Source organism: Nicotiana tomentosiformis, chromosome 6, assembly GCF_000390325.3.
Source record: "Nicotiana tomentosiformis chromosome 6, ASM39032v3, whole genome shotgun sequence".
NCBI classification, from domain to species: domain Eukaryota; kingdom Viridiplantae; phylum Streptophyta; class Magnoliopsida; order Solanales; family Solanaceae; genus Nicotiana; species Nicotiana tomentosiformis.
In genome coordinates, this window is record NC_090817.1 from 35,649,819 (window position 1) to 35,793,997 (window position 144,179).

A 144,179-nucleotide genomic window follows, 5' to 3' on the forward strand; every position below is an offset into this window, starting at 1 on the left:
GGCAAGGAAGCGACAAAAGCATCACTTTTTAAAAGAAAAAAAAGGTAAAAACATATCGTATCTATTACTCCCTCCATCCCAAAAAGATATATTTTTCGAATTTTGAGAGTCAAACTTTTTAACTTTGATCATGAATTTGAATATATAATCTTTAAGTTTTTTTAAAAATAAAATTTATATATTTGAAAACTAAATAAAAATACTATAAATCACCATAATTAATAATTCAAAATATTCAAAAAATATATAAAAAATCATGGTAAAAAATTAACTCGTTTGTCTTTCGAAATCCGAAAAGTATATCTATTTGGGATGATTGGAGTAGTAAATGATAACACTACGAGTACGAAAAGCAAGAAGCGTGATCAATTGAATGTTGTTATTTTGACCTTTTGATAATAAAACTTCAATAGTTGATTATCATGACTCTATAATTAATACTTGTTTTCTAAAATATGAAAAGTGAGGTCTTAGCCACGATACATTTTCTCCTCCTCGAGAGAGTAGTCTCTCTGGTGCATAACTAACTAGTATATAATTATTCCTCAAACATAAAAGAAAATGGCACAAGTTTATTCCTACCTAAATGCAAGCACTTCCAGAAATTGTGTGTCAATCTGCAGGTAAATGCATGTCAGAAAAAAATTAATATATAGTGCAGGTAACAGCAGAAAATATATGGAGTATGTGATATATTAGTGTATGTGAATTTACGTAGAATTGATCAGTATTGTGTAAACTTACTCCAGTTTCTTCTTTTACCTCCCTTATTGCACCTTCAAATATATTCTCACCCTGGAGAGGAAAAGGTGGGTCAACATAGAATATAGATACGGTGTAAATTAAAGTAAAGGTATATGTAACATGTTAATGTTCCTTTAGCAGACATTGGTTAATTAATGAGCATATATACCTCGTCAACAGCACCAGTAGGGATCTTCCATACACCACTTCCCTTTAGTCTACCGATATTTTCTTGGACAACAAGCAACTGAAAGCATCAATATTTTGCAAATTTTAGATAATTGGACCATCTAAATAGTTACTACTAAGATGCAATCGTAAGAACTTAAATGTTGAACCCATATGATTCGATCATGTTATATACTGGAGTAGTACTTTAAAGCAACTGAAGTTGAATCATTCAATTAAATTACCTCTCTTTTGTGATTCAAGACAATAGCACCAATGCTGACTTTATGTGAGGCATTTGCAGGAATGGTACTCTCAGTATCAGCAATCCAATGCACAAGCATGAGGTAATGAGGTTCTGCATGATGGTACCAAAACCCTTCCTGTTCTCAATGTCACACAGTGTCATGCTATAGCTAATATGCTACAATTGTCTCAACCCAAATTATTATATGTGACGCAGTAATTTAAATGATATGTGAGGCAATTAGTAATCACTACTAGTTTCTAAAGTTTCTGAAACTCAAGCTTTCGCATAAATCCTTCTGTTTCATTTTATACGGTGGTGTTCGATTATTTTGATTTGAAATTTAAGAAAGAAACAAAGATTTTTTTGACAAATTTCAATAGTATATTTAAAAAATTCGATCTTAAATATACCATAATATATATTTCAATGACTATTAGCGCTTTCATTAAGGGAAAAGAAATGTTTGATATAAGAGAGTTTCCAAAAAAATATCATTCTTTGTTGAACAAACTAAAGAAAAAGTATATAAAGTGAAATAATGCGAGTGGTATATTTTTAAGCACAATAGTTTATAGTCAATGGGCGTGATTTCTCTTCAATTTAAATATTAAAATAAAGCTAAGTAATATATCAACATTCCTACACTCCATGGCTCTTGGTCTTTTATGGCCAATCTTAATTCATCTGATATGTAATAAGCATGAGGTAAATATTATGAATCTCCTAGGAAAAACAAAATAAGCATAATATATATATATATATATATAAACTGTACCAAGTGAAAATATTCCACAAAGGCACTAACCCCGGCCTTACGCGAACACCCACTTCGTATATAAAAGGTAAAACAATGTTATAAAAAAATCAGAAATTATAACCTTTACTGCAATTTCAATGAGATTTGCAAGTTCAATAGGAAATTTAATCCACAGACCCTTCTTTCCCTGCAAAATAAACAGAAATGTATGTAAAACAAGAATAGGGAAGTTGGTAACGCAATTTAGGGGGAAGCTGTGAGCAACAGGAAGGCAATCAATAATACAACAAACTAATTACTTAAGATCAGTTAAGATAATCAACATATATATACCTGTAGCTTCCACTGTTTTATAGAAGCCTTAAGCATCAAACGGAAGACATTGGTGTCCATAGGATCCTTTAATTCTACAATAACTCCTCCATGCTCATCATTAACCGCAGGAAGCAGCAGCAGCTCATGAATCTTCTTATTTTGACCCAAAAATTTCTCCATAATTAAGATATACTAGTAATTATACTAATTAATTAAGCGTCTGTTATATTAAAAACAATCTCCCAAGCAATTGTTATATATATATATATATATATATATATATATATATATAGTGAAGTAAACTTTGATAAAAGTACTGGTGTATGCCTCAATGCCTGAATGTAGTTTACATTATATATGCTCCGCGGAGAAACTAGTCCTAAGTCTGCTGCCGTATGCGTATAGATGGGCCAATTAGGACCACCACCTGTTAGTTTGATTAGGTCATCGTCTGGGTTTTACGTGGTGAAAGGTCAAAAGGCCTTCATTTTAATTTCTAAAATAGAATTAACCAAACAAATAACACACATAAAAAAGTTTGCAAACATATTGGAATACCAATTGTGGGGTGATTCTTTTCTATTCACTGACTAATATTAGTCCAACAACGTTCATTTCATCATCTACATTAAACAACTACTAATTTTATCTAGTTCCTCAGCACCAGATTTGGAGCAAAAATGAGAAAGAAAATCACTCTAAAGGACTCGACAGTATAAAAATCAAAAGGATGAATATGCAGCAACAAAATAGAGATAAAACCCAGGAGAAGATGGAGTGAGAAGTTTAAAGTTCTCACTTGAAATAGTTTAAAGTTCGAAGAGATATACAACAAATTCTCACTTGAAATAGTTTTAAGTTCGAACAGATATACAACAAATTCTCACTTGAAATAGTTTAAAGTTTGAGTTAATCATATCCGATTCGAAAGGAGGAGGAGGAAGGATAAGGTCAGTCCCTAGTTCCATATTTGTACAAATATTTCTTAAACTCGGACCAAAATTAAACACTGGACATCCGGTTAAATTTGACCTGCGTAGTCATTTTATTAAGTAGCTATTTCCCAATTCGAGTCATTGTAAACAGTGTTATACAAGGCTCTATAGTAAGACGAACATAAATCCCATGAATTTTTAGTTTTAAATATTTAAAATTATATTAAAGCATGGAAGTTATTGAACATATTTAAAAACTGAGTTAATTCCAAAAGAAAAAATGACAAAATTGATTTAGTCTTGACATCATATGTACATAAAAATATTCTGAGCAATGAGCATCAAATTGGAAGTAGATTAAGACTCGTTTTACAGTTTCAGGGAGTTGATTTAGGTGTGGTACTGTGGTTTTCTAGTCAAGGGTCATTAGTCGTTAGAGGGTTAAGAAATCAGTCAAAAAATATTATGATTACCAAGTCCAAATAACAGATCCGCTGACCATTAGAATATCCCAACTGGTAAAATTTGTCAAAGTAACTAATTCAAAGAAGAAGGTGATTGACTCTAAACTCAAAATTGCTCTAATTTGACTGTGGGAAGACGTTCTTCTCAAGTTTAAACTGCAATATTCTCTAATGGAGTACCTAATAGTAATTATATGATTTTTTTTAACATAGTGTTAGTTATGCGACAGTATTCACGCAGTTACAGTAAATCCATGTACTTCACACTTAATTAAAGGTCTTAATGAAGAGGGAGACAGAGACAATAGTGTCCCACTTATTTTAAAGTATGGTTCCCAATTATGAGCACCTTTACATAACTAATATTACTCCCTCTGTTTTTAATTTATATAACCTATAATTTGACTGAGTATAAAATATAAGAAAAACATAAATATTTTTGGAACTTATAATTTTAAATATGTCATATATTTGTGTGACTAAAAGATTTTTAAAAACATAAGGTATTGAATATAACATAAATATTTATGGGGACATAAAAGCATTTTGTTAAAGTAAAAGGAAAATACAAGTTAAATTATTGCAATCCTAAAAGCGTGTCATTCTTTTTTGGAAACTAATAAGAAAATAATATTATTCTTTTTATAAAAGCAGGAGTAGTAATTTTTTTTTAATAATAATTATATGCACACATGAAAACAACTTCCTAGTATTATTAACCGGTGTCTTTCTCACCGTAAAAGGGGACGACGAATCATTCCAAAATCCAAATATATAAACCCAAGTTATCTACGCGTCAAGATTCTAGTTTCCATCTTATGTCTTCTTCAACGGTAGAGACATATTCTGTTTCCCATTAGGCTTTTCGTCACGATCCAAAATCCCAATTAATTGTGATTGTGATAGCGCCTAATACCGCTTGCTAAACAAGCCAACACACAACAGTAAAACCGAAAGAACTGCAATAAATGACTAGCAGTAGGATAATAACATAGCGTAAAACTAACTCAGAGATATACATAATAAGTTTAAAACCAACATTATCGCTCAACCATTCCAAGACGTGGAGTCACAAGTACGTGAGTTTCTAGAATTTACTACATATACTATTTTGAAAGAAATACAATACTGTATGAAAAGTAGAAACAATACAACAGAAATAGGAAGGTGACTCTAAGGCTTGTGAAAGGAATGCAGCTCTACCTCGAATCACCCGTTTGGTATCCGCTAAGCACCTAACGGGATTCCAGTGGTACCAATATCCGGATCTGCACAAGAAGTGTAGAAGTATAGTATGAGTACAACCGATCAAATATACTCAGTAAGTGTCGAGACTAACCCCGACGAGGTAGTGGCAAGGCTAAGACAAGATACCTACAAAAAACATGTGCAGTTATATATCAAGAACGAAATAACAGGTAAAGTATTAAGTATATTAATGGAATAACTGGACAAGTGAGGCTTGCTCAGTTGGTAAAGTACCTCCACCCACGCCCGTTAGGTCCTGGGTTCGAGTCACGCTGGAGGTGAAGTGTGGAAACACTATAGACCCTCCTAATTTGAGAGGGATTAAAAAAAAAATAGAATAACTGACATGTGAAAAAGGATGACAAGTACACAAGTAAAGGACAAAAAAGGAAAAAGTAAAGTAAAGCATCGTTGAGTAAGCCTCAACTTGTAGTTTATCAATAACTTGAACGACCTTTTAAAAGTAAATAACGAAGCCACAAAGCCTAGTCCACATTTCAAATATTAAAGTAAAGAGTAATGAAATCAACAAAGATGCACGGCATCACCGTTCGTGCTTTTACTCTCATCCACACATCATAATATAGAAATAAGCATGGGAACATCCTTTGTGCATATCCTCACGTTCACTCAAGCACGGAAACATCCTTCGTGCAATAATATCAATATATATAAATAAAGTACGAAAACGCCCTTCGTGTACATACACTCTTCCTTACCAACACGCCAACACCCTTCGTGTATTTCACTCTTCCTCACAAGCACGGCAACACCCTTTGTGCATTTCACTCTTCCATACCAAACAATCATAAATAACACATTACCAAGCAAGGTTGGAAGTATATTCAACATCAATGATAGTAAATACAACTCATCATATGAGGATCTTCCAAAATTTTGGCACCAATAACCAATCAATAAGTCAACGATCTCAACACCCAGTATTTTAATAATCAACAACAATAACAACAACCCAGTTAAATTCTACTAGTGGAGTCTGAAAATATTTCAATAATCACATCATAGGAAATAACATGAATACGATAAATTAAAGAATTATACAACATATCTAAAGTATGAAAGACATAATATACAAAATAATATGGCATAAGTAAGGTTAATTCTACCCGTATGCTTATCCCATGGACAATACATATACACTCATTACCTTGTATATATGACGCCCCCAACACATAGATCACATAGCAAACAGACTCAATTCTACCTTATTTCCCTCAAATCAAGGTTAGCCAAGACACTTACCTCTTTTCGGCACAAGATTAACAATGTAATATGGCTTTTCCTTTAGAACAAGCCTCCAAACCAGATGACTCTAGTCAAATATTATTCAAATAATTCAAAACAAGCTTTAGAAATGACCCTCGAATGAAAAAGGTTCAACATTTAACATAATTGAAAAGGTCAATAAAGAGCCAACCCAGGCCCACGTGGTCGAAATATAAAATTAAGACCTAATCTCAATTACCCATCCACCCCGAGCCCAAATATGTGATTTAATTCAAAAATTCGACCTTAATTTGAGGTCTAAATCTAAATTTTATAAAATTCATAAATTATACCCAAAACTCCCAATTTCTACTTTGAAATTCTTAGGTTTGATGATGAAATTCATGAAAAGGTACTTGAAATTGAAAAAACAAGCTGAGATGACTAACCAATGAATTTGGGAAATATTTGCTCTCCAAAAATCGCCTCTATGGAGTCTAAGTATAAAAAATGGTGTAAAATAAGCTAAGTCCCAAAATTCACATATTTTACCCAGCTGCAGATATTGTAATTGAGAACTTGTAACGACTCGATCAGTCATTTTTAGCTCTAGCATGTCATTCGGCTGGTTGATACCTTAAGTAGATTCACTATATGTAATATGACTTGCATGTGCAGTTTATTTCAATTTTTGAGAAGTCTGAAGTTGATTTGGAAGAATAATTCTCAATTCGGAAGCTTTAAGTTGGAAGAGTTAACTAGGGTTTGACTTTTGAGTAAAAATCTCGGAATCGAAATTTGAAAGTTTCTATAGGTTTGTAAGGTGATCTCGGACTTGGGTGTATATTTAGATTGAGTGTCGGATGGTCCGGGAGCGATTCGGCGCTTATTATTGGAAGTTTGCATTATGAAGGTTTTGAATTTTCTAAGTTTGACTAACAGTGGACTTTGGTGTTATCGAACTTCGGGCGCTGTTCCTGGACCTTGGATAGGTTTATTTTATTGATTAGAACTCGTGCGTGAAGTTTGATCGTGATCCGGAATGTCTAAGTGTGATTTGGACGCGTTCGGCGAAGTTAGAAGGTTTGAAAGTTAAGAGAAGAATTTTGATCATCAATTCGTGATTTTTATATTATTTGTGGTATTTCGAGTTTTTGGACAAGTTTGGATAAGGTATTAGGACTAGCTTGTATGATTAGATGGGGTCCCGGGGGCCTCGGTGTGTTTCGGGGTAATTTTGGACCATGTTGGCGTGCCTTGCTGCTGCTGGATTGCTGGTTCTGGTTTTGTTATTCACGAATGCGGTAGAAAGCACGCATTCGCGATGAAGGATTGAGAAGTAGGTGGTTTTTGCTTCGCATTCGCGATGGAGAAGTCGCGTTCACGAAGAAGTGGGGCAGAGGTACATCGCATTCGCGACAAGGGTGTCGCGTTCGCAAAGGAGAGGCTGGGTCTGGAGATTAGCATTCGCGTTCGCGAAGATTAGGTCGCGTTCATGTTGGTCAGGCATGTCAAGGCATCGTGTTTGTGTGCCTGGTCTCACGATCGCGAAGAAGATTTTGGAGCAGAAGCTAAATTGTGCTTCGCGAACGCGAGGCACATGCTGTGTTCGCGAAGGGTAATGCCTGGACAGACCTTATAAGTTGGAATTTTGAGATTTCTTCTCATTTTTCATTTGGGATCAATTGGAGCTGACTTTGAGGGCGATTTTGAAAGGCCATTTAACCCACCTATCGAGGGCAAGTATATCTAACCCATTTTTTATTATATTTTCATGAATATGTATGAATCTAGACTAGTAAATTCATGATTTGAGGTAGAAAATGTGAGATTTTTGGAAGATGTCCTAGAATGATATTTTTGAGTTTTGACCACGAAATTGGGAATAAATTATATATTTGAGTTCGTGGTGATACTGTTAATATTTATCTTTAACATTTTTGAAATCCAGGCACGTGGGTTGACTTTTCGTGTGGAGTTGAAAATTTGTTTCTAATTGTTAAATTACGAGTCTTTGAGTATATTTTGATTGGTTTGCAACATTCTTTGATTAGTTTCGGATCGTTTGGCATTGATTTGAGGTGTTATAGAGGTGTTGGAGCCGTTTATCAGATTTCAGAACGAGGTAAGTATCTTGTCTAATCTTGTAAGAGGGAATTTATCTCGTAGGTGCTATAATTGTTATGTGCTACGTGTTATAGGAGCTACGCACATATGAGGTGACGAGTGTCCATGCGTATGCTAGATTCTTGATTATGTCAGGATAGACGTAGACTCACACCATATTTTAATTATACTACTTGACTTATTCTTGCTTGTTTAAATAATTTAATGTATACTTTAGTCTGAGACTAGACTTGCGTAAGGTATTGAACTTTGATATTCCAGATACTTGACGCGCTACTTGATTAGCCGTAGAAATTATACTTTTTATTACGGATTTCTCCCCATTGTGCATATTCGTCCAAAGGTTTCTTGAATTTCATAACTCACACATATATCCGTGAGTTGTGCCAGTGACCGCAAAGTCTCACTATTCTTATGGGATCGGGTTGAACGCCTTAACAGTACTATTATGGATCGAGTCGTACGACATCGGCAGTATTATGAGATGTATCCACAGATCGGGCCGTATGACCTCAGCAGTGTATACTATTCTGTGGATCGGGCCGAACAACCTCGACAGAATCATGCGTTATATTCGATCGAGAGTCAACGTATATATGATTCTTCTTGACTTTAGGTTAGGCATTTTATTTGTTAATGATCATATACATGTCCCATTCGAGGTAGTATTCGATATTTAAGAATTTCATATTTACTTTTCTGTTGAGGATTGTGTTATGCACATCTATCTATTTTTATTGCTTTTACTAGCTATGCTCCATACCTGTCTACCTCTATTGTATTTTGATTATTAGACCACTAGTAAGTGTCGATGTCTACCCTTTATCATTACTTCGGGGTTAGGCTAGATACTTACTGGATATGCATTTATTTACGTATCCATACTACACTTCTGCACTAATTGTGCAGGTACTGATGCAAAGTTTATTTGGTGGTCATCTTGGTGCATAGGCTCTGCTGCTGAGGAGACTTTGTGGTGAGATGCACTCCATGTTACGATCCACAGCACCCTGAGTCCTCGTCTTATTCATTCACTATATCCTATCTATTTTATATTTCAAACAGATATTGTAGTAGTATTGTACTTCCTAGTATATGCTCATGCACTTGAGAGGCCAGATTTTGGGGATTTCGATTCTTGTTCTTAGTGATATTCTGTTATGATATACGTATTTTTATTTTGACCTCGTCTGAACATTTAAAATAACAATATCAATATTGTTCTATGAAAAATGAACAACTTCGACTTTTATTTTATTATTTGATTCGAGATGCATTTTGGACTAGCTGTTGGCGTGTTGATTTAATAGTTGGCTTGCCTAAGGGTAACTTTGGGTGCCATTATGGCCTATGGTGGGAAATGGGTCGTGATAGCTTAGTATCAGAGCACTATGTTCACTTAGATCTCACGAGTCATGAGCAAGTCTAGTAGAGTCTTGCGGATTGGTACGGAGACGTATGTACTTATCTTCAAGGGGCTACAGGGTAGTTAGGAGAACTTTTGTTTATTTATTCCTTGTCGTGTGATTGGATTTCAGTTGATGCTCATGTCTTCAGTAGCTTCCTACTTGTTCTTACGCGATGTCGAGTATTCAATATCAGTTGGGCACTGACGAGTTATGGAGATACTACAGATGTGGTACATGATGTTTTTCCCTACGTATGCGGGCAGACTACTATCATCACCTTATGGAGGGGTGTTCAGTCATTTCAGTCCATTGTTGGTGTTGCCCACGGATTTAGGGCTATACACGGTGTAATGTGATATTTCTCGCATTGTTATCGCGCAGTGTTGGCGTAAATGGTAAGGTGTTTACTTATTTGTTACAGCAGTGAATGCATCAGAGGGAGGATTATTCGGTTCGTGATTGGAAGATTCGGTATTTAATTCCAGAGCAGGAGGGGCAAATGGACTATGGATGTTCTGGTTTTGGTTGATGGAGTAACGAGACTTGATATTTTCAAATTTGGTGGAATTCTTGTTTGTATTGTTGTGTCATCATCCTTATTTGAGTGCACTAAGGCTCTTCAGTATGGTGGTCTTCATTTGTTTGCCTTTGGGGCACGGTGTTGCGAAGTGGTAACTAGGAAGTGGTTACCAAAGATAACAGTGTATTGCGACTTCGGGGTCAAATCAGTGTTTCCAGTGTTGATGGTTCGAGGGAGGTGATCCCTGAGGAGGCTTAGAGTTGATGGCATTTGATTTCTTCGGGTGCCACGAAGATAGATCGTGATTTGGGGTGGCCTTATTGGTGGTGGAGGATGAGAAATGACATGGTGGGATATGTCTCGCGGTGGTTGAATTGTTAGCAGGCCAAGTATGATCAGCAGAGATCGAGTAGTTTGCTTCAAGAGATGGCTAGACTGGAGTGGGAGTGGTATCGTATCATATGGATTTTGTGGTAGGGTAGTCGCATGCTTTGAGAAGGCTTAGTGCGATTTGGGTCATATGGAGAAATGACTAAGTTTGTGTATTTCATTTGAGATGGTGGCTTCTATACTTAGGAAGTTCGAATGTAAGGAAAAGAATTTGCTTGGAATGTAGCGAAATGTAAATGCTTTGATTATTGTTGTGGGATGCAATATAGCTTCGAGTTTTAAACGTATTGTTGGACCTTCAGTTGCTGTTAATGGAATGAACAGACTATACAACTGGTGGACGAGCATGAGCTCGGGAGGATTAGCTGATTTTGTAATGGTCATGACTATAGAAATGTCGTTGGAAGATATCGATATGAGGTTACATAGGTGGGCTATATCCTGTGAGGAAGTTAGGGGTTATATGATTTCTGGTGAAGTTCCCATGAAAAGTTTTACCTTCTATCCAACTGGAGGTATGTACTGCGATGTGGGCCTAGATCGCCTGAGGAAGATGGCATGACAGTTATAAGGTCGAGTGTGCATTTGGGGGTTGATAACTTGGGACATTTTATGCTTAGAGCAACATGAACTTATGAGAAATTCAGCTGGGTAACAGTGCGGGATCGGGGTAACAAAGGAGGAGAAGTCATTGTGGGTTCTTGGGTTATGTGATTGGGGATTAAAGCCAAGTAGGTGGAGCCTATCGTCGATAATTAACTCATGTAGTCATATGTCTTTCTAGTTTATGGATTTCGGTACACTGGTAGAGTATTTATAACTTGAGGAATGGAGCATCAGGGGAAACTCGAGCAAGGAATTTGATCGATGTGTGCTGCATTTTGCCTCATCGATTCATGTGAAGATTGTGGGATGACTCACATTTTATACTTCGTTGTGAATGTGATGCGCAAGGGAAAGGATTCATTCGGTTGCTTCTTTGGAGTATTCGTGTGCTAACGGAGCACTAGTTGTTTGGTCATATAATCGGGACTGGCTTAGAGTGGGCGACTCTCAGTAATGGTTCTAGTGGGTTCAAGATTTAAAGTGTGGTGCCTAAGGATTTATCGGGTTCATTGTGTGGCTAAGGATTGAGTTTTGTAGTGGAGTGTGATAGATACTTGGAGAATTTCTATGTTATCATCGGGTCTGCGGTGTAGTGTTATAGAGACGTAAGAAATAACTTCAGATTCGTGGAAGATCTCAACGGAATGGGTGTATCAGTTGGAGATGCTATTGAGTGCATGAGAGGAGTATAAAATGACTTATGGGTATTGAGGCGACATGGTCTTGTGATGTGGGGTCACTTGGGATGATTGTTGTTGAGATCCATTGTGTGCTGGGAAGAGAAATGTTATTTTGAAAGCAAGTCAAGAGGAAATCCAAAGAAGTTGGGTCAGTTTAGCAGTGGCTTGGATCAACAGGGTAAGGAAAATGATCGGTTCCTTCGGTATGATAAGGCTATTCAGGTGGTTCATGGAAATGCTTGTGGATTGGCAGTCTCCTTAATTTGGTCAATTTAGAGGTATTCAATTCTGATGGTTTTGTTATGTGCAAATGGGTCCCAAAAGAGTTATGACGGTTTAGACCATGACTTGAGGTTTGTATTTTGTGCAGGTACGGGAAGTTGGTTGCGTGTTTCGATTTTTCTACATGAGTTAAGTAAGAGGTTTTTAGTCGATGAAGTGCTTATTCTACTAGTGGATCAGGAGTTATGATGAAATTCTTTTACTCTCGTGTAATAACATGATATGTGCAGTGAGCGGTATGGAATTAGGATTTGAGGGGTCAAGTCTGCGGTTCAGTTTTGACAGGGATGTCACAAGCTGGAAGGAACGGGGAGAGATTTCAGATGAACATAGTATACTAGTGCCATTTCAGTGTTGCCTAAGAATGGTGTTTGGTGGAAAAGGCATTGTGTATTGATTGTAGTTATGGATGTACAAATTTAGTTATATGGTGCAGAAGGTTGTGGGAACTCCCATGTGATGATTATGTAGGTGTGACGTGTCAGTAGTATAAGTAGTAGAGATTGAGGTCAGATACAGAGATTCTGATACTATTGCAGATTAGAGAGTTTATAGCTGAGAGACACACTATTCCTTTGGTTGTGAGCTGTGGAAGTTTGTTCAGGAATTGACGGTTAATTGTATATGTCAAGAATAGGGTCATTCTGGATCTTGAAAGGATACTTACCTATTTGGGGATGTTCAGAATTGGTTTAGAGGTCCATTGGTGGGCCTAATGTGAAGGTATATTCTACACCATATTGGGTATATTTATTCAGCACAACAGTTGCCTGTGGATAAGTCTTCGGGCGTGGTGGATGTTACTCCTATCATCATCTATTTCATTTGTTACTCTTTTATCGTATGTGGGTTGTGAGACAGCTTGATTATTCACATGCGAGTTGTAGTCCCGTATAGGATCTGTGGTGTTATATGAGCGAGATGGCTCTCGAGATGCTGGTTATTTATTGCACCTTAGTTGTGCTTGGCCCTTTGTAGCGCATGGTGCTATCAGTCTCCCTAGGGCTATCTTTATGCATTTGGCATGCTTGTGGTTGATATACGTGTGTCTAGTGAGTATGAGCATTTTGGCTCGATGGGTATTCCCCTGTAAATTTTTATGTGTGGATTGGGTGGTATGCCGCCGCGGGTATGATGTTCGGATCAGGTTACACACCACAATGGTACTATGTATGGATCAGAGCACACTAAAATAGTGAGATGTTGGGTACGATTCCTTATACTTATCTTGTGTATTTTAATTCTCCTTTGTGGGGTAGATTCATAGCATTTTGTTTGGTTGTCATATCTGTTATGCATGCTAGGGAGTTCTGGTACTTGGGCTTCCATTCCTTATTGGTCATATTCGAGTTGTGGCTCGTTGGTGCTTGGACGACATTGTATGAGATTTTAGATGGTGTTTAACGTGGCTTATCGACCGAGCAACTTGTGTTGGGTGAGACAAGGTTGTTGAGCCTGGAATCAGTGCAATCCGATTGGATAATGTATGTTTGGAGGAGGAATACCACTAATCAGTTCACAATGCGACTATGGTTCTTGTAGAGCGAAGGAGCTCCATGATTGGTTGGTTTTACGGGTGGTTATGAGTTTCTACACATCTCCTCCATTATTGTAGTATTGCAAGGTTTGGAATAGGATTTTATGTGTCATAAGGTATATTACCGGTACCGGTTATCGAAAATTTGCAGCTATTATGGTTGGTTGATATTAATATAGGCATATGAGCGATACGTTACATCATGTGGTTACGACTTGAGTGTATATGTATGTTTTGGTACAGTTCGTGGAGATATATACAGTGTATGTATGCAAGAATCAGACTTTATAGGAAATTTCAAATGTTGGAATTTGGTTCTAAGGCTGGTGGGCTAAGGTAGCAGGAAGGATCTTCAGTCTAGGTTGAGCTAATGTGCTCATATAGATTGTGGTGGCTTGGGTAGGTGCACGAGGAGTTATAAAGTGATTTTGGCAACTTTGGAATAGTTCTTGGTATGTTCGAGGACGAACGTATGTTTAAGTGGGGGGAGAATGTAACAACCCGACCGGTTGTTTTTAGCTCTAGCATGTCGTGAGCAGGTTGAGACCTTTAGTAGCTTCACTATAAGTAATATGACTTACATGTGCAGTTGGTTTCGATTTTCGAGAAGTTTGGAGTTAATTTTGAAGAATAATTCTCAATTCGGAAGCTTTAAGCTGGGAGAGTTGATCAGGGTTTGACGTTTTGTTTACCCGAAAAATGGATATAGTTGAATTTATACACAGTTCCGAAGATATGTGGTACAACTTAATACAGAATGCTAGGATAAATAAAATGATGAATATAGGTTAGAGAAAACGTAATCCAGGCGAATCAATTATGAACAGTGAATTTAGGATTTAACAAAATAAAATCAATCTCAGAAACTAGAAAGATCACTCTTCCTTATAGAGGAAATAATACAGTTTTTGATAGTCTAAGTCTCCAAAAAGATGCCCTCTAGAAAGATAAAACAAGCCCTTTTATAGCGAAAAGGGTTTGGCTCCAAGTATAATAAAATAAACATTCAGTGGGATACCCATGATAAATCAGCTTTTCCATAATTTCTGCCAAGATTCCCTCTAGTGGGATTACAACGGCTTTTGTCTGCGAGCTCGATCTTGCTTCGGCTCGAACTCGTGATCTTGGCTCGAGCCCGGTCCTGGTTCGAGCCCTCAGATGGATTCTAGGTCGATGTAGGTTGGTTTTTGGATTATCAGCACGATAGATCTACCCACGCCATGGTTCGATTCTTGTTCGAGTTTGATTATGATATCGATCTCAACACGGACCGGCCTCCCCGGGCTCTAGGTTAGTTCGTTCCCCCCTTCGGGATCTTACTTCGATACACCACCCTTCAAACCATACCGGACATGCCAAGGCTGAAATCCATTTCGACAGTATACAGATAGTCCCCTCATTTCTCAGAAAGAAATATGGCGAGAAACGATATGATTTTCAATGGCTCGATCGGATTATATCTTGTCGATTCCATCAAGTTCGACCATGACGCACATGATAGATGTCCTGTCGGTTTAGTCTTTCAAGGCTTTTAATGCATGTCAGGCGGTGGTCGGCCACTGCTGATAACGAACCGCCGTCGCTTTGAACCTATAAATAACTCTCACCTTTATCTTTTACCATTTTTGCATCTTCTATCTTCTAAAATTTCTCAATCTCTTCTTTACACTCTCCAGCCTACCAAAAAAGCTGTGATTTCTTTCTGAAAAGACCCCTCAATTCTACCAAATCTCTATAACTTTCTTCTACTCCTTATTTTTGAATTCAAAAAATGGCGAAAATATCACAAATCGTTCTTCAGAAAGAGAAAGCTTCATCTTCACATTGTGCCGCCGATGAGACACCGGCGGAGCCACGGCCATAGGAGTGTGTCCCCGAGGCGTGCGTCCTTACTTCAGATTTTAAAGTTGATAAAGGTTCATCGGTCCCTGGCCGGTGTGAGCTGGTATCGAGGTACATGTGTTCGATTACTGAGAAGCACCTCGATCTGTTAAAGAAGGACTGTAATTGGGGAAAAAAAGAAGTGATAATACCTACCCCTGACGAAGACATCACTTCTCACGTGAAAGGGTTTTTGAACGTATATACTTACCCTTTCACTTTAGGTTCCCTCGATTCTGTCATTATCGACTTCTGTCGACAGTATCAGGTAACCTTAGGCCAGGTCCATCCTTCTTTATGGCCGATCGTTATTCTGATCCGATATTTCGGGAGCAAAATCGAGGGGATGTCGTTCACCCTCGATCATCTTATCTGGCTGTATTGTCCCCGACTTTTTCGGGGAGGGTTAATAAAACTCCAGCGTCGGGCTACCAAGGCTTTGTTCTCGAGTATTGATGAGGACAGGGACCGGGGTTGGATGAGCAGGTTCGTTCGAGTAAGGACTTCGGACCTGATCCCGACTGAAAAGATGCCCTTCCTCGAGGAGTGGAATTTGAAACGTAAGTGTGATTTTGCTATTGCCTCTATTTTGTTCTTTCATTTGTTCTCTTATCGATACTCCTCTTTTCGTGATGTAGCGGTTCCCTGGATGCCCGGAGCAGTTCCCTGGATACGCCGAACGCTCATGGCGTGATTTGTCTAAGGGTCGGTGGGAGGCCAAAAATCTCGGTAAGCTCATTTCTCGGACTCTGACGAGGCATTTCTCGATATTTTTTATAAGGTTTCCCATATGCAGGTTTGGGTAAGGACGCGGTCGTGAGACCTCTGTCTAATGAGGAGGATGTCTCGACCTTCGTTCCAAAGCGGGTGAAGGAAAATAAAAGGAAGAGAGCTTCGTTGCCCAAATATCCAAAACCGAAGAAGATGACGGCTCGTAAGCCGAACAAGAATGTTATTCCGTTGACCGTAGAATCCGTTTTGCGCCTAAGGGATGAGGAAGAAGAGGAAGAGGATAATAAGTCCACGTTGGCGGTCCGGACGAAGAGAGCCACCGATGCTTCAACGCCGGCTGGATCGATGATGCCCTATGGGGCTCCGTTTCGAACTGAAAATATACCGAAGAGAGGTTCTGGTAGAGTCCCCAAAATATCGGATGTCGAAGACGCCTCTCATCGGAATCAACCGGCAGAGGTTACAATCGAAGAGCCCTTCGAACCCCTCCAAGCCGAGGGGAATGCTCCGAGCGAGTCACTTGGGGCAGCAGCGGTGATTTTGGACTCGCCTACCTTACCCACTTTTTTCGCAGGGGTGATTCGGGAAGCTCAAGCTCTGGGGGCCCTCAATCTAGGTAGGCCTCACGATGAAGAGGATCCGTTTTGTGACCTGTTTACTGGTATCGAGGATGTTGCCGGTGCCGGTGATGAATCAGATCTTTTTCACGGTTTGCGGCAGGCTTTGAACCAGGTGAGTCTTTTAAAAATCTTTTTGTTGGTATTGCCTTTATGTTCGTCTTTCATTAACTTTGATTCTTGTTCCTTCGTAGGTTGTGGCGGTCCATCGAGAACAATGTTCTCGTTCCCAGAATGAGCTGCATCGATACGCGGCCGACCTGATACGCGCTACCGACGAGAGGAACTCTCTCAAACTTTCCTTAGGGCAGAGAGAGGAGGAAATAAAAGATCTCCGAGCCGAGCTGGCCAAGGCTTATCGAGACCAGAACGATTTGTCTGAGCAGTAATGATGCTTTTGAAAGCCTATGGGTTCGATACCAGAACGATAGCTAACATTTCGGTCTCACAGCTGCAGCAAAAAATCGAGATGATAGGGAAGCTGCGTGAGGAGGTCGATGTGATAAGGATGGAATCCTTGCGGTGGAAAGAAGGTATGGACCGCTTTGCTGCAGAAAAAGAGACTGCTCGAGGCCAGTTATCATCGTCTGAAACCCAACTTCAGAAAATGAAGGAAAAAGGGCCTGGTTCAAGCAAGAAAAATTGAGGAGCTCGAGGCTCGATTGGCCTCAGTGCTCGCCAAGGCCGAATCCGATGCTAAAACGGCAAAGACTTATGCGGATGCGCTCGTGGCCGTCAATTGGGCTGATGCTGAAGCTGCCCAACTTCAGGCAAGAGAGGCAGCCAAATCCGCCAATGGTCGAGCGCATTGGGTCGCCGAACTTGCTAAGTACCGATCCAGGAGAGAAACTCTCGAGGAGATTTATGCTCGCAGCTTCGATCTCACAGAGGAGATAAAAAGGGCAAAAGAACTCGAAGCTGATGCTGAAGCTCTGGTTTTCGATGATGATGACGACGACGATGGGAGCAAAAGCGGATCCGAGAATGGGAGGGAATCTGATAAAGAAGAGACCGCTCCCGTTTAATTTTTTTTTGTAGCCACCTATGTAGATAAATTTTGTGTATAGGCATATCTCTATGTATTAAACCACTTAATCAAACTTGAACCTCATGGTCTATGTAATCGAGCGAGCATTTATTCAAACTTGGGGCAATGTAGCCCTTTAGGTTTTTGACGGTCGAGCGAGTGTTTGATTGTGCTTGAATTAATGTAGCCCGTAGGCTATTTGGTCGAATGAGTGTTTGCTCGAACTCGAATTGATGTAGCCCGTAGGCTATTTGGTCGAATGAGTGTTTGCTCGAACTCGAAATAAAAAATAAAAAATAGACCGTAGGCTTGATCGAGTGAATGATTCGAACTCGAATTAATGCAGCCCATAGGCTATTTGGTCGAGTGAGTGTATGCTCGAACTCAAAATGAAAAATAGCCTGTAGGCCTGGTCGAGTGAATGATTCGAACTCGAATTGATGCAGCCCGTAGGCTATTTGGTCGAGTGAGTGTTTGCTCAAACTCGTAATGAAAAATAGCCCGTAGGCCTAGTCGAGTGAATGATTCGAACTCGAATTGATGCAGCCCGTAGGCTATTTGGTCGAGTGAGTGTTTGCTCGAACTCGAAATGAAAAATAGCCCGTAGGCCTAGTCGAGTGAATGATTCAAACTCGCATTGATGCAGCCCGTAGGCTATTTGGTCAAGTGAGTATTTGCTCGAACTCGAAATGAAAAATAGACCGTAGGCCTAGTCGAGTGAATGATTCGAACTCGAATTGATGCAGCCCGTAGGCTATTTGGTCGAGTGAGTGTTTGCTCAAACTCGTAATGAAAAATAGCCCGTAGGCCTAGTCGAGTGAATGATTCGAACTTGAATTGATGCAGCCCGTAGGCTATTTGGTCGAGTGAGTGTTTGCTCGAACTCGTAATGAAAAATATCCTGTAGGCCTAGTCGAGTGAATTATTCAAACTCGAATTGATGCAGCCCGAAGGCTATTTGGTCGAGTGAGTGTTTGCTCGAACTCGAAATGAAAAATAACCCGTAGGCCTGGTCGAATGAGTGATTCGAACTTGAATTGATGCAGCCCATAAGCTATTTGGTCGAGTGAGTGTTTCTCGAACTCGAAATGAAAAAATAGCCCGCAGGCTTAATGGTCGCATTATATCTTAATTCTTCGCATGTCATTACATGCCCGGGTTCGGGCCAATTTATATGAGCATGGCTTGCTTCGACCATTTGGCTCTTTACAGTTTTCCTATCGGGACCCTGTTGCTGTGAAATAACTCTCTTACGGGGCCTCGGATATCATTATAAATGCTGCACGACCAGTGGTTGCCTCATTAAAAACTTTGCCGAAAAACCCATTTGGGATAAAACCGGTATAAAGAAAAAAGAGTGCAACGCGTGCTTTTTGATGAGAGATCCGTCCCTTGTTCGGACTTCTGCAGGGGTTAGTTTTGAGATATAAACGAATATGGAAAGGTTGTACCTTAACAATAGTACCGTTTTAGATGTGATACATTCCAGTTGCTTGATAACTGTTTGCCGTTTATAACGCCGATCCTGTACGACCCCTTTCCGATGTCCTCGAGTACCTGATATGGTCCTTCCCAATTCGGTCCTAGCTTCCCTTCATTCGGATTTCGGGTATTGATGGTAATTTTTCTCAACACTAAGTCCCAGGCTTGAAATGGCGGAGCTTGGTTCTTCGATTATAATACCTTTCGATTCGCTGCTTTTGGGCGGCCATTCGGACGAGGGCAGTTTCTCGCCAATCGTCCGATAGTTCGAGGCTTGTGTTCATAGCCTCGCTATTTGATTCTTCCATCGAGAATTGAAATCTGGCACTGGGTTCACCAACCTCTACTGGTATCAATGCTTCGAATCCATATACTAAGGAGAACGGGGTCGCCCCTGTACTGGATTTTGATGTTGTCCGATATGCCCAAAGGACTTCGGGTAGGATTTCTCTCCATCTCCTTTTAGCATCGTTCAATCTCTTCTTTAAGTTTTGAATGACAGTTTTATTCGTTGATTCGGCCTGCCCGTTCCTACTGGGGTGGTACGGCGTCGACAGTATCCTTCTTATCTTGTGGTCTTCGAGGAATCCTGTTACTTTGCCGCCAATGAATTGCTTTCCATTGTCACATACTATTTCGGCGGGTATCCCGAACCGGCATATGATATGATCCCAAATAAAGTCTATAACTTCTTTCTCTCTTATTTTCTCGAACGCCTGTGCTTTAACCCATTTAGAAAAATAGTCAGTCATAAACAAAATGAATTTGGCTTTACCTGGGGTCGATGGCAGAGGGCCGACGATATCCATTTCCTATTTTGTGAAAGGCCACGGGGATAGGACCGAGTGGAGTTGTTCTCCGGGCTGGTGGATCATTGGTGCGAACCTTTGACATTTATCACATTTACGAACGAATTCCTTCGTATCTTTGCCCATATCGATCCAATAATACCCTGCTCTGATTATTTTTTAGGCTAATGTGTCGGCTCCAGAGTGATTCCCGCAAGTACCCTCATGCACTTCCCGTAGGACATAATCGACATCCCCCGGACCCAAGCATACCGCCAATGGTCCGTCGAACGTTCTTCGGTACATTATTCCATCTGAAGCCAGAGTGAATCGAGCAGCCTTGGTCCATAGGGTTCTGGAACCTTTATGGTCCAAAGGGAGTTTTCCGTTTTTCAAATATTCGATATACTTGTTTCTCCAATCCCAGGTTAAGCTTGTAGAATTTATTTCAGCGTGTCTTTCTTCGATTACCGACCTCGAAAGTTGGACTACATTCCCCGAGCCCGTATCATCTACCTCGATCGATGACCCCAAATTCGCCAGTGCGTCGGCCTCATTATTCTGTTCCCGTGGCACATGTCGTAAAGTCCATTGTTTGAAATGGCGCAAAGTGATAAGTAGTTTATCTAAATACTTCTGCATTCTACCTTCTCGAACTTCGAAAGTTTTGTTTACTTGACTTACCACCAGCAAGGAGTCGCAGTTGGCTTCAATGATTTCTGCTCCTAAATTTCTAGCTAGCTCGAGACCTGTAATCATGGCTTCGTACTCGGCCTCGTTGTTAGTCAACCTGATAGTTTTAATAGATTGTCTAATAATGCCACCCGTTGGTGGTTTCAAAACTATGCCCAGCCCGGACCCCTTTACGTTTGAAGCCCCATCCATAAAAAGGATCCATACCCCCGATGATGTACCTGATTTCAACAGTTCCTTTTCGGCTTCGGGTACGAGGGCTGGTGTGAAATCGACCACGAAGTCTGCTAGGACTTGAGACTTGATGGTCGTGCGGGGTCGATATTCTATATCGTACCCATTGAGTTTGACGGCCCATTTTGCCAGTCGGCCTGATAACTCGGGTTTGTGCAAAATATTACGAAGTGGGTAGGTAGACAATACGCATATGGTGTGACATTGGAAGTATGGCCTTAACTTCCTTGAGGCGCTTATCAGTGTAAGTGCCAACCTTTCTAGGAGCGGATATCTAGTTTCCGCCTCTCCTAAGGTTCGACTTGTATAATAAACTAGGAATTGCGTACCTTGCTCTTCTCGAACTAGGACACCGCTTATGGCGACTTCCGATACTGCCAAGTACAAACAAAGTTTCTCATCGGTTTTTGGAGTGTGAAGCAGTGGTGCGCTTAATAGATATCGTTTTAGTCCTTCTAATGCTTGTTGGCACTCCGGGGTCCAAGAAAAATTATTTTTCTTTTTTAGTAGAGAAAAAAATTTATGGCTTCGATCGGACGACCTCGATATGAATCGGGTTAGGGCAGCGATCCGACCCGTTAGTCTTTGCACGGCCTTCACGCTGTCTACGACGAAGATGCCTTCGACGACCCTGATTTTATCGGGGTTAATCTCTATTCCACGATGTGATACCATGAAGCCGAGGAACTTGCCCGAACCGACCCCGAAGGCACATTTTTCGGGGTTGAGCTTCATTTTGTATTTCCTCAGAATCTCGAACGTTTCCTACAAATGAATTAAATGGTCCTCTGTGCACAGGGATTTGACTAACATGTCATCAATATAAACCTTCATTGATTTTCCTATTTGTTCTTCGAACATTTTATTCACTAGGCGTTGTTAAGTGGCCCCTGCATTTTTTAGCCCGAAGGGCATCACATTATAACAATACGTTCAATATTTGGTGACAAATGAGGTTTTTTCCTGGTCCTCCGGGTTCATCTGTATTTGATTATACCCGGAATAGGCATGAAGAAAAGTGAGGATCTCGTGGCCGGCCGTGGCATCGATCATGCGATCGATGTTGGGTAACGGAAAAGAATCTTTGGGGCATGCTTTGTTCAAATCCTTATAGTCCACGCACATTCTAAGTTTGTCCCCTTTTTTAGGGACTACAACTACGTTGGCTAACCATTCAGGATATTTTACCTCCCGAATGGACCCTATTTTGAGAAGTTTGGTTACCTCATCCTTTATGAAGGCGTTCTTTCTATCGGACTGGGGTCTTCTTTTTTGCTTCACCGGTCTGAACCTATGGTCCAAACTTAGCTGATGCGTCGTTATGTCCGGCGGGATCCCTGTTATATCTAAATGGAACCAGGAGAAACAATCGATTTTATTGTTAAGAAATTGAACGAGTTTCTTCCTGAGTTCGGGGCTCAACCCCGTTCCCAAGTATACCTTTTGCTCGGGCCGGCGCTCGATTAATATGACTTTCTCTAGCTCCTCGATCGTCGATTTTGTGGCATCGGAGTCATCGGGAATTACAAAAGATCGAGGGACCCTTTGGTCCCCCTCCTCTTCGACTTTCTGGTTGTCTGGCTGGATTGAAGTCGCTGTCTGTGATTGCTATTTGGTGTCCCGTTCTCCTTACGGGCCCGAACCTTTTATCGGCGAAAGTGAGGACATTGGTTTGGCTTCGTCGATAGCGAACATTTCTTTTGCGGCTGGTTGCTCTCCGTATACTATTTTGACATCTCCCGACGCCGGAAATTTGAGGACCTGGTGTAGGGTCGAAGGCACGGCTCTCATGTTGTGGATCCATGGCCTTCCGAAAAGGGTGTTATACCTCATATCGCCTTCGATCACGTGAAACTTTATTTCCTGGACAGTTCCGGCCACGTTTATTGGTAAGGCTAACTTCCCTTTGGTGGTTTCGCATGCCATATTGAACCCGTTTAGGACCAGAGTTGCAGGTACGATTCGATCCTATAGGCCGAGCTGCTCTACTACCTTCAATCGGATGATATTAGCCGAGCTACCTTGATCGATCAACACACGCTTAATTTTAGTTTTATTTATGAGTACGGATATTACCAGTGCGTCGTTGTGAGGTTGGATGACCCCCTCTGCATCTTCATCACCGAAGGATAAAGTCCCCATGGCTGCGTAGTCTTGAGTCCGAGATCGCTTTTTCCTTACCATCGATGTTTTAGTGCGCTTAAGCATCGGTCCCCGGGGGGTATCGGTGCCGCCGATGATCATGTGGATAATGTGCTGTGGTTCTTCTTGCTCGTTCTGCTTGCTGAAATCCCTACTTCTAAAATTGCTCCTTGCCCTATCACTCAGAAACTCCCGAAGATGCCCTTTGTTAAATAGGAGAGCTATTTCCTCTCTTAGTTGCTTGCAATCTTCCGTTCTGTGGCCATGGGTACCATGATATTCGCACGTTTGATTGGGATTTCTCTGGGTAGGATTGGTTTGCATTGATCGAGGCCATTTAGTATCTTCGATGCGTCCGATGGCCGACACGAGAGCAGATGTGCCAACGTTGAAGTTATATTCTGATAATCGAGGTGCTTCTATATGCTCGACATATTTGTCGAAGTCGCTCTTACTCATAAGCCCCCGAGAATTTTGTCCCCGATCTATTCTTTGACTGTTCTGAACTGCGCTGCGTGTTGAACCATTGTTTACTCGATCGGTGACGTACGGTCGATATCGGTCTCTATATGACCTTTTCTCTCTGTCGATCTGCTTTTGATTAATAACTATCTTGTTCTGATGAACAGGTTCGTACGGGGTCCCCGACTGATCATCCTCGACCCTAATTTTTGATTGATATCGGTTGTGCACATCTGCCCAAGTTACCGCCGAATACTCGATCAAATTTTGCTTCAGCCGATGTGATGCTGTCGAACTTAGCTCGTTCAACCCTTGGGTGAAAGCTTGTACGGCCCAGTCATCGGTGACCGGGGGTAATTCCATGCGTTCCATTTGAAATCGGGATACGAATTCCCTCAGCATCTCTCCTTGCCTTTGCTTTACTATGAAGAGGTCTGATTTTCTCGTTGTAACCTTTATGGCTCCAGCATGCGCCTTTATGAACGAATCTGCTAACATGGCAAAAGAATCGATGGAATTTGGTGGTAAATTGTGGTACCAAATCATAGCTCCTTTCGAGAGGGTCTCCCCGAACTTTTTCAATAGCACGGATTCGATCTCATCATCTTCCAAATTGTTGCCTTTTATGGCACACGTGTAAGAGGTGACATGTTCGTTAGGATCGGTCGTACCGTTATATTTGGGAATTTCGGGCATACGGAACTTTCTGGGGATTGGCTTCGGTGCCGCACTTGATGGAAAAGGCTTTTGTATGAATTTTTTTGAATCAAGCCCTTTTACCATTGGTGGAGCCCCCAGGATTTAATCGACCCTGGCGTTATACGTTTCCACCCTCTTGTCGTTGGCTTCGACTCATTTTGTGAGTTCCTCGAGCAATTTAGTAATTCCGGGAGTAGTCCCCAATTCCTGCTCGTTAGATTTTACTATGGCAGGCTCTATTCTGGGGGTGACCTCTCGAAGTAACCCCTGCCGGACCTCTCGAAGTGGATTGGAAACTGGCCTGCTTTGTGCTTGAGTTTGGCTCTGTAGCCGAGCTATCGCTAATTGCTGGGCTTGCAACATCTCGAAGATTATGCGTAAGCTGGCCCCTATCTCATCTGGGTTTTGGGTGTCTTGGGCTATGGATCGAGCACCACCCTGAATGCTTTTTTCCAGTTCGGAACACTGGTTTGCTTCCAATGCAATTTGTGAATTGACATCTAGTGGTATTTCGGCTCGAATCTCGGGTAGTGCCAAGTTGTTGGTTTCATCTTGAAGGCCAACTTCGTAATCGGTCGATGAAGCCATTTGGTCGGTGGCTATTCATAGCCGAACCTGAATTGAAGGTGTTTTTGGAAATAAGTGACCAATGTTATCCTCGGCCCCACGGTGGGCACCAAACTGTTTACCCGAAAAATGGATATAGTTGAATTTATACGCACTTCCGAAGATATGTGGTACAACTTAATACAGAATGCTAGGATAAATAAAAGGATGAATATAAGTTAGAGAAAACGTAATCCAGGCGAATCAATTATGAACAGTGAATTTAGGATTTAATAAAATAAAATCAATCTCAGAAACTAGAAAGATCACTCTTCCTTATAGAGGAAATAATACAGTTTTTGATAGTCTAAGTCTCCAAAAAGATGCCCTCTAGAAAGATAAAACAAGCCCTTTTATAGTGAAAAGGGTTTGGCTCCAAGTATAATAAAATAAATATTCAGTGGGATACCCATGATAAATCAGCTTTTCCATAATTTCTGCCAAGATTCCCTCTAGTGGGATTACAACGGCTTTTGTCTGCGAGCTCGATCTTGCTTAGAATCCTCGATTTTGACGAGCTTGACTTCGGCTCGAACTCGTGATCTTGGCTCGAGCGCGATCCTGGTTCGAGCCCTCGGATGGAGTCTAGGTCGATGTAGGTTGGTTTTTGGATTATCAGCAAGATAGATCTACCCGCGCCATGGTTCGATTCTTGTTCGAGTTTGATTATGATATCGATCTCAACACGGACCGGCCTCTCCGGGCTCTAGGTTAGTTCGTTCCCCCCTTCGGGATCTTACTTCGATACACCACCCTTCAAATCGTACCGGACATGCCAAGGCTGAAATCTATTTTGACCGTATACACGTTTGAGTAAACGACCTCAAAATTGGGATTTGCAGGTTCCTTTAGGATTGTAAGGTGATTTCAGACATAAGTGTATGTTCGGATTGATTATCGGATGGTCCGGGAGCGATTCAATGCTTATTATTGGAAGTTTGCATTTTGAAGGTTTTGAATTTGATAAGTTTGAATTACAGTGGACTTTGGTGTTATCGAACCCTGGGCAGTGTTTCGGGACTTTGGATAGGTTCATTTTATTGATTGGAACTTGTGCGTGAAGTTTGGTCGTGATCCGAAATGTCTAGTGCGATTCGGACGCGTTCGGCGAAGTTTAAAGTTTAAAAGTTAAGAAAAGATTTTTGATCATCAATTCGTGGTTTTGATGTTATACATGGTGTTTTGAGCTTTTGGACAAGTTTGGATAAGGTATTGGGACTAGCTTGTGTGATTTGATGAGGTCCCGGGGGACTCAAGTGTGTTTCGGGGAGGTTTCAGACCATGTTGGAGTACCTTGATGCTGTTGTATGGTTCTGCTTTTGTTCTTTGTGAGCGCGGTGGAAATCATGCATTCACGATGAAGGATTGAGAAGGAGGTGGTTTGTTCTTCGCGTTCACAGTAGAGGATTCACATTCGTGAATGAGTGGGGTAGAGGTATATCACATTCGCAAAAAGGGTGTCGCGTTCGCGAAGGAGAGGCTGGGTCTGGAGATTAGCCTTCATGTTCGCGAAGACCAGGTCGCGTTCGTGTTGGTCAGACCTGGCAAGGCATCACGTTCATGTGCCTGGTCTCATGATCACGAAGAGAATTTTGGGGCAGAAGGTGAGTTGCACTTCGCGAACGTGAGGCCCATGCCGCATTCACAAAGGGTAATGCTTGGGCAGACCTTATATGTTGGAATTTTGGGATTTGTTCCTTATTTTTCATCTGAGAACAATCAGAGATGACATTGGGGGCGATTTTGAAGGGTAATTTCACCCACCTATTGAGGGTAAGTGTTTCTAACCCACTTTTGATTATATTTTCATGAATATGTACGAATCTAGACTTGAAATTCATGATTTGAGGTGGAAAATGTGAGATTTTTGGAGGATGGCCTAGAATGATATTTTTGAGTTTTGACCACGAAATTGGACATGAAATTGGGAATAAATTATACATTTGAGTTTGTGATGCTATGGGTGATATTTACCTTCGAAATGTTTTGAAATTCGGGTACCTAGCTCGGGGGTTGATTTGTTGACTTATCGTGTGGAGTTGGGAAATTATTTCTAATTGTTAAATTACGAGTCTTTGAGTATATTTTAATTGATTTGTTAGTTTCAGATAGTTTGGCATTGGTTTGAGGTGTTAGAGAGGCGTTAGAGCCGGTTATCAGATTTCGGAGCGAGATAAGTCTCTTGTCTAACCTCATAAGAGGGAATTTACCTCGTGGGTGATATAATTATTATGTGCTTCCCGTTATGGGATTTACACATGAATGAGGTGATGAGTATCTATATGTATTCTAGATTCTTGAACATGTCTGGGTAGATTAAGACTCGCACCATGTTTTAACTGTATTACTTGAGTTATCCTTGTCTGTTTAAATACTTTAATTTATACTTTAGTCTGAGACTAGACTTGCGTAAGGTATTGAACTTTGCTATTCTAGATACTTGACGGACTTGATTAACAGCAAAAATTACACTTTTTGTTATGGATTTCTCCCGTGTTGTGCATATTTGTTCAGAATTTTCATGAATTTTATAACTCACACATATATCTGTGAGTTCGGCTAGTGACTTGTCAAAGTTTCACTATTCTTATGGGATTGAGCTGAATGACTCAGCAATACTATTATGGATCGGTTCTTACGACCTATGCAGTATTATGAGATGCATCCACGGATCGGGTCGTACGACCTCGAAAGAATCGTGTGTTATATTTGATTGACGGTCAGCTTACCTATGAGTCTTCCTAACTTAAGGTTTGGCATTTTATTATTTAATGATCATATACATGCCCCATTCGAGGTAGTATTCTATATTTGAGGATTTCGTATCTACTTTTCTGTTGAGGATCATGTTGTGCACATCTATCTATTTTTGTTGCTTTTACTGGCTATGATTCATACCTGTCTACCTTTGATTATTGCACCACTAGTAAGTGCTGATATCGACCCCTCGTCACTACATCTTCGAGGTTAGGCTAGATATTTACTGGGTATGCATTGATTTAAGTACTCATACTATACTTCTGCACTAATTATCCAGGTACTGAGACAGGTACATTTGGTGGTCATCTAAGCGCATAGGCACAACTGCTGAAGAGAGCTTGTGGTGAGCTGCACTTCATGTTACGATCTGCAGCACATGGAGTCTCCGTCTTATTTATTTACTATGTCTTGTCTATTTTATATTCCAGATAGATGTTGTAGTATTATTGTACTTCCTAGTGGATTCTCATTCACTTGTGACACCAGATTTTGGGAATTAAGATTCTTGTCCTAAGTGATATTCTGTTATGATAACTGTATTTATATTTCGACCTTGTCTGAACATTCAAAATAACAATATCAGTATTTTTCTATGAAAACTGAACGACTTCGGCTTTTATTTTATTATTTGATTTGAGATGCCTTTTGTACTATATGTTGGCATGTTGATTTAATAGTTGGCTTGCCTAATGGCAGTGTTAGGCGTCATTACGGCCTATGGTGGAAAAATGGGTCGTGACAGAACTCTTGTTCGCAATTGCGATGTTCGCAAAAGCGAACCACTGTTCACAAAAGCGAACAGTGTCTAAGCCCTCTGATGTCATAAATGCGACTGAAATGTCGCAAATATAATCCCCTCCAAGTTCGCAATTGCGACAGACTCTTCGCAAAAGAGAATTTCTCAATTCCCAGTCCCCCTTCGCAAATGCGAGCCTAACTTCACAAAAGTGAAGCTCACATTTGCGAACATGTCATTGCAAATGCGAGACCTATAGACCATGCACACCAGTTGTTGCTTCGGCTATCTGAATACATCCATAACACATTCAAAACTCCCAAAGCCCCTCGAGCTCCAATTCGGACATCCATATAAGTGTAATAACATCATACAAACTTTTTCGCATGCTCAAATCATCAAAATAACATCAAAATTCAAGAATCGGTCATTAAAACTTAAGAATTTTAAAGTTCAAAACTCAATTGTCCAACTCCACATAATGCGCTAAAATGGCCTCGGGTCACCTGGGACCCCCAACAAAACATGCGTACAAGTCCAAAATCATCATACAAACCTACCAGAATTGTCAAAGTACCGACTCGAGATCGTTTACCAAAATCGTTTAACGTGGTCAACTCTAGTTATTTTTAAGGACAAAAATCACATTTTCCTTAAAACTTCATATTTAAACTTTTCGAAAATCGATATGGACTATGCACGCAAGTCATAAATCATCAAATTGAGCTATAAAAAGTCCCAAAACACAGAAAAGGGAGCTAGTACTCAAAATGACTTATCGGGTCGTTGTATTCTTCACCTCTAAAAGAAATTTTCGTCCTCGAACAAACATAGAAATATACATGGAGTAGCAAAAAGGTGCGGGTATCTACTCCTCATATCGGAATCAGACTCCTAAGTAGCCTCCTCAATCAGTTGAGCTCTTGGAATACTGTTAGATCTCAACTTCCAAACATGTCGGTCAAGAATAACCACCGACTCTTCCTTATAGGTCAAATTTTCATCAAGATGCACCGTGCTGAAGTCTAAAACATGTGATCTATCTTTATTGTACTCCCGAAGCATGAAATTGTGAAATATGGGATGTACCACTACTAGGCTCGGAGGCAATTCAAGCCTACAAACAACCTCCCCAGCTCTCTCCAAGATCTCAAATGGGCCAATAAATCTCATTGCATCACGCCCTTCATAGGAAACACTTGTAGAAGAATATTCTCACCTTCCATGTAAGCCACATCTCGAACATTCCGGTCTGCATAACATTTTTTCCTGGATTGCGTTGTACGAAGCTGCTCTTGAATCAATTTCACCTTCTCCGGAGCATCATAAACCAAATTGGTGCCCAACAATCTATCCTCACGAGGCTCAAACCAACCAACCGGAGTATGACATCACCTCCCATATAAGGCCTTGAATAGAGCCATCTGAATTCTTGATGGATAGTTGTTGTAGGCGAACTTTGCTAGAGGTAGAAACTGGTCCCACTAACCCCTAAAATCCATAGAGCATGCCCGTAACATATCCTCAAAATTCTTAATGGTCCACTCGGGCTGCCCGTCTATCTGAGGATGAAATGTGGTACTCATCTCGACCAATATACCTAACTCACATTACACGGCTCTCCAAAAGTGTGAAATGAACTACGTGTCCTGGTCTAAAATGATAGAAATGGGTACACCGTGCAGAGGATAATGTCCTGGATGTAAATATGAGTGAACCGCTCTGAAGAGTAATAAGTCATCACTGGAATAAAGTGTGGAAGGACTTACTTAACCGGTCCACAATGACCCAAACAACATCATTCTTCCTCAAGGTCCATGGCAAGCCTACCACAAAGTCCATAGTGATATGCTCCCAATTCCACTCTGGTATCACCAACTTCTGAGTCACACCACCCAATTTTAATTTTTATTGATCATATACATGCCCCATTAGAGGTAGTATTCAATATTTGAGAATTTTGTATCTACTTTTCTGTTGAGGATCGTGTTGTGCACATCTATCTATTTTTGTTGCTTTTACTAGCTATGATTCATACCTGTCTACCTTTGATTATTGAACTACTAGTAAGTGCTGATGTCGACCTCTCATCACTACTTCTTCGAGATTAGGCTACATATTTACTGGGTATACATTGATTTGTGTACTCATACTATACTTCTGCACTAATTATCCATGTACTGAGACAGGTACATTTGATTGTTATCTAAGCGCATAGGCCCAGCTGCTGAAGAGAGCTTGTGGTGAGCTGCACTTTATGTTACAATCCGCAGCACATGGAGTCTCCATCTTATTTATTTACTATGTCCTGTCTATTTTATATTCCAGAAAGATGTTGTAGTAGTATTGTACTTCCTATTAGATTCTCATTCACTTGTGACACAGGATTTTGGGAATTAAGATTCATGTCCTTAGTGATATTCTGTTATGCTAACTGTATTTATATTTTGACCTCGTCTGAACATTCAAAATAACAATATCAGTATTTTTCTATGAAACTGAACGACTTCGGCTTTTATTTTATTATTTGATTCGAGATGCCTTTTGGACTAGCTGTTGGCGTGTTTATTTAATAGTTGGCTTGCCTAATGGCAGTGTTAGGCATCATCACGGCCTATGGTGGGAAAATGGGTCGTGACAGAACTCTTGTTTGCAATTATTTTGTTCGCAAAAGAGAACCATTGTTCACAAAAGCGAACAGTGTATGAGCCCTCTGATGTCACAAGTGCATCTGAAATGTCGCAAATATAATCCCCTCCAAGTTCGCAATTGCGACAGACTCTTCGAAAAAGAGAATTTCTCATCTCCCAGTCCTCTTTCGCAAATGCGAGCCTAACTTCACAAAAGCGAAGCTCGCATTTGCGAACAGGTCATTGCAAATGCAAGACCTGCAGACCATGCACACCAGTTGTTGCTTCAGCTATCTGAATACATCCATAACACATTCAAAACTCCCAGAGCCCCTCGGGTTCCAATTCAGACATCCACACAAGTGTAATAATATCATACAAACTTTTTTGCATGCTCAGATTATCGAAATAACATCAAAATTCAAGAATAGATCATTAAAAGTTAAGAATTTTCAAGTTCAAAACTCAATTTTCAAACTCTTCACATAATGCACTAAAATGGCCTCGGGTCACCTGGGACTCCAACAAAACATGCGTACAAGTCCAAAATCATCATACAAACCTACCGGAATCGTCAAAATACCGACCCGAGATCGTTTACCAAAAGCGTTTATCGTGGTCAAGTCTAGTCATTTTTAAGGTCAAAAATCATATTTTCTTTAAAAATTCATATTTAAACTTTCCGGAAATAGATACGGACTATGAATGCAACTCATAAATCATCATATTGAGTTATTAAAAGTCCCGAAACACATAAAAGGGAGCTAGTACTCAAAATGACCTATCAGATCGTTATATTCTCCACCTCTAAAAGAAATGTTCGTCCTCGAACAAACATAGAAATATACATGGACTAGTAAAAAGGTATGGGTATCTACTTCTCATAACGGAATTGGACTCCTAAGTAGCCTCCTCAATCAGTTGAGCTCTTGGAATACTCTTAGATCTCAACTTCCAAACATGTCGGTCAAGAATAACCACCGGCTCTTTCTCATAGGTCAAATTTTCATCAAGATGCACCGTGCTGAAGTCTAAAACATGTGATCTATCTTTATTGTACTCCCGAAGCATGAAATTGTGAAATATGGGATGTACCCCTACTAGGCTCGGAGGCAATTCAAGCCTACAAACAACCTCCCCAACTCTCTCCAAGATCTCAAATGGGTCAATAAATCTCATTGCATCACGCCCTTCATAGGAAACACTTGTAGAAGAATATTCTCACCTTCCATGTAAGCCACATCTCGAACATTCCGGTCTGCATAACATTTTTTCCTTGATTGCGTTGTACGAAGCTGCTCTTGAATCAATTTCACCTTCTCCGGAGCATCATAAACCAAATTGGTGCCCAACAATCTATCCTCACGAGGCTCAAACCAACCAACCGGAGTATGACATCACCTCCCATATAAGGCCTTGAATAGAGCCATCTGAATTCTTGATGGATAGTTGTTGTAGGCGAACTCTGCTAGAGGTAGAAACTGGTCCCACTAACCCCTAAAATCCATAGAGCATGCCCGTAACATATCCTCAAAATTATTAATGGTCCACTCGGGCTGCCCGTCTATCTGAGGATGAAATGTGGTACTCATCTCGACCAACATACCTAACTCACAATACACGGCTCTCCAAAAGTGTGAAATAAACTACGTGTCCTGGTCTAAAATGATAGAAATGGGCACACCGTGCAGACGGATAATGTGCTGGATGTAAATATGAGTGAACCGCTCTGAAGAGTAATAAGTCATCACTGGAATAAAGTGTGGAAGGACTTACTTAACCGGTCCACAATGACCCAAACAACATCATTCTTCCTCAAGGTCCATGGCAAGCCTACCACAAAGTCCATAGTGATATGCTCCCAATTCCACTCTGGTATCACCAACTTCTGAGTCACACCACCCAATTTTAATTTTTATTGATCATATACATGCCCCATTAAAGGTAGTATTCAATATTTGAGAATTTTGTATCTACTTTTCTGTTGAGGATCGTGTTGTGCACATCTATCTATTTTTGTTGCTTTTACTAGCTATGATTCATACATGTCTACCTTTGATTATTGAACTACTAGTAAGTGCTGATGTCGACCTCTCATCACTACTTCTTCGAGATTAGGCTACATATTTACTGGGTATACATTGATTTGTGTACTCATACTATACTTCTGCACTAATTATCCATGTACTGAGACAGGTACATTTGATTGTTATCTAAGCGCATAGGCCCAGCTGCTGAAGAGAGCTTGTGGTGAGCTGCACTTTATGTTACAATCCGCAGCACATGGAGTCTCCGTCTTATTTATTTACTATGTCCTGTCTATTTTATATTCCAGAAAGATGTTGTAGTAGTATTGTACTTCCTATTAGATTCTCATTCACTTGTGACACAGGATTTTGGGAATTAAGATTCATGTCCTTAGTGATATTCTGTTATGTTAACTGTATTTATATTTTGACCTCGTCTGAACATTCAAAATAACAATATCAGTATTTTTCTATGAAAACTGAATGACTTCGGCTTTTATTTTATTATTTGATTCAAGATGCCTTTTGGACTAGCTGTTGGCATGTTTATTTAATAGTTGGCTTGCCTAATGGCAGTGTTAGGCATCATCACGGCCTATGGTGGGAAAATGGGTCGTGACAGAACTCTTGTTTGCAATTATTTTGTTCGCAAAAGAGAACCATTGTTCACAAGAGCGAACAGTGTATGAGCCCTCTGATGTCACAAGTGCATCTGAAATGTCGCAAATATAATCCCCTCCAAGTTCGCAATAGCGACAGACTCTTCGAAAAAGAGAATTTCTCATCTCCCAGTCCCCTTTCGCAAATGCGAGCCTAACTTCACAAAAGCGAAGCTCGCATTTGCGAACAGGTCATTGCAAATGCAAGACCTGCAGACCATGCACACCAGTTGTTGCTTCAGCTATCTGAATACTTCCATAACACATTCAAAACTCCCAGAGCCCCTCGAGTTCCAATTCAGACATCCACACAAGTGTAATAATATCATACAAACTTTTTTGCATGCTCAGATCATCGAAATAACATCAAAATTCAAGAATAGATCATTAAAAGTTAAGAATTTTCAAGTTCAAAACTCAATTTTCAAACTCTTCACATAATGCACTAAAATGGCCTCGGGTCACCTGGGACTCCAACAAAACATGCGTACAAGTCCAAAATCATCATACAAACCTATCAGAATCGTCAAAATACCGACCCGAGATCATTTACCAAAAGCGTTTATCGTGGTCAACTCTAGTCATTTTTAAGGTCAAAAATCATATTTTCTTTAAAAATTCATATTTAAACTTTCCGGAAATAGATACGGACTATGAATGCAACTCATAAATCATCATATTGAGTTATTAAAAGTCCTGAAACACATAAAAGGGAGCTAGTACTCAAAATGACCTATCAGATCATTATATTCTCCACCTCTAAAAGAAATGTTCGTCCTCGAACAAACATAGAAATATACATGGACTAGTAAAAAGGTATGGGTATCTACTTCTCATAACGGAATTGGACTCCTAAGTAGCCTCCTCAATCAGTTGAGCTCTTGGAATACTCTTAGATCTCAACTTCCAAACATGTCGGTCAAGAATAACCACCGGCTCTTTCTCATAGGTCAAATTTTCATCAAGATGCACCGTGCTGAAGTCTAAAACATGTGATCTATCTTTATTGTACTCCCGAAGCATGAAATTGTGAAATATGGGATGTACCCCTACTAGGCTCGGAGGCAATTCAAGCCTACAAACAACCTCCCCAACTCTCTCCAAGATCTCAAATGGGCCAATAAATCTCATTGCATCACGCCCTTCATAGGAAACACTTGTAGAAGAATATTCTCACCTTTCATGTAAGCCACATCTCGAACATTCCGGTCTGCATAACATTTTTTCCTTGATTGCGTTGTACGAAGCTGCTCTTGAATCAATTACACCTTCTCCGGAGCATCATAAACCAAATTGGTGCCCAACAATCTATCCTCACGAGGCTCAAACCAACCAACCGGAGTATGAAATCACCTCCCATATAAGGCCTTGAATAGAGCCATCTGAATTCTTGATGGATAGTTGTTGTAGGCGAACTCTGCTAGAGGTAGAAACTGGTCCCACTAACCCCTAAAATCCATAGAGCATGCCCGTAACATATCCTCAAAATTCTTAATGGTCCACTCGGGCTGCCCGTCTATCTGAGGATGAAATGTGGTACTCATCTCGACCAACATACCTAACTCACATTACACGGCTCTCCAAAAGTGTGAAATGAACTACGTGTCCTGGTCTAAAATGATAGAAATGGGCACACTGTGCAGACGGATAATGTCCTGGATGTAAATATGAGTGAACCGCTCTGAAGAGTAATAAGTCATCACTGGAATAAAGTGTGGAAGGACTTACTTAACCGGTCCACAATGACCCAAACAACATCATTCTTCCTCAAGGTCCATGGCAAGCCTACTACAAAGTCCATAGTGATATGCTCCCAATTCCACTTTGGTATCACCAACTTCTGAGTCACACCACCCAATTTTAATTTTTATTGATCATATACATGCCCCATTAGAGGTAGTATTCAATATTTGAGAATTTTGTATCTACTTTTCTGTTGAGGATCGTGTTGTGCACATCTATCTATTTTTGTTGCTTTTACTAGCTATGATTCATACCTGTGTACCTTTGATTATTGAACTACTAGTAAGTGCTGATGTCGACCTCTCATCACTACTTCTTCGAGATTAGACTACATATTTACTGGGTATACATTGATTTGTGTACTCATACTATACTTCTGCACTAATTATCCATGTACTGAGACAGGTACATTTGATTGTTATCTAAGCGCATAGGCCCAGCTGCTGAAGAGAGCTTGTGGTGAGCTACACTTTATGTTACAATCCGCAGCACATGGAGTCTCCGTCTTATTTATTTACTATGTCCTGTCTATTTTATATTCCAGAAAGATGTTGTAGTAGTATTGTACTTCCTATTAGATTCTCATTCACTTGTGACACAGGATTTTGGGAATTAAGATTCATGTCCTTAGTGATATTCTGTTATGCTAACTGTATTTATATTTTGACCTCGTCTGAACATTCAAAATAACAATATCAGTATTTTTCTATGAAAACTGAACGACTTCGGCTTTTATTTTATTATTTGATTCGAGATGCCTTTTGGACTAGCTGTTGGCGTGTTTATTTAATAGTTGGCTTGCCTAATGGCAGTGTTAGGCATCATCACGGCCTATGGTGGGAAAATGGGTCGTGACAGAACTCTTGTTTGCAATTATTTTGTTCGCAAAAGAGAACCATTGTTCACAAAAGCGAACAGTGTATGAGCCCTCTGATGTCACAAGTGCATCTGAAATGTCGCAAATATAATCCCCTCCAAGTTCGCAATTGCGACAGACTCTTCGAAAAAGAGAATTTCTCATCTCCCAGTCCTCTTTCGCAAATGCGAGCCTAACTTCACAAAAGCGAAGCTCGCATTTGCGAACAGGTCATTGCAAATGCAAGACCTGCAGACCATGCACACCAGTTGTTGCTTCAGCTATCTGAATACATCCATAACACATTCAAAACTCCCAGAGCCCCTCGGGTTCCAATTCAGACATCCACACAAGTGTAATAATATCATACAAACTTTTTTGCATGCTCAGATCATCGAAATAACATCAAAATTCAAGAATAGATCATTAAAGGTTAAGAATTTTCAAGTTCAAAACTCAATTTTCAAACTCTTCACATAATGTACTAAAATGGCCTCGGGTCACCTGGGACTCCAACAAAACATGCGTACAAGTCCAAAATCATCATACAAACCTACAGGAATCGTCAAAATACCGACCCGAGATCGTTTACCAAAAGCGTTTATCGTGGTCAACTCTAGTCATTTTTAAGGTCAAAAATCATATTTTCTTTAAAAATTCATATTTAAACTTTCCGGAAATAGATACGGACTATGAATGCAACTCATAAATCATCATATTGAGTTATTAAAAGTCCCGAAACACATAAAAGGGAGCTAGTACTCAAAATGACCTATCAGATCGTTATATTCTCCACCTCTAAAAGAAATGTTCGTCCTCGAACAAACATAGAAATATACATGGACTAGTAAAAAGGTATGGGTATCTACTTCTCATAACGGAATTGGACTCCTAAGTAGCCTCCTCAATCAGTTGAGCTCTTGGAATACTCTTAGATCTCAACTTCCAAACATGTCGGTCAAGAATAACCACCGACTCTTTCTCATAGGTCAAATTTTCATCAAGATGCACCGTGCTGAAGTCTAAAACATGTGATCTCTCTTTATTGTACTCCCGAAGCATGAAATTGTGAAATATGGGATGTACCCCTACTAGGCTCGGAGGCAATTCAAGCCTACAAACAACCTCCCCAACTCTCTCCAAGATCTCAAATGGGCCAATAAATCTCGGGCTCAACTTGCCCTTCTTCACAAATTGAATCACGCCCTTCATAGGTAATACTCGTAGAAGAATCTTCTCACCTTCCATGTAAGCCGCATCTGGAACATTCCGGTCTGCATAAATATTTTGCCTGGACTGCGTTGTACGAAGCTGCTCTTGAATCACTTTCACCTTCTCCGGAGCATCACGAACCAAATTGGTGTCCAACAATCTAGCCTCACCGGGCTCAAACCATCCAACCGGAGTATGACATCACCTCCCATATAAGGCCTTGTACAAAGCCATCTGAATTCTTGACGGATAGTTGTTGTAGGCGAACTCTGCTAGAGGTAGAAACCGGTCCCACCGACCCCCAAAATCCATAGAGCATGCCCGTAACATATCCTCCAAATTCTTAATGGTCCGCTCGGGCAGCCCTTCTATCTAAGTATGAAATGAGGTACTCATCTCGACCCACGTACCTAACTCATATTGCACGGCTTTCCAGAAGTTTAAAGTGAACTGCATGTCCTGGTCTGAAATGATAGAAATAGGCACACCGTGCAGGCGGATAATATCCTGGATGTAAATATGAGCCAACCGCTCTAAAGAGTAAGAAGTCATCATTGGAATAAAGTATGGAAGGAATTAGTTAACCGGTCCACAATGACCCAAACAACATCATACTTCCTCAAGGTCCGTGGCAAGCCTACCACAAAGTCCATAGTTATGCGCTTCCAATTCCACTCTTGTATCACCATCTTCTAAGTCAAACCACCCAATTTCTGATGTTCATACTTCACCTATTTACAATTCAAACACCGAGAGACATGTCCAACAATGTCTTTCTTTAACTTCCTCCACCAATAGTGAATTCATGATACATCTTCATGACACCTGGGTGAATGGAATACTGTGAACCATGAGCCCCCTCAAGGATCAACTCTCTCAATCCATCAACATTCGGAATACAAATCCGACCCTGAAGCCGAATAACACTATCATCCCCAATCACAACCTTCTTGGGACATCTTACATACTAACAAGTAAGGATCATCAAACTGGCGAGCCTTGATACGCTCCAACAAAGATGACTGGGCCACAACCCAAGCAAGCACCCTACTAGGCTCCGACACTAGTAAAAATGCTAATGTCCAATGGCTAATGTCCTCTCCAACGCCAGTAAATATGCCAAACTGCCCATGCTCTCCACCTTCCTCCACAAGGCATCAACCACCATATTAGCCTTTCCCGGATGATATAGTACGGTGATATCATAGTCTTTCAATAACTCTAACCATCTCTGATGCCTCAAATTAAGATCTTTCTCCGTGAATAGATGTTGGAGACTCTGATGGTCAGTATAGACCTCACATGGAACAACATATAGATAGTGCCTCCAAATTTTGAGTGCGTGAACAATGGCAGCTAACTCCAAATCATGCACATGATAATTCTTCTCATGGACATTCAACTGACGAGACGTGTAGGCAATTAGCCTACTATCCTGCATCAATACCGTGCCAAGTCTAATACGCGATGCATCATAATACACAATGTAAAATCCCAAACCTATAGGCAACACCAACACTGGGGCTGTAGTCAAGGTAGTCTTGAGCTTCTGAAAGCTCTCCTCACACTCGTTAGACCATCTAAAAGGAGTTCCCTTCTGATTCAACTTGGTCAATGGGGCTGAGATAGATGAAAACCCCTCTATGAACCTGCGATAGTAACCCGCCAAACCCAACAAGCTCCGGATCTCTATAGCTGAAATAAGTCTAGCTAGTTCTGAACTGCCTCAATCTTATTAGGATCCACCTTGATACCCTCGAAAAATAGAATATGACCCAAAAAGGCAACTGAGTCTAACCATAACTCACACTTCGAAAACTTGACATATAGTTGACGATCCTTCAAAGTCTAAAGTACAATCTGTAGGTGCTGCTCATGCTCCTCTCTACTACAAGAGTAAACTAGAATATCATCAATGATTACACCATGAAGGCTTCTAAGGCATTAGTCAAGCCAAATGACATCACCAAGAACTCGTAATAACTATAACGAGTCCTAAAAGCTGTCTTAGAGACATCCGATGCCCTAATCCTCACCTGATGGTAGCCAGTTCTCAAATCAATCTTCAAAAACACCTTGGCACCCTGAAGTTAGTCAAATAAATTATCAATCCTAGGCAACAAATATTTGTTCTTAATAGTGACCTTGTTCAACTACCGATAATCAATGCACATCCTCATTGATCCGTCTATTTTCTTAACAAACAACATTGGCACACCCCAAGGTTTTACACTTGGTCTAATGATTCCTTTGTCAAGAAAGTCTTGCAACTGATCCTTCAATTCTTGTAACTCAGCTGGAGCCATGCGATACGGTGGAATAGAAATAGGCTGAGTGCCCAGAACTAAATCAATACAAAATTTGATATCCCTATCGGGTGCAATACCCTGATAATCTATAGGTAACACCTCTGGAAACTCACTCACAACCGGTACCAAATCTATAGAAGGAACCTCCGCACTAGAATTATGGATATAAGCTAAATATGCTAAACACCCCTTCTCAATCATACACCGAGCCTTCAAGTATGATACTACCCTGCTGGTGGAGTGACCAAGGGTCCCTCTCCACTCTAAAATAGGTAATCCCGGCATAGCCAAGTCATAGTTTTGGCATGACAATCCAAGATAGCGTGATACGGGGACTACCAATCCATACCAAGGATGACCTCAAAATTCACCATGTCAAGTAACAAATGATCAACTATAGTATCATAACCCTTGATAGTAACAACACAAGATCGATGCACCCGATCAACTACTATAGAATCTCTGACCGGTGTAGACACATAAACAGGAACATTAAGAGAATCACGAGACATACCAAATGTGAAGCAAAAGACACATAAGAATATGTAGAACACAGATCAAACAATACATAAGCATCTCTATGATAGACTAAGATAATACTTGTAATAATTGCATCGAATGACTCCGCCTCAGGTCTAGTCAAAAACGCATAACAATGGGGCTAAGCCCCACCAACCTGTCCTCCACCTTTGGGACGACCTCTTATTGACTAGCCTCCACCTCTAACTAACTGTCCTCCATCTCGGGCTACCTGACCCCTACCTCTAGTTTGTTGTGCGGGTGGAGGGGCCATCGGTGTCGGAACCATGGCACGAGTACCCTATTGTGGCATACTACTCTGCGACCTAGGGCAAAACTTTGTGATGTGCCTCAGATCCCCACACACATAACAAGCCTCGGATGATGTGACTACTGACCTTAGAGCTGTCCCTATCGACCTGAATACCCACCCTAGTAACTTTGTATCGGAGGTAGACTAACCAGAGCTGGAGGTGCACTGTATGCTAGCTACTAAGGACGAGATCCATAATTACTGTGGCTACCTGAAGTACCATGGGTGACCTGCATAGCTGACTGAACCGGCTTGATAAGATGGTCTCTACCAAAGGAACCCCTACATCCAGATGAGGCACCACTAAATCCTCCAAAATGATAAGGCCTCTTGTTAGAGGTTGCGTCTCTCGCCTGAACTCTAATGCGCTCGATCCTCCTGGTGATCTCCACTAGTCGAGTAAAGGAAATCTCAGCCTCAGTATCTCTATCCATCTGAAGTTTGATGCCATAGGTAAGACCATCAATGAACCTTAGAACCTTCTCCCTCTCAGTAGGGATCAGGATAACTGCATGGCGTGACAAAAATCCACAAATCTAGTCTCATACTGAGTTACAGTCATGCTACCATGCTGAAGGTGCTTTACCTGACTACGCAACTCCTCTCTCTAAGTGAAGGGAATAAACTTCTCCAAGAACAACTGCAAAAATTGAGTCCATGTGAAAGGAGGTGATCCCGCTGGCTTGCCCTGCTCATATACTTGCCACCACCTCTTGGCCGAACAATGCATCTAAAAGATAGTGAAAGCAACTCCGTTGGACTCCACTATCCCCATATTACACAAACTCATGGCAACGATCCAAGAAGTCCTAGGCATCCTCGGAAGGTGCACCACTAAAGTGAGGGGGATACAAATTCATGAACTTGTACAACCTCTTCAGCTTATCAACTGACATCACGGGTCTGTCCCCGGCCTATGCAGCAATAATAGGCTAAACTGCCCCAACTGGTAGAACTCATGGGGTCTGGTAACCATGAGCCATCTACTTTAGAGTGTGAGCAGCAGGATTTTGAACTCTTCCCCCGTCCTGAGAAATGGCTGGTGCCATAGGAAACACACCGACATGAGCCATACTCTCCATGAGACCAACCATGTGGACTAAGGCATCCTGAAGCACTAGGGTAGCAATAAACACCTCTGGAACCTATATCAATCCTGCTGGCTCAACTTGATCTGGAATCTCGTCATCCTGCTCTATCTAGGCTCGACAACGGGTGATGTTGCATGTGCTCTAGGTTGAACTTTTCTTCTACCTCAGCCTTTGCCCATGCCCTGGCCTCTACCCCTGGTAGAGGCTACAACCTAGGGCTCTGGCTCCTGATCAGCGGCGGACGAAGCACGTGTCTTCACTATCTATGAGAGAATAAGAGAAAAAAGATTCAAACTTCATGATAGAAGAAATTTGCACGATAAAGAAAGAAAGAATGTGATGTTTTCCTAAAGCCTTATCGCTTTTAGAAGATAAGTACACATGTATCTGTACCAATCCTCAAGACTCTACCAAACTTGCTCATGACTCGTAGACCTATGTAACCTAGGTCCCTGACACCAATTTTTCATGACCTAAAATCCCAACCAATAGGGATCGTGATGGCGCCGAACACCGCTTTCTAGGCAAGCCAATATACAATAGTGAAATATGAAAAAACTACAATAAATGACTAATATCGGGATAATAATGCAATGACCTGATCAGTAGTTTTGAGATTTAGCATTCCATTTGGTGGTTTAAGGTCTTGAGAAGCTTCATATTATGTATTATGACCTATTTGTATGGTCGGTTTTGATTTTCGGGTGATTCGGGATTTATTTGGAAGAATTATCCTTATTTTAGAAGCTTAAGTGGTAAGAGATGATCGGATTTGACTTTTGTATAGACGACTTTGGAATGGTGTTTTGATGGTTCCAATAGCTTCGTATGGTGATTTTTGACTTAGGTGTATGTCCGAATTTAGATTTGGAGGTCTGTAGGTTGATTTGATGCTTTTTTGGTGAAAGTTGGAAAGTTGAAGGTTGAGAGGTTTGATTGGGAGTTAAATTTGTGGATATCGGGTTCAGATTGTAGTTTCGGGAGTTGTTATAGTTCCGTTATGTCATTTGGGATTTGCATGCAAAATTTGAGGTCATTCGGAGTTAATTTGATATGGTTTGGCATGTGTTGTAGAAGTTGAAAGTTTATTACTTCATTAGGCTTGAATTGAGGTGCGATTCGTAGTTTTGATATTGTTCGGTGTTATTTGAGGCCTCGAGTAGGTCCACGTTATGTTTTGGAATTGGTTGACGTGTTTGGATGGGATCCCGGGGGCCTCGAGTGTGTTTCGAATGGATTTCAGACCATTTCCTCATGTCTTGGCCTGTTGTTTTGCTGGTGTCTGATGTTGTTCATCGCGATTATGATCCATGTCTCGCATTCATGTAAGGTAATTTGAAGGCATGCATAATTTGTTCTTCGCGTTCACGAATAAGTGGTTGCATTCACGGAGCTTGGGAAGTCAGTTCATCGCGGTCACGAGTAGAGCTTCGCGTTCGCGTAGTAAGGGAGACCGGCTGGGCACCAGGCTTTTTAGCCTTCGCGTTCGCGAGACCAAGGACATGTTCGCATAGGCACAATGGGGCTAGGCATCAAGTTCACATCTGGTCTTTTGCATTTGCGTAGTGTGATTCGGGCAGCTTTTGATTTTGTTCTTCGCGATCGCAAAGAAGGTCCCGCAATCGTGAAGAGGAACCCCTGGACAGACTATATAGTACTCTATTTTGAGGGCTTTTATTATTTTATCACTTTTTGAGTTAGAGAGCTCGGTTTTAGGCAAATTGGGAGGGAATTTTCACAATTTGAATCGGGGTAAGTGTTTTTGACTCGGATTTGTCCATTATTCATGATTCCATTTTTATTTTTATTATTTAATAAGTGATTAAGTTAGAGAAATTGGGGATTTTTGTATAAACCTTTTCTAAAACAGGAAATGGTGATTTGAAGGCCGATTTGAGGTCAGAATTGGATGAATTTGGTATGGTTGGACTCGTATCGGAAAGGGTGTTCGGATTTTGTGTGTATTGTCGGGTTACGAGATGCGGTCCCGGGGTTTACCTTTTGGGTTGACTTTCTAGTTTTCATTAAAGATCGAAGCTTTATTATCCGATTTTTTTTTTATGGCTTTTATTTATGATATTAAGTTATTTTGGCAATATTCGAGCCGTTCGTAGATTGTTTCACATGGGAAAGGCTTCTTAGTGTATTGATTTAGCTTCTTTGGGATAAGTATCTTGCTTAACTTTGTGTGGGAAAAACTACCCCGTAGAATGTGGTCTAATTGCACTATTTGAATTATTTAAAAGACGTATACATGAAGTGATGAGTGTGTACCCGGGCTTATATGTGGAAAATTGACCATTTAGACTTTTAGGTTACTTTATGCATTTAATTAGAAGTTGTTATTACTTGTTACATCTTTCGTTGTCAAATTTATTCTTATATGCTTAATTGAATTTGTCATTTCATGTTCTACATCTCATTGTCAAGTTTATTCTTATATGCTTTAATTGAAGTTGTTAGTACATGTTCCATCTTTCATTGTCAAGTTGCTCTTATGTCTATTTATTTGAGGTTGTTAGTACACATCATGCCTTTCATTTTTAAATTTATTCTTAAGCAAGTAATTGAAGTTGGAGATAGTAAGAGACATTAACCTGTTTTAGTTGAAGTTGTTGTTTTGTGGAGTATCTTTCTTTATTGAGTTATTTTCGGTTTTACTCTGTTGATGTTGAGAATCTTGTACACATTGTGGTTGACCGATGGGCTATGTGTTGTGGTCATATTGACATTGTTGTTTTTGGAAATGTTGTGGCCTATGGGCATGTGTGGTACAAGTTGATATGTTGTGTTGTGATTTTTGGCACATGTGGATTGGTTGGATGAATTGATTGTTGCTATGCGGAACATAATAGCGGCATCTCACTGTTGTTGATCATACGGAGTGATACGGGTGGATATTGATATATTGTCTGGGCGGAGCAATAAGGGTGGCTATTAGTACCTTGAGAACTTTAGGAACGATTTTCGTGAGAACTTTTCTTCCTAAACTAATTGATAAGTGATTAAGTGTGAATTCTAACCACTTATTAGTACCTTCTTGCTTTAGTTTTAGTCTGAAAGTGTTGATTCTTATTCCCAAAACTAATGAAATTGTAAAACTTGCAGGCATGTTGGAGAATTGGACCTTAACGAAGAATTCTAACTCAAAAAGAAGTGTTCCAGCTCACAAAGGCAAGAAGGAGTGCAGCAAGCCAAAGTGCAGTCCGCAGAAGAAAGTGTGGTCCACAGAAATACATCTGCGGCCACAGAGCTGATACCTGAGCCTCAGAGGATTTGTTAACAAGTGCGGTCCGCACATCAAATTGTGCGGCCGCAATACCTATTCGCACTGACAAGAATTCAAAAGATCAGAGAAGGTGCAAAATTACCAAGTGTGAAGCCTTGCCAAAAGTGCAGCCGGAGAAGGAAAAGTGCAGCCGCAGTAGCTGAAGTGCAGCCGCAGATGAAATTATGTGGCTGCAGAATCTCTCCACTTGAACAAGATAATCAAAGTGCGAACCGCACATGAAATTGTGTGGCCGCAGAATCTCCCGAATGGCATTTTTGTCAACAAATTTTAGGGTACTATAAATAGACGGGAAAAACCTTTTTAGAGAAAGTTTTGTATTGTTTTGAGTAGTAGCGGTTATATTATGTTGTTTTGGGAAAGTAGTGACTAATTTGGGTGAAGAAACATTAGTTTTATCAATTTAATCTTAGTTTATGGCTTTAATTAGTTCTTCTTTGTTGTTTTCTTCACTTTCTAGCATGAGTAGCTAGATTTTCTCTAGGGTAATGACCCAACCCTAGTGTGTAAACCTTATGGATAATTAATTTAGTACTTGTTTATGATTAGGTATTTATTATTTAGCTTTGTTCATACATTATTTCTAGAATTAATGATTACAAATATTAATTCATGCATATTTGACTTGGTTCTTACTTGAGAAAGAGAGACTTAGTCTAGAAAAACTTGACTGACAAAAAAATGGGCCAGTTAAGATTTTGGCTAGTCTAATTAAAGGATTTGAACTAGAGATAGGGAAAACCTGACTTGAGCTCATATCAACTGTTTGAATTGATACCCAATTGGACTTTAGAAAGCCAATTTGGGCACAATCACTCTATAACTGAGAGGTATTGAGTGGGTAATTGAAAGTTGAAAGTTATAATGCACCCCAGTCACTAAAACAAGCATTAACGTGATTTACCCATTAGGTTAGCACCTAAGAAAAGGTTACACCCCTAGGTTTTTCCCATTTGATAAAAACATCAAAAATAATTATTCGCTTTCTAGTTTTTTCTACTTAGTTTAATTTTGTTATTGTTAATTTTAGAAGTAGAAAACAAAAACCCATTGTTGGAAGTGAAATTAAGTTATTTCACGTACTCTCATCAAGTGTCTACTCTAACACCACTTATAAACTCCTTATGGAAATCGACCCTGACTCTTGTTGGATACTATTCTTCCAATGACCGTTTCTACTCACTATTGAGTGTGGATTGGACGTGGATCAGTAAGTAACTCTAATCCACTTTCTTTCAATTCCTCATTACTTTTCATGAGTTTTTAACATCAAATCTAGGATTTCCATGGTAGAAATTAGGGATTTGGGTAGAACTTAGGGATATTGCAAAATTGAGATTTAGACCTTAAACTGAGGTTGATTTTTGAAACAAAACACATAACCGGGCTCGGGAATGAATGGATAATCGAATTTTGGTCCGAATCTCAGATTTTGACCAAGCGAATTTGGGGTTGACTTTTGTTGACTTTTTCAAATTCATCAAAAATTGAACCTTTTTCATTCGTGGGTAGGGTCTAAAGCTTATTTTGAATTGTTTGAATGATATTTGTCTAGATTTGATTAGTTTGGAGGCTTGTTCGACAGGAAAAGTCATAGGTGATTGTTGAGTTGGTTGCACATAGAGGTAAGTGTTGTGTCTAACATTGACTTGAGTGAATTAGGACTTGTTGGTGTATTTGTTACGTGAATTATGTGGGAAAACTTGATATATGCAAGGTGACGAGTGTATATGCATCGTCATGGTATTAAGCATGCGGGATTGGGCTATTTACTTCCATGTCTTCATTAATTCCATGTTATCTCTTATACATGTTTTAATTGCTACATATTCTTACTTGTTATTTATACTTTACTTGTTGTTTGTTATTTAATTGTTACTTATTTCGATTTGTTCATTTCTCACTCAATATCTGCTTACCTGCTACATGTTCCTACTTTCCTTAATTGTATATTTTCTTGGTCATGTGTTTTTACTTGTTTGTATTGTCTTTATATTACTTGATGCACTCTATTATATTATTTCGATTACGTGATCCATTTAGCTATTTTTGTATTGATGAATTGTCAAGGTTTGGGATTATGAGGTGTTGGATATTCTTCGATTGTATTGGTAGTTCTTTAATGTTCCGCACCATTTCTCATTTGTGTTGAGATTACGTAATTGGTTGTGTTGAGTTGGTTATGTTAATAAGTTGATGTTGGGAACGGGTTGTGCCCCCGCAATGTTGTAGTTGTTTGTTATTGGAGAGTTTTATCTCGGTATTGTGATATGAGATTGAGATCTTGTTATTCTGGGGGCCTCTGGTGGTTGACCTTTGGGTCCGTTTATATGATTTCACTGCTTTATTTCTATTCTGTTATTATTATTTTGAACAGGTTTTCTGTGAGTGACTTGCCATGACCTTGTCACTACTTCGTCGAGGTTAGGCTCAACACTTACAGATTACATGGGGTCGATTGTACTCATGCTACACTTTTGCACTTCTTGTGCAAATTCCGGTGTTGGTCCTAGCGGCACGTAGCAGAGACTGCTCGAATTCAACTGCTATATGAGGCTTGAGGTAGAGCTAATGGCGTTCGTAGTCCCTGAAGTCCCCTTCTATCATGTTATACTGTTTATTTAGTTTCAAACATTTGTACTTTATTTCAAACCGTATTTGTATTATTTTAGTTGCTCATGTACTTGTGACTCCGAATTTCTGGGAACAGATTTAGTTCTGTGTTATTTATATAAATACTTTGTTCATTTTCGAGTTTATCAGTTGTTAATTATCATTACTCCGTTATAATTGGTTAAAATTGGTTATGTAATTAGATAATGTTGGCTTGCCTAGCAAATTTTACTGCTACAATGTCTCGTTTTCATCTTATTGTGTTGAGGTTCTATCAAAAACAGCCTCTCTACTCCTCTGGAGTAGGGGTAAGGTCTGTGTACATACTACCCTCCCCAGACCCCACTTGTGGGATTTCACTAGGTTGTTGTTGTTGTTGTTGTTGTTATTGGCTTGCCTAGCAAGTGAATGTTAGGCGCCATCACGACCCTACGGTTGGGATTTCGGGTCGTGACAATAATGATGGCTATTTTGTAAGTAGGTTCAGTTGTGAAGAGGATAAGGATTTGGTCATGTGCTCGAAGCCTTATACATTGAATAACATACAAGTTATCACTAAGCCAAAGACTACAGATTTTAACTTCAATGATGACGTTTTGAAGACAACTAATTACTCTATGGATTAAGTTGCACAACCTTCCCCTCAATTGTTGGACTGTAAATGCCCTAATTAAAATAAGAAGCAGTCTGGGACAACAATCTATGCAGATGATTGTACCACTCAAAACAACAGGATATCATTTGCCAGGATTTTGTTACGATCCATAATAGCTTAGTTTGAATTCCATACTGTATCAATTTTAGTTCAGCTAAGAGTTGGTAGAAGTCACGTGAGGTGCACGTGTGCAGAAAGTTAGTTAGGCAGTTAGAGGATGAACTTTCCGAAAGTTAGTTACAAGTTAGTTACAGCCGATTCCCTTTCCATATAAGCTGAGATCAAGGTTGTTGTAATGCTCATTCAATTAGAATTGATTCTCAATGAAATATCTCTCTTTCTATCTCTAAAAACCTTTGAATCATTTCTCTCTCTAAATGGTTTGTTCAAGAGCAATTCTCTCAATTTGCTCTTTAGGATACTTAGCTTTTCCTTTAATTTCGATAGCTTGTATCATTGGTATTAGAGTGGATCTTTTCCTTGGATTTGTGAATCAAAAATGGGGAAACATAACACTAGAATTCAGGAACTCCGTCGATACTTGGACGGTCTTCGAGGATCATTCGAAGGAATCGCTGGATTAGTGGAAGAATTGTGTAGATCTATGAATGAAAGACTTGCACACTCGATGGAAGAACTTAAGAAGATTCTATTGACAGGTAGAGGTAATGCACGAACTGCTGCAGAAGAAGAAGTAACAGCAACAACAGGAAGGGCTTAACGAAGGGAGGAATATGAGCTGCCTACTAGGAGCCATCAGTTGGAATTCCCTAAATTTGATGGAACTAGGCTTCGCGATTGGCTGTATCAGTGTGAGCAATTTTTGAGGTGGATCTGACCCCTGAAGTTTTGAAGGTGAAGTTGGCTTCTTGTCGTTTGGCTGGGAAAGCTCTTCAATGGCATCAAGTGTACATGAAAACTCGACTTTCAAGGGATTGTCCTAATTGGGGGGAGTATGTGAGGTGTTTGTATGCAAGGTTTGGGTCAGAATTATTTGATGATCCAATGGGTGATTTGAAGGATCATAGACAGGTAACTTTTATGCAAGACTATGTAGACTTATTTGATGAATTACTAACTAAGGTCGAGTTAAATGAAGAGTATGTTGTTAGCTATTTCCTTAGAGGTCTTAAATCTGAAATTGGTTTGCCAGTCAAAATATTTGCACCTAGATTTTTGCAGAAAGCTATTAGCCTTGCTAGAATCCAAGAATAAACTTTATTCATACAAAAACAAACTCTAAAAACGGCTTCTGTTCTTTCTACACCTAGACCAATTCATAAACTTTTTACCAATCCTACTTACTCACAGAACCCACACCCAAACCACTCTAAACCAAATTCATCTTTCCAAAAATACCAAGGTTCCTACTCAGGAACAACGAAACCATCGTACAGAAACCCAAGACTTTTGAGCCCTGCTGAAATGAAGGAGAAGAGGGCTAATGGACCGTGCTTTAATTGTGATGAAAAGTATGTTCCGGGTCCTGTATGTGCAAAAAGAAGACAGTTATTCTCTATTGAGGTGGTAGAACCTGAGGAAGAAGGGAATGGTGAGGAAGATATTTTGTTTGATCCCTCTGAATTACTAAACATGGAAGGATTTGCCTATGATATTGATTCTGATGGTGTAATCCTACCTCATGTTTTGGTACATGCTATGACTAGCACTGAAGATTTCAGAACTATGTTTAGAACTATGTTTAGAACTATGAGAGTGACTGGATCAGTTAAAGGCAAAGCGGTGAAGATCTTGATTGATACTAGCAGTACCCTCAACTTTATGGATCTTAATACTGCAAAAAGACTAGGGTGCTATTTAACAATGATCTATCCATTTGTTGTATCTGTAGCTGATGGGAATAGAATGTACAGCAAAGCCATCTGCAAGGGATTCATTTGGAAAATGCAAGGAGTTCAATTCATGTCAGAGATGCTGACTCTTCCTCTTAGTGGCTGTAACATGGTTTTGGGAGTGCAATGGCTAGTAACATTGGGTGACATTCTATGAAACTTCAGGAAGCTGAAGATGGAATTCAAGATTGGAAGTCAAAAGGTGTCACTAAGGGGCACTCAATCTCCTTCTATGAAGTTAGTAGGACAAGGTCAGATGGACAAACTCTTGTTCAAACCTGTTGAATTATCAATGATGTCATTAGGAGTATTAGCTGCAGAATGTGAGACTGAACCATGCTTGTGGGGACTAGGAGAACAGGTAGATGTGGTAGTAAACAAGGAAGGATTGTAGAAATTATTGAAGGAGTATAATAATTTATTTGAAGTTCCTAAATACCCGCCACCACCAAGACAGCATGATCATAGGATTGTCTTGAAGGATGGCACTTCCCCTGTCAATATTAGACCTTATAGGTATCCTACTATAAAAAAAAAAGAAGAAATTGAAAAGATGGTTGAGGAGTTGATGTCTACTGGTGTGATTAGGAATAGCACCAGTCCAAATTCATCACCCATTGTCATGGTCAAGAAGAAAGATGGAGGCTGGAGAATGTGTGTAGACTACATGGAACTCAATCGCTATACAGTTAAGGACAAGTTTCCAATACCAGTGATAGAAGAGCTATTAGATGAGTTACATGGTGCCAGATTCTTTTCAAAGCTGGACCTCAGATCAGGATACCACCAAATTAGGATGTGGGAAGATGAAATTCCTAAGACAGTATTTAGAACCCATCATGGCCACTTTGAGTTCTTGGTCATACCCTTTGGGCTTACTAATGCCCCCTCTACTTTTCAAAGTTTGATGAATTAAATTTTTATGCCTTATCTCAGGAAATTCATCTTAGTTTTCTTTGATGACATTTTGGTGTACAACTCTTCTTTGGAGGATCATCTCTCACATTTGGAGAAACTTTTTTAGATTTTAAGGACCAATGTCATGTTTGTCAAGCAAAGCAAATGTGCTTTTGGAAAAACCAAAGTGGATTACTTGGGTCATGTGATCGCAGAACAAAGGGTATCTACGGACACTCAAAAGGTGTCAGCAATACTCATTTGGCCTCCACCAACCAACATTAAAGTCTTGAGGGGATTCTTGGGTCTCACAGGTTATTACAGAAGATTCATAAAGGGCTATGGTTCTATTTCTAAACCTTTAACTGACCTCTTGAAGAAAGGTTGTTTTGCATGGAATGGAGCTGTAACTATAGCATTTAAAACACTAAAGGAGATGATCACTTCAGCCCCTATTTTGGCCCTGGCAGATTTTTCTAAGGAAATTATTGTTGAAATAGATGCATTAGGAGAAGGCATTGGTGCAGTTCTCACTCAAGATGGTCGACCTATAGCCTTCTTCAGTAGAGGATTATCAGAAAGAAACAAGGCCTTATCAGTTTATGAAAGAGAGCTCATGGCCTTGGTATGTGCAGTGCAAAAATAGAGGCCATATCTGCTAGGTAGATACTTTACAATTAAGACTGACCACCACAGTCTTAAGTACCTACTTGAGCAGAGAATTATTACACCAAGTCAACAGAAGTGGCTAGTTAAGCTGCTTGGTTATGATTACAGCATATCCTATAAGAGTGAGAAGGAAAACATTGTTGCAGATGCTCAGTCTAGGAAGGATGAGGCAGTGCAGCTTTGTAGCATTTTTGCAATATAGATGGACTTATTAGAAGAAGTCAAACAATCATGGCAACATGATATTGTCTTACAAAAGATGGTACAAAACTTGCAGACCACATCAACAATCAAGCCATACTACAAGTTTCAAGCGGGGATCTTAAGTAAAAAGGGCAGATGATGGTGTGGAACAATGGAGATTTGAAGACAAAACTGATAGCTTGTTATCACAACAGTTCAATTGGAGGACACTCTGGGATTACTGCTACCTTTAGCATACTAAAACAAAACTTTTATTGGAAGAAAATGAAGCAAGTTGTATACTCCTATGTAAGGGAGTGTGACACTTGTCAAGGGTGTAAGAATGAGAATGTAGCTCACCCAGGGTTGTTGCAACCCTTACCTATTCCTGATAAGATATAGCAAGATGTTTGTATGGACTTCATAGAAGGACTATCAAAAGCCCATGGCAAGGAGGTCATTTTTGTAGTGGTTGATAGATTAAGCAAAGCTGCCCATTTCATGGCTCTAAAGCACCCTTACACTGCTTTGGAGGTAGCCTAGATATTCATGGACAATGTCTTTAAACTCCATGGAATTCCTAAGACTATAGTTTCTAACAAAGATGTAGTCTTCACTAGCAAATTCTGGAAAGAGTTGTTCAAATTGCAAAAGGTTTCTTTGCTAACTTCAACTGCTTACCAGCCTCAGATTGATGGTCAAACTGGGGTGGTTAACAGGTGCTTGGAATGTTACCTTAGGCGTATGAATTTTGATCGACCAAAAGAGTGGCCCAAGTGGTTGTCATTAGCTGAATGGTGGTTTAACACTACCTATCACTCAGCCATTAAAATGACACCCTATGAGGTAGTGTATGGGATAAACCACCACCATTGCTACCCTATATGCCCTTTGATTCTCAACTGGATGTTGTTGACAGAAGCTTACAAGCGAGAGAAGCCACATTTAGAGCTGTGAAGTCTCACTTATTGAGAGCTCAAAGCAGGATAAAATCCCAGGCTGGTAAGGGCAGGGCTGATAGAACTTATGCAGTATGTGAATGGGTCTATGTTAAGCTGCAACCATACAGACAATTATCTTTAAATAGTCATTCCTTTCAGAAGTTATCAGCCAAATACTTTGGCCCTTTTCAGATCATCCAAAGGGTTGGACAAGTTGCATACACCTTGGCTTTGCCTCCTCAGTCAAATATCCACCCCACATTCCACATTTCTCAGCTCAAAAATAAGTTAGGTACTCACACAACTTCTCCTACACTTCCAGTTGTTCATGCTGAACATGGCCATGTCCTGCTTACTCTTGAAGCCATCTTAGACAGAAGATTAGCTCCCAATAATGTCAGAGCTACAACACCGGTTCTAGTCAAATGGTTGAATGATGGCCCTGAGGACAGTACCTGGGAAGATTGGCAAGAGTTCCAACTCAAATTTTCTTTTTTTAATCCTTGAGGACAAGGATTGTTTCAGGGGGGAGTGATATTACGATCCATAATAGTTGAATTCCATACTGTATCAATTTTAGTTCAGCTAAGAGTTGGTAGAAGTCACGTGAGGTGCACGTGTGCAGAAAGTTAGTTAGACAGTTAGAGGAGGAACTTTCCGGAAGTTAGTTACAAGTTAGTTACAGTTGATTCTCTTTCCATATAAGCTGAGATCAAGGTTGTTGTAATGCTCATTCAATTATAATTGATTCTCAATGAAATATCTCTCTTTCTCTCTCTAAATACCTCTTAATCATTTCTCTCTAAGTTGTCTATTCAAGAGCAATTTCTCTCAATTTGCTCTTTAGGATACTTAGCTTTTCCTTTAATTTCGATAGCTTGTATCAGATTTTGGTGGAAGTTGATATAACTAAGATCCGCCAAATAATATTAAAGTGAACGATCCTAAAGGAAAGATATTTGATCAAGAATTATAGTACGATTGGAAGCTTATCTATCATCCAAATTGCTTACAGGTGGGACATAATTGTTAGAAAATAAATAAGCAACACCTCAAACTACAGCACACCATCTAGAATAAAAGGCAGCACCACAAGCAAGAAACAAGTTTCAAAAGCAAAGAGTTGAATGATAGCCTACAGGAGTAGACGGAAATGGAAAGCAACAAAAGATAGACAAAGGGACTGAAGTGCATAAGGGGGAGAGACCTCCAACTAAACAGAATAAAGACTGGCAAGAAGTCAGGGGTAGGTTCACGACAAAGAATAATTAAATACTTGAGAATGATAACCTGGTAGTTATGATAATTTAATGTACTAGTGGAACAAGGAAAGGTAATAGATGAAAATTAAAATCCAAATGGGCCTGGTATAATGCGGTGCAGTACAAGTGGAGGAGCAGAGAATGGAGAACATAATCCCATCAACCTTTACCTATCAACCTTTACCTATAAAATAAAGTTATTGGATTCTACAAAATATTGGTAAGCTCCACAAGCAACGAAAATTCCTACTATATACCTGTGAGTATTGAAATGTGGCCCAATACATAGCAGACATCGGCAGTTACAATTCATAAGATCTTTTATTAGTGAAGATGTAGTTGAATCATTAAAGGAAATGGATGATCTGAAAGCACCAGGTGAAAATGGTTTTAATTTTTATTTCTTCAAGAAATCCTGGTCTATCATTGGTACCGAGGTAACTAATGCAGTACTTTAATTCTTTGACACAAGCAACATGTACAATCTAATCAATAATATCTCAGTAACTCTAATCCCTAGAATAAAGAACCCCACATCAATTAAGGAATATAGTCTAATCTCCTGTTGCACTACCCTGTATAAACTCATTTCAAAAATACTTACCAATGGATTATAATATGTGATGAAATCACTGGTTAAGAGTAGTTAGGCTGCCTTTGCGCCAGGCAGGCTGCTTATTGATAATGTGTTGCTAAGCCATGAGCTAGTGAAAGGGTATGGAAGGAAAGAGATCTCACCAAAGAGTTGATTAAGATACACATACAAAAATATTATAAGCCTATTGAATGGATATTTTTTGAATAAGTACTCACAGGGTTGAATTTCCTAGAGAAGTTTGTAAGGTGGATTATGACCTATGTCAAGATCGTGTCCTATTCCATTGTCATAAATGAAAGTCCAACGACCCCATTTATGGATAATGGAGGGGTCAGACAGGGTGACCACATGTCCCCCTACTTATTTGTTTTGCCAATGGAGTACTTGACTAGATTACTGAAAACTTTAAAGGACAAGCCAAATTTTAATTATCATCTCAGATGTGAGAAGCTAAACATAATTCAACTTAGTTTTGTTGAAGATTTGCTACTCTTTTGTACAGGTGATGTAGGTTCTGTTTAACTACTATATGAGTGCTTCCAAAATTCTCATAGGTTTTAGGTTTAATCGCAATCAGAGTAAAATCTGGGTATACTTTGGAGGTGTACTAGAAAGGATGATAGGAAGGATTACTATGTGGACTGTAAAATTTTTATCTTATGCAAAAAGATCCAATTTTAATTTTAGATTCAATTTGTTTTGTCATATATCTTATAACGTTAAATTTATATATGGTTCTAAGGATATGTGATACAATTTGATACAAATTATATAGAGAAATAGAAATATGTGTTTTCTTGGCTATGAAAATGAAAATAATGAGCAAAAGAATGAATAAGGTAAAATAAAACAAGCACGAGGAGATATCTTTCAATATGAGAAGTGATCTTTTGTTACAGTGTATTCTACGTGTCCCTATGCTTACAAGGATTCCCCCCCCAGGATTCCCCCTTTTATAATAGAAGGATCCTACTTTATTTATAATAAAATAAAGCATATAGTGGAGGACCCATGATGAATGATCTCTTTCTCGATTTCCGCCAAGATTCTCTCCCTTAGTGCGGTTGTAACGGCTCTTGTCTGTGAACTCGATACTGGCTCGAACTCGTTATTGGGTTGAGCCCTCGGTTTTGGCTTGAGTTTGACCTTCGGGGTGGGCGTTGCACATTTTCGACATCGAAGCAATGCCTTGCGGATCGATTTGGTCACGGGCTCGATAAAAGTATCGAGTCGACTCCTCGATCAGCCTTCGGACTCGAGGCTCGTTTGTACTGTCTTCGGAACTCATCCCGAAACCCTACTCCGGTTGCTTACCATTCGAACTCGATCGAACGTAGGAAGACCAAAATCTATTTTGACTGTATACAGATAGTCCCCTCGTTTCTCCGAAAGAATATAGTGAGAAACGATATAATATTTTAATGGCTCGATCCGATTATAATCTGACGCTTCCATTGGGTTCGACCATGACGCATGTGATAGCTGTTCCGTCGGTTTAGTCTTTCAAGACATTTAATGCATGCCAGGCGATGGTTGGCCACCACTGATACTGAACTGCCATCGCTTGAACCTATAAATAACCCTTCCTTTTGTCATTTGCCACTTTTACATCATCTACCTTCCAAATTTCCCAAGTCTCTTTTCTTATTCTCTAACTTACCCATAAATCTGTGATTTCTTTTTGCAAAAGCCCCTCTTCAATTCTATCAAATCTTTGTCACTTTCCTCTATTCCTCACTCCTGAATTCGAAAAATGGCGAAAACGTCACAAACCATTCCTCAGAAGGAGAAGGCTTCATCTTCACAATGTGCCGCCGATGATACACCGATAGAACCACGGCCTGAGGAGTGCGTTCCTGGGGCGTGCGTCCTTACTTATGATTTTAAGGTCGATAAAGGCTCACCGGTCCTTGGCCGATGTGTACCAGTATAGAGTTACATATGTTCGATAACCAAGAAGAACCTCCAACACCTAAAGAAAGATTGCAATTGGGATAAAAAAGAAATAATGATCGCTTCTTCTGACGAAGATATCACTTCTTACATGAAAGGGTTTTTGAATTTGTATACTTATCCTTTCACGTTAGGTCCCCGCGATTCCGTTATTATTGACTTCTATCATCAATACCAAATAACCCTAGGCCAGGTCCATCCTTCCTTTTGGCAGATCGTTATCCTGATCCAATATTTTGTGAGCAAAATCGAGGGGATGCCGTTCACCCTCGACCATCTTATCCGATTATATCATCCTCGACTTTTTTGAGGAGGGTTAATAAAACTTCAGCGTCGGGCTTCCAAGGCTCTGTTCTCAAGTATTGACGAGGACAGGGATCGGGGTTGGATGGGCAGGTTCGTTCGAGTGAGGACTTCAGATTTGATTCCGACCGAAAAGATGCCATTTCCCAAGGAGTGGAATATGAAACGTAAGTGTGATCCTGTTGTTGCTTCTATTTTGTTCTTTCATTTCTTTTCCCATCGACACTTTTCTTTTTGTGATGTAGGGGTTCCCTGGATGCCCGGAGCAGTTCCCGATCTCAAGGATTGGGTACGAGCTCTTGTCTCTACCTCCACATACACCGAGCGCTCATGGCGCGATTAGTCAAAGGGTCGGTGGGAGGCCAAAAATCATGGTAAGCCCCTTTCTCGTACTCTTTGATAGTTCAAACGAGGTAGTTTTCGAATATCTTAACAAAATTTTCCATATGCAGGTCTGGGTAAAGATGCGGTTTTGAGGCCCTCGTCCAACTAGGAAAAAACTTTGGCCTCTGTCTCAAAGCTGGTGAAGGAAAATAAAAGGAAAAGAGCCATCGTTCCCGAAGATCCAAAACCGAAGAAGAGGACGGCTCGTAAGCCGAACAATAATGTCATTCCTTTGACCGTGGAATTAGTTCTGTGTCTAAGGGATGCAGATGAAGAAGAAGAAAAAAATGATGGGTCCGCGCTGGCGGCCCGAATGAAGAGAACCACCGATGCCCCATCGGCTGCTGGTTCGATGACACTTCATGAGGCTCCGCCTCGAACTGAGGATATACCGGAGAAAAATTCGGGTGGAATCCCCGATTTATCGAAGATCGAATATTCATCTCATCGGAGCCAACGGATGGGGGATATGTCTGAAAGGGATCCCCTTCGAACCGAAGAGAATGCTCCAAGTGATTCTTTTGGAGCAGCAGCAATTGAAGATTCACCCACATTTTCCGTTTTTTCCGAAGGGGTGATTCGGGAAGCTCAAGCTCTGGGGGACCTCGATCTAGACAGGCCTCATGATGGAAAGGATCCCTTTCGTGACCTGTTTACCGGTGTCGAGGATGTTGCCGGTACTGGTGATGAACCGGATCTTTTTCATGGGGTGCGGCAGGCTTTGAATCAAATAAGGCTTAAAATTATTTTGTCGATACTATCTTCATGTTTACTTTTCGTTAACTTCGTTTCCTGTTTCTTTTGTAGGCAGCGAAAGTTCATCGAGAAACATGCTCTCGGTCCCAAAATGAGATGCGTCGATACGAGGCCGACCTTCAACGGGTTATTGATGAGAGGAAATCCCTAACACTTCTCTTAGGGCAGAGAGAAGAGGAAATAAAAAACCTCCGAGATGAGTTGGCCAAGGCTTATCGAGATCAGACCGACTTGTCTAAGCAGGTAATGATACTTTTAAAAGCCTATGGGCTTGATACCGGAACGATGGCTAAATTTTTGGTCTCACAGTTGCAGCAAAAAATTGAGATGATCGGGAAGCTTCGTGAGGAGGTCGACGTGATAAAAGCGGAGTCTTTGCAGTGGAAAGAAGGTATAGACCGCTTTGCTACAGAGAAAGAAACTGCTCGAGCCCAGTTATCATCGGTCGAAACCCAACTTCAAAGAATGAATAAAAAAGGCCTGGTTCAAACAAGGAGGATAGAGGAGATCGAGGCTCAGTTGGCCTCTGTACTTGCAAAGGCCAAATCTGATGCCGAAAAGGCAAAGGCCAATGCGGATGCACTCGTGACCGTCTATCGGTCCGATGCTGAGGCTGTCCAGGTCCAAGCAAGAGAGGCAGCCGAGATCACTGATGCTCGAGCACATTGAGATGCCGAACTTGCTAAGTGTCAATCTCTGAGGGAAACCCTTGAGGAGATCCATGCTCGTGTTTTCGATCTCGCTGAAGAGATAAAAGGGGCCAAAGAACTTGAAATAGATGCTGAAGCCCTGGTTTCCGATGGCAATGATGATGACAATGATGATGATGATGATGATGATAGGAGTGAGAGCGGATCCGAGAATGGGGGGGAGCCTGATAGAGAAGAGACCGCTCCTGAGGATGACCAGGAAGCTTAGTCGTTGATTTTTACGTCGTAATCAATCATGTTGATTAATTTGTATAATAGACAATTTTGCCGACTTGCTTCTTTTTTGTCAAAACATTCATACTTAATCAAATTTGGACTTCGTAGCCTCTATGATTGAGCAGGAACTTGAAGTGATGCAGCCTCTTAATTGAGTCAATGATTCAAGCTCGTTGTAATGTAGACCGTAGGCATAATGGTCGAGTGAGTGCTTGCTCGAACTCGATCAAAAAGTAGCCAGTAGGCTTAGTAGTCGAGTGAATGATTCGAACTCAATGTAATGTAGTCTGTAGGCGTTATGGTCGAGTGAGTGCTTGCTCAAACTCGATCTAAACGCAGCCCGTACGCTTAGTAGTCGAGTAAATGACTAGAACTCGATGTAATGTAGACCGTAGGTGTTATGGTCGAGTGATTGCTTGCTCGAACTCAATATAAAAGTAGCATGTGGGCTTAGTAGTTGTAATGTAGCCCGTAGGCATAATGGTTGAGTGAGTGCTTGCCCGAACTCGATCAAAAAGTAGCTCATAGGCTTAGTAGTCGAGTGAATGATTCGAACTTGATGTAATGTAGCCCGTAGGCATAATGGTCGAGTGAGTGCTTACCTGAACTCGATCAAAAAGTAGCCTGTAGGCTTAGTAGTCGAGCGAATGATTTGAACTCAATGTAATGTAGCCCGTAGGCGTTATGGTCGAGTGAGTACTTGCTCGAACTCAGACTAAAAATAGCCCGTAGGCTTAATGGTCGAATTTATCTTAATTCTATTTGCGTAATAAATCTCCAAAATACAGGAATATTTCTTGGATATAAGATGTCAGTAAAGAACTTTCTTTGCAAGTCACTATACATTGTTTCGCGCCTGGGTTCGGGCCAACTACGTGAGCATGGTTCGTCTTGACCATTTGGCTCTTACAACTTTTCCTATTGGAACCCCGTTGTTTGCGAAATAACTTTCTTGCATCGAAACTTGATATATTTGAGGGCTAATGCCCCCTCCCCCAATATTCGAGGTCGATTGTAAAGAGGCCTCGGATACTGTTGTAAGTGCAGCATGATTATGGTTGCCTCATTAAAAACCTTGCCGAGAAAACCCATTTGGGATAAAAACCAGTCTAAGGAAAAAAGAGTGTAACGCATGCTTTTGGATCTTAAGGCTCCGTATTGAGGGGTCCATCGTAGCTCCTGATCGAACTTCTGCAGGGGTCAGTTTTGAAATGTAAATGAATACGGGAGAGTCGTACCTTAGCAGTAGTATCGTTTTAGATGTGACACATTACAATTGTTTGCCGTTTATAATACCGAGCATGTACGATCCTTTTCCGATGTTCTCGAGAACCTGATATGGTCCTTCCTAATTCGGTCCTAGTTTTCCTTCGTTCGGATTTCGGGTATTGATGGTGACTTTCCTTAGCACTAAGTCCCCAGGCTTGAAATGGCAGAGCTTGTTTCTTCGATTATAATATCTTTTGATTCGTTGCTTTTGGGTGGCCAATTGGACGAGAGCAGCTTCTCGTCTTTCGTCTGATAATTCGAGGTTGGTGTTCATAGCCTCGTTACTTGATTCTTCCGTTGTGTATCGAAATCTAGTACTGGGTTCATCGACTTCGACTGGTATCAATGCTTCGGACCTATATACTAAGGAGAATGGGGTCGCCCCCGTACTGGATTTTGATGTCGTCCGATATGCCCAAAGGACTTAGGGTAGGATTTCTCTCCACTTTCCTTTAGTGTCGTTCAGTCTCTTCTTTAGGTTCTGAATGATGGTTTTGTTCGTTGATTTGGCATGTTCGTTCCCACTGGGGTGATACGGTGTTGATAATATCCTTCTTATTTTGTGGTCTTCGAAGAATTTTGTCACTTTGCTGGCCACAAATTGTTTCCCATTGTCACATACTATTTCTGCGGGTATCCCGAATCGGCATATGATATGATCCCAGATAAAGTCTATAACTTCTCTCTCTCTTACTTTCTCGAACTCCTGTGCTTCAACTCATTTAGAGAAATAGTCAGTCATGAATAAGATGAATTTAGCTTTACCTGGCGATGGCAGAGGGCCGACGATATCCATTCCCCATTTCATGAATGGCTATAGGGATAGGACCGAGTGAAGTTTCTCTCCGGGTTGATGGATCACTGGCGCAAACCTTTGGCATTTGTCATATTTTCGAACAAATTCCTTCGCATATTTGCCCATATCGATCCAATAATACCCTGCCCTGATTATTTTTTGGACTAATGGATCGGCACCGGAGTGATTTCCACAAGTACCTTCGTGCACCTCACGTAAGATGTAATCGGTATCTCTCGGACCCAAGTATACTGCCAATGGTCCATCGAATGTCCTTCGGTATAACATTCCATTTGAAGCCACCGTGAATCGAGCAGCTTTAGTCCGTAGGGCTCTTGAATCTTTAGGGTCCGGTGGGAGCTTTGTATCCTTTAAGTATTCAATATACTTATTTCTCCAATCCTAGGTTAAGCTTGTAGAATTTATCTCGGCGTGACCTTCTTTGATCACGGATCTCGAGAGCTGAACGACAGTCCCCGAGCTCAAGTCACCTTCCTCTACCGATGATCCCAAATTCGTAAGTCCCCGTGCATCAGCCTCACTGTTTGCTCTCGTGGAACATGCTGTAAAGTCCATTCTTTGAAATGGTGCAAAGTGACCTGTATTTTGTCCAAACACATTTGCATTCTATCTTCTCGAACTTCGAAGGTTTTGTTTATTTGATTTACCACCAGCAAAGAGTCACACTTGGCTTCGATGACTTCTGCTCCCAAGTTTTTAGCTAGCTCGAGGCCTGCAATCATGGCCTCATACTCGGCCTCGTTGTTAGTCAACCTGGTAGTTTTAATAGATTGCCTAATAGTGTTACCTGTGGGTGGCTTTAAAACTATGCCCAACCCGGACCCTTTTACGTTCGAGGCCCCGTCCGTAAAAAGGGTCCATACCCTTGAGGACGTACCCGATTTCAACAGGAATTCTTTTTCGACTTCGGGTATGAGGGTTGGCATGAAATCGGCCACGAAGTCTGCTAAAATTTGAGACTTGATGTCAGTACGGGGTTGATATTTGATATTGTACCCACTGAGTTCGACGGCCCATTTGGCCAATCGGCCTGATAGTTCGGGTTTGTGCAAAATATTATGAAGTGGGTAAGTTGTTAATACACATATGGGGTGACATTGAAAGTATGGTCGTAACTTTCTAGAGGCGCTTATTAGTGCGAGTGCCAATTTTTTTAGGTGTGGATATCTAGCTTCTGCTTCTCCTAAGGTTCGACTTATATAATAAATAGAAAATTGCGTACCTTGCTCTTCCCGAACTAGGACACCGCTTACTACGATTTCTGATACTGCCAAGTATAAGCAAAGTTTTTCGTCTGTTTTTGGAGTGTGAAGTAGCGGTGGTCTCGACAGATATTGTTTCAGTTCCTTCAATGCATGTTGGCATTTCGGGGTCCAAGAGAAATCGTTCTTTTTTTTGAGTAGGGAGAAAAATTTGTTACTTAGATCTGATGATCTCGAAATGAATCGGCCTAAGGCCGCAATTCATCCCGTTAGACTTTGTACAGCTTTTACGTTGTCCATGATGGTGATGTCTTCGATGGCCTTGATTTTATCGGGATTAATCTCGATTCCTCGGTTTGATACCATGAAGCCGAGGAACTTGCCCGAACCGACCCCGAAAGTACATTTTCCGGGGTTGAGCTTCATGTTGTGTTTCCTCAAAATCTTGAACGTTTCCTGCAAATGGGTCAGATGGTCCTTTGCGCGTAGGGATTTAACTAGCATGTCATAAATATAAACTTCCATTGATTTACCTATTTGTTCTTTGAACATTTTATTTACTAGGTATTGGTAAGTAGCCCCCGTATTTTTTAGCCCGAAAGGCATCACATTATAACAATATGTTCCATATTTGGTGACAAATGAAGTCTTTTCCTGGTCATCCGGGTTCATCCGTATTTGATTATAACCGGAATAGGCATCGAGAAAAGTGAGGATCTCGTAACCGGCCGTGACATCGATCATGCGATCGATGTTGGGTACTGGAAAAGAATCTTTGGGGCATGCTTTGTTTAAATCCTTATAGACCACGCACATTCTAAGTTTGTTTCCTTTTTTAGGCACTACAACTATATTGGCTAACCATTCGGGATATTTCACCTCCCGAATGGACCCTATCTTGAGAAGTTTGGTTACCTCATCTTTTACGAATGCGTGTTTTACCTCGGACTGGGGTCTTCTCTTTTGCTTTACCTGTCTGAACTTAGGGTCCAAGCTTAGCCGATGCGTCATTATGTCTGGTGGAATCCCTGTTATATCTAAATGGGACCAGGCAAAACAATCAATGTTATCGATAAAAAATTGAACAAGCTTCTTCCTGAGTTCGGGGCTGAACCCCGTTCCTAGGTATACCTTTCATTCGGGCCAGTGCTCGATTAGTGCGACTTGCTCTAATTCCTCAATTGTTGATTTGGTGGCATCGGAGTCATCGGGAATCACGAAGGATCGAGGGACCCTCTGATCATCATGTTCTTCGATCATCTGGTTATCTGGTTGGGTCGAAGCCGATGTCTGTGATTGCTATTTGGTGTCTCGTTCTCCTTCTAAGGCCGATCTCTTTACTGACGATGGCGAGGATATTGGTTTGGCTTCCTCGACGGCGAACATTTCTTTTGTGGCTGGTTGTTCTCCGTACACTGTTTTGTTTCCTCTCGATGTTGGGAATTTGAGGACCTGGTGTAGGGTCGAAGGTATAGCTCTCGTATTGTGGATCCATGGCCTTCCGAAAAGGGCTTTGTACCTCATGTCGCCTTCGATCACGTGAAACTTCATTTCTTGGATGGTTCCGGCCATGTTTATTGGTAGAATTATCTCGCCTTTGGTGGTTTCACATGCCATATTGAATCCTTTTAGAACCAGGGCTGCGGGTACGATCTGGTCCCGCAGGCCGAGCTGCTCTAGGACCTTCAATCTGATGATGTTGGTCGAGCTACCTGGATCAATCAACACACGCTTAACTTTAGTTTTATTCATGAGTACGGATATTACCAGTGCATCCTTATGAGGTTGTATGATCGCTTCTGCATCTTCATCATTGAAGGACAAAGTTCCTATGGGTGTGCAATCCTGAGTTCGAGATCGCTTTTCTCTCACAATCGATGTTTTAGTGCGTTTAAGCACTGGTCCCTAAGGGGTATCGACACCACTGATGATCATGTGAATGACGTGCTGCGGCTCTTCCTGCTTGTTTTGCTTGTCGAAATCCCTACTTTTAAAATGGTTCCTCGCCTTATCGCTCAAAAATTCCCGAAGGTGGCCTTTGTTAAATAATCGGCTACTTCCTCTCTTAGTTGCTTGCAATCTTCCGTTCTATGGCCATGGGTGTCTTGATATTCGCACATTTGATTGGGATTCCTTTGGGGCAGGATCGGTCTGCATGGGTCGAGGCCATCTAGTGTCTTTGATGCGTCCGATAGCAGACACGATGGCGGATGCATCAATGCTGAAGTTATATTTCGATAATCGAGGTGCTTCTATAGGATCGTCATATTTATCAGAGCCGCTCTTGCTCATAAGTCCCCGAGAATTTTGCCCTTGATCAATCCTTAGATTGTTCCGAGCGGTGTTGCATGTTGAACCGTTGTTCATCCGATCTACGACGTATGGTTGATATCGGACTCTGTTCGACTTTTGTTCTCTGTCAATCTCCCTTTGGTTTTTAGTAGCTATCTTGTTCTGATGCATGGATCCAGACGGAGCTCCCAACTGGTCATCTTCGGCCCTAATTTTTGACTGATATCGGTTGTGTATATCTGCCCAAGTTATTGCTAGATACTCGATCAAATTTTGCTTCAGCCGACGCGACGCTATCGAACTTTGCTCGTTCAACCCTTGGGTGAAAGCTTGGACGGCCCAATCGTCTGTGACCGGTGGTAATTCCATGTGTTTCATTTGAAATCGGGATACGAATTCCCTCAAAATTTTATTACCTCTTTGCTTTACTTTGAAGAGGTCTGATTTCCTTGTTGCAACCTTTATGGCACCAGCATGTGCCTTTACAAACGAATCTGCTAACATGGCAAAATAATCGATGGAATTTGGCGGCAGATTATGATACCAAATCATCGCTCCCTTCGAGAGGGTCAACCCGAACCTTTTCAACAACACGGATTCGATCTCATCGTCTTCCAAATCGTTACCCTTGATGGCACATGTGTAGGAGGTGATGTGTTCGTTAGGATTGATCGTACCGTTATATTTGGAAATTTCGGGCATACAGAATTTTTTGGGGATTGGTTTTGGGGCCGCACTCGAGGGAAAAGGCTTTTGTATGAATATTTTCGAATCCAGCCCTTTTATCATTGGTGGAGCTCCCGGGATCTGATCGACCCTGGCATTGTATGTTTCTACTCTCTTGTCGTTGGCTTCGACTCGTTTTGTGAGTTCCTCGAATAATTTAGTAATTTCGGGAGTGTTCCCCGATTCTTGCTCGTTTGATTTCACTATGGCGGGCTCCGTTCTGGGGGTAATTTCTCGAAGCAGACTGGGATCTGGCCTGCTTTGTATATGAGTTTAGCTCTGCAACTGAGCTATCGCTACTTGTTGGGTTTGTAATATCTCGAAGATCATGCGCAAGCTGACTCCGATTTCCCCCACGTTATGGGTGTCTCGAGCTACGGATCGAGTACCGCCCTGAATACTTTTTTTCGGTTCGGAAGGTTGGTTCGCTTCAAGAGCCACTTGCGAGTTGACATCTAACGGTACTTCGGCTTGAATTTCAAGTACTTCGATTCGAGCCTCAGTGCCATCGTCAATAGGCTTTCCGGCCCCGGGTACCAAGTTATTGGTCTCATCTTGAAGGCCGGCTTCATGGTCAATAGGTAAAGCCATTGCTGATTCGAAGTTGTAAACTGGTGTGTACTGCAGATTTATATCAAGCAATCACTGCTATCCTTAGTCCCACGGTGGGCGCCAAACTGTTTACCCGAAAAATCAGATAACGTTAAATTTATGTATGGTTCTAAGGATATGTGATACAATTTGATACAAATCGTATAGAGAAATAGAAATATGTGTGTTCTTGGCTATGAGAATGGAAATAATGAGCAAAAGAATGAATAAGGTAAAACAAATCAAACATGAGGACATATCTTTCAATATGAGAAGTGATCTTTTGTTACAGTGTATTCTCCGTGTCCCTATGCTTACAAGAATTCCCCCCTTTTGTAATAGAAAGATCCTACTTTATTTATAATAAAATAAATCATATAGTGGAGGACCCATGATGAATTATCTCTTCCTCGATTTCCGCTAAGATTCTCTCCCTTAGTGAGGTTGTAACGACTCTTGTCTGTGAGCTCGATACTGGCTCGAACTCGTTATTGGGTCGAGCCCTCGGTTTTGGCTTGAGTTCGACCTTCGGAGTGGGCGTAGCGCATTTCCGACCTCAAAGCAATGCCTTGCAGATCGATTTGGCCACGGGCTCGATAAAAGTATCGAGCCGACTCCTCGATCAGCCTTCGGACTCGAGGCTCGTTTGTACTGTCTTCGGAACTCATCCCGACTCCTCTATTTTGACCGTATACAACTTACCAATGGTTTATAATATGTGATGAAATCACTGGTTGAGAGTAGTTACGCTGCCTTTGCGCCTGGCAGGCTGCTTATTGATAATGTGTTGCTAAGCCATGAGCTAGTGAAAGGGTATGGAAGGAAAGAGATCTCACCAAAGAGTTGATTAAGATAGACATACAAAAAGATTATAAGCCTATTGAATGGATATTTTTTGAATAAGTACTCACAGGGTTGAATTTCCTAGAGAAGTTTGTAAGGTGGATTATGACCTATGTCAATATTGTGTCCTATTCCATTGTTATAAATGAAATTCCAACGATCCCATTTTTGGATAATGGAGTGGTCAGACAGGGTGACCACATGTCCCCCTACTTATTTGTTTTGCCAATGGAGTACTTGACTAGATTACTGAAAACTTTAAAGGACAAGCCAAATTTTAATTATCATCTCAGATGTGAGAAGCTAAGCATAATTCAACTTAGTTTTGTTGAAGATTTGCTACTCTTTTGTACAGGTGATGTAGGTTCTGTTTAACTACTATATGAGTGCTTCCAACAATTCTCGTAGGTTTTAGGTTTAATCGCAAATCAGAGTAAAATCTGGGTATACTTTGGAGGTGTACCAGAAAGGATGATAGGAAGGATTACTATGTGGACTGTAAAATTTTTATCTTATGCAAGAAGATCCAATTTTAATTTTAGATTCAATTCGTTTCGTCACAAATCTTTTCCTTACAAAAGAAGATAATCCAAAGAGTTGAATCACTATGTAAGAGATTTTTATGACATGAAAATCTAAAGGAAAAAGAAAAGCTTTGGTATCATGAGACAAAATGTGTTGGCCAAAATCAACAGGTGGATTGAATACAACCAGCCTACATACCTGGAATAAAGCAGCAATACTTAAACATCTTTGGAACCCAAATAAGAAGAAGGACAGGTTGTAGATATACTAGGTACACATATACTATATGAAAAAAAGAGAAGTGTGAATATGACTGCCAAGCAAGCTTCATGGGTGACTCAGAAGATTATACATGCCTCAAAATATTTAACTATAGCTAACATAAGAACATAAGAGGTTCTGAATGCAGAAAACTACTCAATCAGAAGCATGTATGACAAACTAAGAGGGGAGTCCCCAAAGGTAACCAGGAAGAGACTGTTATGCAATCATCAAGGAAGTCCCAAATAGTTTTTTATACTGCATCTTGCTATCCAGCAGACTCTACACCAGAGACAGGCTAAGTAAATGGGGCAGCAATGCAGTACAAGTTGCCCACTATGTGAATATGCAAAGGAGGACCACTAACACATGTTCTTTTAATGCAACTATTCAGCAACCATACGAAGAAAGTTGTTGGTATGGCAGGGCATCAATAGAACTGTAAAAGGATAGAGAGATGAAATTAAATGGACCATATCACATGCAAATGAGAGGCGCTCGCAGACTGAGGTATACAGGTTGATACTTGCTAGAACCATCTACCACATATTGCAGGAAAAAAACTATAGACTGTTTCGGCAGAAGAAAAAGGGCCCTAAAGATGTACCAGGCTGATTGTGAAAGAGGTACACTGCAAAGGGAGCTTGAGGCCACAGCTAGCCAGATATATGCAACAACTTAATTACTACCCATAGTTGTATTCTAACTAAGCATAAAAGGATAGAAGTTTAGTATTGATTAGAGACTGGTCTTGAACTAAGGTTGGGGCTTTCTGTCCAACACAGGGTTCAATTATACTCGTACATTCTTGCCCCCTTGGTAAATAATATACTTAATTACCAAAAAAAAAAAGAGATCTATGTTGTATGTCCATGCAACATATTAATCAACACCATTGTGAAAGAAAACACAAAACAGCCCCTGTGTGTGTGTATATATATATATATATAAGTACATACACCATAATTAGCATCTCAAAATTAATCAATACATGTATTTCTTTCTCAACGGATCCCTCCCCTACTTACCAGACTGAAGACATACATATTTCTTGATAAAAAATAAAGATCTGCAAATCATGAACCTTTTTGTATAAACATGACAGTTTAACTGTTTGTAACTATACATGTATACATGAACATTCTTTAAGGATGTATCAAACATTCCTATCTATATACACACACACTAATTAACGTTATGTTATTCTATATTACCGTAGTAAAATTCTGTCAATGTCCTAAAACAAAGAGAGTCTATAAAATATTCTGCATATTCATTATCATGACAAAAAATTCATACACCTTGCCCCACCTTTTGTTGCGGTGTCTACAACAAAAAAGTTAAAATATAAGCCATGTATTGAAATGGCAATACTCTACTAATAATGATATAATGAAGTAAACTTGTAATGAATAATCTACATATATAACCTTTGGATAATTCTATGCAATATAGGTCTCCACAAATTTCAAGCACTTGGATATATCATATTACAAAAAGGATGTTGTAAGATAAGAGGTTAAACGAAAATTAAATGCTATTTGCATTTAACAACTTATTGGGTCATCATCATGCTAAGGTATCCCTTAGCGCTACTACCTTTTACGGAGTCGAAAAATCAAATGGACCCCTTGAATGGAGCTACAGCAAAAGGTATGCAGTACTTCCTAAAATTAAACACTTTCTTAAGAATGTAAGTCATGATAAGTTAGTGATTTAATAAAATACCTCGAATAAAATGGAATCAAATATAACTTCATGTTTGATGCACCATGATAAACCTGCCATAAATCAACCAATTTTCTCACTGCTATTTGGAGACATTCTTCCCTCTTTTCCTCATCAAGCAGATGAGCATTAGAAATCTAAATAAAACGTGGATCGACGAGAGAAATCATACGATCCTTTTCACTTTCCATCAATTGCCCATGTTGTTCCTTCAAATGGAGAAACATACAAAAATTATGAGCAAACCAAATGGCGGAGGCTTCTCGTCCGCCTATGCCTGCGAAGCCTGGCGAAAATTTCTTAGGGTGCCTCCTCTCAGGGGCGGAGCCACAGTGCTGTTTGCGGGTTCGGCTGAACCCAGTAGTTTTTGTTCAAACCCTGTATTTGTACGAAGAAATTCAATAAATATGTACAAATCATTAATTTAGAACCCAGTAACTTAAAAGGATTATAATCTCGAACCCGTAAGGTTCAAATCCTAGCTCCGTCTCTGCCTCCTCTGACACTTAGTTTCCGCGCTTGATTCCTCCTCCTAGACTTGGATGCTAAGCAAAACGCGATGGGAGGAGTACATTGCTTCCCATTTGCGCTCCTGGGCTTTTGCACGCCTAGCGTCTACGCAGGCACCAATGCCTGTCCAACTAATTTTCTTGTTCAATTTTCGTCCTTTTGCCCACTTCTATCCTGAGCCTCTTCCAACATGTAAAATATTTATATATGTAATCCCTTTTTAATGACCTTTCCATCATTATGTGGGTCTGTATGCCCCTTGCCTCATTAAGTATCATTAAAGCTTCAATTAGAGACAAAGTTATTAGAAATTATAATTAATACGACTTAACATTGATATAAAGTCCAATGTCATCAAACTCAAGATTAAGCCAGTGACTCAACTAGTGTATTTATAGGACTATGGCTTATCAAGTGGATATATACACGCACAACTATTTGTTTACAACTGTTCTTCTAACCGCACTAACTTGACTACATTGCACCGCACCTCACTCTTCAACTAACATAACTAACTTTTCCTCCAAAGTCTTGATCAGCAAATATCTCTTGCTTATGACATGGCCTCCTAGCTGGCATGTGAGTTGTTTTGTGAGCTCCTTTGTGCATCACTAGAGGCCAGTATGTATCCCAGAGACCCATATTAAAAAGGTTGGAAAACAAAGAAGGGAGAAATACTATTGTAATATTCTGAAATCTTAATGACACTAGAATAAACAGAAAAGAGTTTTGGTTCATACTTCATACGCATCAATCATTATCATTAGAAGAAAAATATCTGATTCAGAAATGTCTCGTTCGCTAAAGTGGGAAGTGGGAACCTTCACATTATATAATTGGACGGATAAAGATTATCTGACGCAAAATACAGTTCAACCTACAATGTCTGATTCCCAAATTCAATACTTAAACAGCCAAATTTTTATCACTTGGACAACCCCGCCTGTTCACATTTAGTAATTGAGGGACCACATAAGTCTCCTTTGTGAGTCTTCCCCTTGGCAGAAGACAGACACCATACACAGGCGGGGTTTTTGCAAAGAGACAAAGAAAAAGCCTCAGAATTCACCTAGCAGTCATTCGAGATGTTTTCACACCTCAGATTTCTTGTGGATGAGAGCAATACAGCTTGCCATCTCTGCATGTAATCTTTCAGCAACCGGCCACTGTAATGCCATACAAAATGATATTTCATCTTGCCACAGTATGCTTTTAACTTATATGATTGTTGTACCACATGATGACCTTTGAGATCTCAAACCCTGAGACTGGATTAAAATCTCGCATCTAAGGCTTTGCGTCACCAGCCTGAAATTATTGAAGGAAAAAATATAACTGACATAATTAAGTAAATAAAAGTATGCTCTTTCTAGCAGCTTAAGCTTCTAGATTAGTTGATCAACAATGTGATTTATTTGACACGCGCATGTTTTACAAAAGAACTAAGTCAAGCAGGAGCTCATAAATATCAAATTGATGGCCAGTGCTACCTGAGAAATATATGACGAGTGATGCTCTGAACTCTTATGCTGAAAGAGCCAAAAAGTTATGATCAGAGAAGGAAAGGCATAAAAGCGGCACTTTGATTGTCTGCAGCTCCCGAAGATGCTTTTAGACGACATACTAAGAATTTGTGAAAACTGAAACATGCTCCACTCATTCTGGATTTATTGAGATCTAACCAGACGAGCTGCAAAAGCTCCATCAAGTTCATGCTTCACAGGATTAGACATGTAGAAACCTCGTGTGGTGACAAAATCCTCCGGTACATATCTGTTCACAGGATCAATTTCGAATTCCTGCAAGGAAAAAGATGGTGACAGTTAGAGCAATGTGCAGGACATTCAACATTTCCCTTACAGGAATAGCAACTAGAACACCTGCCCCCTCCCCCACCCTCAAACACAAGAAGATGGAATAATGCTTTCAATTACAATAATATACAGCACTATCAACTTTAGCCCTGCAAGGTCAGGAATGATGTTGACAATTAAAATAATAGACAGAACTATCAAAGTTAGCCCTGCTAGTTGAACTTTTAAACACATATTTGGTTCTATTTGTTTCTTCGATAAGTACGTCGCTCTATTATTGTCATGACAAGGGTGAGCAATCTGGTCCCTCGAGAAGAAGACCAATTTATCACTAAACCAGAGAGAACACATGGGACAATCAATTTAGGCATGAGAATGCCAGAATAAGATGCCCAAATTATGAAAAAGAGGATATATGAAGAAAAGATGAGAGGGTTTATACCAGCAATCTCTCAAAAAATGATTTCTGAAACTCCAGTTTCTTCTCTCATTTTTTCATTTTTTAAAATTTTGGAATTTCATCTGTCTTCTATTTGACAACAATAGGCCCGTGCTTTCTATATAAAGCATATAGTCTCATTTAGCACAGCCTCAATAGGAAGCAAAATCCTCACTCTTTAATACCTGAAATGGGTTTTGAGCATGATATATGTGCTATATCTGATTTTTATGAAAGAACCAACTCATAATAGATAAAGCAATTTCCAGTCAAAATTCTTACTGGATGCCTTAGAAGAAAAGCTTCAATTCTTTCCTCATTTTCTTCAGGGTCAATGGAACATGTGCTGTATATTATAACTCCACCTGGCTTCACCAACCTGCGGATGCAGAACAAAAGCATATAAAGGAAACAAAAAACAGAACCTCATATGTTAATGTGTAAAGCTAGTCACTCAATCATAATGCATATAACCAAGAGGCATTTCAGATTGTAAGTACATGTAGTAGCAGTAAGAAACTTTAACCAGCTTTGACTTGATAAAACAGGCAACTTGAGTTATAATTAACATCAACCCAGCTTGTATATCTCATTTTCCAACTCTCTTGTACTCAGTAGGAGAAATGTTTATAAAGATATGCGCCTTCTTTTGATCCGCTTCTGAACTTGCATTATCCTCGCCAGTCACCAACATTACTAGGAAAAAGCTACTCAATATTGGCAGCAGCAATTAAGGTCAAGATTGCACTTAGTTTATGAATTAAGAACTATGGTTTTACCTGGAAGCTGAATCGAGAAGTTCATCCTGTAAATGTTTAAGCTGCTCCATATCTTCCTGTTTCCTATTCCAACGCAAATCTGCTCGCTTTCGCAAACAAAGAGGAAATATACATTTCAAATGTCCCAGCTACTACTACCTATGGTTTAAAGAAAGATGAAACAACAGAAGCAAGAATAACGAATGTGACATAAGAAGAAGAGGAATAAAGGACCAAAACTTTTAGCACCCATGCAAGCTTACATCGAACAATAGAAATTGCACACGTCTCTAGAATGAAAATACCTTAGAAAGAACACCCAGCCCTGAACAGGGTGCATCCAGCAAGACTTTATCCCATTCTACGACCTTATCGGTCTGCCAAAAGTTAAACCAGGGATTAGCAGTTGGAAACTAATATACCATGTATTTTTTTTACAACTTGCACGTTCTTACAGAAAAAGTTCGAAGATCAGCATGGATAGTACTGATAACATCAATAACTTGGTGCAATTTGGCTGTCTCTTTGAGTATCCGCAACCGACCTTCATTTATGTCGACGGCAAATAATGTACCTGACAAACAAGTAAAGCACTGGAGTGTAGCGTTAAAGAGTCAACAAACATAACTTCCATACATAAGAAAAGGTTAATGACCAGAATTGCTGGCCAAACACTATGCATATAACTATTTAAATAATCCACTGTTGAAAATGCTGAAAATATGCAATGCTTTAACAAGGCTAAGTCACCAATGATCAATAGTTATAAAAAAAAAAAAGGCTTTCTCCAGTTGTAAAACAAAAAATATGACGAGCCATCTTGATTCTGAAACTCTCGAAAGAGAAAAATAGATATTACAAAGCAACGAACCTGGTAACTTTTGATTGAGTTACTTTTAGGCAACAGCAACAACATAATACCCAAATGCGATCCCACAAGTGCGGTCTGGGGAGGGTGGGATGTACTCAAACCTTACCCCTATCTTGTGTGAGGTAAAGAGGTTGTTTCCGATGGACCATCGGCTCAAGAAAAGTGTTTTCAAAACAGGTTTGAAAAATACAAGAGTAAAAAAAGCTAAGATGAAAATACTGAAGAAAAGAAAAGCATTGCCAGTAAAAGTTACTTTTCGGCACCAACAATTAATAAATGTAATTAGCGATGGACAAGGGAATATGGCGGTTGTATAGCAGACACCATGATTGTCTACTTTTCCAGGACAGGCATCCTCACCTATGTTTTATTTCATTACTACAACAACAACAACAACAACATACCCAGTGTAGTCCCACAAGTGAGGGTTTTATTTCATTACTGAATACACAAATTTAAATTCTGCATGTGCTATGCTCCTGTTAGAAGATCTTGCCTTTAGTTAGCTCCCAAAATATGTAATAGGACAATATTTTTCCATGTAATTTCAGCTCTAAAAGCTTTCATCTGTCAACTATGACGAGCAAGGTTTATATGAAGGTTACCTTGGCCATTCAAGCGGGAAGCCATGAACAAGGTTTTCCCTCCTGGAGCAGCACAACAATCAATAATGCTCTCACCAGGTTGAGGATCAACAATAGAGACTACTAATCCTGCAGTAATTAGGGTTATTAGGGGAATGATACACATCCTTTTTCACCATTTATGATATTTGTACAGGTTTCAAACTCGAGCATAAACAAATGCATTATCACAATGAGGCCATCGAATTTGGAATATGAGATACAAGTCAATGACCAACAAAATACCAATCCATTTTTCAAGTAACTGGACATTAGTTTCCACAGTATATAACTTGTAAAAGGAAGGGGAGACACTCTGACAAAGAGTGTGGATCAAATTAAGCAAATCATAGTAGAAAATTATGAACAAATGGAAAGTAAAGATGGAATTTTCTTTTTCTTCGCGATGATATGTGATACAGTTCATTGATGTATGAACATCCCTGTGAGTAATAACTCAATTTCTCAATTATGATCCTTGGAACATAGATATGTGAATGGTCCAAGTTATCCAAACGAAGCCAAACTCTCCTTCCTTAATCGTGTTGACTAGGAGAGCATATGAAAACAACTCTGTGTTGTCAAAGTTTTCTTAAATTGGAACTACTCCCCCTGCCCGCTGAAGGAATAGTTGTATATCAAGCCAAGGTTCAAGGGATAACTGAAAATGAAAGAAGGAATCTCTTGTAACATACTCAACTACACATTTATTACAAGTCCACATACTCCACATTTTGAGTTCTGTGAGGCGATTACCGGCACTTTCATCCTGGACTGCACAGAAGCCTTCTTTTAGTAACCCAGCCTGTATAACATTCTGAAAGAAGAGACCTTAAAAAGTCAATTGAGCTGCAAAATACATAAAATGCACATATGAAACTAAGAATTAAAGACCAAGTCAAATTTTTAAATGACATAAAAATATATGACAACACTTCCAATCAACATTATTTGGTGTCATCTAAAATTCTACATTAAGTATGTGACTTCATCTCTCCATTTTTTTTTTGACAATGTAACATGTATATTTGTAATAATCAATCTTCAGCACGAAGGAAGTGCTGGAAGCCAAAAGAATCATCTCTCCATTTCTTCCAGCTGAATTTGTCCATAACCAGAATCAGTACCATAGCGGAAACAGTTAAGACTGCCTTTTCTATTTCTTTGATATGGTAAACCCCACCCGATAAACCCCTCTATTCAGGAGTCAATGATGGCCCTTTTCCCAATTTGCTCTTCTGGTGGCTCAAACCCCAACCTCTTTGTTAGAGATGAAGGGCCCTATCCCTCACATTTCAACAGTTGACACTACCTTTAAATCAAGTCTCTGCGGTAATTTTGAGAGCTAAAAAGAAAAGGAACACGCATTCTGGTTTCTTCTTTATAAGTAACTAATTATTGATCGCTACTGAAGTCACCTATCAAAATAGAAAAAATCTACATCAATGGCATAAAGATGATCTTATAGTAAACACTGTTTGAGGATCTTAAGAACCTTGTTGAAGTCATACCTGCATTCCAGTTTTAATACGAACAAAATCATCCAAGTATAGAGAAGGCTCATGTGGAACCTAAAGTTCAAGAAAGGAAATGAATGAGTCATTGTAATACACGAAACAAATGCAGAATCTTGCAGAATAATTCAGAAAATATGATGGTGTCAAGTAGTGTCTAGGACACTCATCCTATTTTGTTATTTAAAAAAAAAGGCAGAAGAAGACTCTGGTATGATGGACTTCTATTCAGAGTTCTAAAAGTCTTAACTACTAATGAATGATATCTATTGAACTCTCTTTGGTCAACTAGACATTCAAAATCTTAGAGTTCTGAATAAGGTATATTACCAAAGATAGAGAGACAGAGAGTCCAGAAGTGATCCTAAATTTGTTATCAGTATGGAATGAAATGCATCTAAATATTACCTTCAACATTTTAAGTCTTGAGACTAGATCAGCCCCTGTCAAACCTTTCCCAGTATTTGCCCTAGTTTTGTTAAACGATACGAACACAAAAAGTGTCACACTATCATCCAGAGAAAGGGTAAAAGAGGAAAGAAAGCTTCATCATATACCGTAGACTGAAACTGGGAGAGCTGTTATTCCATGTCATAAGTTTAATAGCTTCGTCCCGTCCAAAATACTTTGTCCATCTTCTTACCATCCACTGGGAAACATAGTAAAGGAATGTATAGAAGAAAGATAAGAGATGTGAAAAGATAGTCATATGACTATGCTTATAATACTATAATTTGTGATGTTCTAAAGCATAGAGGAAAAAGATTTGTGATAAGAGGACCATATAATTGGAGTATCATGAAAAATTTCCAAACCATGCAACAAAATGAGGGCCATTTTGGTAAGTTCTTAAGCAAACTCGCTAGAACTTAAACCAAATCCATATGATTAAACCCAAGCATCATTTTATCTCCAACCAGAGTTATGAATCAATGACAGAACTCACCGTATGGATGAAGAAATATACATCATTGAAACACTGAAACTTCCAAACATGAATTTAGAAAATTTATTTGACACAACCATGGATGTACAGGACATTTTGCTAAAATATCAGACTTGGATCTTCTAAGACAAAAGATTAAAAAAGAAACAGTTCAAACGTACAACTGGATGAGAGTAAAGAGTGGCAAGACCACGTGCTTGCTGACGATCATCACCGTCCACTTTTACTGCCGGAAGGGAATCACTCTCCTGCAGACATGAAAAAATAAATGTCAGGGAACCAGTAGATATTGTTAGATCCTATGTGCTGGTGGAATAATACATACCTTAAGGACAATTAGTTTCCTGAGAATCCCATTAACCAAGTTACCGGCACCAGGTCTAAGAGCAACCTTAGCGAGCTTTACATTCTGCAGTTAGATTTTAACATCCGAAAAAGAAGTATGCTTACATTACTTTGCATAAAGAATGTTCATCTCACTTATCAAAATGAAACAAAAAGAGATAATGTTTATTTTCAAAAGATATGAAGTGAACATGCTATGCTCTGTATTCATCCTTTTCCATTCTAGGATGTCAAATGGATGCTACTGAAATGTGAACTTTACTCATGAGTCATCTCCTAATGTAGCACCCGATATTCAATTTAAATACAAAAATACAGGTCTAAGCTGCATATTAGTTTGTCTCTAGAATAGATTGAGGCAAGACAACTAAATATCAACCATCATATTATTTCCTTTTTTCATGGTAGACCCCCATCCCACGGAAACCCCACCACCCCCCAGCCCAGGGGTCAATGGTGGTCTTTTCCAATTTGCTCCTCTTGCGACTCAAACATCCAACCTCTTGATTGAAAGTGGAGTGCTCTTGCCACTAGAACAACCTCACCTATCACCAAGCATCTTTTTTTTCCTTTTCTTTTCCCTCACTTCCTCCAAAATTGTGACAAGGCTCCATGCAAGCTCAAAGGTGGTAAGTAGTTATACCATCAGCTTCATTTCTAGGTTCCCCAGAATATAAATTCACATCCATCTTTCTTGACAGACGTCAAATTAGCTTCATCAGAATAACTAAATCAAAATAGAACAGCCATTGTAGACCAAAATAATGAGCTAAACGTACCTCGTCTACAACAGCATATGGTGGCATATCTAATTTGGTGATCTCATAGAAACCAATTCGAAGAATCTAACAACATTTTCAAAGCAAAAGTCAGTTGAGAGGGATTATAAATGACCTAGCAAAATTCAAAGGTTAAAAAGACAGAACGCAGAAGGGAAGAAAAGAGAGAACTCAGGTCCAACACTTTTAATTTCCCAGGTAGTCCTATCAGTGTCAAGCTCTGCAGTGCCCATACAGATGAATAGGATAGACCACCATATTGCATTAGCATTTCAGCCTCTGAGATGTGCTTTCTTTAGCATTGAGCATACACCTATTTGCCTCAGATGTTATTTAGATTTTAAAGCTTATCACTATGTATTTCTAAATAGAAAATAAATGCACCGGTAATGTATACTCCATTGGAGTGATAGCCATGTTGACTATGACCTACCAATGCCACACGAAATAAATCATTCGGGCATAATGACATTCTAAATCTTGCAGGTACATTATGCTTGACAGAACCTCATCAGCCAACATGTATAACAACCATTGTTTAGATTAAGAAGGCCTATTGTAAGTCAAAGATTGCATTCTATCATCATCATTCATTCACATTAATTTTGGTTCTAGGTGGTTGATACAACTCATAAATTTCTTAAAAGGCACCTTGTTTCATAAAGGAACTCCATAGTGATCCTCCTTTCCTCTTTTAGTTTTAATTATTAATTTCACATGGATGCTATTTTAAAGGATCCTCCAATAATTAAACCATCGATGAAATAACTTTGTTTGAAAAAGAAATTTATGACTGCTCCTTTATTTTTGGTACTTAATAATTAAATTCAAATAGATGCTATTTGAGAGGTTCTCCAATACTTAAACCATGGCAACAAAATATATTCTATTGGATGCTCTAAAAGAAAAGAACCCAAAAACAGAAGCAAATATACCTGTAATAGAAGAGGTTCCATGCTTCTGAATGTACTCTCATCGTGGCATAACGAAAGAATCAAGTGATCAAGATATCTTCTCCAGCGAATGGTACCTCCAACAACCTCCGTGACCTACAACATAAATATTTCAAGAAATCCATAAGGACAGGTGCTCTGATATTGTGATGGAAAAGAGAATCTCTTGAAAAAAAAAAAGTGAAAATCATAAGTGAATTAGAAGACAATTAATGATATGGTAGTGAAGAAATGGCCAAGAGAGAAACAAACCAGTCTTAAATCTCTGTCTTCTAAGTGACGAGTGCGAAATCCAAGAGTTCTTTCAACATATCCCATTTCATTCTCCCCTGAACCCTTTCCTTGCTCATTCAGAAGATCAGCAAATGCACCACCCAGCTCTATGCGCATTAATCTTACCGCAGACACTGTAAAATAGACACGTGACATGAAGATAAGAACAAATAAACAGCAACTAAACAAATTTCTTAACACTAGTAAAAAACTGTCAATTAAATGCAAAACGAAATCAACTTTACAACCCAATAAGCGCATTAAAAAGTTGAAATTACAGTGGCTTACCAGCTCTATGAGGAGAAACTTCTAAATTCAGCTTCTGTGTATTCCTTGGAGGACTGCCTGAATCTTGACATAAAAATTCCCGAGTAAATCCAGAAAAGGGCAGAACTTGAAGTTAGTCTTAAGGATTTAACTTGGATAGACACACTACAACAAGAAAAACAACTAAGCCTCAATCCCAAAAAGCTGGAGTCGGGCTATATGAATACTCACTAATCATGTAACTTCATTTAAACTCATCCCGTTGCAATATTATATAGAATAAAGATTTTTTTTTTTTTTAAAAGTACAAGAAGTTCTTTATATTTTTTTACTGACATATCAATTGAGCAAATGAAAGCATCTTTTTGTTTTTCTACTTAGACATTTTTGCCAGTTTTTCTGTCAACTACCGAACTGTTAGTGCTGGAAGTGATGATGTTACTTACCTGTTTTTCTGCTGATTTTCTTTGGAAATTTGACTTGTTTAGTGGAATGGGATTCATAAGAAGAAGTTGCAGAGAGCTTTGCAAAATGGAGTATCCGACCCGAAAGCAATTGGGGCAGTGAAGGCATAATTGTATGTCTGAAGGAAGACGCCGGAGAATTGGATGTTTGCATCATTGTTATCTGTATAAAAAATTGAATCGAATTGTCTGAGGATACTTCAGTGACTATTTGTATTTGTACTCCATATCTCTTTTTGATAAGCCACGCCTTAACAAACTAGTGACTTAAGGACTTAGTTACTACAAGGTATTGTTATGAGCATGCTAAATGAATTACTATGAAATAGAAATACGCCCGCCCCCTTTCAATTTGTATGAATAATTTGACTAATAATGGATTTTAAGAAGATTTATATATATATATATATATATATATATATATATATATATATATATATATATATATATAAAAATAAATTTTACGGTACATACTAATAGTTTGCACTCTTGGTTTGTAGTTAAAGGTGGCTAACGGGCCAAACTGTCCCGGTGTATAAGGGGCCGGATAGAGACGCGCTGGAGAAGGAACCGATTTGTGCCGGTTGAGATTTTATTATCGATGGACCGGACCGGTATAGACCGATAATGTCACATTAAAGAGTAACCGTTTACCCGGATCAGTTCAACGACTGTAATTTTTTATTTATTTTTTAAGGCATTTGACCGTTGGCAAAGGTGAGCTCTTATTTTGATTGTTGGCAACGGTCAGCTCTCGTTTTGATCGTTGCCCAACTGCTGGAATTGCAAAAATAGTCTTTTTGTGACTTTTTTTAAATAATAACATCTTTATTATTTACTAGTTTAACCCTTTGAAAAATTATAAATAGACCTCCCCTCTTCTTCATTTCTTCGGTCATCTCTAAAGTCTCAATTGTCATTCTCTCATTCTCCTAAATTACTATCAACTATTTCGCTCTCTTCTTTTCTTTTCTTTTTTGAATTTTTGTGGTGTTATTTGAACTTTGAAAACTGAAGTTTAAAAGAGTCGGAGTAGCGACGAGCAAGTTCATTTGTGGTAACATTGGAGTTACATCAATTGTTCAAATTATGGCGCAATTCGGCTCTTTCTCTTATTTAATTTTTTTTGCATATTTTCAAATTTTAGTAGTTAAATTTTTTACAATATATTACGAGTTTGTAGATAATGAATAGAAAAAGATGTGCTAGTTCAACTATGTTTCTGAAACATCACCTGATAATAATATAGATTATGAATAATTAGAGGAAGATTATAGTATAGAGATAATGAATTAGAAATTTAAGATGAGACACTACCTACACCTAGCAGTGTTGGAGTTGGTCAGACCCAATATAGTAGGGGTGGTCGTGACACTAGTAGTCTAGTTCTTTGCCTTTATAGTAATCTAGTAATTTGCATTTATACTTTAGTTTGAATTGTAGTCTTTATTTTGTTAAGTCCAAGAATCTATCTCTAAGTTATAAATAATTTGTCTTTAATTGAGTCCTTAAATTACATATATTTATCACTATTTAAATTAATTATTATCATGTATCTTGGTAACTGACATATTTTTCTTAAAGAGTAACTAATTTGATAGTATTACGTAGGAATGTAGACATTGAAATATGCGTCTTGTCAGTGTATATCTCATATTTAAAAAATTGATCAAAAATTAAAAAATAAACCGACAAAAATCAAACCGATTATAAATGGGCTTGATTGGTTTGGTTTGGTTTCGATATTTGAAAATTTGACTTAATTGGTTTGATTTTTTTTAGGAGAAAACGATCCAAATCGAACCACAAACATCCGTATTAGAGGGTAGTAGAATGATACAACATTCCGAAGCTAGGTTTTGATATTCTCAAAAAGAAACTTCCAAGATATGAAAATTTCAAGAAGGGTTTCCTATTTTAAATGTATCCTTAGGATGAGAGATTACCCTTTTGAGAGATTAAACAAAGAATTGAAGAAACAATCATGTAATAGCGAGCCAGCTATTGTGTTCTCATCTTCAGACGGGTGAATGGGACTGCCAGGCACAATCCCCAATAACTCATTTATTCCACCAGACAACGGGTACTCAGTGTTCAGCTGCGTCCTCTCCTCATCAGTCACTCCAAACCGGCGCATCATCAAATTCAGTGACCCATAGATATACCTGTTGAAGTTCTCCTCACACTTATTCTGAGCTGTCGTGCTCAGCTTGGTAGTGGTGTCCAACAGTGCCGTGATATTCAGCAATACCTTAAGAGCTTCCACCACCTCATTGTACCTTAGGTACTCAGGATGCCTGCTGTACAGGTTAAAATTGGTGAGTGACAGGTGGATGCTCGAAGAGTTGACACATGAAAGAAAAGACGAGTAAGATATGAGTCAGTGAATAACTGGCACTAGTTACGAATATGTAACTGGTGCTGAATAAATTTTGAAGTCATTGGAGCCAGGGACAAATATCTGAAAGGAAGATTTTGGTTAGAAAAGACATGATTCAATGAGCAATCGTTACTAAGAATCTTTGCATTTATACCCAACTGTTATGCAACCATCAAGAGGGGTTTTATTTATATTAAAGAAGTGTATGATTAGGGGATCTTGTTTCCCTGAGTTAAGCTATAAATATGAGAAGTTTTATTCATCGTAGGACACAAAAAATCCTTTGTACACAAAAGGAAAATCTACTCTTACTCTATTAAACAACATTCTCTCTTTATGTTCTTCACATTGCTCTTATTATTGCCACCGGAGAAACGGAGCCCGTAGTCAGGCTTGTATTTTCTTCAAATTTGTTTAATTAATTTATTTATGTTCTTAGTTATTTTATATTATTGGATTAAATTAATTTACGTATCTATAAACCACGTTACAAATCAAACTGTACTATTTTACGGATAAATAGTTGGCACCCACCGTTGGACATATATAATTGTGTTATTACTTTGATCCATTCATCTGTTACTAATGCATTTTGACGCTTTTTCTTTAGTAAAAGTATCAGATACGGCAGCTAATGATGTGAACAACTCATTACATTTTGGAACAAACAATGAGCGTGAGGATATGTTCCAACGTGATGGTTCAACCAATGAAACTCACAATGAAGGAGATGAGACAACTCAGATTTGCGAAGAATGAAATCCTTAGTATGTGAGAAGTCCAATTCCTGATGATATGAATGATGAACATGTTGTTGAAACGGTCAAAGTCGTGAGAGCACAAAAAAGGGAAATCATGAACCATCTCTCAAGAAAATACCGGGTAATGACGGAGTTGAAGCAAGCACTTTCAGTTGCTTCTAATAACTCCAATGGAGGAGTTCGAGTCCCTCCCAGTATGCCTGCAAATAAAACAATGCAAAGAACTAGAAACATTGCTTCAAGGGAGGAATTTGGATTTAATGAAAATAAAGCAGGTGGTGCAGGTAGTGGATCCAGGAACGACAACAACACTGATGACCCTTTTAAAACTGAGTTCATGAGGGAAATGAATGATCGGATATATCTAAATGATAAATAATTCCAATGCTCGGATGGATCAGATCCCGGGAGCACCACCCGTATTGAAGGGGTCATATTCAAAGAAATATACGCAATTATCGTTCAAACCAAGTGCGGTCCCGGAATTAATTCCGAAGAGATTCAAGATGCTCAATATTCCAAAGTATGACAGAACTTCGGATCCACAAGAGCATATCACAACTTACACTGCAGCTGTAAAGGGGAATAATTTAGCACCACATGAAATAGAATATATCCTACTAAAAATATTCGGTGAAACCCTAACAAAGGGTGCTCTAACATGGTACTTTCTTTTACTTGAGCATTCAATTGATTCTTTTGAAATGATTGTAGATTCCTTTATTAAAGCTCATGTCGGGGCGAGGAAAGTCCAAGCTAGGAAAGCTGGCGTATTTAGAATCACTCAAAGAAAATCTGAATTGTTGCGAGAATTCGTCATCCATTTTCAAACATAGAGGATGCTGCTACCAGTGGTACCAGATGAGTGGGTAGCTGAAGCATTCACCAAGGGTGTTAATCCTTTAAGTTCTGATGCCTCTAGGAAATTGAAGGAAAGCTTGTTGTAGTTTCAGGTAACCACATAGGTAAACGTCCATAATCTTTATGAATCAAAAATTAGAATCGAAGATAATTAATTTAGTTTTTCGGTGTCTCCCAAAGGATGCAATCATGATTGGAATCAGAAAAAGATCAAAATTAATTTCGATGCAGACCAGAGATCTTCCAGGAGTCATTTTCAGCCTTACGAAAGGACTGATGGGCGTGGAAATAAAGGTTTTCAGTCATCAGACAGGTTTGTATCGGATAGAAGGGCGGATCGTGGTCGACGTAGCAGATCTTTACAAGAGAAGGAACCATTGGGGTCCCGGGATTCAACATACCCCAGTTATTTGATTACAACTTCAATAGCATCTAGGTAGAACTGGTTTCATCTATGAGAAACATCAAAAGGCTAGATTTCCGAAATTAATTCGGTCAAATCTTAGTCAAAGGGATCCTAATCTATGGTGTAAATTCCACGGAACGCATGGTCACAAGACTAGGGACTATCGACATCTTCGGGAAGAGGTTGTAGTGTTATTGAAGAATGGTCATCTTAGAGAATTTTTTAAGTGACCGGGACAAGAACAATTATGGGAGAATCGAGATGATATCAAACCAGCCAAACTGTGTGCAGGGTCACCTCGTCTAATGATTGACGTGCATTTTTGTGGAGTTGAAGTAAATAGGGTGACGTTTTCAGCTGCGAAGAAAATAAGGATTTCAGCAACTCATGGCAGGAGAGTCAGAGAAGCATCAGAAGATGATGAAATTACCTTCTCGGAAAAAGATGTTGATGGCCTTATTTTACCTCACAATGATGCTCTGCTAATATCACTTAACGCTTTAGATTTTAAAATTAAACTTGTGTTGGTTGATCCAGGTAGTTCTGTAACACCCCGAAAAAATTCGAAATACCTAAGCGCTATAAAGAAAGTTGATATGCGCTAATTATATTATTTTGTATGCAGACGAGGGCTATTAATATAATGGATATCAATTTGATATGATAATAAGTGTACGAGGCATATTATAAGTGATATGGGGTCTATGGAGAGCCCTAAGCCCAAGTCAAGTTGGAAATTTCATGATAGACTAAAGTTTCAAATGGGTACGCACAAAACTAAATTTTGGACGAGCATATCAAAATATATAAGGATTTATGTGATAGATGACCTATAAAATCAAAGGTCTTCGAGTCTAGTTTTTACCGCTTCAAACCGTTCGTCATTTGTACACTCTTACAAGAAGTTATGACCAAACTACCAAAGGCTGAAAAAATATAATTTTGCGGTCAGATGTGCGACCGCAGAATCATTATGCGATCACGAAACTGCTTCTGCAGCCGCAAAACTGATCGCAGAATGGACCAGTACAGCCCAATATTTGGCACCGATTTTGTGGTGCATTGTGCGACTCGCATAGCCATTCTGCGGTCCATTATGTGACCGCAGATCTGATTTTGGAGGGTTAATTTTTTTATTTTCATAACCCGATCCCATTTTGATAAATAGGTTTTGGGGCTTATTTTGGGGAAATCATTTGAGGTGTTTTAGAGAGAAGTGAGAGTGTTCTAGAGAGGGAAAGTAGATAACGTGTTTTGTTCATCAAGATCTTGCCCAAGCTTTGAAATTTAACAAGAAAATCTCACAAGATCTTTATCTAAGAGGTAAGATTCAAATTCCTAGTCTTCAATTTCGAGTTTGGGGGTAAAAAATGGGTGATTGGGAGTATGATTCTTGGGTGTAAGAGTATTATTTATACATGCTTGTACTAATAAGGTTTGTGAGAAGATTGTTGAGCTCAAATGGGTAAAGATTGGGTGGTAGAATAAAGGAAATCTTGTAGAAGAACCTTGTAGCCAAATTTGCATACCTAGTATTTGATAAAATGCTCAAATGAGCTGAAACCATGAATATCATCTTAATTATGGTTCAATTTTGTTATGTCTCAAAATAGATTGGGATTGCTAGAATTTCCGAAATATTGTAGTAATTTAAGGAAAGCTCAAAGCGAGGTATATTGACTAAACTTCTTTCATAGAATTGAATTCCATGATGCTCTTGTAAATCCCGAGTTATTCTTTATAAATCAATTATTCCGAATAAGCTTGGTGTTGAAAGGTATATATTCAAAATATATTTCGGATGCTCTTATCACATGATGTTATCCTTCGGGAATGTGTTCAAAGCATGAGTTGGATATAAAAATGTTATGACTCCAAGTAGTGTTTCAAGTGAAGGCTATTATGCCAAATTGTGTAAGAAGTCTCAATGTGCCTAAAACTCTTAATTGCTCATAGATGTACTAAAAGTCATGATTAGAGATTCTTTATTGTCGATAATCTATAAAGATTCTTAAAAGTGAAAATAGTGAGTTGGGGATATAAAGTGTAGACATCGTGCCAATGATGAAAGTTATGATTGTGGCCAATAGCGCCAATGAAATGAAATGATGTGTGAAATATTATGAAATGAGAATTATGAGGTATTGTATGTCCTAATTGTTTCGACTATAGTTGTATGCTTCTGAAATAATGTATGTAAATGACTTCGATGTTAAGTCCTCAAGAATCATGAACTTAGCTAATGACCTCAAGATATCAAGTGAGTGAATAACGAGATGAAAGGAAGATGTCATATGCTAAAATGATGATGAACCTTAAGAAAAGAAATTGGGCTCATGTGCCATTGAAATTGACTTATTGATTCACCATGCATGTGCTAATGTAATGAGATATGTTTCTCCATGATGAGCATGAACATGAAGTGTTCCAATGATCCGAGAACTTACGACCTTAATGTAATGTTAATCATGTCGCTTTGAGTTTATATATGGTTATGTGTATAATGATGAACCCTATGGACGGGCTATGAAACGCATATTTGTATAATATGTGAATCCTATGGATGAGCTATGAAATGCATATGTGTATAATATAATATGAATGAACACTGTGAACGGTCTATGAAACGCACAAGTGTATTGTGTAAGTAAACACTGTGAACGGTCTCTGAAACGCACAGGTGTAATATGCAAGTAAACAACTGTGAATGGTCTATGAAACGCACATGTGTAATATGTAAGTAAACACTGTGAACGGTCTATGAAACACACAAGTGTATTATGTAAGTAAACACTGTGAACGGTTTGTGAAACGCACAAGTGTATTGTGTAAGTAAACACTATGAACGGTCTATGAAACGCACAAGTGTATTGTGTAAGTAAACACTGTGAACGGTTTATGAAACACACAAGTGTATTGTGTAAGTAAACACTGTGAACGGTCTATGAAACGCACAGGTGTATTGTGTAAGTAAATACTGTGAATGGTCTATGAAACGCATAGGTGTATTGTGTAAACACTGTGAATGGTCTATGAAACGCACATGTGTATTGTATGATATTTTTGAATCCTATGAACGGTCTATGAAACGCATAGGTGTATTATGTATGAAATCCTATGAGTGGTCTATGACACTAAGGAAGGTCTATGAAATGTATAGGTGTAAGATAATAGAGGGATTTGGATTGTCTAGTGAGACGCATTGTTAACGCAGACATTATTTGCCATTTTTATTGGCCTTGTTTGAACATATTGTTTCAATTACTTTATATTATGTATTTCACGCATAGTTCATATGGCTCAGTTAATCCTAAACGAAATTTAAAATGATGTAAGCATAACGAGACTTGAAATGTGAATTTATGGGATATTTCGTAGTTCTTGATGTACTTCATATGACTCTTATTTGAATTACCATGATTTCATATGTTGTTATGTTTGCCTTACATGCGAGTACTATTCCATATGTACTCGCGTATCTTTTGTCGGGGGCGTTGCATCTTTTAATGGATGCAGGTGTACTTCTACAGGATGATATGGATCTTTGGTAGGGATCTTTTGCGGAGCAGATTATGGTGAGCCCGCTACAATTCCAGTGGGCATTCGAGTCTAGTTAGTTTTATGTACTTAGGTTTCTATTGTCATAGAAGCTCCATGTACATTGTGGGTCATGTACTTAAGTTTTGAGTTTCTTCATGTAATTATGTTCACAGATGTTTATGAAGCTATGTACCCATCACGATAGAAAAAGAAAATAAAAAAATATTATGGGCTATTTAGCCAAATGCATTCAATATGAAAGTCATGATCTAATTATGTTTTGATAAATCACGCATGAGTTATGATGAGAGGTTGATGTAACGTAGGCTTGCTCGAGTGGGTTCACTCGGTTGAGCACCGGTCGCGCTCCTCGAGTTCGGAGCATGACAAACTTGGTATCAGAGCATGGTTTAGGAGTCCTAAGGTGTCATGGAGTTGTGTCAGTAGAGTCCCTCTTATCGGTATGTTGCTGACCACACTTATAATAGGGAGGCTACAACGATCTTTAGGAAATGTTTCTCTTCTTCTATCCTCGATCGTGTGTTAAGATTCCAAGTTAGTCTCAGAGTTCCCTTGTTAATACCAAGGAATATTGCACATCGTGCTACGAAATGAGAAAGGCCTAAGGATTAAAGGAATGACGCACATGATAGGTATAATATGTGAGGTGCCTAATTGTCCTCGTAATGGAGGAAGGAAAAGTCAAGGATACGACCAAGGCAAGAAAGGTCATACAGTTAGCCTCAAGATTCACAGTTGTTGATTTCATGTATATGGTGCAATGTGGTGTTATCTATATGTTGTTTAGGATTGATTTCTAGGATTCTCTAACAGGTGGATAGGCCAAGTTACAGGGAAAACTCTGCCGAAATTTTTAAGAATTTGTAAAGATAGCCAAATTTTAAGGGCTATAAGTAAGTTGGAATTTTGGAAAGGAAGCATAAGACCCATGTAGTCATAAGTGCCTATGCATAATGGTTGGAGATAAAAGGATGGTAACTCTATTATTAGAAGTGACTTTTAAAACATTCGAGGACGAATGTTCTTAAGTGGGGGAGAATATAACACCCCGGAAAATTTTGAAGTACTTAAGCGCTATAAAGAAAGTTGATGTGCGCTAATTATATTATTTTATGTGTAGATGAGAGCTATTAATATAATGGATATCAATTTGATATGATAATAAGTGTATGAGGCATATTATAAGTGATGTGGGGTCTAAGGAGTAAGTCCAAGTCAAGTTGGAAATTTCATGATAGACTAAAGTTTCAAATGGGTACGCACAAGACCAAACTTTGGATGCGCATATCTAAATATATATATAATGAGTTATTGATGTATAACCTATCAAATTAAAGATCTTTGAGTCTAGTTTCTACCTCGTCAAACCGTTCGTCGTTTGGACACTCCTACAAGAAGTTATGACCAAATTACCAAAGGCTGAAAAAATGTGATTCTGCAGTCAGATGTGCGACCGCAGAATCATTATGCGATCGCGAAACTGCTTCTGCAGCCGCAAAACTGATCGCAGAATGGACTAGTACAGCCCAATATTTGGCATCGATTTTGTGGTGCATTGTGCGACTCGCATAACCATTCTGCGGTCCATTATGTGACCGCAGATCTGATTTTGGAGGGTTAATTTTTCTATTTTCATAACCCGACCCCATTTTGATAAATAGGTTTTGGGGCTTATTTTGGGGAAATCGTTTGAGGTTTTTTAGAGAGAAATGAGAGTGTTCTAGAGAGAGAAATTAGATGAAGTATTTTGTTCATCAAAATCTTGCCCAAGCTTTGAAATCCAACAAGGAAATCTTACAAGATCTTCGTCTAAGAGGTAAGATTCAAACCCCTAGTCTTCAATTTCGAGTTTGGGGTAAAAGATGGGTAATTGGGAGTATGATTCTTGGGTGTAAGAGTATTATTTATACATGCTTGTACTAATAAGGTTTGTGGAAAGATTGTTGAGCTCAAATGGGTAAAGATTGAGTGGTAGAATGAAGGAAATCTTGTAGAAGAACCTTATACCCAAACTTGCACACCTAGTGTTTGATAAAATGCTCAAATGAGCTGAAACCATGAATATCTTCCTAATTATGGTTCAATTTTGTTATGTCTCAAAATCGATTGGGATTGTTAGAATTTTCGGAATGTTGTAGTAATTTAAGAAAAGCTCAAAGCGAGGTATGTTGGCTAAACTTCTTTCATAGAAATGAATTCCATGATGCTCGTGTAAGTCCCGAGATATTCTTTATAAATTAATTATTCTGAATAAGTTTTGTGTTGAAAGGTATATATTCAAAATGTATTTTGGATACTCTTATCATATGATGTTATACTTCGGGAATGTGTTCAAAGCATGAGTTGGATATAAAAATGTTATGACTCCAAGTAGTATTTCAAGTGAAGGCTATTATGCCAAATTGTGTAAGAAGTTTCAATGTGCCTAAGACTCTTAATTGCTCATAGGTGTACTAAAAGTCGTGATTAGAGATTCTTTGTTGTCGATAATCTATAAAGATACTTGAAAGTGAAAGTAGTGAGTTGGGAATATAAAGTGTAGACACCGTGCCAATGATGAAAGTTATGATTGTGGCCAATAGCGCCAATGAAATGAAATGATGTGTGAAATATTATGAAATGAGAATTATGAGGTGTTGTATGTCCTAATTGTTTCGACTATAGTTGTATGCTTCTAAAATAATGTATGTAAATGACTTCGATGTTAAGTCCTCAAGAATCATGAACTTAGCTAATGACCTCAAGATGTCAAGTGAGTGAATAACGAGATGAAAGGGAGATGTCCTATGCTAAAATGATGATGAACCTTAAGAAAAGAAATTGGGCTCATGTGCCATTAAAATTGACTTATTGATTCACCATGCATGTGCTAATGTAATGAGCTATGTTTCTCCATGATGAGCACGAACATGAAGTGTCCAATGATTCGGGAACTTACGACCTTAATGTGATGTTAATCATGTTGCTTTGAGTTTATATATGGTTATGTGCATAATGATGAACTCTATGGACAGGCTATGAAACGTATAGGTGTATAATATGTGAATCCTATGGATGTGCTATGAAATGCATAGGTGTATAATATAATATGAATGAACACTGTGAACGGTCTATGAAATACACAAGTGTATTGTGTAAGTAAACACTGTGAACGACCTATGAAACGCACTGGTGTAATATGCAAGTAAACACTGTGAACGGTCTATGAAACGCACATGTGTAATATGTAAGTAAACACTGTGAACGGTCTATGAAAAGCACAGGCGTAATATATAAGTAAACAATGTGAATGGTCTATGAAACGCACATCTGTAATATGTAAGTAAACACTGTGAACGGTCTATGAAACGCACAAGTGTATTATGTAAGTAAACACTGTGAATGGTCTATGAAACGCACAAGTGTATTGTGTAAGTAAATACTATGAACGGTCTATGAAACGCACAGGTATAATATGCAAGTAAACACTGTGAACGGTCTATGAAATGTACAAGTGTATTATGTAAGTAAACACTGTGAATGGTCTATGAAATGCACATGTGTAATATGCAAGTAAACACTGTGAACAGTCTCCGAAACGCACAGGTGTAATATGCAAGTAAACATTGTGAATGATCTATGAAACGCACATGTGTAATATGTAAATAAATACTGTGAATGGTCTATGAAACGCACAAGTATATTATGTAAGTAAACACTGTGAACGATCTGTGAAACGCACAAGTGTATTGTGTAAGTAAACACTATGAACGGTCTATGAAACGTACAAGTGTATTGTGTAAGTAAACACTGTGAACGGTCTATGAAACGCACAAGTGTATTATGTAAGTAAACACTGTGAACGGTCTATGAAACGCACATGTGTATTATGTAAGTAAACACTGTGAACGGTCTATGAAACGCACAGGTGTATTGTGTAAGTAAATACTGTGAACGGTCTATGAAACACACAGGTATATTGTGTAAACACTGTGAACGGTCTATGAAATGCACACGTGTATTGTATGGTATATGTGAATCCTATGAATGGTCTATGAAACACATAGGTGTATTGTGTATGAAATTCTATGAACGGTCTACGAGACGCATAGGTGTATTGTCTATGGAATCCTATGAACGGTTTATGAAAGACATAAGTCTTTAATATGACATGTGAACACTAAGGACGGTTTATGAAATGTATAGGTGTAAGATAAGAGAGGGATTTGGACGGTCTAGTAAGACGCATTGTTAACACAGACATTATGTGCCATTTTCATTGGCCTTGTTTGAACATGTTGTTTCAATTACTTTATATTATGTATTCCACGCATAGTTCATATGGCTCAGTTAATCCTAAACAAAATTTAAAATGATGTAAGCATAACGAGACTTGGAATGTGAATCTATGGGATATTTCGTAGTCCTTGATGTACTTCATATGACTCTTATTTGAATTACCATGATTTCATATGTTGTTCTGTTTGCCTTACATGCGAGTACTATTCCATATGTACTCGCATCTCTTTTGTCGGGGGCGTTGCATCTTTTAATGGATGCAGGTGTACTTCTACAGGATGATATGGATCTTTGGTAGGGATCGTTTGCACATCAGATTATGGTGAGCCCGCTACAATTCCAGTGGCCATTCGAGTCTAGTTGGTTTTATGTACTTAGGTATCTATTGTCATAGAAGCTCCATGTACATTGTGGGTCATGTACTTATGTTTTGAGTTTTGTCATGTAATTATCTTCACAGATATTTATGAAGCTATGTACCCATCACGAGAGAAAAAGAAAATAAAATAAAATAAAAAAATATTATGGGCCATTGAGCCAAATATATTCAATATGAAAGTCATGATCTAATTAAGTTTTGATAAATCACGCATGAGTTATGATAAGAGGTTGATGTAATGTAGGCTTGCTCGACTAGGTTCACTCGGTAGAGCGTCGGTCGCATCCTCGAGTTCGGGGCGTGACAAGTTCAACCAACATCATCCAGTTGAGAGTTCTGGAACAAGCAAAGCTAATCGGAAGTATAGTTCCAGCAACAAAGCTTCTGGCCGGGTTCAACCTAATAAGTGTAATAACTCGAAGGGAGATTTTACTACATACACATGTCGAATGCGTAACGAAGATCACTTTGTTTGAGGTGGTAGATGGCGATATGGGATACAACGTGATCCTTGGCAGGCCTTGGAATCATGAAATGAAGGTTGTACCATCAACTTATCATCAGTTGTTAAAGTTCCCAACATCAGAGGGGTTCAAGCAAATCAGAGGTGATCAACATGCAGGAAGGGAAATGAATTCAGTAACTCTATCCAACAACAAGGCGGAAGGGACGAGCAAATAGCAACTAAGGGAATTAGTGTCCTCTTTCTTTCCGGTTAAAGGTGATGGGGAAGATGAGTCATTAGTGTTTTATAAGGTGCCTAGATATTTTCATGTACCGGAGGAAGTAAATGCTACAAAGTCGACCGCAGAGGAACTGGAACAAAGTAGTAGATGGCGATATGGGATACAACGTGATCCTTTGCAGGCCTTGGAATCATGAAATGAAGGTTGTACCTGTCACGCCTCATCCTCGAGAGGCGCAACCGGTGCTCAACAGTGAACCCGATCGAGCAAGCCTGTCAGATAGTTTCTACCCAACTCACCCATGATCAAGAAAAGACGTGATATCATTAATTAAACAGTAGGAAGTTCATACATACAACATTAAACCGTTTCATTAGTTACTACACTATTAAATCTCAAAATACACAACATAACTTGTTTGACTTTTCTAACACCCATGTACAACCTGCATAGTGCCTACGGAGCCTCTAAAAGATAGAAAAGAGTCTATGATAGTGCCGGCGACAAGGCCCCTGCTATACCTTGAGACATGATAATAATATGAACAAAAGATATAATAAGTGACCCCGGGATGAAGTGAGGCTGCTTACCAAGTCTGCTGGGAAGAGGATGCGCCACTAACGCTGATCAACACTGCTTGCTATATAACCGCCTGCATCCATTTAAAGATGAAGCACCCCCGGCAAAAGGGACGTTAGTAGCGTCGAATAGCACTAGTATGTAAAGCTAAACACCATCTCAATAGAATGAATAATAATACAAGGGGGAAACGGTCAAGAATTCAATAGGAGCTTCAAGTTAAGGACCACATAAATTTCCACGTAAAGTTTCATGTTATTAGGTTGGGTGATCTTTAGAGCCGATATACCATAATTCACAATGCCACCGTACTCTTACACGGAGTCCGATCACGACCCGATCGTCTAGGTTGTCTCACTTGAGACATCAACCATAACCACAATTTCATCATAATTTCCAGCACAGTACCGCCATGTGTGCGGCATGGCATCTGATCATGGACCGATCGGCTAGGCCGTCTCACCCGAGACATTACCTTTTCAGTCACTCATCTCATATCATACTTCTTTCATATACTTTCAATTTATTGGCACTAGTGGCCAAAATTTTAAAGTCATTCTTGGCACATGGCCGTATTTTATAATTCCAGTTCCCTTTTCCATACTCAAACATTAATATCATTATCAACAACAATAAGGCTTTCCATTCAATACATTAAGTTCACATAAGAGCAATTTGGAATCTTAGGCACATAGAAATTTTTCATACAATTTGGCATAACAACCTTTATTTCGATCTTGACTTGAAGTCTTAACATTCCTAACACATATTTCACATTTTGAACACATCCTCAAATGGCAAGATGACATGATGAAGCATTTAGAATAAATATTGACATACATCCTTCAACACAAACACATTAGGAATAGCCAATTCAATAATGATCAAGGACTTACACCAATCTTATGAACACCGTGGGATTCGATTCTAAGAAGAAGGGGGGTTTAGCCAACATACTTCAATTGAGCTTCTCAAACTCTAAAATAATCCGGAATTCTTAGCAACTTTAATCTATTTTAGAAATATAACAAGTTGAACCAAAAGTAGGAAGATGATCATGGTTCTAGCTAATTTGAGCATTTTATCAAACACTAGGTGTGCATTAAGGTTTCAAGGTCCTTTTGTGAAAGGTTCCACCATTTTTAGCTCACAACCTTCCCACATACTTCAAGAATACATGCATGCAAGACAACAACCCCCACACCCAATAATTATCTCTTTAATTATTTTATTTTTTGTAAATTTTCGAAATTGAAAGCTAGGACATAGATTCTTACCTTTAGGATGAAGACTCCCTTGTTAATCCTCAATGATTGAGCAAGAATTGATGGGTACTAGGTTGAAGGTCACTCTCCCACTCTAGGAACTCTCTCTTACTCTAAAAGTATCAGATATATGCTCAAAATGGACCATAACATATCTTTTAACGAAATAGGGTCGGGTTTAAAAACTCCAAAATTGAAGCTCCGGAATAGGTTCTGCGGTCGCATATACGTCCACATAATGGTTATGCGGTCCGCAAAATGACCGCAAAATTGGGGTGCCAAAACTGAAAAATAACTGACCGGGTCTACGGTCACTATGTGGCCTGCAAACCTGTTCTGCGGTCGCATAATGCACCGCGGAACGGTTCTGCGGTGGCATAGTACACCGCAAAACCTCCCTCCGAAAAATCCCAAGACGGTATATGATATAAGAGTATGGCCCGCGAAACGGTTATACGGTCGCATAATGGCCGTGAAATTGACATAAAAAATTCCCCAGAAAACTGCCCCACTCTGCGACCAGTCTGCGGTCCGCAGAAATGCCTACTTCTGCTAACATTTTTCTTCAACTCTTCAGCGCACTGTTCAATCCAAAAAGTCCAAACCGTGGCTCGCAAGCTCACCGCAAAAAATTTCTACTATTATTAACCTCTACGTCTGCTCCGGCATCACGGAAACCCCGATTTTTAGAAAAAGTTTTACGGGGCCTTACAGTACTATCAACTTATCATCAGTTGTTTAAGTTCCCAACATCGGAGGGGATCAATCAAATCAGAGTGATCAACCTGCAGCAACGGAAATGAATTCAGTAACTCTATCCAATAGCAAGGCGGAAGGGATGAGCAAATAGCAACTAAGGGAATCAGTGTCCTCTTTCTTTCCGGTTGAAGGTGATGGGGAAGAGGAGTCATCACGTTTTTATCAGGTGCCTAGATATTTTCATGTACCAGAGGAAGAAAATACTACAAAGTCGACTGCAGAGGAACTGGAACAAATTGCTTTGTTGGCAAAGTTCCCGGATAAAAAGGTTTACGTGGTAACAGGATTAAATCCTGAACTCAAGCTTAAAATTATTGAGTTTTTAAAAGCTAACTTTTATTACTTTACATGGTCTCATTCTAACATGACAGGTATTTCACTAGATGTGGATGCCCATAAGTTAAGTTTGGACCCCAAATTTTCTCCGGTAAAGCAAAAAAAACAATTGATAGCCGAGGTCAGGGACACGTTTGTTAAAGAGGAGGTAACCCGATTATTAATTATAGGTTCAATTCGAGAGGTGAATTATCCTGATTGGCTAGCTAACATAGTGATTGGTCCTAAAAAGAAAAATAAATTTAGAATACATGTAGATTATAAAGATTTAAATAAGGCATGCCCTAAAGATTCTTTCATGTTGCCGAACATTGACCAAATGATCGATGCTACGGTCGGGCATGAATTGATGAGTTTTTTTTATGCGTATTCCGGGTATAATCAAATTAAGATGCACCCGGAGGATCAAGAAAAAACTTCGTTCATCACAAATTTTGGCACTTATTGCTATAATGTGATGCCTTTCAGGCTTTAGAATGCCGGAGTCACTTATCAGAGGTTCGTTAATAAAATATTCGAACGTCAAATTGATAAAAATATGGAAGTTTATATTAATGATATATTGGTTAAGTCTCTTAGTGCAGGAAGTCATTTGACTTATTTAAAAGAGACAATCGATATTTTGAGTGAATACAACATGAAGCTCAACCCGAAAATATACTTCTTTGGATTTGGGTCCGGAACATTTCTTGGCTTTTTGGTTTCTCAAAGAGGAATCGAAGTAAATCCCCACAAGATAATTAAAGGCCATAAGAGATATCCCTGACCAATTGACAAGTGTGAAGGAAGTGAAAAGGTTGACCGGTAGGTTGGCAGCCCTTGGTTTGGTTTACTTTTAAGAAATAATTGACTGAACCGAACCATGTACACCCCTAGTTAAAGCTATTAAAAAAGTATCCTCAATGCTGGTGACTTTGGCAACTATTTCCAAGTATATAATACTTCAATCAAGTCATGGAACATAAAAGAGGATAGCCTTTTTCAAATAAGAAACTTGCCTTATCAATATGCATGGACTTCAGAAGGAGGACAACACCATCAACTAAAGGGTTAGATAAACAGAAACAGGAGCAGTACCATTGATTTTCTCCGTCCTTCATTGTGACAATCACCAACGAAAAGAGGATTTTGCTGACAATCTGACTTTAAACTATCTGTAGTTTTATCCTCTTCTTGCTTGTTTCGCAAAGAAGCATCTATACCGTATGCTAAAGGTCCACTCTTACAAGTCAACTCTTCAGGAGACCCTGGAGTGATGGGTGCATCATTTGGGACTTCATCTTTTCCTATGGCTGACCTCAAAAGATTGCCATTGATCATCGGACTCGATTGCATGTTAGAATCATTCAAGATATCACTAAATAGGCAGTAGGTAGTCCTCTTCTTTATTGGTCGATCTCTATGTGGACTTCTAACCCTGCTCTAGAAAACTACACTTTTCTTAAACGCTTTTCTCGGCTAGTTTAACCCTACATATGCAGGACATGTTTTAACGTTAGTCTGATCGGTGTCACATATAAAAGTAAAATTGAGATGATAATTACACAAACCTGACGCACGTTCCTTGAAAACCACATAAGTTAATAAAGATCATCTTGGATCTGGTACTTCGTGAAATATTGATTATTTATCATTATCAAAAAAGAAAAAGAACCTGAACACTTGAAGTCAAATTAGGCAATGCCTACTTCAAGGTCTTAATGCTTTTTGATAAAAGGATTGCTTTCTCCTTGTCGGCATACATGTTATAAAACTAAATTATTCAAAGTCCAAAAAATAGATGAAATATATAAGTAATAAATAAGAAAATAATGAACTTTCCCATATGCACTTACCTCGAGTTTCTTCAACTTTTTCTTCTGTGATTGGCTTAACGTAAGATAATTCTTTAGTTTAATCTTTTGTGGCGCCTAATAATTAAAAGTTAAAGCATTCATCTCTGAATACATTAAAATATGTAGGGTGTGCATGGTATGGAGAAAAGTATTTTCCAATTTTTCCATGTTTGTTTGGTCAAATATTTTCTTTCTCTAGGAAAATAAGTTCCTTAAAAGTCGAAAATGACTTCCGTGATGGGAGTAAGTGTTGCTCCCAAATGTAAACGCAAGTATTCGTGGTCACATATAAAAGTAAAATTGAGATGATAATTACACAAACCTGACGCACGTTCCTTGAAAACCACATAAGTTAATAAAGATCATCTTGGATCTGGTACTTCGTGAAATATTGATTATTTATCATTATCAAAAAAGAAAAAGAACCTGAACACTTGAAGTCAAATTAGGCAATGCCTACTTCAAGGTCTTAATGCTTTTTGATAAAAGGATTGCTTTCTCCTTGTCGGCATACATGTTATAAAACTAAATTATTCAAAGTCCAAAAAATAGATGAAATATATAAGTAATAAATAAGAAAATAATGAACTTTCCCATATGCACTTACCTCGAGTTTCTTCAACTTTTTCTTCTGTGATTGGCTTAACGTAAGATAATTCTTTAGTTTAATCTTTTGTGGCGCCTAATAATTAAAAGTTAAAGCATTCATCTCTGAATACATTAAAATATGTAGGGTGTGCATGGTATGGAGAAAAGTATTTTCCAATTTTTCCATGTTTGTTTGGTCAAATATTTTCTTTCTCTAGGAAAATAAGTTCCTTAAAAGTCGAAAATGACTTCCGTGATGGGAGTAAGTGTTGCTCCCAAATGCAAACGCAAGTATTCGTGGTCACATATAAAAGTAAAATTGAGATGATAATTACACAAACCTGACGCACGTTCCTTGAAAACCACATAAGTTAATAAAGATCATCTTGGATCTGGTACTTCGTGAAATATTGATTATTTATCATTATCAAAAAAGAAAAAGAACCTGAACACTTGAAGTCAAATTAGGCAATGCCTACTTCAAGGTCTTAATGCTTTTTGATAAAAGGATTGCTTTCTCCTTGTCGGCATACATGTTATAAAACTAAATTATTCAAAGTCCAAAAAATAGATGAAATATATAAGTAATAAATAAGAAAATAATGAACTTTCCCATATGCACTTACCTCGAGTTTCTTCAACTTTTTCTTCTGTGATTGGCTTAACGTAAGATAATTCTTTAGTTTAATCTTTTGTGGCGCCTAATAATTAAAAGTTAAAGCATTCATCTCTGAATACATTAAAATATGTAGGGTGTGCATGGTATGGAGAAAAGTATTTTCCAATTTTTCCATGTTTGTTTGGTCAAATATTTTCTTTCTCTAGGAAAATAAGTTCCTTAAAAGTCGAAAATGACTTCCGTGATGGGAGTAAGTGTTGCTCCCAAATGCAAACGCAAGTATTCGTGGTCACATATAAAAGTAAAATTGAGATGATAATTACACAAACCTGACGCACGTTCCTTGAAAACCACATAAGTTAATAAAGATCATCTTGGATCTGGTACTTCGTGAAATATTGATTATTTATCATTATCAAAAAAGAAAAAGAACCTGAACACTTGAAGTCAAATTAGGCAATGCCTACTTCAAGGTCTTAATGCTTTTTGATAAAAGGATTGCTTTCTCCTTGTCGGCATACATGTTATAAAACTAAATTATTCAAAGTCCAAAAAATAGATGAAATATATAAGTAATAAATAAGAAAATAATGAACTTTCCCATATGCACTTACCTCGAGTTTCTTCAACTTTTTCTTCTGTGATCGGCTTAACGTAAGATAATTCTTTAGTTTAATCTTTTGTGGCGCCTAATAATTAAAAGTTAAAGCATTCATCTCTGAATACATTAAAATATGTAGGGTGTGCATGGTATGGAGAAAAGTATTTTCCAATTTTTCCATGTTTGTTTGGTCAAATATTTTCTTTCTCTAGGAAAATAAGTTCCTTAAAAGTCGAAAATGACTTCCGTGATGGGAGTAAGTGTTGCTCCCAAATGCAAACGCAAGTATTCGTGGTCAACAAGTAATAAAGTGATAAATAGAGTGTCGAACCCACAAAGACTTGTGTTAACTACATACTAACTTCACTAAGATTGTTATTCAGTCGAGTCAAGTAGAGTTTTGTAATGTGATTATAACTATGCAATGAATGTAACAATTAACTAATTAAGCAAGCAGAAAATGGTTGTTGAGAATTCAGGGGAAATAGACATTCCAGGGTTGTGATCGATTCACCAATTCTATTGAGTTCTAATTAACTCTCCCTTTCATACAATTCGCTCATGGTTGCTAATTAATCGAGTAATTGCTCTTGTAGCATTCTCCCGAATTACTACTCGCCTATTCAAAATAGATTAACGCCTATATTCCTATGGAATCAATCTATTAATAATGCATTAAGATTACGATATTCAATTAAGCATGGTGATTAAGTATATTCCCATCCTAACTACAAATCCCCCCCCCCCCCCCCACACACTCAGAGTTAAGATCGTGCCTTCTTTAATTCTTCTCTAATCTAGACGTAGTTTTTCCAAGCATAACATAGATAGTAAATAGGACCTAACTGTTGGTCAGTCAATCAAGCAATTAATCACAGAATTGAAGAAATCACTATATATTAGCGAACTATAATCAAGGAAAAGTCAACGTCGAACAACAATATTCATGGCTAAATCACAAACCCAAAACTTATGGGTTTTAGGCACTCATGTTAAAGTTAAACAATTTCACTAGTGTTGAATAGTTGAAAATACTAATAAAGATGAAGAAAAACTGAGAATCCTTGCTCCCGAGTATTCTCTCTGTGTGTTTTCCTCTCAAAGTTATGTCTCCACCTTCAAAATAGGGTTAGGCTTCTTTTTATACGAGTTGGGGGTGTGTAGGACTGAAAAGACCTTGTCCCAAGTGAAGTAGGAGAAATTTCTGTCACCCAACGTCCAGGGCAGCGCGTCGCGCTGGCCTAGGCCAGAAAAATTCAAGTCTGCCTCATGCGCCCCAAGCAGCGCGACGCACTGGCCTAGGCCCTGCACTGAGGAATTTTGCATTTTGTTCTCTTTTTGCTTCAAATCTTGCACTTTCGTTCCACATCGCCTCCAGGTGACTGCTACATATAAAATATCATGAATTAGCACAAATCATTACATTACACATACGAAATTAACGAAATATGAGTAAAATACGAGGCAATATGCATATAAATATACATACTTTAAGCCGAATATCAATACCCCACATTTAAACTCTTGCTCGCCCTCGAGCAATGGAACTATCAACTACACCCCAACAACTTACCTATCAACTATGGAGGAGAAATTCTATTTTTCAATCATACACTCTACCTTTGACTATGGTCGATACCGGCAATCAAGCATGAGCATATGAAATTCACATTCCTCTCATTTTAAACATGCCCAAGTATAAGAATTTCAATTTAACCAATTCAAACAACCTACCCAGAACTACCTTATCTCAAGAGCCGACTCGTCACCACTAAGAATCCTCAACTTGCGCACTCACCCAGCAAGAGAAGTTAACAACATCACCAATCTGTCATGGGACCATGTGCCCTCACCAACAAACAAGAGAGTAAATATAGGAATAATACACATGTTCATATATAACTTTGAACATAATTTAAGGACATCACACAAGTAAACAAACAACACTCACTCTCTCAAAGAAGTTCATGTGCATCCCGTGGTCGTACCATAAGCTTGCCCATAGTGTACATCTCTACTAATCTAAGCTAGCCTAGTCTAGGATCAACTAGACCTTTTCGGGTTGTAATATAGGCTAAGGGACGGGTAGGATACATTTAGGAATAGTGACTAACCCTCCTAAGCACTTTAATACACTACACTCAAAAATTGAGCACACATTTTTCTCAACCAATTCACTTGCTATAAATCATACACCGTAGAGCCCTTTTTTCTCTATTAAGCACTTCTATATCCCCACTAGCACGAATTAGTAAGACAAGGAGGTGTTTTTTTTTTCTTCTTCTTGAATATCAACATTATTTGTATTTCTTTCCTTGACTTTTTCTCTTTTTTTTTCTTTTTTTTTTTTTTATATTTTGTTTTCTACACACACTCCTTACATTAAGGTTCATCGGCTAGTGGCCTTTTTATAACTTTAGTGCACCTTGTGAGCCCTTCCCTAGTTTCACCCAAAAGCTACTTCCCAATCTCTCGCCTTACTTCTTTTAGCGCCTAAGTGCCTTCAGAGGTAAAGGTTTAACAAGCTTAAGTTAAGAACAAAATTAGGGCTTGTAATGTGGGTGCCAAGGAAAAGGTCTACAGGTTCAAAGGGGCTAACAATGAATTTTTTTTATTTGTAAGTGACAAGCACATCTATGATCGAGCAAAGAACTGCCTACGTTATCTCCTAGACTAGCACAACTTAATGATTTCACTTCAATTAACACATATGGCAAGTTCTAGACTACACAAGATAGTATAAAATATCGCAAATCCTCTCACACACATTGCACATGACTCAATCAGGACGGTTATGTTCAACTCTCAAGTCAAGTAAGCACATATAGTTGAGAATTTTAAGCAATAATGCACTAGATGACATACAAGTCAAACAACTAAGAACAGGAATTACAACATAGGCTATTTATTTCATTTAGGCATCACATTTTAAATTAAATACAATAGGAAGACAGAGCACATGCCATAGCCTAATGTGCCAGCACCAAACATGTCAAGAGGTATCTAGAGCAACTCAGTTTTCTTCCTATCCTACTCCTAAATGATAAAACTAAAATACCTGATTCAAGCTACACCACTAGAAAAGAACCGGTGCCCAAAGAAAAACCAAGGGAATTACTACCTAACTATCCTAATAAAAGTAAAAGAAAATCTTTTTGTTGTTTTTAATAGGACCTTACTCCCTCAAGAAAGTTGTCCAAGAGATCCATCGACGGGAAAAGTGCGAGCTTTTTCTGATTTTGTTCTGATTTTCTATATTTTCATTTTTTTTCTCAATAATTTTCTACTACTACTAACTACGGGTTCTAAAAAATGAGATTTATTTTTATACAATTACAATCAGCAAATAATTCCCCACATCCCACACTTATGACATGCATAGTCCCCGATGGATAAAAGAAATCAAAATAAAAGTAAGGTGGAAAGAAAAACTTCCTGCTACTCGGACCCATCCGGGTCATACTCTGAACCTTCATCCTCAGGACACCCATCAGCTGAAACTCCGGGCTAATCATCATCTGCTCCAAGGGGTACCAAAGCCATTGGTCCCGTAACTTCAATATCTATATCATCCTCATCATCTGATCCCTTGTTGGTGTTCGCATCCTCCGATGGGTGAATGGGACTACTAAGTGCCATCCCCAACATTTCCTTTGAAGCACTAGATAAATTATTGTGCAGCTTCATCCGATCCATATTAGTCACTCCCATCCAGCTCACCATCAAGTTCAGTGAACCATAGAGATACTTGTTGAAATTTTCCTCCCGCTCATTTCGAGCAGCCGGGATCAGCTTGGCAGTGGAATCCAACAATGAAGTAATGTCCATCAGTCCCTTCAGAGACTTCACCACATTATCATATCCAGAGTACTTAGGTACCTCACGATATAGCATATACTGTATCAGCACATTACCAAAGAAAAACCTCCTTATCTTCCGCCCAAACCGTGTGCGGGCCATCTCCCCCAACATAATCTCACCAACATTGACTGGCCTCCCAGTCATCAGAAAGAAATTCAAGCACACCCTAGCTCGAGTGCACCCAGTGGAGCACAACATCAATCTAGCTTTGGAATCTTTTTTCGAAAATAGATACCTGATTGTTGCATGATCGTTGTGGACTATGACTTTTGTTCCCACTAAGTACGCCCAAAATTTCTCAAAGGACCATACAACTACTAACAAGTCCTTCTCAGTGGTGGTGTAATTCAATTGTGCATCATCAAGAGTCTTACTCGCATAGTATATGGAATAAAACATCTTGACCTTCCTCTGGCCTAGCACTGCCCCAATAGCATAGTCACTTGCATCACACAAAAGTTCAAATGGCAAGGACCAATCAGGTTCCACAATGATGGGGTAGCCACCAACTTCTCCTTAAGTTCCTCAAACGCCTTCAGACAGGCTTCGTCAAGTTTGAATGTCACATCCTTTTCGAGCAACCTTCACAATAGAGTAGCAATTTTATAAAAATCTTTAATAAAGCGTATATAAAAACTTGCATGTCCCAAGAAACTCCGGACACCCTTCACAGAGATGGATGGTGGTAATTTTGCAACCGCCTCCACCTTTGCCTTATCAAGTTCAATGCCGCTCTTCAATACTCTATGAATCAAAATGATGCCCTCTTGCACTATAAAATGATACTTTTCCTAATTTAGCACCAAATTTGTTTCTTCACACCATGCCAACACCTTAGCCAAATTCTTCATACAATCATCATAAGAAGACCCAAAGACTGAAAAGTCATCCATGAAGACTTCTACAAATGTTTCCACCATATCAGTGAAAATGGCCATCATGCACCTTTGAAAAGTGGCCGGTGCATTACAAAGACTGAATGATATTCGCTTAAAAGAAAAAGTACCATAAGGGCATGTGAAAGTCATTTTCTCCTTATCCTCTATGTCTATGACAATCTGGTTGTATCCCGAATAACCATCAAGGAAGCAATTATACTCATGTCATTCCAACCTGTCCAACATTTGGTTAATGAATGGAAATGGGAAGTGGTCCTTGCAGGTTTCTTTGTTGATCCTTATATAGTCAATGCAGACTCTCCACCTAGTCACGGTGCGAGTAGGAATTAGCTCATTTTTCTCGTTTTCAACCACAGACATCTCGCCCTTTTTAGGCACACATTGCACTGGGCTTACCCAATTGCTGTCAGAAATATGGAAGATAATACTTGCATCAAACCACTTAATTACTTACTTCTTCACGACCTCATTCATAATAGGATTCAACCTCCTTTGTTGCTCAACCTTGGGGCGGTGTCCATCTTCCAGAAAAATTTTGTGCATGCAGAATGATGGACTGATTCCCTTAATATCAGCAATTATCCACCCAATTGCTCTTTTGTGCTCACGAAGCACCTTGGTAGCTTTTCTTCTTACAGATTGGTCAAGCTGGATGAAACAATCACTGGAAATATTTTAGAACTCCCCAAGTAGGCATAGCGCAGGTGCGCCGATAGAGGCTTAAGCTCTAGTTTCAGAGCTTCTTCAACAGATGGTTTCGGAGGGGTCAGAGTAACTGGTCGATCCAACTCCTCAATCTCCCAAGCCCATGGACATACTTGTAAGACATGTTAAGGACTTTCTCAATTTCTTCTACCAACTCATCTTCATTTTCTTCCTCATATCCTAACAAAGCTCATTCAATGGGGTCTGTGGGGCTCATATACGGTACCACTGAAGTCACATCACCTTCCACCACAGAAATCATATATAACTCTTCATAGTGGACGACAGTTTAGGTGCTTTATAAACGTTGAAGAACTCCACTCAATCACCCACTCTCATTGTCATCTTGCCTTCACACACATCAATAATAGCTCGGCCCGTGGCTAGGAATGGACGCCCCAAAATAAATAGGGCTTCCTGGTCAAACTCATAGTCCAAGATAATGAAATAAATAGGGAATATGAAAGACCCCACTTGGACTAAAACATCTTCAATCACCCCTTCTGGACTAGTAAGGGAGCAATAAGCCAACTGTAAAATCACAATAGTTGGGCGCGGCTCACCCATCCCCAACTGCTTGAACACAATTAGCGGCATCAAGTTGATGCTCGCTCCAAGATCACACAAGGCTCGCCCGACTATGTGCTTACTAATCGAGATCTGGATAGTAAAACTACATGGATCCTTCAATTTCTGAGGTAGCTTGCTTTGAATTCTTGAGCTACATTATTTATTGAGTGCCACAGTCTCGAACCCGGTCAACCTCCTCTTGTTTTCCACTATGTCTTTGATATATTTTGCATATTTGGGCACTTCTTGCAAGATGTCTACCAACAGAATATTAATTTGCACCTGCTTCAAAATATCAAGAAACTTCTTGTAAGCAACATTATCCTTTACTTTCTGCAATCTTTGAGGGAACAGAGGTGGTGCCTTCAAAACTATTGGTTGTGGTTGCTTTTCACCGCCTCTTCAACTGGCTTCTCTGACTCCTTTGCATTTTCTAATTCTGCTTCTTTGGTGGCCTGTTATTCACCAAAAGTCACTTGCTTTCCCTTTTTCAATGGGACTTCTTCTAACTGTCTCCCATTTCTCAGTGACAAAGCATTAATAAATGCCTTAGGATTAGCCTCAGTATCACTTGGAAGAGCCCCAGCTAGAGTATTTTTGGCACTAGCAAGTTGCCCCATTTGTCGCTCTAAATTTTGAATAGCTGCTGAGTGGACTGTTGCTTGGGCCTGCTGGTCAACCATCAATTTATATAGCATCTCCTTAATTTTGACTCATTGAGTTTGTGGTTGTTCAACCTGTGGTGGTCTATATTGCTGTTGAGGAGCTTGTGGTCTGTACTGATTCTGAGCACCTTGGTTTTGACCCCAAGACAAGTTTGGGTGGTTCCTCGAGTTAGGATTGTAAGTGTTCCCATACTGATTTGTCTAGCCCCTATTTGCATTACCCACAAAACATACAGGCTCTGGATTTGCTAGGCATAGATCACTCGTGTGACCTTCTCCACATACTTCACAAAATATCTGATCCTGCTGCACTGACTGAGCTTGTTACTTATTAATAACCAAGGTCATCTTATTGAATTGGTTGAATAATGTGGTAACCTATGCTAATAATGCAGAAATGACGTCTAACTTGAGGACCCCTGCAGATTTTTGAACTATGTCATTGCCCATCTCTCCTTACCAGTCAGGATTACTTTTGGAGAATTTGTTTAATAATGCATAAATTTCATCAAAGATTTTCTCCAACACTTGATCTCCCATTGCATCTTCCTCCACAATTTTGGTTTCTGGGTGTAGCCCTTTTATGAAGAAATGACCAACACTTCATTAGTCTGGTTGTGATGATAACAATCTCTAAGCAGCCCCTTGAACCTCTCCCAAGCTGAATATAAGGACTTGCATGACTTCTGTTTAAAGGCGACTATCTCACTTCTGATCTTTAATTCAACCACCTCTTTGCTTCGCCCAACAGAGAGAACGAGAACAATGTGAGCCTCACATAGTCCGAAGTGACTCCATTAGTGATATAAGTATCACTAATCTTCAAGAAGTTCAGAATGTATTGTTGTGGATCCTCATGTGAAAGACCCATAAATTGCCCGTTTGCATGTAGCAGTTGGATCATGCTCTGCTTCAGCTCAAAGTGCCCAGTGATTATGGGCTTAACAATGCTGAAGGTAACATTGGCAATGCTAGACATCGCCACCTCCTGAACCTCCATATGTTGCTCGTCTACCATGTCCACAGGTAGTTGAACAAGTGCCTGAAGATTATCTGTGTCCCTTGCTTCTCTCAACCTCCTGTGAAATGTTCGCTTTGGTTCGAGATCAAAGCCTTGAAGACTATCTTGGATCCTAACCCTTCGCATTCAATCAAAGTTCCTGAGAGCAGAGCAACCAATAAGAAACGTTAGACTTAATGAAATAGAGAACAAAAGTAAAAGCTAGTAAAGTAGTCAATATTCAATTCCCCGGCAACGGTGCCAAAATGTTATTGCTCCCAAATGCACACGCAAGTATACGTGGTCAACAAGTAATAAAGTGATAAGTAGAGTGTCAAACCCATAGAGACTTATGTTAACTGCCTACTAAGTACTTCACTAAGATTGTTATTCAGTCGAGTTTAGCACAGTTTTATAATGTGATTATAACTAAGCAATGAATGTAACAATTAACAAATTAAGCAAGCAGAAAATGGTTGTTGAGAATTCAGTAGAGATAAACATTTCAGGGTTGTGATCGATTCACCAATCCTATTGCGTTCTAATTAACTCCCCCTTTTATACAATTCGTTCATGGTTGCTAATTAATCGAGTAATTGCTCTCATAGCATTCTCTCAAATTACTACTCACCTATTCAAAATAGATTAACGCCTATATTCCTATGGAATCAATCTATTAAGAACACATTAAGATTACGATATTCAATTAAGCATGGTGATTAGGTATATTACTATCCTAACCACGAATTTGTCCCCCCTTCCCCCACTGTACCCCCACTCAGAGTTAAGATCATGCCCTGTTCAATTCTTCTCTAATCTAGATTTAGCTTTCCGAAGCATAGTGTCACGACCCAAAACTCAATATGTCATGATGGCGCCTATCTTGGTACTAGGTAAGCCGACAACTCAGACATTACCGACACTTTCAAATTTAACATATACTAAAACAGGTTTAAATAAGTAAAACACTCACAAAACTGGATAAAATGTCACAACTCAATACAATGTTTTCCCAAAATCAGGGTGTCACTGAGTACATAAGCATCTATACAAATGCAAGGTATGATACACTGTCTAAGAAAATTAGAAATTGAATAAGTAAAACTGAGGGATATGGGAGGAGACTCAAGGTCTGCGGACGCCCCTACCTCGAAAGTCTCTGAATGACTGAAAACTCTGAGAATCAGCAACCACCATAACCGGAAACACCTGGATCTGCATACGAAGTGCAGGGTGTAGCGTGAGTACAACCAACTCAAAAAGGAACAAATCTAACCTTTGGACTGAAAGTAGTTACGGGCTCGAACATTACAACCCATATACGGAATTAAAAGTACGGAAATCTATGAAAAATATGACAGTGATATCCCAGAAATTCATAATCTGCAGGCAACAGTACAAGAATTTAGGCATGCTTCCAGGTTTAACAATTAAACTCAAAACAAATAAAATATGTCAAGTCTGAATGATATGAGGAATATGACATCTCTATATCTACATGCCAATATGCATATCATATGTGATGCAACACAACAAAAACCTCTCATACTCACACTCTCGGAGTACTCAACCTGGACTGTCTCAATTCTCACTTATCACACTCAATCACTCAGCACTGTACGGGGCAGATCCAACCCAAATGCCAATAAGTCCAAGGCAGATCCAGCCCAAATGCAAATAAATTTAGGGCAGACCCAGCCCAATGCAAATGAATCAATAACATCTATGCTCACTATGGGTGTGCAAACTCCGGAGGGGCAGATCCAGCCCAAGCGCTATAATAAGCCAAATCCTAGCATGAATCAATAAAGTCTGCTGCGGCATGCAGCCCAATCCCATAAATATCACTCATAAACCGACCTTCTGCCTCACTCAGTCATCAATCTCCCCAGTCTCTCGGGCTCACAACACTCACGCAAAGCAACCTAAATCAATGATACAGGATTTGACAATATACGATAACAGAGACTGAGATATGATATGCAATAATGAATGCGACTGAGTACATAACATCAATTAAGCAAATAACTCTACAACAAAGATCGACCACTGTGGGTCCCAATAGTACCAGTATTTAGCCTAAACATGTTTTCTAGCATGAATCACTGCTCAAGTGCTCTAACACTTAGAGTACAGTAATAATGTTCACATAAGATAGCTACACATTTCCATGGAATCGACTAAATCACAATTATTATGGTGCATGCCCACACGCCCGTTACTTAGCATGCACGCCACCTCAACACCAATCACATAACACGAATTTCGGGGTTTCATACCCTCATAACCACGTTTAGAAGTGTTACTTATCTCAAACCATGCAAAACTCTACTCAAACAAGCCCTTCCCTCGTGAATCGGCCTCTGAATGCCTCGAATCTAGCCACAAACAATTCGATACAATCAACACGAGCTTAAGGAATCAATTCCATATGAAAATACTAAGTTCTTAATCAAAAGTCAACTCAAAAGTCAACCCACGGGCCCACATCTCGGAATACAATAAAAGTCACAAACTCCAAAAGCCCATTCAACCACGAGTCCAACCATACCACATTTACCAAAATCTACCACCAAATCGTCACTCAAATTCCCAAATTAACTCTCCAAATCCCTAACCTCAAACTCAAAATATTCCACCTCAAAAATACACAAACTAGGTGGGAAATTCTACGGGGAAACAAGATTATTGAATAAAAAAGATCACAAGTGACTTACCTCAAGAAACCCCTCGAAATCCCTTTCAAAAATCGCCTTAGCCCGACCTTGAAATGTCAAATATTGATTAAAACCTCGGAACCCTTCGAATTTAAACTCTGCCAGTGCTTTCGCACATGCAACTCAATTAGCCGCATATGCAGTCTCGCATGTGCGGTCATTTCTTCTGCTTTTTCAGTTGCCCATGAAGACCACTGCCTTCGCTTCTGCGGACCAGGCTCCGCTTCTGCGGAATCGCAGCTGCGCAAATTCCTTCGCTTCTGTGAAGCCTGCTCCTCTTTCACTATTTCGCATCAGCGGAGCCTTTCTCCCACCTACGGGCTCGCAGATGCGGTTGATTTCACGCACCTGCGATGCACCCCAGGCTAGTCCTAGCTTCGTTTCTGCGCTTAGCCAGCCACACCTGCGGCATCGCACCCGCGATCAAAACCTTCGCAGGTGCGATCACACTAGAAGGTTCATAACTTCAACAATGCTTCAAGTCCCATTATCGATCCATTAACCATCCGAAATCAACTCGAGGCCCCTGGGACCTCAACCGAACATACTACCAAGTCCTAAAATATGATACGAACTTAGTTGAGGCCTTAAATCACATTAAACAACATCAAAAACACGAATCGTGCCTCAATTCAAGCCTAATGAAAACTAGAAAATTCGAACTTCTACAATCGATGCCGAAACCTATCAAATCAAGTCCGATTGACCTCAAATTTTGCACACAAGTCATAAATGACAAAGACCTACTCCAACTCCCGGAACCAAAATCCGAGCCCGATAACCACAAAGTCAACTCTCGGTCAAACGTCTAAAATTTTAAAACTTCTAATTTTCCAACTTTCGCCATTTCAAGCCTAAATCAACTACGGACCTCCAAATCACTATTCGGACACACTCCTAAGTCCGAAACCACCAAACAGAGCTAACGAAACCATCAAAACTCCATTCCGGAGCCATTTACACATAAGTCAATATCCGGCCAAACTTTTTCAACTTAAGCTTCCAACCTTGAGACTAAGTGTCTCAACTCATTCGAAACATCCCCGGAACCAAACCCACTACAACGGCAAGTCACATAATGGAAACTAAGCATAGAAATGAGTAGTAAATGGGAAAGCGGGGCTGCAACACTCAAAACAACCGGCCGGGTCATTACATCCTCCCCCTTTTAAATAAATGTTCGTCCTCGAACGGGTCTAGAAATATACCTAGAGTCTCAAATAGGCATGGATATCTACTCTGCATCTCCCCCTCGGTCTCCCAAGTAGCCTCCTTAACTGGCTGACCTTTCCATTGCACCTTCACTGAAGCTATGTCTTTTGACCTCAACTTTTGAATCCGCCGATCCAAAATGGCCATCGGCTCCACATCATAAGTCATGTCACCATCCATGGTCCAGTTGAACCATGCTGAAATCCAAAACATAAGACGGATCACCGACATACTTTTGGAGCATAGAAATATAAAATACCGGATGAACACTTGACAAGTTTGGCGGCAAGGCAAGCTTGTAAGCCACCTCTCCAATCCTCTTAAGCACCTCAAACAGACCAATATACTGAGGGCTCAATATGCCCTTCTTCCCAAACCTCATAATACCCTTCATGGGTGAAACCTTGAGCAATACCTTCTTCCTAACCATGTAAGCAATATCACAAACCTTCCGATCGGCGTAACTCTTCAGCCTAGACTGCACCGTGCGAAGCCGATCCTAAATCAATTTAACCTTGTCCAAAGGATCCTGAACCAAGTCAGTACCCAACAACCTAGCCTCACCCGGCTCAAACCATCCCACCAGAGACTGACACTGTCTCCTATATAAAGTGCCATAGGGAGCCATCTGAATGCTCGATTGGTAGATGTTGTTGTAGGAAAACTCTGCGAGTGGCAGAAACTGATCCCAAGAACCCCTGAAATCTATGACACAAGCACGTAGCATATCCTCCAATATCTGAATAGTGCGCTCGGACTGTCCGCCCGTCTGAGGGTGGGATGTTATACTCAACTTGACCTGGGTGCCCAACTCTCACTGCACAACTCTCCAAAACTACGATGTAAATTGTATGCCCCGATCTGAAATGATGGATACCGGCACACCGTGAAGGTGAACAATCTCGCGGATATAGATCTCAGCCAACCACTCCGAAGAATAAGTAGTCCCAACTGGAATGAAATGCGCGGACTTGGTCAACCGATCCACAATCACCCAAACAATATCAAACTTCCTCGAAGTCTGTGGGAGCCAGCTACAAAATCCATGGTGATACGCTCCCATTTCCACTCCAGAATCTCAAGCCTCTGAAATAATCCACCCAATCTCTGATGCTCATACTTCACCTGTTGATAATTTAGGCACCAAGCTACAAACCCCACTATATCCTTCTTCATTCTCCTCTACCAATAATGTTGCCTCAAGTCCTTGTACATCTTCGCGACACCTAGATGGATGGAATACCGTGAACTGTGGACCTCCTCAAGGATCAACTCACGCAGCCCATATACATTAGGCACACAAATCTGACCCTGCATCCTCAACACCCCTATCATCCCTAATAGTAACATCCGTGGAATCACCGTGTTGAACCGTGTCCTTAAGGACAAGCAAATTGGGATCATCATACTGGCGCTCTCTGATGCGATCATATAAGGAAGACCGATAAAACACACAAGCTAGAACCCAGCTGGGCTCTAAAATATCTAACCTCACAAACTGGTTAGACAAGGCCTAAATGTCAACTACAAGCGATCTCTCACCAACAGAAATAAATGCAAGGTTACCCATACTCACCGCCTTTCTACTCAAGGCATCGGCCACCGCATTGGCCTTCCCGGAATGATACAGAATGGTGATATCATAGTCCTTTAGCAGCTCCAATCATCTTCGCTATCTTAAATTTAGATCTTTTTATTTGAGCAAGTGTTGGAGACTCCGATGATCTGTAAATACCTCACAAGACACACCATAGAGATAATGCCTCCAAATCTTCAATGCATGAACGATGGCTGCCAATTCCAAATCATGAACAAGGTAGTTCTTCTCATAAGGCTTCAACTGACGCCAAGCATAAGCAATCACTCTACCCTCCTGCATCAAGACACACCCAATACCAATCCGAGAAGCATCACAATACACTATGTAAGAGCCTGACGCTGAAGGCAAAACTAGAATTGGTGTTGTGGTCAAGGCAGTCTTGAGCTGCTGAAAGCTCTCCTCACACTCATCCGACCACCTGAAAGGAGCACCCTTCTGGGTCAATTTGGTCAACGGTGATGCAATAGACAAGAAACCCTCCACGAAGCAATGATAATAACCAGCCAAGCCGAGTAAGCTTCGAATCTCAGTAGCTGAGGATGGTCTGGGCCAACTCTGATCTGCCTCTATCTTCTTTGGATCCACCTTAATCCCTCCACTGGATAACACGTGCCTCAAGAACGCCACCAAACTAAGCCAAAGTTCATACTTGGATAACTTGGCATAAAGCTTCTCCTCCCTCAACCGCTGTAGTACAATCCTCACATGTTGGGCATGCTCCTCCTGGCTATGTGAGTACGCCAGGATATCATCAATGAGTACTATGACAAACGAGTCGAGATAAGGTTGAAATACACTGTTCATCAGATGCATGAATGTTGTTGGGGCGTTGGTCAGCCCAAAAGACATCACAAGGAACTCATAGTGACCATAATGGGTACTGAATGCCGTCTTTAGAATATTCGAGTCCCAAATCTTCAACCGGTGATATCCAGACCTCAAATCAATCTTAGAGAACACCATTGCTCCCTGAAGCTGGTCAAATAGATCATCAATATACGATAAAGGATACTTGTTCTTGATTGTAACTTTGTTCAACTGCCTATAGTCGATGCACATCCGCATAGTACCATCCTTCTTCTTCACAAACAGGACTGGTGCACCCCAAGGCGACACACTAGGCCTAATAAACCCCTTGTCAAGAAGTTCCTGAAACTGCTCTTTCAATTTCTTCAACTCAGGTGGTGCCAAACGATACAGAGGAATAGAAATGGGCTGAGTGCCTGACACCAAATCAATACCAAAGTCAATATCCCTGTAGGGTGGCATGCCCGACAAGTCTGTAGGAAACACATTCGGAAAGTCTCGCACCATCAGAACAGAATCAATAGTAGGGGTATCAGCACCAACATCCCTCACAAAGGCCAAATATGACTGGCACCCCTTCCCAACCATCCGTTGGGCTTTCAGATAAGAAATCACCCTGCTGGGAACATAATTTAGAGAACCTCTCCACTCGATCCTTGGAAACCTGGCATCGCCAATGTCACGGTTTTAGCGTGACAATCCAGAATAGCATGACATAGAGACAACTAATCCATACACAAGATCACGTCGAATTCAACCATACTAAGCAATAAGAGATCAACTCGAGTCTCCAATCCCCCAATAGTCACTACACACGACCGATATACATAGTCTACAACAATAGTATCGCCCACTACCATAGATACATGAACAGATGAAACTAATGACTCACGGGGCATATCCATATAATGAGCAAAATATGATGATATATACGAATATGTGGAACCGGGGTCAAATAATATCGAAGCATCCATGTGGCATTTGAGACAATACCTGTGATCACTGTGTCCGAAGCAATGACATATGGCCTGGCAGGAATAGCATAGAATCGAGCCTGACTGCCACTGGATTGGCCTCCCCTCTAGGGCGACCCCTAGCTTCCTAAGCCCCACCCCGAGCTGGCTGGGCGGATGTGAAGTAACTGGTGTTTAAGTCATGGCCTGACTCCTTTGCTGAACTGGACCTCCCATAAGGCGGGGAAAAAACTTCTTCACATGACCCAACTCTCCACACTCAAAACATCCCCTTGCAGAAAATGGTGGCAAGTACTAAGGCGGAACCCGAGAACAAGAATAACTACCAAAAGAACATAGTGCAGATGAACTATGAACCGAAGGTGCACGAGATAAACTCTGAGCTGGGAGTGCACTGAGAGATGACTGACCCGGTCGAGCACTATATGATCCATGGCTAGCTGATGCACTATAATGAACTGGACGATCCATCTGAGCGGGCCTATAAAGCCGACCCCTATTGTGGTGGAACTAACCCCAGAAGGAACACCGCTGAAACCACCCGATCCACGAGGCCTCTTGGCCACCCTCTCCTCATGCTCCTGACTACGAACCATCTCTAGCCATCGAGCAATATCAACCACCTCGTCGAACGTGGAACCTGATACACTCTCCCGAGTTATAACAAAATGCAACTAATAGTGGAGGCCATCGATGAACCTCCTAATACTCTCCCTCTAAGTGGGAACCAACGAAATTGTATGATGGGCTAACTCTAAAAATATCTCATCTCATACTGGGTCACAGACATGCCCTCTTGTTGTAACTGCTCGAAATGCCTGCGCAGTTCCTCCCTGCGGGTCTGTAGCACAAACTTCTCCAAGAAGAGAACGAAAAACTCATGCCATGTAAGTGGTGTTGCACCGACTGGCTTACACCTCTCATAGGCCTCCCACCATATGAAGGCATCCCCAGTAAACTGAAAAGTAGTAAATGAGACCCCATTGGTCTCCAGAATATCCGACATACGAGAATCCACTGGCACCTATCCAAGACGTCCTGGGCATCCTCTGACTCAGCCTAACTGAATGATGGAGGTTGGAGTCTCCCAAATCTCTCTAGCCTCCTTTGCTCATCATCACTCAAAATAGGACCCACCTGGGTCTGAGCAACTGCAACCGGTTGGGCTGGTAGTACCCCTGGTGTTTGAAGTCCCTGCATCACCTGTTCTAAGGTACGGGCGGTGGGAGTCTGAGTACCTCCCCCAGCATGAGAAGTGGCTGGCGCGGTTTGAACAGAAATCGCCTTAGCAAGGCTGGTGTAAACAGTCAATATCTGGACTAGAGTCTCCTGAAGGCCTGAAATCACACTAGGCACAGCTGGTGCCTGAACTGGCCCCACTGGCTCAACTAGATCTGGAACCTACTCCTGAGTTGGAACAACTGGTGGATCTGCAGGTGCTGCCCCTACCGCAGCCCCTACCACGACTCTGGCCTCTCGTGTCCCTAGCCGGTAGTACTAGTGGCTCTCCATCCAGTACGATAGCACGTGTCCTCACCATTTGTGAGAGAATAGAATAACAGAAGTTTAATTCTTAGAATCAATAAATTCGCCCAACAAGAATATTAGAATGTGAAGTTTTTCCTAAGGGTTCAGCAGCCTCTCGAAGATAAGTATAGACATCTCCATATCGATCCGCAAGACTCTACTAAACCTGCACATGACTCGTGAAACCTATCTAATCTAGGCACTTATACCAACTTGTCACGACCTAAAACTCAACCTGTCGTGATGGCGCATACCATAGTACTAGGCAAGCCGACAACTCAGACATTACTGACACTTTCAAATTTAACATATACTAAAACAGGTTTAAATAAGTAAAATACTCATAAAACTGGATAAAATGTCATAACTCATTACAAAAGTTTCCCAAAACCAGGGTGTCACTGAGTACATGAGCATCTATACAAATGCAAGTTATGATACACTGTCTAAGAAAATTAGAAACTGAATAAGTAAAACTGAGGGATAGAGGAGGAGAGTCAAGGTCTGGGGATGCCGGGAAGCTACCTCGAAGGTCTCCGAATGACTGAAAATTGTGAGAATCAGCAACCGCCGTGACCAGAAACACCTAGATCTGTACACAAAGTGCAGGGTGTAGTGTGAGTACAACCAATTCAATAAATAACAAATCTAACCTTTGGACTGAAAGTAGTGACGGGCTAGAACATTACAGCCCACATACAGAATTAACAGTACAGAAATTTACAGAAAATATGACAGTGATATCCCAGAAATTCATAATTTGCAGGCAACAGTACAAGAATTTAGGCATGCTTCTAGGTTTAATAATTAAACTCAGAATAGATAAAATATGTCAAGTCTGAATGATATGATAAATATGACATCTCTATATCTATATGCCAATATGCATATAATATGTGATGCAACACAACAAAAACCTCTCATACTCACACTCTCAGAGTACTCAACCTGGACTGTCTCAATTCTCACTTATCACACTCAATCACTCAGCACTGTATGAGGCAGATCCAACCCAAATGCTAATAAGTCCAGGGCAGATCCAGCCCAAATGCAAATAAATCAAGGGCAGACCCAACCCAATGCAAATGAATCAATAGCATCTGCGCTCACTGTGGGTGTGCAGACTCCGGAGGGACAGATCCAGCCCAAGCGCTATAATAAGCTAAATCCTAACCTAAATCAATAAAGTTTATTGCGGCGTGCAGCCCGATCCCATAAATATCACTCATAAATCAGATTTGACAATCTCCCCAGTCTCTCAGGCTCACAACACTCATGCAAAGCAGCCCAAATTAGTGATATAGGATTTGACAATATATGATAACAGAGACTAAGATATGATATGCAATGATGAATGCCACTAAGTAAATAATAACAATTAAGCAAATAACTCAACAACAAAGATCGACCACTGTGGGTCCCAATAGTACTAGCATATAGCCTAAACATATTTTCTAGCATGAATCACAGCTCAAGTGCTCTAACTATAGCTGTCAAACGGGTCGGGCTGGCCCGATTCTGGACCGGTCCAGACCGGCCCGGCCCGACCCGATAGTAAGGGGCCGGGCAGGTTGGGTTGGGATGGGGACCGGACTGTGCTCAGTCAATTTTTGGTACCGGTTAACCAGACCGGTACGACCCGTTATGGTCAAGTCATATGGCAACCGGTTAACCGGACCGGCCCGGACCAGTTCAATGGCTATTTTTTGATTTTTTTGATTTTTTTAATTCTATAAAGTTGACCGTTTGGCACAGTTAGCTGGTTGCCACTTCGAGTTTTGTCAATTAAGGTCACTGTCAGAAGACAAAAGCATAGAAGAATAAAGAAGGAAAAAGTAGAGGGCAACATAATATAGACACGAGCCTAGGAAGCCTTAATTATTATTTTTCTCGTAAAGTAGTTTTAGCTTTTTAACATCAACCTTTATTAAAGTCTATTTATTTAAAGTTAGAGAAGCCAAAACACTAGGTAATAAGAGTAGGACATCAACCTTTACTACAAATTACCATTGTTATACAAAATAATAAAAAATAAATTAGGCCCGGAACCGTTCTAGTTAAATTTTGTGCCTGGGATGCCCGGAACCGGTAAACCCGGTAAAAATTAATCGGAATTGGCCCGTTAATGAAACCGATTGGTTCTCTTTTCCTCTACCCCTGACCGGGCCGACCTGGCCCCTTGACACCTATAACTCTAACACTTAGAGTATAGTAATAATGTTCAGATAATATAGCTACACAGTTCCATGAAATCGACTAAATCACAATTATTATGATGCACGCCCACATGCCCATCACCTAACATGCGCGTCACCTCAACACCAATCACATAACATGAATTTTGGGGTTTTATACCCTCAGATTCAAGTTTAGAAGTGTTACTTACCTCAAACCGTGCAAAACGCTACTTCAACAAGCCCTTGCCTCGTGAATCAGCCTCTGAATGCCTTGAATCTAGCCACAAATAATTCGATACAATCAACACGAGCTAAAGGAATCAATTCCATATGAAAATACTAAGTTCTTAATCAAAAGTCAAAAAGTCAACTCAAAAGCCGACCCCCGGGCCCACGTCTCGAAATCCGATAAAAGTCACAAAATTCGGAAGCCCATTCAACCACGAGTCCAATCATACCAAATTTCCACCATCAAATCGTCACCCAAATCCCCAAATTAACTCTCCAAATCCTTAGCCTCAAACTCCAAAAATTCAACCTCGAAAATACATAAATTAGTTGGGAAATTCAATGGGGAAACATGATTATTGAATAAAAATGATCACAAGTGACTTACCGATTTGTTAGCGACCTTTTTTGTAAAGGAATGTTTATTTTCTCTAGCTTCAGCTGTTGGGAAACCTCAACACCTTGACATGGCTACTCTCAATAGAGACTCGACCTAGTTGTGCAAGGGTTAAGGTCCTTGTTGATTTGTTAGATGATCTTCCCAACAAAGTGATAAAGGATATTGAGAACGAGGTAACTAGGGAGACAAGAACTGAATGGGTTAAAATCCAATATGACATGTTACCTAAGTATTGCAAGGAATGTAGATTACAAGGAGATGATGAAATTAATTATTGGCGTTCATATCCAGAACTGATAGTGCATGACAAAGGAAAGCAAGCTGCAAATTTTACTAATAATAACAAGGGACTGAACAAGGAGCCTTTACAGATTCTTACGAGTGGAAAAGTAGTTGGGAATGTTGGGGAACAATGGAAGAAGTAAGGGACAATCGCTTGAAGAAACCTGCAAAACAAACAGAAGTTACTATTAAAATTAGGAATGAAATAGTTCCATCTGATGGAAATGTATCTCACGAAGTTCAAACAGTTAATAAGTTTGCAGCATTAGAGGTGAAGGATGATGACCAAGAGGCAAACAGTCACTTAACTACTGCAGAGGAAAGCATTGTCCAACAAAACTCAAGAAATTACTAAACTAAAGCTGGGGGTTTAAATTTAGCAGCAGCTGTTTTCACTCCTAAGCCTATTGGGATTGAATCGAAGACAGTAACTAGCACAAATTATATTGGAAAAAGGAATGAGGTCGCTGAGGGCATTCAAAAGGAATCAACAGTACAATGGGTGAATAGAACTTTCGTTGATAATCTTGTGACTTCCAACCAGGCTTATCAAGAGAAATAATATCAATCTTTGGAAATATGTGCAACAGATGGTAGGTCCAGTGTTGAGGAAACATTAATCCTTAGTGCAGGGAAGTTGTGGAGTAATCTCATTGAAGAAGACTCAGAGGAAGGTGAACTACCACATGGTGTCAATGGTAAAGAAGGCTCAACATATGAAGGGAATCAAGAGGAGGAGAAAAGTGTTAATGTGCAATTTGAACATATAACAGCTGGGTGCAAAGAACTTTACCTCACTGGAATAGAGAGTTATTCATTACTACCAACAGATATACCTAGATTGAAATCTACCTGTGAATTTCCAGTCAGGAGGAGGCACAGACAATAGGTGATGGACATCTGAATGCATTGGTGGCAGAGGAGAATAATAACATGACTCCAGACCAACAACAACAAGACACACAAACACATGTTGATCTGGTAGTGTTTCACTACTATGTAGGCAAACACAATGACACGATTATAGATCAAACACAGATTCACCAAGGATTTGAATCCATTAGCATTCAAGAGAACTAACAGAAGTCAATTAGAGATGAACTTCAAATTGCTATGATACCCATGCAAGAAGGTGCAATTGAGCCAAGAGACATGGAGTGCATTACTGGGAGTAGGCAGCCACTACACATTCAACTCAACAGCCCAGTACATTCACCACTGCAAATGTTGCATGCCCTAGTGACACATAATTTTGCACCTGTAGAGCGTCAACAACCAAGAGGTGATCAGGAGCTATTTCAAGATGAGGGGGAGGTTGTATCTACAACAGGGAACTTTAAGGCAGTAGCAAGGGAGGCAGATTTATCTCCTAGAGCAGGTTACACGAGTGGCAAAAAGGGATAGAGGCAAGGCCAAAACAAAAAGATTCCACACACTAAAAGAATACTGCCTAGAAGGGAAATCTCCACTACCAAATGATGATTAAGACATTAATCTGGAATATAAGGTCTGTCAAAACCCAACAGGCCTTTCATAGGGTTATTAATCTGCACAGGGAGCATGCATTCTTCATAGTTGCACTAATGGAACCATTCCAGAAAACTAAGCACATTCAGAGATACATGAAAAGGATAGGAATGGACAATGCATACTCAAACATAAATGGCAAGATATGGTTGTTCTTAGACATAGTAGTGGAGTGGGAACTACTGAATGATACAGAACAACAGGTGACTATCAAGGTCTATCATAAAGACATTGGTAAACATATTATTATGACTTTTATCTTCACTAAATGTTCTTCTCTTGAGAGGCTAGAATTGTGGGACAACTTGTATAATATTGCTAATGACATGGAATTACCTTGGGTAGTTGGTGGAGACTTCAATGTTATATCGAGTGAGGAAGAAAAGATAGGAGGACTTCTAGTTTACCCCTCAGAATATGAGGACTTTGCATTTTGTGTAAATTCAAGTGGATTAGTTGATCTTGGTTACAAAAGAAGCCTCTTGACATGGTGGAATGGAAGACCAAATGTTGAGTGTATTTTCAAGTAGTTGGATAGGATATTAGTCAATTTACCTTTCCAGAATCTATTTCCCAACACTGAAATGGAATATCTTATAAGAACAGGATCAGATCATGCACCTTTGCTGATGATTTGTGGAGAAAACACAACACATTTGGTAAAACCTTTTAAATTCCTAAATTTCTGGACAAAGCATGAGACTTTCAAGGATGTAGTTAGCCAGAATTGGGTAGCAGACTTCATTGGTGATCCATTCTGGATGTTCAAACAGAAGTTGAGAAGGGTGAAGATAGCACTTTCTAAATGGAGTAAGCTGACATATGGAGATATATTTAAGCAACTGGCCATTAGGTAATATATAGTTAAAATAAAGAAAATGTTGTTTGAGGAAGAACCAACAATTGACAACAGAATTGTCCTCCAAAAGGCACAGGCAGAATTAAAAAGATATTTGACCATTGAGGAGCAGTACTGGCAACAGAAAGCAAGCATGATATGGTTTGAAGAAGGGTATAGAAATACTAGATTCTTTCACAATTTTGTGAATGGCAAGAGGCAGAAATTAAAGCTTAATAGAATCCAGAATGGAGATGGAGTGTGGATTGAAACACATGACCAATTATCTAAGGAAGCAGTAGACTTCTTTCAAAATCAATTTAGTCAGGAGGGTGATCCAACAAGCTATGATCTTCTAAGTAATGTTCCTTCTATGGTATCTATGGAACAAAACATGAAACTATGTAGAATGCCTACTATAGAAGAGGTAAAGGGAGCAATATTTGCTTTGAGTGGAGATAGTGCAAGTGGACCTGATGGTTTCACTGGTATCTTCTATCAGGAGTGTTGGGATATAGTAGGTGAAGACATCTTCAACATGCTGCAGAATTTCTACAGTGAAGCTCCATTACCAAAATCAGTAACTCACACAAATCTGGTTCTACTTCCAAATAAATCTTTGGTTAGCACATTCTCAGGCTTAAGACCAATAAGTCTTAGTAATTTCATCAACAAGATCATATCAAGGGTTATGCATGATAGGTTGGAGAAGATTCTTCCTTCTCTGATCTCCTCCAACCAATCTGGATTTGTTAAAGGAAGGACTATCTTTGAGAATATTCTACTTACTCAGGAAATTGTAACTGATATAAGATTAAGGGGGAAGCCAGCTAATGTTGTCATCAAGTTGGATATGGCTAAGGCTTATGATAGGGTATCATGGAAATACCTAATTCATGTGCTGAGAAAAATAGGATTTGCTGAGCACTACATCAACATGATTTAGAATCTGCTCTTAAACAATTGGTACTTTATCCTTGTTAATGGACAATCAACAGGGTTTTTCAAGTCCACAAGAGATCTCAAGCAATTAGATCCTTTATCACCAGCTTTGTTCATCATTTCAGCCGAGGTACTATCAAGATCACTAAATATGTTGTTTGAAGATAAAAGCTTTAAAGGTTTTGGGATGCCAAAATGGATTGATCCTTTAAACCATTTAGATTATGCTGATGACACAATTATCTTTATTTCTGCTGATCCATATTCCATAGAAAAGGTGGTGGAGGTTATCACCCAATATGAGCACACTTCTGGACAGCTTATCAATAGAACAAAGAGTTCATATTTCATGCATGCTAAAGTGGAAAGATCTATTACCTCTACAGTAGGGACAATCACAGGATTTCAACAAGGGGAGTTTCCACTAACTTACCTAGGATGCCCTATATTCTACACAAGAAGGAGGAAGGATTACTACAATGAAGTCATAAGGAAGGTGAAAGCAAAGCTGCAATCCTGGAAAGGAAAGCTACTATCGTATGGTGGCAAGGCAACACTTATTACTAGTGTCCTTCAAATATGCCCACTCATATGCTATCAATGTTGGACCCTCCTTATAATGTGTTGGAACATTTGGACAAAACTTTTGCAAGATTTTTCTAGAGTAACAAAGAAGAAGGAAGAAGCAGACACTGGGCAAAATGGCTTAACTTAAGCTTACCAAAACAGGAAGGTGGTCTAGGTTTTAGATTTATATTTGATATATCAAAGGCTTTATTTTCCAAGCTATGGTGGAAGTTCAGAACAACTAAGTCCCTTTGGTCAAACTTCATGTTGAACAAGTACTGTAAGAAAGAACTTCCTACTGTTGTTTTATTTAGGCAAGGTTCACATGTATGGAAGAAAATGTTAGAAGTAAGGGAAGAGGTAGAACATGACATATTATGGGAGATGAATAGGGGTTCTACAGATGTGTGGCATGAAAATTTGACTGGTTTAGGTGCTTTATATCATGTTGTACCTCAAGATTTTCCTATTAATGAAAAACTGCATAGAATGGTAGAACTGAGAGACCAAGACAGTTGGAATGATCATCTTCTGGATCAATTATTCCCTGCAAAAATTGCAGAACATATGAGGCAAGAAGTGCACTTCAATGGCAGTGATGAATACTGGGATTCTCCAAAGCGTATGCCAACATCCACATGGAGATTTACAGTGGGAAGTGCTTGGTAGAATATAAGGCACAAGGCACCTACACATGAAGATTTCAACACTATGTGGATTAAAGATCTTCCTTTTAAAATCTCATTCTTCCCGTGGAGGTTGTGGAAAGGTAAGATACCAACAGATGATTGTTGGAGGAGGAATGCTTATATGGTGGTGTCCAAGTGTTAGTGTTGCTTGCATCCAACAGAAGACACAATCCAACATATTTTCCTTAAAAGTAAAACTGCAAATAGGGTGTGAAAAACATTCCTTCAAGCAGCAGGGATAATTGTCAACATGGTGCAGGTATATCAAGTTATAAGAGTATGCTGGAAAACACACTACTGCCAAAAGCGTAAGCCACTAATCCATGCACTACCTTCAGTGGTTACATGGGAACTTTGGAAGAGGAGAAATACAATAAAATATGGAGGATCTGTATCATGTAATAGAGTCATTCATGAGGTAAATAAGACTCTACATAGTCTGGCAAAAGCAAGATACCCTTGGAGGCAAAATGTTCCATTACTGTGGCATGATATGATCAGGTTCTTTGAAGGTTACAAACCTTATGTAATGATCAAGAGAGTCATATGGAAGTTCCCTTTTGAGAGTTGGTTTAAGTGTAACACAGATGGTGCTTCTAAAGGAAATCCAGGACCTAGTTCATATGGCTTTTGCATACATGACTGTCAAGGAAATTTAGTGTATGCTAAAGCTAAGGAAATTAGTGAAACAACCAACATTGTAGCTGAAGCAAAAGCAATTGCAGAAGGCTTGGACTACTATGTGGAAAAGAACCTACACCCTCTCATAATTGAGACAGACTCTTTGACAATGAAGAAGATAATTGAAGGGGAATGGTATAAACCATGGTGCATTGGAACAGATGTGAGGAGGATAAAGTAGAAGAAGGATCATTTCAATGTCATCTTCCAACACGAACTAAGGGAAAAAAATACAGTGGCAGATTATTTAGCTAACCTTGTTTCTTCTTATGCGGGTTCAGTTTCATTTCACTCTTTCTCTGAAATGCCGAAAGAAGGAAAGACATTAATCAATCATGACAAAGCACATATTCCTAATCTTAGGATTCGGAAAGCAAGGAAATTGATGCTACAATGACTAAACTGCAATGCCTATGATCAGTGGAGTTTTATTTCATTGTACACTACTTTTATCTTGGTTCAAGACTCAATATGAACATGTGGAGATTCCTTATTGTCCCTCAAACAGTGTTGTATCTTAAAGAAGTCGAGCAGCGATACTTTGCTTTACAATATTTTCAACACATGAGTAGATAACACATTGTACACTTTCTTCAAGTTCTGCATCAACCCATTGTTGTTGGAACAGAGAGGAAATTAGCACTTAACATTGACCACTGCGTACATACATTTCATCAAAGGTTTGTAATAAGACAATCTCCTATGGAAAGCTGGGTTTCACTGGTTCTGCAGAAACATTTGGACAATATTTTGACTGTATGGAGCCATGTCATTTCCAAATGGTATTAGCATTTTATAATGCTCATTCTGGGAAAGTTATAGCATCATATGGGAAGGAACTACACTGCTTATTCTAGCATTGGGATATGTACAACAGGTTGGTTTAATGAATTGTATCACGCAACATTTCGTCTCATCAAAGTGTTGAAATACACACATGTTATCATATCAACACAAATACTGGAGTGCCAGTACTTCTATACTACAATGAAGAGGTCAAATATACTATGGCTTAGCTTTTGTTGATCTATACATGCCTTCTACTTCGATTTGCGAACGATGGCGCCTGGTGAGAACTTTGTAGGTACTACACAGATTAGTTTGCAATTGGTATGTCAAGTCAAAAGCAACACTACAAGATGGAAGTCTTTAAATACACAGTGTGTTACTTTATTTTTTATGATAGGCAAGTGCTACCATTTATTTATATTTCATTTGAACTATTTGTAATATTTGGACCCAGTGTGGGATTTATTTAATATAATAACTACTAGGTGAATAACCTAGTGGTATATTTTCTTTAAAAAAAAATCCCTCGAAATCCCTTTCAAAAATTGTCTTAGCCCGAGCTTGGAATGTCCAAAAATGATTAAAACCTCGAAACCCTTCGAATTTAAACTCTGCCAGTGCTTTCGCATTTGCGACTCAATTAGCCGCATATGCGGTCTCGCATTTCTTCCGCTTCTGTGATTGCCCATGAAGACCATTGCCTTCGCTTCTGCGGACCAGACTCCACTTCTGCGGAGTCGCACCTATGCAAATTCCTTCGCTTCTGCGAAGCCGTCTCCTCTTCCACTTTTTCGCATCTGCGGAGCCATTCTCGTACTTGCGGGCATGCAGATGCGGTAGATTTCACGCACGTGTGACGCATCCCAGGCTAGTCCCAGCTTCGCTTCTGCGCTTAGCTAGTCACACCTGCGATCAAAACCTTCGTAGGTGCGATCACACTAGAAGGTTCACAACTTCAGCAATACTTCAAGTCCCATTATCGATCTTTTAACCATCCGAAATCAACCCGAGGCCCTTGGGACCTCAACCGAACATACCTGCAAGTCCTAAAACACGATACGAACTTAGCCGAGGCTTCAAATCACATCAAACAACATCAAAAACATGAATTCAAGCCTAATGAAAACTAGAAAATTTCAACTTCTACATTTGATGCTGAAACCTATCAAATCAAATTTGATTGACCTTAAATTTTGCACACAAGTCATAAACTACACAACGGACCTACTTCAACTCCCATAACCAAAATCCGAGCCCGATAACTACAAAGTCAACTCTCGGTTTCTCAATTTTCAAAACTTCTAATTTTCCAACTTTTCCCATTTCAAGCCTAAATCAACTACAGACCTCCAAATCACTATCCGGACACACTCCTAAGTTCGAAATCACCCAACAGATCTATCTAAACCATCAAAACTCCATTCCGGAGCTATTTACACATAAGTCAACATCCAATAAATATTTTCAACTTAAGCTTACAACCTTGAGACTAAATGTCTCAACTCATTCCGAAACATCTCTGGAACCGAACCAATTATCGCGACAAGTCACATAATGGCAATTAAGCATACAAATGAGCAGTAAATGGGGAAATGGGGCTATAATACTTAAAATGACCGGCCGAGTCATTACAGATAGCATAGATAATAAACAGAACCTAACTATCGGCTAGATAATCAAGTAATTAATCATAGAATTGAAAAAATAACCATATATTAGTGAACTATAATCAAGGTAAAGTCAACGTCGAACAAAAATATTCATGACTAAAACACAACCCCGAAACTTATGGGTTTTAGCCACTCATGATAAAGTTAAACAATTTCACCAGTGTTGAATAGTTGAAAATACTAAGAAAGATGAAGAAAAACTGAGAATCCTTGCTCTCGAGTGTTCCGTGTGTATGTTTTTCTTTCAAAGTGCCGTCTCCATCTTCAAAATAGGTTTAGACTTTTTTTATACGAGTTGGGGTGTGTAGTACCAAAAAGACATTGTCCCGAGCGAAGTAGGAGAAATTCCCGTCACCCAGCGTCTAGGGCAGCACGTCTCGCTGGCCCTGGCGCTGGCCTTGGCAACAAAAATTCATGTCTGCCTACTACGCCCCAGGCAGTGCGACGCGCTGACCTGGGCGCTGCACTATGGGATTTTGCGTTTTGTTCTTTTTTTACTTTGCACATTCATCCCACATTACCTCCGGATGACTCCTACACATAAAAATACCACGAATTAGCAAAAATCATTACATTACACATACGAAATCCACGAAATATAAGTAAAATGCGAGACAATATGCATATAAATATACATACCTTAAGCCGAATATCAGTAAGCAAAACAAGTTTCATTAGCTATGTTGCTTGGATTCTTCAAAATTACAGTCGTATGCGTGTCAGATCCTCTAAAAGTAGTACATTTTTAAAGGCTCCTATACGAGTGCATCAACAACTTTTGAAAGTCCGAGCAACATAGAAAGTCATCTGGTAATTGGAATTAGTGTAATTACTAGGGTAGTAAATACACTATATAGTAATTACGATTACATGTTTGTTTGTCATAATGTAATTACAGGGTAATTGCAAGCGTACTGTTTGGTTGCACAAGTGTAATTACACAGTTAGATTAAATTTTAAATGAAGTAATTATCAAAACATAACAGTTAATATAATATTTATGCCTATAAATAATTTTTTATAAGTATAAATGATATTAGATTTGGTATTTAAGATGCATATTTTTTTCCTTGAATATACATTAATTAGTAATCATATATTTATAACTAATATTGTAAAAATAATTGATATATATTTTCTAACTTAATAATATTTAATTTAATTAACTATAGAAACTAAAAACATACGTCTTGTAAGAACATCATGGAATGCATGTTTGATAAAATAAATTAATATTTATAAATATAATATCATAACATTATTTAAATATTTAACAAAACTAATCTATCAATTCTAACTAAAAAATGAACTACATGCAATGTGAAATAACAAGTCAATACTACTAAAACAATTAAATTGGAACTATAAATATAGCACAATTTTAAAATCCAAAAAATAAAAAATAATTTGACATACGTCAAATTCCAACATAATAAAAATAAGTTCTAATACAACTTAAGATTAGAAAACATAATAAATTTATAATCTCATTCAACAATGAAATTCTACTATAATGACATCACTCATTATATGCCAAGTTTGTTAATGACTCATTATTTCTAATATTAGGAGGTGTAGTTTCAAAAACTAGAATAATAACGCAATTACACTTAATGAAGAAAATAAAACAAACAAAAAATAAAAGATACGAGCAATTACATGAATCACAAGAAGTAAAGGTAGAAAAATAATGTACAAAGAAAAATATATATAAAAATAAAAAAATAAATTTAAAAATAAAAAGAATTTAAAATAATAAAAATAAAAAGTTATAAAGAAAATAAATTAAAATAAAAACAAAAAAGAAATAAATTAAAAAGTAACCTTGTAAATACATAGTGTAATTACCATCAATTTTCACCTCCCCTTGAGAATTGGAGAATGTTATCCAATTACACTCATTTCCATGTTGACCAAGTAATTACTTGGTCAGACAAACATGCCAAACTGTGTAATTAATATGGGTGTTTAACGGGCGGGCTGGGACGGGCTGGACACAAAAAAATCAGCCTGTCCGTTTAACGTTGCAGGCTGAGTTAGCGGGCTGTACTTTTTCGGATTTTTTTTTGTCCGTCCGGGTTCGGGCTTAGCGGGCTGGACCGGGCCGTGCAATTTTTTTTTAAAGTAAATTTTATTTTTCTTATTCAATGTTATTGATACTTAAGTGTTTGCAAACTTTTAAGGCTTAGAATTAAACTTTGAAGTTTAAAGTTTTAAATTTGAAATTTGAAATTTATAATTTTAAAATTGAAATTTGAAAGTAAGTGACTACAAAAAATTATTTAATAAGACCAATAGGCAATATGTAAGGATCAAGCTCCGAATACTTTCATTTGATATTTTTATTGAATAATATATAATACTTCAAATTAAGTTGCAAGTTCTATTTTGATTTTGTTATTTTTGAACTTGCAAATTAAAAGTTTACAACAATTATAAAAAAAAAAAAGAAAAGAAATAGTACATCACATGCTTTTTATCATTTTTGTAAGTTCATCCATGTCAACATGAGGTTCTTGGTTTCCGGCATTGGTTGAATCAGAATCATAAACCATTATATCTCCAATTTCTTGGTCCTCGCTTCATCTACCTCGTCACGCCCTTGATTTCGCCGTTCTGATCTTATCCAATCTCTGAAGCACACTAGAATTTCCAAAGCGTTGCTGCCCAATGAATGATGGGTATCTCCTAGTTGCTGCCTTGCTTGGCTAAATGCGCTCTCTAGATGTTAACAAATGGCTAGGATCGGTACAATGAGAATTAGCAACTTCAGTTATAGGCATTCTATATTTATAATAACATTTTAAGAATAAATAAGTATAATTCCACCTAGTAACTATTTCTTCACGCGTGAGTCTTGGTTTTAGTCCATAGTGTACATATTTTTCTTTAAATGTATTTAATCTAGCACTTCTATTATTTCCTTGAATTACACCAACAGCTCTTCTAACTAAAGTGATATCATCTCTAAATAATTCAAGACCATTCTGCACAATCAAATTATAAATATGACATGCACATCTAACATGAAATATTTTAGGAAGTGGTAGGTGTAGATGCAATTTTAATATTGTAATAGCAGCATTGTTGTTAGAAGCATTATCAAATGACACACACAAAACTTTTTCTGCAAGATTATAAAATATAACAACTTCATGGATAGTATTACTTATAAATGCACCAGTATGACTTTGATCTTCATCATATTTAAAAGTAATAATACGTAATTGAGATACCACACTTCACTTGAATACTTGATATTTGATAATAATAATTTTATAATGGCTAAATTAAATATTTGATGAAACTTGAAATAATAAGTAATTGAGAATTTAAGAACAATAATCAATAATATCAAGAGAGAATTAGAGTAGTAAGAGAGTGAATTGTGAGGAAAAATGAAGAAGAAGGGGGGCTATTTATAGTTTTTAAAAGGTTAAAATTATAATTTATCAAATATTAGGGGTGTGGGGGATATTTTCTTAAGGGGTAGGCCGAAATGGCCATTTCTACAAAAGAAAGGGCAGCTGGCCAACGGTCATATTTGAATTTGACCGTTGGCAACGGTCAAAAAATAAAATAAAATAAAAACATCCGTAAAAAATGGGGCTGAATCGGGCTGTAGCCCGTTAAAAACCCGTTAACGAGTTAACGGGCTTAGCGGGTTCTGGTGCACCGGTATCAAAGAACTGTTCGTTTGAAACCCGCTCCCCGCCCAACCCGTCCCAGCCCGCCCCCCATGCTACAGTATCGGGCTGAACCGGATTGTAAACGGGTCAGCCCGGCCCGATTAACAGGTATAGTAATTATACTCAATTACACTCAAATCGAATTCCTAGGTGGCTTTCCAAACCGAGCAACATAGTTGATAAGTGGCATCCCATGCTGGTTGTCTACTCCCCATTCCCAACATCCCACCCCACCCCAGCCCCTCACTCCCACTCCCTACCCCTCACTCCCTCGTTTCCATCCCGACCACCACACCCCACCCCTCCACCCACACACATAGTTAGGGGTGTTCATAGTTCGGTATGGATCGATTTTTTCCTAAAAAGAAACCAAACCAAGTAAGTCGATTTTTCAAATATTGGAACCAAACCAGACTAATTAAGTCGGTTTTTATCGATTCCGTGAATGTCGGTTTTTGTCAATTTTTTGGTTATTTATCATTTTTTTTCTTAAATATGGGACATACACTACCAAACACATATTTCGACGACTATATTTTCAACATAACACTATCAAAGCAATTGCTCTTTGAGAAATCTATCATTTACCAAGATATATTGATAATAATTGAACCAAATAGTGATGAATAATTTTAGGAATCGATTAAAAATAGATTATTCTTAATATGAATTAAATTCTTGTACTTAGCAAAAGAAAACTACCAATCAAACTAGAATGTAAAGGTAAAGAACTAGATAATTATAATAGCAAAGAACTAGACTAAAATTGCAAACTATTAAAATGTAACATAAATTTTAAATAGCTACTTCTATATTCGGTTTGGTTCGATTTTTTCGGTTATTTTTTTATTAAAATCAAAACCAAACCAAATTTGGTCGGTTTTTAAAATTCAAAACCAAAACCAAATCAAAGTGAAAAAGTATCGGTTTTTAGTCGGTTTGGTTCGATTTTTGGTTTGGTTTGGTTTTTTGGATTTTTGTGAATACCCCTAATTAAGATCAGACAAATAACCTGCATTGGCATAGCCAATCATTTCTGACTTGAATTCATTAGAATAAAGAAATCCCATATCTATAGTTCCCCGAAGATATCTAAATATATGCTTAACACTATTCTAATGTCTTCTTGTCAGGGAGGAGCTGATTCTTGCTAATAAGTTTACTGCAAAAGAAATATCTGGTCGGATATTGTTGGCAAGATACATCAGTGCCCCAATTGCACTAAGATATGGAGTTTCATCACCAACGAGCTCTTCATTATTTTCTTGAGGCCGAAATTGATCTTTATTTATGTCAAACGATTTCACAACCATCGGGGTACTTAGTGGATGTGCATTATCCATATAAAATTGGCTTAAAACCTTTTTAGTGTATGTTGATTGATGGACAAAATTTCATTTGTTACATGCTCAATTTGTAGGCCAAGATAAAATTTTGTCTTACCAAGATCTTTCATTTCAAATTCTTTCTTTAAACACTCTATAGCCTTTGGAAGCTCTTTAGAAGTGCCAATGATATTTAATTTATCAACATACACAGCTATGATGACAAATTCAGATCCAGACCTCTTAATAAAGACACAAGGGCAAATAGGATCATTTTTGTACCCTTCCTTTAGCAAATACTCGCTAAGACGATTGTACCACATCCTCCCCGATTGCTTCAATCCGTATAAGGATTTCGGAAGCTTTATTGAACAAGTTTCCCTTAAAATTTTATATGCTTCAGGAACTTTAAATCCTTCAGAGATTTTCACAAAAATTTTATTGTCCAATGAGCCATATAAGTAGGCTATGACAACATCCATCAACCGCATATCAAGATTTTCATGAACTGCCAGATTTATTAGATACCTAAAGGTAATTGCATTTAGCACAGGAGAATATGTCTCAATATAATCAATGTCAGGCCTTTGCGAAAACCCTCGTGCCACAAGTCGTGCTTTATATCTTACGGCTTCACCTTTCTCATTTTGTTTTCGCACAAAAACCCATTTGTACCCCACTAGCTTGACACCTTCAGGCGTTCGGACTATTGGTACGGAAACTTCATGCTTTTTGAGTGAAGCCAATTCTGCTTGAATAGCGTTTTTCCATTTTGGCCAATCATTTCTCTATCTACATTCATCGACAGATTTTGGCTCAAGATCCTCATATTGTTGCATTACTTCAACTGCAATATTATATGCAAAACTGTTGTCAACAACAACATTATTTCGGTTCCACCTTTTTCCCGTAGAGACATAACTTATTGAGATCTCTTCATTTTCATCATTTTAGGGACTAGAACCTCATGTGAGGTCTTATCAATTGTTATGTCTTTATGCTCCTCTTGAGCACCTCCACGTTGTGATCAACTTGATCAATTGCTCCTTTCCTTTTTCGGGGATTCTTATCCATGGAACCGATTGGTATACCACGTTTAAGATGTGGCCTAGACTCATTTGCATTATCATACTATCCAACTCGGACATCAACTCGAATTGGAGCATTTACCGCTGGAATATGCGATTTAGTAACTCGTGGAAGGTTAGTAAATGCATTTGGAAATTGATTCGCAACATTTTGCATATAAATGATCTTTTGAACTTCTTGTTCACATTGATTTGTAGGGGGATCCAAATGAGATAGGGATAATACATTCGAATCTATCTCTTTTTCAACTGATTATTTTCTCCCCCTAATGTTGGGAAAACTAATTCATCAAAATGACAATCAGAAAATCTAGCTATAAACAAATCTCCTGTCATAGGCTCCAGATATTTAATAATAGAAGGAGATTCATAACCAAAATTGTCACGACCCAAATCCTAACCTATCGTGATGGTGCCTATCGTGGTACTAAGCAAGCTGACATTTTCAAATATTTCCAGCACTTTTAACAGAAAACGAATTAAAGCAGTTTAAACAATATAAAGTTCTCATAAACAGGATAGAAACCCAAAACACAACGCGAAAGTTCCCAACTATCGGGGTATCACAAAGTACATGAGCATCTATACATCACAAGTCTGGAAAACACTATCTATGATAGTCTAAAACTAAATACAATAAGCAGAAAGATAGGGAAGGAGAAACAAGGTCTGCGAAACGCCAAGAAGCTACCTCGATAGTCTCCGAGAATCCAAACTCCACAACATAGCAACCGCCGTGACCGAATGCACCTGGATCTGCACACAAAGTGCAGGGTGTAGCGTGAGTACAACAAACTCAATAAGTAACAAATCTAACCTTTGGACTGAAAGGTAGTGACGAACTCAGTAGGTACAGTTCAACATAGAAAAAACAGTACAAGAATGTAGGCATGCTTCCAAGTTCAACAGTTAAACTCAATTCAAGTAAAATAGATCAAATTCTGAATGATATGAGGAGTATGACCTCTTTACATCTACATGCCAATGCACACGCTCTATTCGATGCACCACACTGAAAGTCTCGTGTACTCACACTCTCAGAATACTCAATCGCTCAGTATTATATATGGCCAATCCAGCCCAGGGAAGATCCATCTCATACACACACACACACACCCCTCGACTGACAGTCAGTCACTCAGTACTATATAAGGCCAATCCAGCCCAAGGGAAGATCCATCCCCAAATATAAATGATTCGGACAAGATCCATGTCCACGGAAGATCCATCCCTCAATATAATCAACTACGCTCACTGGGGGTGTGTACAGACTCCGGAGGCGGAGGGGCTCCTTCAGCCCAAGCGCTATAATAAGCCAGATCCAGGCATAAATCAATAAACATGCTATGGCGTGCAGCCCGATCCCCTAACTTTCACTCTCAATCAAGCTCTCGGCCTCACTCAGTCATCAATCTCTCCGGTCTCTCTCTCTCGGGCTCACAGTGTCGTGAAACTAGACCAAAATGATGATATGACATAGAAATAAATAGCAACAGAGACTAAGAAATAATATGCAATGAATAAATATGGCTAAATACGAAATTTCAATGTAATCAATGAGTCAACAACAAGGAAATGACCATTATGGGTCTCAACAGTACCAATAATAGCCTAAATATAATTTCTAGCATGATTGACAGCTCAATTACTTTATTACATGATGAAAATACGAATATCAACAGGATAAATCAAATATACAGTTTCATGGAATCGACCAGGTCACAGTTCGTACGGTGCACGCCCGTACACCCGTCATTTGGCATGTACATCACCTCAACACCAATCATATAACACATAACTCGGGGTTTCGAACCCTCAAGTCCAAGTTTAGAAGTGTTACTTATCTCAATCCGAGAAAATCCCTACTCCAACACACCCTTTCCTCATGAAACGGCCTTTGAATACCTCGAATCTAGCCATAAAAAATTCGATATAAACAATACGGGCTAAAGGAATCAACTCCATAAGAAAATGCTACGTTATTAATCAAAAGTCAAAAATCAACTCAAAAGTCGGGCCCCGGCCCCATATCTCGAAATTTGTTAAAAGTTACAAAAACCGAAAGCCCATTCAACCACGAGTCCAACTATACCAAATTTGTCAAAATCCGGCACCAAATCATCACCCAAATCCCCAAATCAAACTCTCTAAATCCCTAGCCTCAAACTCCTAAATTCCACCTCAAATACACATAAAGTAGGTGGAAAAATCAATGGGGAAACAAGATTATTGATCATAAATGAGTACAAGGGACTTACCTCAAGAAATCCCTCAAAAATCCTCTGAAGAATCGCCCAAACCCGTGCTTGAAATATTTAAAATGAAGCAAAATCGTGAACCCTTATTTTAAATAAACTGCCTAGGCTTTCCGCTTTTGCGGACACTTAACCGCATCTGCAGCATCGCTGAAACGAAAATCCCCTCGCTTCTGTGGTGAACCACTGGAGCTGGGCCTCAGCTTTTGCAGTCCTATCCCCCACATCTGCGAAATCGCAGGTGCGGAACTCCCCATCGCACTTGCGCACCTTTCGCTTCTGCGCCTATCTCGCCGCACCTGCGGCCACGCAGGTGCGGAAAACTCCTCGCACCTGCAACCATAGTCCTCCCCAATCTTGGCCGCATCTACACATCCTGAGCTCGCACATGCGAGATCGCATCTGCTATCAAAGCTCCGCAGGTGCGATTACACCAGCAGAATCCCTCCTTCAGCCATGTACTAAGTTCCATTTTTGATCCGTTAACCATCCGAAATTAACCCGAGGCCCCCGGGACCTCAGCCAAACATACCAACAAGTCCTAACACCTCATACGAACTTAGTTGAGCCCTCAAATCACCTCAAACAACATCAAAAATATGAATCGCATCCCAATTCAAGCCTAATGAAACTAAGGAATTCCAACTTCCATAAACAACACCGAAACCTATCAAATCATGCCTGATTGACCCTAAATTTTGCACACAAGTCACAAATGACATTACGGACCTACTCCAATTTAGGGAATTGGAATTCGACCCTGATATCAAAAAGTCAACTCCCGGTCAAACTTTTCCAAAAATTCAACTTTCGCCATTTCAAGCCTAATTCCACTACGAACCTCCAAATCACAATCCGGATACGCTCCTAAGTCCGAAATTACCTGACAAAGCTAACGGAACCATCAAAATTCCATTCCGGAGTCGTTTACTCATAAGTCAATCTCCGGTCAACCATTCCAACTTAAGCTTTCAACCTTGAGACTAAGTGTCTCAATTCATTCCGAAATCCCTTCGGACCCGAACCGACTACCCCGACAAGTCACATAACAGCTATAAAGTACAAAAAGAGCTGTAAATTGGGGAACAGGGCTACCACTCTCAAAATGACTGGCCAGGTCGTTACATTCTCCCCCTCTTAAACAAACGTTCGTCCTCGAACGTGTCTAATAATATACCTGGAGTCTCAAATAGGTGTGGATATCTGCTCCGCATCTCCCGCTCGGTCTCCCACGTAGCCTCCTCAATTGGCTGATCTCTCCACTTCCCCTTCATTTAAGTTATGTTCTTTGACCTCAACTTTTGAACCTGCCGATCCAAAATGGCCACCGGCTCCACATCATAAGTCAAATCACCATCCAACTGGACCGTGCTGAAATCCAAAACATGGGACGGATCGCCGAAATACTTTAGGAGCATAGAAACATAAAACACTGGATGCACACTCGATAAACTAGATGGCAAGGCCAGCTTGTAATCCACCTCCCCAAACCTCTGAAGTACTGCAAACGGACCAATATACTAAGGGCTCAACTTACCCTTCTTCCTGAACCTCATAATACCTTCATGGGTGAAACCTTGAGCAGAACTTCTCCCCAACCATGTAAGCAACATCACGGACCTTCCTATCAGCATAACTTTTCTGTCTAGACTGCGCTGTGCGAAGCTGGTCCTTAATCAATTTAACCTTGTCCAAAGCATCGTGAACCAAGTCAGTACACAATAACCTAGCCTCACCCGGTTCAAACCAACCCACCGGAGATCTATACCGTCTCCCATACAAAGCATCATATGGAGCCATCTGAATGCTCGACTGGTAACTGTTATTGTAGGCAAACTCCGCGAGTGGCAGAAACGGATCCCAAGAACCCCCAAAATCGATGACACAAGCGCATAGTATTTACTCCAATATCTGAATAGTGCGCTCAGACTGTCCGTCCGTCTCAGGGTGAAATGTTGTGCTCAACTTAACTTGGGTGCCCAACTCTCACTGCACGACTCTCCAAAACTGCGATGTAAACTGCGTTCCCCGATCTGAAATGATAGACACTGGCACACCATGAAGGCGAACAATCTCGCGGATGTAAATCTCAGCCAACCACTTCAAAGAATAAGTAGTCCCAACTGGAATGAAGTGCGCGGACTTGGTCAGCCGATCCACAATCACCCAAATAGCATCGAACTTCCTCAAAGTCCGTGGGAGCCCAACTACAAAATCCATGGTTATCCGCTCCCATTTCCACTCTGGAATCTCTAGCCTCTAAAGCAATCCACCGGGTCTCTGATGCTCATACTTTACCTGCTGATAGTTAAGGAACCGAGCTACAAACCCCACTATATCTTTCTTCATTCTTCTCCACAAATAGTGCTGCCTCAAGTCCCAGTACATCTTCCCGTCACCTGGATGAATGGAATACCGCAAACTTTGGGCCTCCTCAAGAATCAACTCACGTAGCCCATTTACAATAGGCATACAAATCCGACCATGCATCCTCAATACCCCATCATCCCTAATAGTAACATCTCTAGCATCACCATGCTGAACTGTGTCCTTAAGGGCAAACAAATAGGGATCATCATACTGGCGCACTCTGGTGCGATAAAAGAAGGAAGAACGAGAAACCACACAAGCTAGAACCCGCCTAGGCTCCGAAATATCTAATCTCACAAACTGGTTGGCCAAGGCCTGAACATCAACTGCAAGTGGTTTCTCACCAACATGAATGAATGCAAGGCTACCCATACTCACTGCCTTTTTACTCAAGGCATCGACCACCACATTGGCCTTTCCAGAATAATACAGAATACTGATATCATAGTCCTTTAATAGCTCCAACCATCTCCGCTGCCTCAAATTTAGATCCTTTTATTTGAACAAGTGCTGGAGACTCCGATGATTTGTAAACACCTCACAAGACACACCGTAGAGATAATGCCTCCAAATCTTCAATGCATGAATGATGGCAGCCAACTCCAAATCATGGACATGGTAGTTCTTCTCATGGGGCTTCAACTGACGTGAAGCATAAGCAATCACTCTACCTCCCTGCATTAAGACACACTCAATACCAATCCGAGAGGCATCACAATACATTGTATAAGAGCCTAAAGCTGAAGGCAAAACTAGAACTGGAGCTGTGGTCAAGGCAGTCTTGAGCTTCTGAAAGCTCTCCTCACACTCATCTGACCACCTGAAAGGAGCAGCCTTTTGGGTCAATTTGGTCAAAGGCGATGCAATAGACGAGAAACCCTCCATGAAGCGACGATAATAACCGGCCAAGCCGAGAAAGCTCCGAATCTCCGTAGCCGAGGACGGTCTGGGCTAACTCTGAACTGCCTATATCTTCTTCGGATCCACCTAAATCCCCTCACTGGACACCACATGCCCCAAGAATGTCACTAAACTAAGCCAAAACTCACATTTGGAGAACTTAGCATAAAGCTTCTCCTTTCTCAACCACTGCAACACAATCCTCAAATGTTGGGCATGCTCCTCCTGGCTACGAGAGTACACCAGGATGTCATCAATAAACACTATGACAAACGAGTCAAGATAAGGCTGAAATACATTGTTCATCAGATGCATGAATGCTGCTGGGGCGTTGGTCAACCCAAAAGACATCACGAGGAACTCATAATGACCATAACGGGTCCTGAATGATGTCTCTAGAATATCCGAGTCCCGAATCTTCAACTGGTGGTACCCAGACCTCAAGTCAATCTTAGAGAATACCCTCGCTCCCTGAAACTGGTCAAATAGATCATCAATGCGCGGCAAAGGATACTTGTTCTTGATTGTAACTTTGCTCAACTGCCTGTAATCAATGCACATCCGCATAGTACTATCCTTCTTCTTCACAAATAAAATTGGTGCACCCCAAGGCGATACACTAGGCCTAATAAACCCCTTATCAAGAAGTTCTTGAAGCTTCTCCTTTAATTCCTTCAACTCATATGGTGCCATACGATACGGTGAAATAGAAATAGACTGAGCGCCCGACACCAAGTCAATGCCAAAGTCAATATCCATGTCGGGCGGCATGCCTGACAAGTCTGCAGGAAACACATCCGGCAAATCTCGCACCACCAGAACAGAATCAATAGTAAAAGTATCAGCACCAACATCCCTCACAAAGGCCAAATAAGATAAGCAACCCTTCCCAACCATCCGCTGGGAACATAGTCTAGAGAACCTCTCCACTCAATCCTTGGCAACCCCAGCATCGCCAACATCACGGTATTAGCATGACATACAGACAACCAATCCATACCCAAGATCACGTCGAAATCCACCATACTACGCAATAAAAGATCAACTCTAGTCTCCAATCCCCCAATAGTCACTACACACGACCGATATACACGGTCCACACCATTGGTGTCGCACACTGGCGTAGATACATGAATAGATGAAACTAAGGACTCACGAGGCATATCCAGATAATGAGCAAAATATGATGATACATACGAATAAGTGGAACCGGGGTTAAATAATACAGAGGCATCCCTGTGGCATACTGAGACAATACCTGTGATCACTGCATCTGAAGCAACAACATCTGGCCTGGCAGGAATAGCATAGAATCGGGCCTAGCCGTCACCTGATCTGCCTCCCCCTCTTGGGCAACCCCTAGCTGACTAAGCCCCACCCCGGCTGGCTGGGGTGGTGGTGAAGTGACTGGTGCTGAAGTCTTAGTCTGACTCCTCTATTGAGATGGACCTCTCAAAAGGCGGGGACAATATCTCTTTATGTGACCCAAATCTCCACACTCAAAACAACCTCACTCTGAATATGGCGGCAAGTACTGAGGAAGACCCCGAGAACCAGAATACCCACTAGAAGCACCCAGTGCAGATGAACCCTGAACTGAAGGAGCATGGGACGAACTCTAAGCTGGAAGGTCACTGAGAGATGACTGACCCTGATGAGAACTATATGAACCATGGCTGGATGATGCACCACTGTGAACTGGATGAGCCGTCTGAGCGTGCCTATAAGGACGACCCCTATGGCCAATCCAGTCTAGGGAAGATCCATATCCTTATATATATATATATATATATATATATATATATATATATATATATATATATATATATATATATATATATATATTCGACTGACAGCCAAGTCACTCAGTACTGTATAAGGCCAATCCAGCCTAGGGGAAGATCCATCCCCAAATATAAATGATTCGGACAAGATCCATGTCCAGGGAAGATCCATCCCTTAATATAATCAATTGCGCTCACTGGGGGTGTATACAAACTCCGGAGGGGCTCCTTCATCCCAAGCGCTATAATAAGCCAGATCCAGGTATAAATTAATAAACATGATGCGGCGTGCAGCCCAATCCCATAACTGTCACTCTCAATCAGTCTCTCGGACTCACTAGTCATCAATCTCTCAAGTCTCTCTCTCTCTCTCTCTCGCGGGCTCATAGTGTCGTGAAACTAGCCCAAAAATGATGATATGACATAGCAATAAATAGCAACAGAGACTGAGAAATGATATGCAATGAATAAATATGACTGACTACGAAATTTCAATGTAATCAATAAGTCAACATCAAGGAAACGACCACTACGGGTCTCAACAGTACCAGTAATAGCCTAAACATGATTTCTAGCATGATTGACAGTTCAATTACTTTATCACACGATGAAAATACAGATATCAACAGGATAAATCCACTAAACAGTTTCATGGAATCGACCAGGTCACAGTTCGTACGGTGCACGCCCACACACCCGTCACTTGGCATGTACATCACCTCAACACCAATCATATAACACATAACTCGGGGTTTCGAACCCTCAGGGCTAAGTTTAGAAGTGTTACTTTCCTCAATCTGAGCAAATCCCTGCTCCAACACACCCTTGCCTCGCGAAACGGCCTCTAAATGCCTCGACTCTAGCCATAAACAATTCGATATAATCAATACGGGCTAAAGGAATCAACTCCATAAGAAAATGCTAAGTTATTAATCAAAAGTCAAAACTCGACTCAAAACCCGGCCCCCGGCCCCACATCTCGAAATTTGTTAAAAGTCACAAAACCTGAAAGCCCATTCAATCACGAGTCCAACCATACCAAATTTGTCAAAATCCGACACCAAATCATCACCCAAATCCCTAAATCAAACTCTCCAAATCCCTAGCCTCAAACTCCCAAATTCTACCTTAAATACACACAAACTAGGTGGGAAATCAATGGGGGACAAAATTACTGATAAAAAATGAGCACAAGGGACTTACCTCAAGAAACCTCTCGAAATTCCTCTCAAGAATCGCCCAAACCCGTGCTAGAAATGTTTAAAATGAAGCAAAATTGTGAACCCTTGTTTTAAATAATCTACCCAAGTTTTCCGCTTCTGTGGACACTTAACCACATCTGCGGTGTCGTAGAAGCGACAATCCCCCTGCTTCTGCGGTGAACCACTGGAGTTGGGCCTCCGCTTTCGCGGTCCTATCCCCCGCATCTGCACAACTGCAGGTGCAGAACTCCCCATTGCACCTGCGCACGTTTCGCTGCTGCGCCCATCTCGTCGCACCAGCGGCCACGCCGGTGCCGAAAACTCCTCGCACCTGCGACCATAGTCCTCCCCAATCTTGGACGCATCTGCGCATCCTGAGCTTGCACCTGCGATCAAAGCTCCGCAGGTGCGATTACACCAACAGAATCCCTGCTTCAACCATGCACCAAGTTTCATTTTCGATCCGTTAACCATCCAAAATCAACCCGAGGCCCCTAGGACCTCAACCAAACATACCAACAAGTTCTAAAACCTCATACAAAATTAGTCGAGCCCTCAAATCACCTCAAACAACAGGTATTCCAACTTCCACAAACGACGCCGAAACTTATCAAATCACGCCCGATTGACCCTAAATTTTGCACACAAGTCACAAATGACATTACGGACCTACTCCAACTTCCGGAATCGGAATCCAACCCCGATATCAAAAAGTCAACTCCCAGTCAAACTTTTCCAAAAATCCAACTTTCACCATTTCAAGCCTAATTTTACTATGGACCACCAAATCACAATTTGGACACGCTCCTAAGTCTAAAATTACCCAACGAAGCTAATGGAACCATCAAAACTCCATTTCGGAGTCGTTTACTCATAAGTTAACCTCCAACCATTCCAACTTAAGCTTTCAACCTTGAGACTAAGTATCTCAATTCATTCCGAAATCCCTCCGGACCCGAACTGACTAAGTACAAAATGAGCACTAAATGAGGGAACGGGGCTACCACTCTCAAAACGACCGGCCGGGTCATTACAAAAATATACTCCCAACCTTCTTTGGGAACCCATCTTTGTGCGTTGTGGTGGAACAATTGGAACATATACAGCACATCCAAAAATTCTTAGATGGAAAATATTTGGCTCCTGACCAAAAGCCATCTGTAATTGGCAGACTTCATGATAACTGGTTGGTCTTATGCGCACAAGTTTTGCTGCATGCAAAATAGCATGTCCCCACACTGAAAGGGGAAGTTTTGTCCTCATCAGAAATGGTCTAGCTATTAATTGGAGGCGTTTAATCAACGATCAGCTAGACCATTTTGAGTATGAACATGAACAACCGGATGCTTAACTTTTATTCCAGTGGCTATACAATAATCAGTAAAGGCCTGAGATGTAAATTCACCAGTATTATCAAGACGAATTGTCTTAATTGCATAATCTGGAAATTGTGCTTTTAACTTTATTATTTGGTCCAACAATCTCGTAAATGCCATATCGCGAGTTAACAATAAGCACACATGTGACCATCTTGTAGATGTGTCTATCAAGACCATAAAATACTTGAATGGTCCACATGGAGGGTGTATATGCCCACATATATCACGCTGTATATATTCCAAAAATGCAGGGGATTCAATCCCAACTTTAGATGCTGATGGTTTAATAACCAATTTTCCTTGAGAACAAGCAACACAAGAGAATTCCTTAAATTGAAGAATCTTCTTGTTCTTCAATGTGTGCCCATTTGAATTCTCTATTATTCTGCGCATCATGTTAGAACCGGGATGGCCCGACCGGTTATGCCAAATGATAAAATTATTAGAAGTAGTGAATCTTTTGTTTACTATGACATGTGATTCAACCACACCAATATTTGTGTGGTACAACCCAGAAGAAAATGCGGGTAATTTTTCATGCAAATATTTTTTCCCGCTTTTATTGTAGTAATATAAAGGTATTCAACCTTCTTTCATTAGAGGTCTCAACATGGTAGCCATTTTGGCAAATAACTTTGGAACTCAACAAGTTTCTTTGAGACTTACTACAATATAATGCATTATTAATAGTTAATATCGTTCTTCCAAGTAGTAATAAAGTCGCTCTTTCAGAGCCCTCAATTAGTTTTGTACTACCAGATATTATATTAACATAGGCCTTTTTCATAACCAAATAAGAGAAAAGTTTCTTTTCTCTTAACATTGTGTGAGTTGTAGCATTATCCAAAAGGCATAAATCTTCATTACTCATCTTGGATCCAATTGAAGACTGGAAAATTTTATTTTCTTCATAAAAAATAAAAGAACACCATGATAAATACGAAAAAACTAGCAACACCAACAACAACATAAGACAACTTAAGTACTACTTGAAAAT

The 144,179-nt window shown here is 39.5% G+C and overlaps 5 protein-coding genes and 1 long non-coding RNA gene across 9 annotated transcripts in view; 3 read left to right on the forward strand and 3 right to left on the reverse strand.

The window, feature by feature from the left end:
* LOC104119595 (nudix hydrolase 2-like) overlaps positions 1-2,414 on the reverse strand; it is a 3,338-nt gene extending 924 nt beyond the window's left edge. The window contains exons 1-6 of the mRNA XM_009631143.4: positions 2,253-2,414; positions 2,041-2,106; positions 1,158-1,295; positions 914-991; positions 745-795; positions 583-617 (exon numbers count right to left, since the gene is read on the reverse strand). Coding sequence (XP_009629438.3) covers positions 583-617; positions 745-795; positions 914-991; positions 1,158-1,295; positions 2,041-2,106; positions 2,253-2,414 — 530 coding nt within the window. The remainder of the gene's footprint in view (positions 1-582; positions 618-744; positions 796-913; positions 992-1,157; positions 1,296-2,040; positions 2,107-2,252) is intronic.
* A 50,171-nt stretch (positions 2,415-52,585) lies between these two features.
* LOC104090069 (uncharacterized) lies at positions 52,586-53,484 on the forward strand. The gene is made up of 2 exons (XM_009595108.2): positions 52,586-52,755; positions 52,956-53,484. Exons 1-2 carry the CDS (start codon positions 52,586-52,588, stop codon positions 53,482-53,484), a joined length of 699 nt encoding a protein of 232 aa, XP_009593403.2.
* Positions 53,485-56,590: 3,106 nt separating this feature from the next.
* On the forward strand, positions 56,591-59,151 carry LOC138893789 (uncharacterized). Its single transcript, XM_070178451.1, has 6 exons — positions 56,591-56,764; positions 57,339-57,467; positions 57,587-58,186; positions 58,285-58,476; positions 58,561-58,854; positions 58,951-59,151. Exons 1-6 carry the CDS (start codon positions 56,591-56,593, stop codon positions 59,149-59,151), a joined length of 1,590 nt encoding a protein of 529 aa, XP_070034552.1.
* Positions 59,152-70,650: 11,499 nt separating this feature from the next.
* On the reverse strand, positions 70,651-80,299 carry LOC104090068 (uncharacterized). Of its 4 annotated transcripts, none has more exons than XM_009595105.4 (18): positions 79,952-80,295; positions 79,527-79,583; positions 79,218-79,372; positions 78,948-79,061; positions 78,013-78,078; positions 77,214-77,297; positions 77,050-77,136; positions 76,500-76,591; positions 76,351-76,411; positions 75,940-75,999; positions 75,185-75,245; positions 74,411-74,518; positions 73,390-73,508; positions 73,240-73,311; positions 72,956-73,041; positions 72,459-72,555; positions 71,414-71,722; positions 70,651-71,231 (listed from the first exon to the last, which is right to left on the reverse strand). In XM_009595105.4, exons 1-17 carry the CDS (start codon positions 80,124-80,126, stop codon positions 71,591-71,593), a joined length of 1,626 nt encoding a protein of 541 aa, XP_009593400.1. In that variant the 5' UTR covers positions 80,127-80,295; the 3' UTR covers positions 70,651-71,231; positions 71,414-71,590. The 4 variants fall into 4 exon arrangements, with proteins under 4 accessions (XP_009593400.1, XP_009593399.1, XP_033510414.1 ...); XM_009595104.4 differs by having other exon boundaries at positions 79,527-79,589; positions 79,952-80,294; XM_033654523.2 differs by lacking the exon at positions 70,651-71,231 and having other exon boundaries at positions 71,670-71,722; positions 72,956-73,034; positions 79,527-79,589; positions 79,952-80,298.
* Positions 80,300-93,586: 13,287 nt separating this feature from the next.
* Positions 93,587-97,961, reverse strand: LOC117275200 (uncharacterized). The gene is made up of 2 exons (XR_004505351.2): positions 95,138-97,961; positions 93,587-93,933 (listed from the first exon to the last, which is right to left on the reverse strand). It is a non-coding gene; the product is annotated as an uncharacterized lncRNA (long non-coding RNA).
* A 23,001-nt stretch (positions 97,962-120,962) lies between these two features.
* Positions 120,963-121,544, forward strand: LOC138893790 (uncharacterized). Its single transcript, XM_070178452.1, has one exon. The coding sequence runs from the start codon at positions 120,963-120,965 to the stop codon at positions 121,542-121,544; it is 582 nt and encodes a 193-aa protein (XP_070034553.1).
* The last annotated feature ends 22,635 nt before the right edge of the window (positions 121,545-144,179 follow it).

Excerpts from the sequence above, each read along its gene's own strand:
- LOC104090069 (XM_009595108.2), top strand. The coding sequence starts at position 52,586 with ATGGACAATGTCTTTAAACTCCATGGAATTCCTAAGACTATAGTTTCT. Across the intron at positions 52,756-52,955 it reads CAAACTGGGGTGGTTAACAG|AAGCTTACAAGCGAGAGAAG; the intron begins GTGCTTGGAATG and ends TGTTGTTGACAG.
- LOC138893789 (XM_070178451.1), top strand. The coding sequence starts at position 56,591 with ATGGCGAAAACGTCACAAACCATTCCTCAGAAGGAGAAGGCTTCATCT. Across the intron at positions 58,187-58,284 it reads AACCGGATCTTTTTCATGGG|GCAGCGAAAGTTCATCGAGA; the intron begins GTGCGGCAGGCT and ends TTTCTTTTGTAG. Across the intron at positions 58,477-58,560 it reads AGACCGACTTGTCTAAGCAG|ATGATCGGGAAGCTTCGTGA; the intron begins GTAATGATACTT and ends CAAAAAATTGAG.
- LOC104090068 (XM_009595104.4), bottom strand. The coding sequence starts at position 80,126 with ATGATGCAAACATCCAATTCTCCGGCGTCTTCCTTCAGACATACAATT. Across the intron at positions 78,079-78,947 it reads TGGAACCTCTTCTATTACAG|ATTCTTCGAATTGGTTTCTA; the intron begins GTATATTTGCTT and ends AAATGTTGTTAG. Across the intron at positions 75,246-75,939 it reads GTATTAAAACTGGAATGCAG|AATGTTATACAGGCTGGGTT; the intron begins GTATGACTTCAA and ends CTCTTCTTTCAG.
- LOC138893790 (XM_070178452.1), top strand. The coding sequence starts at position 120,963 with ATGATGATTAAGACATTAATCTGGAATATAAGGTCTGTCAAAACCCAA.